The 141,478-nt window shown below is 47.2% G+C and overlaps 5 protein-coding genes across 13 annotated transcripts in view; 3 read left to right on the top strand and 2 right to left on the bottom strand.

The window, feature by feature from the left end:
- The first annotated feature begins 51,698 nt into the window (after positions 1–51,698).
- On the top strand, positions 51,699–65,215 carry IKZF3 (IKAROS family zinc finger 3). Its single transcript, XM_087441104.1, has 3 exons — positions 51,699–51,919; positions 52,034–52,150; positions 62,766–65,215. Exons 2-3 carry the CDS (start codon positions 52,066–52,068, stop codon positions 63,467–63,469), a joined length of 789 nt encoding a protein of 262 aa, XP_087297230.1. The 5' UTR covers positions 51,699–51,919; positions 52,034–52,065; the 3' UTR covers positions 63,470–65,215.
- Positions 65,216–78,987: 13,772 nt separating this feature from the next.
- GRB7 (growth factor receptor bound protein 7) lies at positions 78,988–87,974 on the bottom strand. Of its 2 annotated transcripts, none has more exons than XM_004434561.3 (15): positions 87,681–87,974; positions 83,224–83,380; positions 82,975–83,128; positions 82,637–82,793; positions 82,388–82,509; positions 82,220–82,297; positions 81,746–81,883; positions 81,297–81,407; positions 81,023–81,121; positions 80,651–80,731; positions 80,431–80,547; positions 80,186–80,246; positions 79,971–80,058; positions 79,776–79,869; positions 78,988–79,531 (listed from the first exon to the last, which is right to left on the bottom strand). In XM_004434561.3, the coding sequence occupies exons 2-15, from the start codon at positions 83,373–83,375 to the stop codon at positions 79,385–79,387; spliced, it is 1,599 nt and encodes a 532-aa protein (XP_004434618.1). In that variant the 5' UTR covers positions 83,376–83,380; positions 87,681–87,974; the 3' UTR covers positions 78,988–79,384. The 2 variants fall into 2 exon arrangements, with proteins under 2 accessions (XP_004434618.1, XP_014646221.1); XM_014790735.2 differs by lacking the exon at positions 87,681–87,974 and adding an exon at positions 87,420–87,644.
- A 4,297-nt stretch (positions 87,975–92,271) lies between these two features.
- On the top strand, positions 92,272–93,635 carry MIEN1 (migration and invasion enhancer 1). Its single transcript, XM_004434564.3, has 4 exons — positions 92,272–92,401; positions 92,503–92,600; positions 93,063–93,139; positions 93,223–93,635. The coding sequence occupies exons 1-4, from the start codon at positions 92,313–92,315 to the stop codon at positions 93,304–93,306; spliced, it is 348 nt and encodes a 115-aa protein (XP_004434621.1). The 5' UTR covers positions 92,272–92,312; the 3' UTR covers positions 93,307–93,635.
- A 506-nt stretch (positions 93,636–94,141) lies between these two features.
- ERBB2 (erb-b2 receptor tyrosine kinase 2) lies at positions 94,142–117,860 on the bottom strand. Its single transcript, XM_004434565.3, has 27 exons — positions 117,576–117,860; positions 111,188–111,339; positions 110,059–110,272; positions 109,191–109,325; positions 108,815–108,883; positions 108,516–108,631; positions 108,246–108,387; positions 107,269–107,388; positions 106,857–106,983; positions 104,853–104,926; positions 104,676–104,766; positions 104,278–104,477; positions 103,777–103,909; positions 103,602–103,692; positions 102,715–102,875; positions 100,228–100,275; positions 98,753–98,891; positions 98,549–98,671; positions 98,146–98,244; positions 97,680–97,865; positions 97,390–97,545; positions 97,196–97,271; positions 96,723–96,869; positions 96,223–96,320; positions 95,829–96,017; positions 95,286–95,538; positions 94,142–95,142 (listed from the first exon to the last, which is right to left on the bottom strand). The coding sequence occupies exons 1-27, from the start codon at positions 117,646–117,648 to the stop codon at positions 94,787–94,789; spliced, it is 3,768 nt and encodes a 1,255-aa protein (XP_004434622.2). The 5' UTR covers positions 117,649–117,860; the 3' UTR covers positions 94,142–94,786.
- A 9,150-nt stretch (positions 117,861–127,010) lies between these two features.
- The window catches only part of PGAP3 (post-GPI attachment to proteins phospholipase 3), a 14,746-nt gene continuing 278 nt past the window's right edge, over positions 127,011–141,478 (top strand). Inside the window, exons 1-8 of one of the 8 annotated variants that reach the window (XM_087441098.1) lie at positions 127,017–127,637; positions 128,904–129,001; positions 129,828–129,980; positions 137,908–137,970; positions 138,814–138,891; positions 139,236–139,372; positions 139,624–139,828; positions 140,010–141,478. The exon at positions 140,010–141,478 is cut by the window's right edge and continues 278 nt beyond it. In XM_087441098.1, coding sequence (XP_087297224.1) covers positions 127,457–127,637; positions 128,904–129,001; positions 129,828–129,980; positions 137,908–137,970; positions 138,814–138,891; positions 139,236–139,372; positions 139,624–139,828; positions 140,010–140,024 — 930 coding nt within the window. In that variant the 5' untranslated portion in view covers positions 127,017–127,456 and the 3' untranslated portion in view covers positions 140,025–141,478. Of the gene's footprint in view, positions 127,638–127,794; positions 127,971–128,228; positions 128,278–128,903; positions 129,002–129,827; positions 129,981–137,907; positions 137,971–138,813; positions 138,892–139,235; positions 139,373–139,623 lie in introns of those variants that run through there. The other 7 variants (XM_004434567.3, XM_087441099.1, XM_087441096.1 and 4 more) reach the window with 7 other exon arrangements.

The raw sequence follows: 141,478 nt of genomic DNA, 5'->3' as shown, positions 1-141,478 counted from the left end.
GCAAAACATATCAGGAAATTGATTATTTAGTTGTGGGAAGGGCAGGAGGGCAAATGATATGAAAAAGTGTTAACTAGGGTTTTCTGCTAGATTATAATTTTGGCTTTTAGATGAGATAAGAAAAATGGTTTTATCTAATGATATAAAAAAATCCGAATGTAAACATGATGCTAAGTATGTGTTTGTACACATACATGTAAGTACATTTTAAAATATTTCATCTGGATGTTTGGCATCATGTGGTATTTTTTTTACCCTCTGAAAAGTCACATTAATTTTTTAATCAGTGAAATTTGTAAAATGCTTTGTATGAAAAGTGCTGTCTAGATGCTTTATATCTTTGATTACTGCAATAATGGAAACCTGAACTTTTTCCTGAAATTCCAATTGCAGGAGTTTTGGAAATATTGATAGAAGATGGTCATTGTTAAGCTGTTTCCTGGTATAATATCTTTAAAATTTTGGCTGATATTTAATTTTTATACATGGTTTGGTTGAATTCTTTTTTCCTGATCTAGAGTTTTAATGTTTGTTTTAAATAAATAGCTTTACAGTGGTATCCCAAGCAGAAGCAAGATATTCTAAAATCTAAATCAGTGCTATTCAGTAGAACTTTCTGCGATGACGGATATGTTCTTTATCTGTGCTGTCCAGTAGAGTAGCCACTAGCCACATGTTCTGTTGAGTACTGGAAATGTGGCTGGTGTGACTGAGAAACTAAATTTTTTATTTTAACTAATTTAAATTTAAACTTAAATCACCGCATGTGGCTAGTGGCTACCGTATTGGACAGTAGAGTGTTAGTATTTGTAGTAGGTCTAGAGCAGGGCTTGGCAAACTTTTCCTGTAAAGGACCGGATAGTGAATGTTTTAGGTTTTTCGAGTCATACAGTCTGTTGCAACTACTCAGCTCTGCTGTTGGAGTACAAAAGCAGCTGTAGACAACACAGAAATGAATGGGTTTGGCTGTGTTCCAATAAAACTTAATTTATGGACACTGAAATTTGAATTTCATATAATTTTCAAGTGGCATGAAACAGTATTCTTCTGATTTTTTTCAATCATTTAAAAATGTAAAATCCATTCTTAGTTCACATGCCATACAAAAACAGGTGGTAAGCCATAGTTTGTAGAACCTTGATCTCGTGTTCATAAGTAGCATCAATGATAGAGATGTAAAAATTCATGTGTTCATTCAACAAATATTTATTGAGTGTCCATCATGAGTGGGCACTATTTTGGGAGCTGAAGATACAGCAAAATAGCAATAAAAAATGCAAACAACATTCCTCTTCTCATGGAGCTTACATTCTTGTTGGGGGAATACATAAAAAAGGAACCAATATATGTCAGGTGGTGACAATGAAGAAATTTTATGAAGAAAAATAAAGCAAGGTAAAAGAAAAGAAAGTGACAATGGAGGATGACATTTTATATAGGGTAGTTAGGTAAAGCTTATTTGATAAGGTGACTTTTGAGCACACACCTGAATGAAGAAAGGGAGTGGGCCAGGTAGCTATTTGGGGAAAGAGCATTCTGGTCAAAGGGAAGGGTAAATGCAAAGATCCTAAGGCAGGAGCATGCTTTACCTATTCAAGTGACAGAAGAGATGTAGAAAATTGGCAAGATTTATATTTCAACAAAATTAACCCACTTTGGAATTCTTCTGTCATTTGCACCAGATATGTATAAATATCAGTACAGGAAACCATTTCTATTAAAGGAATATAGGGACCCTTCCTTCTTAGCTTTCTAGAGCATTCTTTTGAAAAATATTTTAAAGGTATATTGACTGTCAGCACATTAAAAAGACCCCAGTAGACCCCATCAAATGGAAACTTTCTGAGGGTTTTTTGGACTGACGTGTAAAGAAATTGCAAAATGGCCCGTTAAAAACTGAAAAGTGTTCGCTGCACTTAGAAATACTTAAAAGGTTTCTGGTCTTCAGTTTGGAACTCCTTCACCGTCTATCCACTACTGGGCTTCATGTTTTTATAAAGACCTTTAAATTCAGGGAGAAAAATGTACTTCAATCTATTTGTCCTTGTGTTTTAAGTATTTTTAGTACCTAAGAAGAACATCCGTGTAGCCTGATTATAGATGGGTTTAATGTCTCCTTTAAGTTCTGAATACTAAGGTAGTCAGAATCTCCTTTTTCTCTTAGAAACTGTACTCAGTTACTTCTGGTGTTATTTACAGCACACAAAGGCCACTTGAAAACATATTGAGAGCTATTTAAATGTCATTGTCAGAGGGTTTAAAAGGTTCAGGGGACCAGGACCTTTTTTCTTTAGGTTACCAAATCAAAAGTCATTTTGCTCTATAGTAACTAAAAGATGTTTTCACATGAAGGTTGCTCATGTGAAACCTTTGAGTTAGTTTTCTTTCTTTTTTTTCCTGTTAAGAATCCCTTTAGTGTGCAGTTAGAAGTTTCACAGTTAGCTTTTTTTCTTTAACTTTTTTAAAAAAACCATCAAACTTAAACAGAAAAGTTGCAATACAGTACAAAACTATTTTTTTCCGGAAATTTTGAGAGTAAGTTGCTGACATGATGCCCTATCACCCTTGAATACTTACTTTAGTGTGTATGTTCTGCCTTCTTCTACATAACCACAAAACAACTATCAAAATCAGGAAATTAACAATGATACATTTAATCCTCAGACCCCGTTCAGATTTCTCCAGCTGTTTCTATCATGTCCTTTACAGCAAGAGGATTCAGCTCAGAATCTCACATTGTATTGAGTTGTCACATCTCTTCGCTCTCCTTCAGTCTAAAACAGTTCCTCAGTCTTTCATGACCTTGACACTTTTGATGGTTATAAGCCAGTTATTTTGTAAACTACCCCTCAATTAGAGTTTGTGTGTTTTCTAATGGTTAGGTTCATGTTACGTATGTTTGGCAGGAATATCACAGAAGTGATGCTGTGTTCTTTTCATTATTAGGTGGCATGTAATTTTCAAAAATTTTATTTTATTAAGGTCATAATAGTTTATAACATTATCAGATGGCATGTAATTTTTCTTTGTCCCGTTACTTGATGATGATCACTTTGCTCAGTTACAGTGGTGTCTACCGGGTTCTCCACTGTATGGTTAGTCTTTTCATCTTTGTAATAATAAATATTTTGGGGAGAAGCACTTTGAAACTATATAAATATTCTGTTCATCATCAGACTTTCAATTTATTCACTTATTAATGTCAGTATGGACTCATGAAGTTGTTTTTTTCAATGGGTTATAATCCAATACTATTATTATTTTGATGCTTTCTTGTCCCAGATTTGGCCAGTGGAAACCCCTTCAAGATGATTTCTATATCTTTTTAACATATCTTCTTCATTCTGTGAGTACTTCCTTGCTTTCTGGCACAACAAAATGTTCCAGACTCATGTTATACTTTTCCCTGCCCCAATCCTGGAATTAACCATTTCTCCAAGTAGTCTGGTTCTTTTAGGTGGAGAATGATATTTAGAAGTTAATGTCTGGATGCTAGAAGCTGTTGTAGTGTCACTGCTCCTGGGTGCTCTCAGTGACAGGACTAGAGACTATATGTATGTATATCATACATACACACATTTACACCTATATTTTATATCTATTTATGTATAGTAGAAGCTACCCGTTCATGCCAATACTTCTATTTCCAATACAGTACCACAGATTTCCACATATGTTACTCCCTTCTGTGACAGAAAAAACTGGCTTTCATTATCCTTATTATGTTTTTCTTATTTCATCAATCCTCCTTTATATAACCAATCATCCCTTGCCACTGCCATCTCCTACTCAGTGCAGATGCTCTCATTGCCTCATTTGGGTTCTGACATCCTGTACCATGGCCACTGTTCTGTGTGGATACTTCTCAACTGCTTGGGCTCTGATCTGCTCATGCAAGGCTGCGCCTAATGGATGCCCTCTTCACCCCACTCAAGTGCTGACGCTTTGCACTGGATTACTCCCATGCATAGAAGCTCTCCTCACTCCATTTGGGCTCCATGGTGCCACCCCCACTGTCCCCATTTGAGTGCTTTGCTCACCGTGTTTAGGCTCTGAAACCCCACACCAGACCACCTCCATGCATAGATGTCCTCTTCACTATGCTCAGGCTCTGACTCCTCATGCTAAGCTGTCCCTTAGCTTGGATACCTTCCTCATCCCTCTCAGACTCCAGCACTCCAAGTCAGACAGTTCTCCTGCCTGAATGCCCTTCTTACCCTGCTCAGGCTCTGGCTTCCTGCGCTGTCTGCCCTCCATGTAGAATCCTTCCTCATCTGATTCAAACTACCCACCTCACACAGGCATACTCTTTATGCTGGTTGGTCTCCAGCAGCCTGCCCTGGACTGCCCCCATTCCTTGCATGGAAATTCTTCTCACCCATCTTGGTTTTGACACACCATACTAGGCTGCCCCTTTGCTTATTTTTAAAATATGTGTATTTTCCCTGACTTTATGCTTTGCTGCTAACATCTAATGGGTGATGTGTTAAATTTTTAAAATTAGGATAGAATATAAGTACAGTGATTATATTTAAAAAAAAATTTGGAATACAACTGGATTATAGTATAGAATATTTGAAGTCAGTACTGTCCTGAACAGTTTTGGGTATATGATCACCATTAAAATAAAGAACAAAGGAGAGTTTAAATTTCTAGTAATGGAGGAGTACCTCCTGTTGAACCAGGCTTCCAATGGCTAACAATTATAGGTTCTGGACAAAATGTGAAAGAAATCTGTTTTCTGAAAGCACTGGAAAATGACCAAAACCAACCTGTTTTTATGGCTTTTTTTGCCAAGGGGAGGCCCTAGTTTTAGACTCAGGGTGACCAAAACCTGGGTAGTAAGTCCACAGTTTTACTGGCTTAAAAAAACCTAGCAACTACAGCAGCTGGGAAGTAAGGGGAGAAATCTTGGAATGGAGAATGCTGAGAGGGCTTTTTTGTGTATAAATTCTCTGGCTGATCCAAATCTCTAGCTGATCCTTGAACTACACATACATTGGTCACACTCTGAGCAGCCTATGTGAGACTAAAATAACTGAATATAGGTTTATGCTTCTGCAAGCATGACCAACTTGTCCCAGTTTCTGTGAGACTGTGAAAGTTCTGTGGTCTGGGAAAACCCTCAATCCTAGGCATACTGGGACATTTGGCTACCCTAGCTGCTGCCTACCACAAGTGAGACAGAACTTGAGTTTGAGTCCAGACAAGTTAAATACATGCTTTAAAAGTAAAATAAATAGAGAAAAACTCCTATACACTTCAAAGGAATATAACAGAATCCAGAAATTCTGTAACACATCTTTACAATATGCAGGGTACAATCCAAAATTATTAGGTCATATGAAGAAGCAGGAAAATGTGACCCATACTCAAGAGAAAAGGAAATCAATGGTGACTGACTGCAAGATAACATAGATGTTGAAATTGGGAGACAAGGATCTTAAACAGCTATAATAATTATACTCAAAGATGTAAAGGAAAATATACTTGTAATGAATTAACAAATAGGAAATCTCAGCAGAGAACTATTAAAAAAGAAAAAAATGGAAATTCTAGAGCTAAAAATTACAACATCTGAAATAGAAAACTCATTAGACAGGCCTAACATCAAATTAAGATGACAGAAGAATGAGTAAGTGGACTTCAAGATACATTAGTGAAAGTATTGAGTCTGAATAACGGAGAGAAAAAAACGCTAGGGGAAAAAAGAACAGAGCCTCAGGGAACTGTGAGAAAATATGAAAAAGTCTAACATACATATAATTGAAATCCTAGAAGGAAAAGACCAAGAGAATGGAGGAGAAAAAAAATATATGAAGAAATAATGGCTGAAAATTTCTCAAGTTTGGTGAAAAACATAATTTTACAGATAAGTTCAGTGAACCCAAGTGGATAAATTCAAATAAAATCAAACCTAGGCATATCAGAGTCAAACTGCTGAAAACCAAAGGTAAAAAGAAAATTTTGAAAGCGTTTGGAGAAAAAGAATACATTGTGTATAGGAAAAAAACAATACAAAAATCACTGACTTCTTATCAGAAACAATAGAGGCTAGAAGATAGTGGAATGCCATCTTTAAAGTGCTGCAACAAATTGTCGACCCAGAATTCAGTATCAAGTAAAAATATCCTTTAAAATTGAAGGCAAAATAAAGATATTTCCAAATAAATGAAAACTAAGAAAAGTTGTCACTCACACAGTTGCACTACTAGAAATGTTAAAGGAGGCTCTTGAGACTGAAGACAAATGATACCAGATGGAAACTCAGGTCTTCGTGAAAAGATGAAAATCACAAAAAATATTAAGTGTGTGGGTAAATACAAAGTACTAATTTTTTCCTCTTAATCTCTTTAAATTACAGTTGCTACATAGATAATTCCTTTTATTCTCCTTGAGGCATTTTTTTAGGGAGGATGTAGAGAAGGAATAGTCCTGCTCTTGAAGAGGAAATCTCCTGCTAAGACTTCCAAAATGGTATCCTTATTAAATTTAGAATGCTCACATCTGAAAAAATTTGCTCTAAGTCACTAATATTTATAATCCTTTTCTTTTCAGATATAAAACCAAATTTGGAACTGAAAAGCACTCAGGAGCAGTCTGTGCCCACAGGTAATATCAAGTCTTTCCTCTCTGGAAATATACCTTTAACTGAAATTACCAAGAAAGAGGAATATTTGATTGCAGTAAAAATGCTATGGAAATATGTTGGGGGAAAAAAATGTGGTTGTCCCTTCCTGGTACAAAAATAACTCATCCATTGAGATCATATAAGTTCTTTGGCATCATAGGACCAAACCACACCCCACCTAGTGTTAATCACTCTTTTTTTTTCTTTTTACAATTTTTCAACTGATTGGTTTGAATAAAGATAGTTTTTGTTGAATAATACAGTAGCTTAAATTTGAATGACTTGTGCTTTTCACTCTAAAATAGTGATTAGCAAACTTTTTTTGTAAAGGGCCAGATAGTAAATATTTTAGACTTGTCGGACCACATATGGTCTCTGTTGCATACTCCTCTTTATATTTTTTACAACCCTTTAAAACAGTCAAAACCATTCCCACCCCCTGGGCCCATACAAAAGCAGGCCATGGTTAGATCTGACCCTGGGGGGCCAGCCCCATGGTGTAGAGGTTAAATGTGCGCGCTCCACTGCTGGCGGCCCGGGGTTTGGATCCCTAGCGCACACTGATGCACCGCTTGTCAGGCCATGCTGTGGTGGTGTCCCATATGAAGTGGAGGAAGATAGGCAGAGATGTTAGCCCAGGGCCAGTCTTCCTCAGCAAAAAGAGGAGAATTGGCATGGATGTTAGCTCAGGGCTGATCTTCCTCACAAGAAAAAAAAAAAAAGATCTGACCCTGGGGCCATAATTTGCTGACCTCTGCTCCAGAATAAACTGTAAACATTTAAAATAATTTATTTCCTAAAAATAACTTCTATATTTTCTCCATTGATTAACTCACTTTGTCTGAATCAAAGCTTGTGCTGTGTTACAAAATTTATCACCTGTGCCTTTTTATGTTGCTGTGAGCTATAACCTTATATTTTCATTTAAACTGTACCTCATATTAGTTGTTCGATGTGCACTTTATGTTAGTCATTTCAGGCTTGAGAAAAGTGAACCAGCGTTTAGGACAGTGTGTTAGAGTTCATAGAGTATATGTTACAATATGCAGAAATTAGAAACTTTACCTATTTATAAATCAAAAGGTGAGTCCATGATGAGCACATTTTCAGAGCTTCTAAGTCATGGATTTTATGAAATATGTTTCCCTTTTACTCCTGCATTCCAGTAAAAGTCCTGCAACATGTGTTTGGTCATGGCTGCAGCTGAAAGGAATGCCGCTACAGAGTTTCCAGTCACGTCTCCTGCTTCAGCCCAGCTTACACACTGCAGGATCCAGTGTCTTTGACTATTTGTTGCATGTAATAGGTTCTCAGTAAATATTTTATTGAATATTGGGAAGGAGTTTGATAGAAAGTGGGTAACTTTTCAGTTAATTTTTTTTTTTTTTTGTGAGGAAGATCAGCCCTGAGCTAACCTCCATGCTAATCCTCCTCTTTTTTGCTGAGGAAGGCTGGCTCTGAGCTAATATCTATTGCCAATCCTCCTCCTTTTTTTTCCCCAAAGCCCCAGTAGATAGTTGTATGTCATCGCTGCACATCCTTCTAGTTGCTGTATGTGGGACGCGGCCTCAGCATGGCCGGAGAAGCGGTGCATTGGTGCGCGCCAGGGATCCGAACCCGGGCTGCCAGTAGCGGAGCGCCTACACTTAACCGCTAAGCCACGGGGCCGGCCCCTAGTTCATTTCTTTTGTTATCATCATTTTGTTAAGCTACCCTGCTTATAGGTGAAATAATTCCAGCTACATTGTGTCTTTTTTCTTACTTCTAATATTATCAATATTTTATTGTACAAAATTATATTTCCATTAAACTTGATTTCTAATGTTTGCTGTTTATTTAAGCATGCTTTTATTATGTCTGTTCCCTTTCACTAGTGAGCCCCCATAACACTTTGTATTTCCCTTAATTTCTTACCTTATAGATATATAATCTCTCAACATTATAGGTTTGTGTTATCTCTTGTCTGAATCTTGCATTAGAGTTGTGGGCTTGTCTTATCTACATCTTCAAAGTATAAGCTCCTTGAGGATAGGAATTATGACTTATTCATCTTACCTATAGCCTTGTCAGCATTTAGTAAATGTTTGAAGAAATAAAGGAACTTGGAGGCCAAGATGTTTTCCACAGAATCACATTTATAATGTGAACAGACAGGGAAAGTAGGATTTGGTATACAGAAGCTTACAGGCTACCTCTCTGGAGAGCATTTTCCCAAATTGGATTATGCCAGTATTTTCAGGCTCACTATTTCTCATCACCACGTATTGATACTTCTTGGTCATCAATAGCGATAGCATCCTACTGAATATTGAGGCATACCGAAGGAGAGAGAACTTCTGTCTAGAAGGAACTTGAGTACATTTTAACTCAGATGAAAGAAATATTCAAGAAAATCATGTCTAATGGAAAGGTACATGAACCCTGGACATATGTTTCTAAACTGCAAGAGTTTTCACATATATCCCACTTGGGGTATATGTGAAAGAGATACTGTCTATCACTAAGCGATTGTGTGAAGCTGAAATGGGAGTCTACTTAATACATATTTATAAAAACTCTTTAAAGTTGACTGCATAGTTAAAATTCTTTTTATCTCCTAGAAGGTCCAGTGATTTTGAATGACTACGATTTAACCAAACCTCATGAAACAGAAAATGTGGACAGTGCAGAAGGCCCAGGAAATGAAGATGAAGATATAGGAGGTGAGCCATAGTGTACCGACTAAAAACTAATGGTTATAGATGTGGTCAAGGTTTAATATGAAGAAATCAGGAACTCTTCAAGGAAAACTTGCATTTGTGGGTTAAGTTGGGAGTAATTCAATTTTGCTCATTTTACAAATATTTGCATTTATGGGCCTGCCCCATGGCTTAGCGGTTAAGTGTACGCGCTCTGCTGCTGGCAGCCTGGGTTCGGATCCCTGGCGCGCACCGACGCACCGCTTCTCCGGCCGCATCCCACATACAGCAACTAGAAGGATGTGCAGCTATGACATACAACTATCTACTGGGGCTTTGGGGGGAAAAAAATAAATAAATAAAATTATTTAAAAAAAAATTTACATTTAATAATTTCCTATAGGTTATCAGCAAATTTTGAGAATTTAAGGTGCTTATTCAGTGTTCAAGTTATACTAACTTCATTTTAAAAATAACATGTATTTTATTCTTTTCATTATAAAAGTAATACATGTTCATTATAGAAAGTTTGTCTGGGGTGTTTTCTAACACCAATAACCAATTTTCCAATTCTCCAGATACCATCTGGGCATCCAGCAATTCAATTTAATTCTCATGCTAACTCCTGGAGTTAGAGCAGAACCCGCAGGTTAATGGCTCAGTCTCACAAGACTACCCTCACTTCAGACACCAGTTGAAAGTACTAGGTCTCCAGGTTACCTGCATTTCAGCCTAGCTTGGCTACTTAGGGGTTTCTCACAAATGCCCCTCAGGTTTGATAATTTGCTAGCATGATTCACAGAACTTAGGAAAGCACTTTACCTTCTATTGCCGGTTTATTATTAAGGATAATACTCAGGGAAAGCCAAATGGAAGAGATGCATAGGACAAGGTATGAGGTGGGAGGACATGGAGTTTCCATGCCTTCTCTGGGCACACTACCCTTCCAGCACATCCCTGTGTTCACCAGAAGCCCTCTGAATCTCATTGTTCAGGAGTTTTTATAGAGCTCAATCTGCAGTCCCTACTCCGCTTCCTGGAGGTTGATAGATGGGGCTGAAAGTTCCAACCCTCTAATTACTTGGCCTTTCTGATGACCAGCCCATACTGAGGCTATTGAGGGGCCCCACCCTAAATCATCTCAGTAGCATAAACTCAGGTGTGATTGAAAAGGGTTTGTTATGAATAACAAAAGACACTCCTATCACTCAGCAAATTCCAAGGGTTTTAGGAACTCTGTGCCAGAAATCTGGGATAAAAACCAAATATATTTTTGTATTATACCACAGGCTACCCCCTGGTCTTTGACCACAGATCTCTTATAGCAAAAGGATCATAAAAGTCAAGAGATACTGGCACATTACTAGAGTCGCATTCAGTCATTAATAATTAGTCCAGTCCATTATCATATCATATGAAAATGTCTCACAGGGTAGGGCCACTCAGGTTTGTAGGCTTCCATTTGATCTTGTCAGGTTTCAAAAGCAGAAGTGGTCTCAGCAATATATGCCTTTACCTTTTTAGGCATCTGGTATAATTGAGCTAAGAGACAATATTATTCTCTTGCTCTGAGCCTCTCTTGAGATTTTAATATAATGGTGGACTTCCTTCATTACATAACCTGTTGATTCATTCCTTTACCCTCAGCTACATTCCTCCTTTTCTCCACTTACTTATACCTAAACTTTTCCACCTTTGGAAGGAACATTAGGTTTAGCCACTGTGCTGGTCTAGATTGCAGGTGGTAATACTAGTCTAGCAAGTGCCTCCCCCTCTGTCTATTCCTATTCATATAGGGTAGAGTTACTTAGGTACAGAACTAGTGGACTGTTTTAACCACTAGGGAACATAGCTGCAGTCACTGTTAACCTCAGGTTTGCCAAATGGAGTGAATGCACAACCTGCCCTATCAAGCCTTTAGGAATTCTGACATAAAGGTTTAAAACTACAGTTACAGTTTCTTTTTTTTTTTTTTTTTTAAAGATTTTATTTATTCAGTTTTTTGCCCCCAAAGCCCCAGTAGATAGTTGTATGTCATAGGTTCACATCCTTCTAGTTGCTGTACGTGGGACTCGACCTCGCGTTGGACGGAGAAGTGGTGCCTCGGGGCGCTCCCGGGATCCGAACCCGGGCCGCCAGCATCAGAGCGCGCGCACCCAACCGCCAAGCCACGGAGCCGGCCCTACAGTTTCTTGCTTAGGAATCATCCCTGTTTCCGGCACTTGTAGTGGTAGTCCTGGTCCTGCGACCACTGCATCAGGTAGAAAAGAGAAAGTTGAGGTGATGTGAGGAAGAAAAAAAAGTATAGTCATCATACCAGTGTCCTCTCCCCTTGGGAAAAATTGCACAGTCATACTAGCATCCTTCCCCATTCCCTCTTCCCCAGATCTACCAGAAAAACAGAGGAATCTATTTAGTGGGGATATTCCCTCAGCCTCTCTCATGTTGAGTGTGAGAATACATTCTTCTAAAGATTTTTTTTTTTTTAATTTTCCCCCCAAAGGCCCAGTAGATAGTTGCATGTCATAGCTGCACATCCTTCTAGTTGCTGTATGTGGGACGCGGCCTCAGCATGGCCGGAGAAGCGGTGCGTTGGTGCGCGCCCGGGATCCAAACCCGGGCTGCCAGCAGCGGAGCGCACGCACTTAACCACTAAGCCACGGGGCTGGCCCTTGAGAATACATTCTTGAAGACGTGTAAACCAACCCTTCTTGCTCACATCGCCCCATCTTTTTTTTTTTTTAAATGGGTTGTATTTTATTTTATTTATTCAATTATTTTTTGTGTGTGTGAGGAAGATCAGCCCTGAGCTAACATCCATGCCAACCCTCCTCTTTTTTTTGCTGAGGAAGACTGGCCCTGGGCTAACATCTGTGCCCATCTTCCTCCACTTTATATGGGACGCCGCCACAGCATGACCTGACAAGCGGTGCAGCGGTGCACGCCCGGGATCTCAAACCCGGGCTGCCAGCAGCAGAGCACGCACATTTAACTGCTATGCCACGGGGCCGGCCCCTCTCCCCCGTCTTAACCAGTGTTTCAGTTGCCTATTCCAATTCTCTATGAAACTGTTATTCTGAGGAGGTTGTCTCTCTGCCCGTTGTTTGACATTTTGGGCTGTAAAGTATGTTCCTTGGTCTCAAGAAATGTGACTTGGTGGTCCAAATTAGTGCAATATCTTCTGTTCTAGTTTTTTTAATAGTACTCTGACCATTTGCATCTACTATCAGGTAAGCAAAGCCTAGTCCAGAGTCAATGTCTATCCTGTCAAAACCCATTTGTAGCCCCCCTGGAGCTACTGGCATTGGTTCAGTGTAATCCACTTGCCGGCTATGTGCGGAGCCTTCCCCTGATGAATCTTCCCTGTAGCCATCTGCAGCTTCTGTCTCTCTTGCTGACAGACAGAACAGTTCTTGTTGGCACTTTGAGCCTCAGAGGGTGCAAGAGGAATATGTCCAGATTCAGCTTTTTGCATTGCTGTGGTCCCCAAATGTCTACTCATTTCGTGGACCCACATAGCCCCCTCAAGCAAGCACACTGTGATATCCACTCGTTGGTTCCAATCACCTTCCAAACCTGGGCATCAACATGTCCTACTTTAATGCACTCCTCAAATTCCCATAGTGATTTCCATAGGGCCTTGCCCCATGTGGGCATCTGCTTAATAGATCAGGTTTCCATTGCCTTTCTGCCTACATGCATCGCCCATGAGTCAGGTAAAAACTGAAACATAGAGGCTTTTATCATTGTTCAATTCTTCCGTCACTGCTAGGAAAACAACATGTAATTCATCCTACCAAGCTGATTTGTTTTTCCCTTCTTCAGTCAAGGTGGTCTTCCAAACAGGATATTGTCCACTTATCTTGGAACTGCCATCCATAACCCAAGCACATCTTTGTTGGTCTGTCAAGAGCTGTTTATAGGACACTGTCCAAGTAATGATAGAATCTGGCAGCTCCTCACATAGTTCCAAAGTCAGCCCTTTCAAAGTCCTTCCAAAGTTGGAGAAAAGAGGCCTCCCTGCTTGCATCTCCTGCTTGCATTCCCCAGGTAGCATAATCCTCTATAAACTATTTCCATTTTATTATGGAAGTCTTCTGGCATTGCCCTCCCCATTAGAGCATTTCTCCGACACCACCTAAAACATCATGAGTATTTCAGATAGTAAGACTGTTTTTTGTCCTGCAATCATAGGAGCAGTTCCAATTAATGTCAGATAGCAGACTATTAATTGCCCCTCAGATGGAAATTCTCTATTCCATAGTCCCAGTAGTCATCGCTGGGAAGCACTCACAGGCTTGCCATAAGCCCGAGTCTATATAGAGCTATTGCACAGAATTTGTCTGTACCAGCACTCCGCTTCTCTTCTACACTGTGTGGACTTGGGCAATCTTATCCATTCCCATTATCCATTCCCGTGTCCAATTAATATTGTTTGAAGGACTGATTTACATACTTTCTGTTTTACAGAAACAGTTTCCCAGTCAGACACAATGTCCATCCCTATAATACATTCAGGTTAAAGAAACTCAACCACTTCAAACATACCAGTTTTCCTCCAAACTTTCACCTTAATCTATCAACCCTTACATTCCTAACTGTAACCTCCATTCAACAGGTTTTGGTTTTATAGAACTAGGTAGGAGAACTGTTCCCCAGTCAGACATAATATCCATTCCCATAAAATATTCATGTAAAGGAGATGTAACTTCTTCACATAAAGTCTGTTTAAACATTCCAATTTTCATCCAAACTTCCACCATAATCCTATCAACTCCTACCTTTCTATACTCTCTCAATCTAATTGAAGCCCCCTTTAGGGCTTCACTATCAAGTTTTGGTACCATAGTGCATGAGGCACCCATGCCAGGGAGTCCCAAAAACTTTTCTTCTCCACCCCCTGACCATTTTACCCTTTCATGTGCAAAAGGCTTTGGGTCATTAGTGACAAGTTGAGCCAAGGGACTGTGGCCCTTTTGTCATGACAAAGATTAATCTGCCTATTGTCCTAGGCGATTTCAGATTATAATCTTTGCCTTTTGGCTTTTTAAATTCTTCTACACTGGAGTGAATAGAGTGGACTTGTTTGGGGCCTGTTAATGTAGGAGAATCAGCAGAGGGTCCCTTTGGTCCACTCAACCTTCCATAGTGCTGTATTAAGACCTTTGTTTCAGCCCCATCAATGTCCATTTTATTTATCTCATTTCTTTTTTTTTGTGAGGAAGATCAGCCCTAAGCTAACATCCGATGCCAGTCCTCCTCCTTTTGCTGAGGAAGATTGGCCCTGGGCTAACATCTGTGCCCATCTTCCTCTACTTTATATGGGATGCCGCCACAGCATGGCTTGACAAGCGGTGCGTCGCTGTGCACTCGGGATCCGAACTTACGAACCCCGGGCCACTGGAGCGGAGCCTGTTCACTTAACCACTGCACCACTGGGCCGGCCCCTATCTCATTTCTTGATAACCATGTAAAGATTTTCACCCTGCTGAGACGAAGCCCTTGAATCTCCCCTTTCTTTTTCTTTGTTTGGCCCTATCGGTGTTTCCTTTATTCATCTTATTTCTTTTCCTTTCTTTCTTTTTTATTCCTAACAAAGATTCACACTGAGCTAACATCTGCTGCCAGTCTTCCTCTTTTTTTTTTTGTATGTGAGCTGCCACCACAGCGTGGCCACTAACAGACGAGTGGTGTATGTCCACACCCAGGCCACCGAAGCGGGGCACACTGAACTTAACCACTAGGCCACCGGGGCTGGCCCTATTCATCTTATTTCTTTTTTTTTTTTTTGTGAGGAAGATCAGCCCTGAGCTAACATCCAATGTCAATCCTCTTCTTTTTGCTGAGGAAGATTGGTCCTGGGCTAACATCCGTGCCCATCTTCCTCTATTTTATATGAGACGCCCCCACAGCGTGGCTTGACAAGCGGTGCGTTGGTGCGCGCCCGGGATCCGAACCTGTGAACCCTGGGCTGCTGAAGCGGAGAGCCCGCACTTAACCCCTACGCCACCGGCCGGCCCTCATCTTATTTCTTAATGACCATTTACAATTTGCTACCTTGCTAAGTCCCTTGACTCCCGCTTCTGCCTCTCTTCCTTTTCTTGTTAGTTAACCTAATGTTTTTATTAGCATCTGAAGACCCAAGAGGAGAAGCTGAGACAGCAGATTCAATAAGGCTTCTTGGACTGTTGCTTGATTTTGCAGCACTAAGGTTGCTGCATGGGATGCCCATGCAAAAGGGGCCCCTGTTCTGACTATGTTTCCTTAGATTCCGTATTTGTCTCTTTGGCATCCATTCATCACAGGGCCAATTATATTAACTATTTTCTGTATTTTTAATGCTTTGACGTTTGGGGGCCTTACAGACCCAAGGAAAGACTGCCCCTCACAGGGACAGTCAGTTCTTAGAGACAGCAAAGGGCTTGGCCAGGAGGATGCTTTTCGTATACAAATCAACCAATCCAGAGTCTACACTCCCTAACCATCTCGTTATCTAACTCTCATACAGTAAACTAATATTTCCCGTGCTTGAAATCACCCAGTGCCAAGTACCAAACAACTAGAGACCACTCTTATGTCCCAAAGCCTGCTGGAATTATTCGAACCAGCCAATCTTAAACTGTTTATGCTTCCTGCCTTGACTTTTCCCGGAAACTCTAATAAAGGCTCTGGCCTTCTTTCACTCTTCTTTTCTGCCTACTGACTGACGCTGGTGCTTTCCCCTGTGGTCCTGTGTGGCATTTGGTGACCCCCTCTGTGGGCCTTCTAAGTATAATAAACTACTTCTTTCCAAGGCCCATTCTCATCTCCTCCTGTGGCTGCACTGACTTTACCATACCATATCCAACATGTACATTCTTAGAACACCCCCTTAAACCATAGCATTTACCATGATCTGGATAACAGGCATATTCAGTGGGTAAATAACTTGGTTATTATAAAGCCTGTCCCATATGGCTTACCTACGAAGCATATCAGCTGCTTCATCTGGGGTGTTCCACTTGGCATTTATAGAGGGAGTGGACAGTCCTCTTCCTCAGGGTAAACAGACCTTATAGTGATTTTTATCCAGTCCATCAGGCTGGTTCTTCACTATGGAAAAACCTGCTGTAAGTCTGGATCATGTATAAACCATCTGTGATTGTTCCATGGTGAGCTGTGGGTCCTGTATCAACCCAAATATGCTCTTGCTCTCTGTAGCATTCAAAACCAAAGACACTGCCCCTAAATTAGTCACTTTCATGATCCATATTAGTAAAGGTTCTTCAGGAAGCTGATGATACTGATTCACAAAATAAGACAGCTCCTTCACACTATCCCACCTGGTTTCATGGTTTTGCCCTCCCCTCAACATGAGCTATGTTCTTGGTGACCAGAGGTCTTAGAGGTACCCTCTGTTGTTCCAGCATAATTTTTCCCTTCAGGGGAAGCTTTGATCCTCATATCTGAAGCTCATGCCAACCGAAATCTGAAACTACTCCATCATCAAGGTCTGGTGCAGAATTCTCTTTTCATTTCATTTTAGCTATTACAGATAACAGTAACCAAGGGACTGTACATTTCACTTTTTTCTTATTAGTTTGCATTTCCTTATACATCCAGTGAACCAGCTCCCCAGGAATTGGATCCATCTCTGACTTTTTACCTTTGGTAACTGATCACAGACAGCTGCTGCTCCATAACATGGGTGACCATGTGGTCAGGAATCAGAGGTTTCTTATTCCCTGCTCTTTCTTCCTTTCTCATTCCAAACCACATGTTTCCATGAGCCAGGACTGTTCTAGCAAATCCCACTCCTGACACCAATTCTGGGGTGTTTTCCAACACCAACAACCAATTCTCCACATACCACCTCACCACCAACTCAATTCTAATACTAACTCCTGGAGTTAGCGCAGAACCCACTGGTTAAGGGCTCAGTCCCACAAGACTGACCTTACTTCAGACACAGTTGAAAATACCAGGTCTTCAGGTTATTAGCACTTTGGTGCAGCTTGGCTACTTAGGAGTTTCCCACAACCCCCACCCCCCTCAGGTTTGATAATTTGCTAGTATGATTCACAGAACTTAGGAAAGCGCTTTACTTACTATTGCCGGTTTATTATAAAAGATAATACTCAGGGAAAGCCAAATGGAAGAGATGCATAGGACAAGGTATAAGGTGGGAGGACATGGAGTTTCCATGCCTTCTCTGGGCACACTACCCTTCCAGCACATCCATGTGTTCACCAGACGCCCTCTGAATCTCATTGTTCAGGAGTTTTTATAGAGCCCAATCTGCAGTCCCCACTCCCCTTCCTGGAGGTTGGTAGATGGGGCTGAAAGTTCCAACCCTCTAATCACTTGGTCTTTCTGGTGACCAGCCCATACTGAGGCTATCAAGGGGCCCCACTCTCAGTCACCTCCGTAGCATAAACTCAGGTGTGATTGAAAGGATTTGTTATGAATAACAAAAGACATTCCTATCACTCAGCAAATTCCAAGGGTTTTAGGAACTCTGTGTAAGGAATTGGGAACAAAGACCAAATATGTTTTTATATTTTATCCTAGTTTGGAAAGTTCATAGAAGCAGAAAGATTAAAAAAAAAAAATCCAACTCTATTCTGTTACTCAAAGATCGTCTGTATTAGCATTATGGAATACTTTTAGGCTTTTTTGTGAATTTTGAGTACTATATTTATATTAACATTACACACGTTTTATGCTAATATTTATGTTGATAAATCTGATCACTATTGCTTTATGCATGTCACTCAGATCTCATCTTAGATGTCATTTCTTCAGAGAGACTTTCTCTGACAACCCAGTCACTATTTTGACACAGTACCCTATTTTAATTCTCTGCATGGTACTTACCACGGATCATTTGGGAGTTTTATTTGTTTATTGTCTCTCTTCCTCCACCCTTCATGAGCCAGGATCTTGGGCTGTCTTTTTCACTGCTAGGTATTTGCAACACCTGGAATAATACTTGGCCCATAGTAGGTGTGCCTTAAATATTTGTTAAGTAAGTGACTAAATGAATGCCTTAGGTTAATTATATGTGTATGTATATGTGTTTCTTAAAGGAAGAAAAGAAAAAGAAAAAAATTGTTTCTCGAGATCTTTTTCTTTTGTCTTAGATTCTTAGGGGACCAAGAAATAGAGTTCTATGTCTAAAACTTCAGAGATTCAAATCACAGCTTCAACTAACATTCCAGCTCTGCCTAGCTATACATTAATTTGTACTAGTTCTTAACCACAGAGACTGAAAAATGCTGCCTGGCACAGGATGTGGTCATTTGTGCTGAGGAAAGGCTTATGGTGTTCTACCAGCTTCATGCATCTTCTAGAAGGTGACATCCATGGAGTCACAGTCAGAATGAGGCAAATGATATCTGTGTCTTTGGCTTGTGTTTTTCTGAGTTAGGGTTTCTGAGTTCTGGTAGGTAATGACATTAAGTTTATGTTTGAAATGATGACTCCTATACAACTTTTGGTCTGGGAATTTATGTTAGAATTTGCTCAGGGTTCAAAAGTAGCCTATGAGTTTTATGTTTTCAGGTAATTGGGGGAAAAAACAGATTAAATACTCAAACGTAAACAAGAAACCAAATAATTTCTACTCAACAATAGGAATTTAAAACAAATATTGTAAAAACCCGTGTGGTGCAGCACTTATCCTAGAATCCATACAATAGATTGCAGGCCTCTGCGTTTTGACCCTGCTCCAGAGGTGCTTCCAAGGAGAAAAGAGGGTGAGTCTCTGTGGTCCACTCCGTTTGAGTTATCTTAGCTGTAGCGGCCTATGCCATTTCTGTCACCTTACTTCCAACTACATGTCGGTAGATTAATGAGATATCTGTGTATTTTTCTCAGTTGTTAGGAGTCTGGGAGTGTCATTCAGTTCTTGGTTTCTTAGAAGATATAATCAATCATTCCAAATAATTTGGGGAAGAGAGAAGAAACAGGGTTCTTTCCTCCACGCCTGATTTAGAAATGAATAGGCTAACTTTAGTGTTGAAAGATTACTCCATTATTTCGTGATTAAGCTCCAAACTGATTATTGTACTGTTAATGTTGGTACTTAATCTGGGTCATATACCTTTGGAAAAGGTTGTTACCAGGCCCCTGCTCTTTAAAAAGATATAATATGATCAGTATATACACGTTATACATGCTGAGTTATAAAAGAATAGAATTGAAAAGTAGCATTGCCTGATAGAAGATATACCTATTGCATAAAAAGGTACTTCTGCCGTATGCAGCACAGGGAAACACTAGGACTAGAGTTAGGATTATACTTTTAAAGATAGTTAGGGAAATTTAGCTATAACGTAAAAATGATTATAAATAACTTTAAAGCATGCTTTAGAGGATCCTATTCTATTTAAGCTTAATGGAAGCATTTTTTAAAACATCCTCTAAAAAGTTTTGGAAACTAAGAACTGTCTTGGAATGTTTTAAATTCAGAATAATTGTAGTCATGTTTAATTTATATGTTAAAAAGTGAAATGTCGTATGCATCTTTCTAAGTATCTAGTTCTTAGAAAATAGTTTTACGGAAAATTAGAAACACTACATTATTTTTCTCTTGTGGAGAATTGTTCTTTGAGAAACAAAATGAAATATTTAGAAAAAACTTTTAAAAGGTATTAACTTTAACATAAATTCACTTATTTCCCACCCCACAGATATTTTGATCATTTTTTTTACAATATATTCCTAGGAGCCTACTGCAGGAGCTGGCAATTTTTTTCTGTAAAGAGCCGGATAGTAAGTATTTTAGGCTTTGTTAGCCGTAAGATCTCTGTTGCAACTTCTCAACTCTGCTGTTGTAATGAAAAGCAGCCATAGAAGATACATAAATGAATGCATGGGGCAGTGTACCAGTAACTTTGTTTACAAAAACAGGCAGTGGGTCAGATTTGGCCTGCAGGCCATATTTGCTGACTCCTGGCCTGGTGGATACATTTATTGCCTGCTGAGTTAAGAAAGCTTTTGGTCCTTCAAAGGAACAGGGTTCATATAAACATTTCAAAAGGGCATCAGTGGGGAATCGAACACTCTTATTTTTTAAGTTAGAAAAATATATATGACTAACAGCTCTGTTTATCACACACACATGTAGTGTGTATAGCTCTGTACTGCTACCATATACATAAATTAATTGGTCATGAATAAAACCATATGTGGATTAAATGTTATGTTACCACTTAGTTGGTTCCTCCTTTATTCCTGAAAATTTACATCTAATAGACTAATTCACTGGAGATATTTACATCAACTCAAGTTTATTTCCTCCATGTGGCCTTCTTGCACTATCCCAGCTCCCCCAAGTGTAGTCTTAGAGCTGAGTTTTTGGAGCGTGTTCGATTAGTACTTGTTTAAGCACCTAATTATACCCTATCTGGAATTGTTCGTGTGTGACAAACTTTCACCCATTACATTACAAACTTTTTGAAAAAAAGATCCCTAGTAGCCCACATTTACATCTTTCTAAAAATACCTGCCTATGAAGTGATATAATCCATCTGGATTGAAAAGCACAAGAGATGAAGAGGTTCAGAATTCTTTTTCCAGCCTGGTCATTGACTCCTGTGAGCAATTATTAATTCTCTTCTTCTTAGTGGTGACCAACTACAACTGCTGTCAGACTGATCTTGAGCAGTAGGAAATAACCCAGGGATTGCCAGGTCTTTATTTTTGTTTAGCATTGGGTGAGTGTTGAGACTATCATAGGTACTTCACTGAATCTAAAGGATATTGGGACCTTCCTTTTGGATCTAAAATGTCATTGAGGTACCGAAATGTCAAAAGCAGAAGCTAAAGCCATATTTATAACATATCATGAGAAAGAATATCCCTATTGCTTGTATCTGGCCTATGTTCACAGAGGAGCACAATGAAGTAAAAGCCTCTGGATATCAGGGCTGTAAGATGTGTTTAATGGTAGTGCACGCAGGAATATAACCAGGTAAAGATGAGACACGGGATGGTGGAATATCATCCCAACAAGGCTCTGTGAAAAAGAGATGGAGTTAGGGGAGGATGACTGAGGTAGAACCTCACAGCTTTTTCTTTCAGTTCTTCTTCTTCCTCTGAAGTTGGATCCCCGTCTTTGCCATTTCCCACTTGGAATATGGAAGGGAAGATTCTGTTATAAGCACGTATGTTCTGAGGTTGTGATTCTACATGCATATGCTGGTGGCATTACTTTTCCTCTTTGAATAATGAGTGAATATACATTTGGTTACCAACTCTCTGCATTTAACACTCTACTGGCCTCCATTTTTCAGCAGCCCCCTAACAACCCCTGTCTCTTTGTACTTATACTAGCAGTTTGTTCTGGAGCTGTTATGGAGTAAAAAGTACACAGTATACCTCAATATCCATCAGCATCAGCTTTTACCCTGCTTAAGTTGCACATTTACCCTTTGTATTAGTTTCCTAGGGCTTCTATAACACATTACCACAAACTGCATGGCTTAAAACAACAGAAATTTATTCTCTCACAGTTCTAGGGGCTAGAAGGGGCTAGAAGTCCCAAATAAAGGTGTCAGCGCGGCCATGCTCCCTCTAAAGGCTCTAGGAAAGAATCCTTCCTTGCCTCCTTCTTCTACCTTCCGGGGGCTCCAGAAGCAATCCTTGGTGTTCCTTAGCTTGTAAACTGCATCGCTCCAATCTCTGCCTCTGTTGTCACATGGCTGTTTTTCCTGTGTGTATCTCTGTATATCTTCTCCTCTCCTTATAAGGACACCAGTCATTGGGCCGGCCCTGTGGCTTAGCGGTTAAGTGCGTGAGCTCCTCTGCTGGCGGCCCGGGTTCGGATCCCGGGTGCGCACGGACGCACCGCTTGTCCGGCCATGCTGGGGCCGCGTCCCACATACAGCAACTGGAAGGATGTGCAGCTATGACATACAACTATCTACTGGGGCTTTGGGGGGAAAAAATAAATAAATAAAATCTTTAAAAAAAAAAAAAAAAAAAGGACACCAGTCATTGGATTAAGGGCCCACCCTAATCCAGTGTGACGTCATCTTAACTAATTACATCTACGAAAGTCACAGTCTGAGGTTCCTGGCAGACATGAATTTTGAGGGGACATTTCAACGCACTGTACCCTTCATCTCCCAAATCTTTGTAACTGAATAGCAAATATGCCTGATACTCATCATGAAATAGATTTCTTTTTTAATTAATTGTACAGTGGTGATCAGTTAGTTTATTTATTTAATTACCTCTTGTGTAAGAGTCAGGATCCTGCCTGATTCCATGAGAAAAGTTGAATTTGGTAATTTTTTGAAAGGTTTTCAATTTTCTCTATTGTGATACCTTGTGTGATGCTTAGATCAAAGAAACTTTAATTAGAAAGTTTGCTGAAAAAATAATTCTTCCTCCATTAGGAGATACAGCTCCCGTCTTCAGTAGCTTTCCATGTCAGAGTCTCAGTCTCTTTTGAGGTGTACAACTTTTTTGCGCTCATGAGAAATACAAACTACTTTGATGCTTCTGAAAGGGGGGAAAAAAAAGCAAGCCACATTTGTGGTTTATGGATGCTAATTACTGCTACATTTAGATGTGTGAAGGAGGGGTCTATGGCTGGAGCGAGCTGGGAGAGACCGAGTCAGCCTCGCCTAGGCGCTCACTGAGGTTCCAGCGGTACTGCTCAGCACACGCAAATATATGCTTCAAAAGGAAGTGCCGTTTTTTATCAAAATATTACATCTCTCAAGCCCAGATCAAGACCTGTCGCTCATGGGATGCAGGGGTTATCTTACAAAATCAGCAGTGCTTTGCTGCAGAAGTTCACTCACAGGGGATTTCTGTAAGTGCTCACAATGGGCAGAGAGGCTTGATGGCTTCTACTGTGTCAAACGGGTAAGTTATGTTGGTGATAAAACCCAGACACCTCTCCTTGAATCTTTTTAACAAAAAACGTCTCTGGATTTTTTTTTAACCAAGCTGTGTAGCACAGTGAACTAAAAGGAACTTATAGGAAGATATTTGGCATCTGCAAAAGATGAATGGACAGTGGTAATGGTTGAAAGAAAAAATGGGTCTACCCACTGTCCTTAGTGGGTCCTCTGAGACTCTTCCCCCTTCCTTTTACTTTTCTTTAACTGTGGAGCAATAGTGCTGGTGCCTTCTTGGAGTGGAAGCAAGATGAGTGTGAAATAAAGTGTAGGTTCCAGTCCAGTTGATTAACAGTATGTGTGAAACACCCGTATGTGCCTGCTAACTCTCATAGCATGTGCTCCTGCCAAGTGAGTTCAGCTGCTCAAACTAAGTTTGGCACCAGGCATGGTGACCCAGACCATTGTGTACCCTGGTGCAGTTTGGTAACCACAAGAAGGCACCCTGCTAAGGGATAAGTGAGGAGTCCCAGTGTGTGCCAGAGTCAGCTCAAACATAATTGCTTGTTAAATTTTCAGGAATTTTGTGAGCCAGCTGACTTCACATTGGTAACTTGAAATGGGCCATGGTATTTATACCACTGGCATCAGCAAATGCTACAAATAAGCCCTTCCCTCACTCTGAGTTGGTTTTCAAGCATTTACCAGCCCAATTCTGGAGTGAGGACTGAATGAAGGTCATCATTTTTCATAATTTGTCAGAGGGGCTTTTTTTTTTAAATTTGCACAAAGGAGAATAGTGTTGGAGGTGAGAGGAGTACATGAGATCTCTCCAGAACATAGTAGGTAGGATCCAGAAATTTCGTCTTTAAAATATGGGGGTCACATTATTGTAAAGTTAATGAAATACGGGAGTTTTTTGGTAGATACTATTACCAAAAGCACAAAGCAGCAACAGTGAAATTTAGACCAGACACAACTGACCATAGATTAAATTTAAGAAGTCCCAAATAATCATGAGTCAATTACTTTCTACCAAATCCCACAAGAATTTTAGCTTGCTCTCGTCAGAGAAGGGAGGAGTTGACAACTGGAGGAAATCACCAATCCTATTATATGCAAATTTATAGATATTGCATTATGGCAGGGTCTTACTGTACTTTATTGTCTCCCAAAGAGTTGATGACACAGCAAGGACAGGGTCTTATTCTTCTGTTATGCCAAAGTTTGGGGTATACAGTAAATGCTCAGTATTTATTCATTTTTCTTTCTGCCTTTCCATCCAACCATCTGTTTAATTATTCACCCCCTTATTGTTCCAAGTGCTCACTAAAAAATTGTTGGTTAATTAAATAAAGTGAAGAAGAGCAAGTGAGTACATTTTGGCAATGGGGTCTTTTTTAGCAGTGTTCTTCAAACTGCGATATGGAAAGACTTTGCAAGGATTACATGGGTGTGGATAATTGTAAGAGAATCAATTTCCAGGTCTTCAGCTCCAGTATGTTCTCTTTCCCAAAAATGATCTGCCCTATAAGGCTGTTGTAGTTGAAGTTCTTCTTTCCCATCTCCCCTTTTACAATGATCCTTCTCCACTTTATAAAAGAAAAGCAGATCTTTCACGCATCCCAAATCTTACTTTTTTGCCCTAAGGTGTAAATACTTCCAGGATACCAAACAAAGGATCAATTAGATAATTTCTTTAATCAGACTTTCACGAATGCATCCCCTCCATTCATCTTATTAAAAGATACATTCCTAACAAATTTTACTTTTTATACTTAGCAATTATTGATCAAGATTTGTAGTATACCGATATTGTTTTCATCAACTGTATGCTAATAATTATAATGATAACTCAATTTAGAAGATTTTTTTTTTTTTTTGCTGAGGAAGATTGGCCCTGAGCTAACATCTGTGGGCCACCACCACAGCATGGCCACTGACCAGCGGTGTAGGTCCGCACCTGGGAACTGAACCCTGGTCGCCAAAGTGGAGTGTGCCGAACTTAACCACTAGGCCACGAAGGCTGGCCCTAGAAGAAATTTTTCAACACATAGCACTTCCTGCTGACAAAAATATTTTTATTTATATATACATAAATTTATATATTTATTTGTATATATATATAGTTGTTGTTGTGGTAGAGACATATGATAGGATGAGCAATAGAAGACTCAAGCATAAAGGAATAATATGTAAGGACAAAATTCTTTGGGGAGAGTGAAAGGCAAATGGAAGTTCAAGGAGAAAATTTCTAATTTTTTTAAAGAGTTTATTTATGGATTTTTAAATTTGTAATGGAGTAAATCAAATCACTAATGCTTATATTCCATTAGATACATTTGAAAGGGAGCAATAACAGTTTTAACCATCATTATTTACAGTAAACAAAAAGGGTGCTTTTGTTTAAAATTTTTTTAAATTATGATGAAAAATTGTAGATGTCAACTTCATATCCACTTAATGTCCACTGTATCTAAGGGAGAAATATAATTTTTCAAAATTCTTTTGAGAGTACTTGAGCAAAACATTTGAAGACCATCCACTGTCATATAAAGTATATAAAGTGTAGCACAGAAGAGTCTTCAATTTAAGCCTGAGCCTATTTAAAGGCCTAATACAAAGATTCTCAATCTGAGATCTCAGGGTTTGAGAAACCTCTCAAAACTATGTGAAATTTTGTGTTTATCGGCATGTGTACATGTTTCTAGGTAAAGAGTATAGTCCCCAAAGAAGTCCACAACCCAGAAAAGATTAAAAAGCCCTGACCAAAGTGTATAAGGTCTTAAGGCTTCTTGACTTTGCTGTTTTTGTAATAGTTTCATATGTTATGGTCTGTAGAATTGCTTCCAACATAAACAGTTTTGGTTTGGTTCTGAATGTATATAAAGCAATACATACTAATTATGAAAAATCATGAAATAGGCACAACTACCCTTTCTTCATCTCCAACCTGAAACCTATTCTAGGGCAATCTTTTAATTTTATTCCTTGCTGATTCAAAGGCCTTTCCTTTTTGTTAATTTGGATAGGGAAAGTTGCAGATGCTTCATCCACAGAAAAGTGCTGAATGGCAATTTGGAAAACAGTTTTTAAAAGAATAGACATCATCTGCCCCTGACAATTCTGTTATGTGGTTTCTTACAGCATTTGATACTCAGCAATCTAGTAATAGACTGACATAGTATTCAGGCTTGGAATTAGGAAAGTTACGTTTGGAATTGACTGACAACACAGTAGTTTGAAAGGGTTGGATTTTAAAGTGTCACACACAGCAGATGAAAGAAGATGTCAGAGCCAGGCCTAAAGGAGGACCCTGGTAATCCAGCCCTTGGTGTATAACCTTCAAACACCAATAAACAAGATTATCTGGATTTAACATGTGACCTTTCTCATTCTGACTGGTAGGTCCAGATGTTTTCTCATTCAGCTGCCTGGTTGAAATCTGCTTTTTAACCGACTGCAATTGGATCTAGATTTGAGGTTGCAGAAATGACAGTCTTGAAAACTATATTCTGCAGTGGGTAATACTGTCTAAACAGTAACATATGGAGATCCCTGGTTTAATAATCAAAAATAATTTGCGACCTTACCCTTAATAGATTTGTTAATTATGTCAACTGAATAAGTAAAAATGGGATTGTGGTAGATATTTCACTATATTAGTCAGTCTGGTGGCATTAAAAACATTGACAAGATTTGTTAGAACCAGCATTTTCTGCACCTGTGTCTACAGAAGCAGAAATCCCAGTCATGCCTTTGTTACCCCTCAAGGAAGTTCATAGCAGCCCTAGAGAATACAGGAAAGGCTCTTTATTAGCTTCTCTTAGATCAGTCTAGGGTTGTGGCCATACTTTCATCCACCAAAATTTGGACACAACTAATGTACCTGTATTACCTGTCTTCATTGCTTGGAGCCCAGAACTATTTCTGACATTTTTATATGAACTGTTCCTTACTTATCATTATCTTGATTTTCCAGTTCTAGCCCTTCGGGTTTTACTAGTTCTCTCTCTGAGACTGTATAGAAAATATTCTCTATATGTTATTGTCTTCTTTTCTTATTGGAGGACTAAACTCTCACACCCCTGAATGAAACCTCAGAGAGCTTCCCCATGTGCTTTATACAAACACTGCTGACTTGTAGTCGGGATAGTGTTCATTAATTAATTAATAATCATAACCTAGTAAAGCACACTAAATTATTAACAGAATAGCAAATGAGACATAAAAGCACATAAAAAGACATAAAATATGACAGAGAAATAATACAACTAGAAAATCTAGGTCTTTATGGATTTTAGCACAATTTAGAAAGATCAAAAATCAGTAGTTACTTATCAACTAAAGTTGATAATAAAATAATTAAGTATGGGAGATGTCCTATGAGGCCAACTCCTACAGCTGATTGTTTTAGCCTCCTTTCCTACTGCCAAGTAGCAGATGCACCTTGTGTTTTTTAACACAATACTTATTAATTTCTTTGAAAAGGGCATGAAATTAGTTGCACAGAAACAAAAGGAGTTAAAGATAGTCTTATGAGGATTAATCATAGCTCAAAACCTACGCTTGTCACAATGCTTCTTGTAATAGTAAGTGAATGAGTAGCTAAACTCTCCCCTCCTGAGACAGTCAGTATCAGTGTAGCTAGCCATCAGTTGTTGGTTTTTGTTTTTTTAAAATCCTTATAGAGTTCTTTTTTTAAAAAAACAGCTTTAGTGTGGTTATAATTTACATACCTTTAAGTGTTCAATTCAATGATTTTCAGTAAATATACAGAGTTGTGCAGCTAGCACCATGTTTTAGAACATTTCTTTCACCCTAAAGAAAATGTCTTGTACCTGTTTTCAGTCAGTTCTCATTCTTACCCCCAGCCCCAGGCAACCAACCACTAATCCGATTTCTGTCTCTATAGATTTACCATTTCTGGACATCCTATATAAAAGGAATAATACAATATGTAGTCTTTTGCTTCCGGCTCCTTTCACTTAGCTTAATATTTTTTAAGTTTATCCATGTTATTGTATGTATCAGTACTTTGTTCCTCTCTATTTCTGAATAGTATTCTATTATATTGATAAAGTACATTTTTTTAAATCAATTCACCAATTGATGAACGTTCTGATTCATCATCTGTTTCCATTTATTGGCTCTTATGAATAGTCCTGCTGTGAACATTTGTGTACAAGTCTTTGTGTGAACATATGTATTCATTTCTTTTGGGTAAATACCTAGGAGTGAAATTGCTGGATTGTATGGTAAATTTATGTTTAATTTTATAAGAAGTTATCTATATTGGTTATCGGTTACTATATAACAAATTACCCGAAATCTTAGCAGCTTAAAACAGTATGAATTTGTTATCTCAGGAATACAGACCCAGTTTATCTGGGTCCTCTGCTTCAGAGTCTCTCACAAGGCTGCAATCAAGGTATTGACCCAGACTGTGGTCTCATCTGAAGGCTTGCCTAGGGAAGGATCAACTTGCAAACTCACTATGTGATTGTTAGAATTCAGTTCCTTGAGAGTTGTTGGACTAAGGGCCTCATTTCCTCACTGTCGGTTGGCCAGAAACTACCTTCAGTTCCTTGCCATGTGGGCTCTCTAGCTTCTTCTACTTCATCAAAGGAGCACATGAGAAGCACCAGAGAGAGAGAATGAGAACACGAGGAAAGTCACAGTCTTTTATAATCTAATGATAGAAGTGATTTCCCATCACTTTTCCTATGTTCTGTTAATTAGAAGCAAATCACCTAGGTCCAACCCACATTCAAGGGGAGATTACACAAGGATATGAATATGAAGAGTCAGGGAGCCATTTTAGAAGGCTCGCTACTATACTGCTAAATTTTTGTCCAAATGGCTGCACCATTTTACATTCCCACCAGCAACGTGTTAGGGTTCCGTTTTCTCCACATCCTCACCAACACTCACTGTTGTCTGTCTTTTTGATGCTAGCCATTCTAGTGGGTGTGAAGTGGTATCTCTTTGTGGTTTTAATTTGCATTTCTCTAATAACTAATGATGTTGAGCATCTTTTCATTTGCCTATTGTTCATTCGTATAATTTCTTTGGTGAAATGTCAATTCAAATCTTTTTCACATTTGTTAATTGGGTTATTTGTCTTATTTTTGAGTTGTAAGATACTTTCATTTATGAATCATGCTTTTGGTATCATATCTAAGAAATCTTTGCCTAACCCAAGGTCATGAAGATATTATGTGTCAGCTTCCATGCTAGGGCTTTCTATACATTATTTTGCCAAATTTAATTACTGTAACAACCTTGTCGGGTGTAGATAGTATCATCATTGCACATTAGAAATTTCACAGAAATCAAGTGACTTGCTGAGATCACACAGCTAGTTAGTACAACTTGAACCTAGATTCTGTCTTACTCCAAAGCCCTTGCTCTTTCAGTGACAAAATGAGAGTGAAATACCATATTGTCCCTTCTTTATAATTATCATACCCATTCTGGGGTGCAATTTGGAATACTGTTAGTAGAAACCTCTCTATCTGTGATCATTTGTTGTTGTTAGTGCCATCGAGTTGATTCTGACTCCTAGTGACCAGCGGAACCCTGTGTCCCTCTCATCTTCCAGCACTATATCAGTGCTCCACTGCTATTCATAGGGTTTTCATGGCCAATTTTTTCAGAAGTGGGTGGCCAGGTCCTTCCTCCTAGTTTATCTTAGTCTGGAAGCTCTGCTGAAACCTGTCCACGACGGGTGACCCTGCTGGTTTTTGAAATACTGGTGGCATAGCTTTTAGCATCACAGCAGTACGCAGCCACCACAGTATGACAACCAACTAACGGGTGGTGCAGTTCCCTGACCAGGACACAAACCGGGGCCACAGTGGTGAGAGTGCCGAATCTTAACCACTAGACCACCAGGGCTGGCTTTGTGATCATTAGAAGTTGCCTTTTGAAGTAGAAAGGGTCATGTACTCCAGTTTGTTGGCTAGATTCCATCCTAGTTTTATTCTGCCAGACAATATTCCCTGCACTGGTTCTGATGGAGCTAGGATGCATCTTTGCTTGCAGCCTTGAAGTGTGTTACTGGGCAGCTGTTAAGCAGTTGTTATACTTTACCCCCAGGAACGAGCATGTTCCAGTGACAAGATAGCTTATTCCCTTATGTGCTTTTAACGTTGTACATTGACTTAGGACAAGTCAGTGCCGAGTTTCCTCCATGTTTCTTAGTGCTCTGATTCCATTATTTGAAAACCAAAGAGAGGGAAATGGAGGAAGCAGAGAAGAAGAAAAGTCCAAACAATATGTAGCAGATGGTAAATTTTGTATTATTTTGCACATATTTTGTTTTAATTTAATGTTAAAAAGAGTAAGAATCTTCTCATTCTTAATCCTTATGCTCATTTCCCTCTCTTCCAAGAATCCTTTATACCCTTTGGGTCTGGTTGGTATACCTTAAGTTAGAAATACAATTTATTGTTTTCCTTTGCTGTGGCCTAATATGCTAGCCTTAGGCAAAATTACAATCTGTGCAATTTTTTTTAAACATCTGAAACTTTAATTTTGTACTCGAAGCAAATAACAGAATAATTGTTCATGCCTTCCTTCTTTCCTTCTTTCTGTTCATTTGGTAAGCAGTTGCTGAACTGCGTGCCAAGCACAGTGCTAAATGTTAAGAGTGCAAGTGGAATAATATACAGACATTGACATCAAGCGGCCACTAATGTAGAGGGGAAAGTGGGGAATACCATAGGAGGAGCAGATTTGAAAGGAAGTAAAAAGGAGAGAAATAATGAGCTAGGCTGAAACGTTGCGTGTGAAACAAGTATAAGAAATCCAAGAAGTGATTGGAAGTATCTGTTGGGCTCAGCAGGGAGGACTAGGCTAGAGATACAGTTTTGGGAGTCACCAGCAACAAAAAGTTGGATTAGGAGAATATGTAAAGTGAAAAAACAGAAGGTTCAAGAAATAGGCCCCTGGAGACCATTCACACCTAGGAGACAGAGAAAGAGGAGTAAACAGAGGAAATAAATAAGTGATGTAGGGATAGAACCAGGTATGAATAGAGCTCAGGGAAGAGGTTCAAGAAGCAGGGAATGGTCAGTGGCATCCTGTTCCACATGGTGGAATAGGAGGAGCAGAAGCCGTACCACAGTGGGCAAAGAAGTCAGCTGGAGAACTGGTTATCACTGTGGGCTTGGGCCTTTCTCTGATGTATCATGAGGGAAAACTCGGCATACCACAGCTCAGCTTCAGCAAGTTGTAGACAAGTTAGGGAGTGGTACAGCAAATTGACTTATTACTTCTTTCCTACCTGGCCTTCTTATTATCATTAAATTTATTCAGGCTGCCCAAGGAATTCATTCATTTATTCATTTGTTCATTCATTTAATACCTAGGTAAGTGGGCCCTCTGAAAGGTTCTGGGGACACAAATATTATTAAAACCTGCCACCTGCCTTGAAAATACTCCTGGTCTATATGGGAAATAAACATATTAACTGTCATATAACACAACACATACTATGTGTACCAAGAACTACTTATGCTCTGGTTATAGAAGACATTTTCATTCCTTCCCTTACCCATGATTCTGAGTTTGGTGTTGTGACAGAATGTTTTTAGCCAATTTAATTGTAATTGGATGACATGTTTTGAATTTTTCTAAGAATTATATTTTAATATGCTATAAATATTTTTATTGAATTCTGTTAAAAAAAGATACAGTAAATATTCTATACAAAGAAATTATTAATGAAAAGAAAGTTTTTTCTTCTGGATTTCTAAATGAAATGTCTACCAGATGCATACTTTAGTCTATCTCTAGTATGTTTAGGCAACATCTAAAACCTCAACCTCTGCAAATGTATTTTCATTCATTATTCTTCAATGGGTAGTGGAAATATAAATATGAAATAATATAATACTACATAGGTTAAATAATCAGCAGAAAGAGTTCATACTTACAATGGACAGAAATGAAAAAATACTCTCTATTTGTATACTGCTTTATAGTTTAGAATGAACTTTCACACATCATGTTCTTCAGTCCTCACAACTCTAGATAAAGAATTCACCTGGCCCCGTGATATCTGAAGAGCTTAGCCCAACTGAGCAGCTGGAACCTTACCTACTGCTGATGTGTAGTGTTTTCCTGTTGTTAAACGTAGTAAATCACCTCTTGTTCTGGTGGGCAAGCAAAGAATTGCACTGAAATTATTAAACAAAATTTTTCTTATTATTATGGCAATGAATGAGCTATTTGATAGTCAGAAAATAAGACAAAGATTAATGTCTTTAGTAAAATTGAAGTTGGTTCCTTTGCAGCTAAAACTTTCTTCATGTTTTTGTGCTAATACTCTTGAATTTGAAGTGACATAATTTACTAATTTCCAGTTTAGATTCTTTGAGGGAAAATTTAAAAGTCTGATAAGAATATGTTTTAATGAGAACTTAAACCAAACCAACTAATATCCAAACTGCTATCTCTTATTTCACTGCTGAGATATTAATATTTTATCTCTTATTAGTCTGATTCACCTTTTCCAGTTTTTTTCATAATTTTAAAATAAGTATTTCAAAAATACTAGATGTCTATCATTTTAAATTTTAAAAGAAGAGAAAAATGAAAGCATAATGGATCCTATACTAAATCAATGACCAAAAGTTTTGTTTTCATTGAAACTTTGTAATTTTACTGGTTAGAGAATACTGGAACTTCTTATTCTTTAGTTCTCAAAATATCATTGGCTTTTCTCCCTCCTCACTTTACACATAAAAATGTAAATTAGAAAATGAAAATGACCCATAATTTCAGTGTTCTTGTTCCTAATACAAAGAGGCTATTGTGGAAAAGGAGACATTAATTTTATAAGGAAAACTATTCTAGTTAATCTGTTTCTGCTGTATTGGATGATAGCAACAAATTCTGTAGACTAAATACCTACAATACATACATCTCCCATTTTGCTCTTTAGTGCTTCAAGCTTCTAAATCCTATTAACAGCTGTCAAAACCTGGTAAACTATTTAGATGCTTTCACAATTTGTTTAATTGGATAGTTAGAAAATGGCATGCTAGAAAAGCACCCTCCCCCTTCTTTTAGCCTGGCTGAACATCTGTAGCATTAGGGCCTCATTATCTCTGAATTGGCATAGCAAATCAGTGGCATCATTAAAATGCCACATTAAGATGATTAAGCTTCTTTGTTATCCAGTTGACTTTTGCACGTGCTGAGGATTTCATGGTTATGACCCCCAATCCTTGTAAAACACTTAAACAACATCACCCTTTTGTGTCTTCCCTAACAGCCTCTGTCTTGTTTTGTCGCTTCTCACAATATCCCTGGCAAACTTGAGGCTATTATTCCAAACTTTGTCCTTCTTTGAGTTGGATTCTGAGATCTCATAGTTCAGGGTGGAAATTCAGAAACCCCTTTTTACAACTGGGAAATTCCTACTAACGTGCTATCCAAGACATCCAAGTTGCCTGTTCTGTTTGCCATCTTTGATAGGTTCTTCTCTCCAACCGAGCATTTTATGTGCCTGTGAAAACAAACTGAGGCACAGTTGGCTGAGACTGCTATTGCCCCTGAAGGATTTAGCTGTTGGATCCTTTCCAAGACCCATTGTTTTTGCAGTGTCTCAGGTGAAACCAAAAATGTCTACTCTGGAGTGCAAGCCTTTCATGTGATAACCATCACCCCAGGAAATGAAACCATGTGCATCAGCCCCAGTGAGCCAAGCCTTTGTTCGCTTCAGCCTACAAAATTCTCTGGGGGGTGTGTGTGTGTTAGTGTGTGTCATCTTCCTAAGAGGCCTCCAGAACATAGACAAAGATGGGAGCAATTGTACCCCAGAGTAGCTCCTTTAGAAAGAAGTTCAGTTTAATCTAATTTTCTGTGGGTTAGATTCAATTTAGACATCTTTTTTTCCCCCTATGGGAATGTTTAGCAATTACCTTTATCAGCAGTTTGTGGTTTGGTATGTTCTTTTCTCCACAAGTTCAATTATAAAAAATTTACTCAGGAAGCCTTTAACATTTTTTATTATGAAATTTATCATACATACAAAAAGGCAAATATAATTACATGTATTATTTAAAGAATAGTAACAAAACAAGCATCCATGGACCCACCACCTGGCTTAAGAAATAAAATATTGCTGGTGCCTATGAAGATTCTTGATAATTTTTTAGGTGGCAATTTAAGTTGTGTATCTAAGAAACCTGATACTTATTATAAGAGACTGGAATTCACAAGACTAAAATGGGAGATTATTCACATTACAAAAGGTTTATTCACTTTACAAAAAACTTTAGGATACTGTGGGGCAGTTCCTCGAGTATATTCAAGTATTTATTGCCAGATCTTTAATATTTTTTGCCTGTATTAACAGTTCAAGTGTTGCTAGTCACTGACAACCGAAAATCAATGAAAAATGATGATAAACATCTCTGTATAATGTAAATCAGTGGGACAATATTATTGGGTTTACATGTAACACTTTATGAACATATCGGCTATATAAAGGTGAATCTGTACAGGTTAATGACATCATGCTAAATATAAAGTAGAATGAGGTAGATGTATGAGAGCACAGAAACAGGAGAATTTTTTTCTAGTTTAGAGTATCAAGGTAGAATGCATGGAAGAAATGGCATTTAAACAGCATCTGGAAGTTTAAATAGAATGTTCATGTGGGGAAAGGGCATTCATTTTAGGTGTGGGAAAGACTGGAAAAGAAGCTTTTTTAGGTGTTGGAAAGACTGGAAAACTGATTAGATTGCTGCTGTGCTTCTCAAGCTTTAACATGCATAAGAATCCTTGAGGATCTTGTTAAAATGCAAATTATGATCCAGTAGGTCTGGGGTTAGGCCTTGAGAGTCTGCATTTCTAACAGGCTCCCAAGAGATGCTGGAACTGCTGATCCAAAGTCCTCACTTTGAGGAGCAAGGTTCTAGTCTAGAGAAAAGGATGATTCAAGGAAATCATAGCTAGTGAGAAATGAGATGATCAGGTAGGCTCAGAGCAGATTCTAGACAGAACCTTGAATGCCTCGCGAGGAGTTTGGACTTTATTCTGTAAGCAAAATGAAATCATTGAAAGTTTCTGAACAGGGGTTTTAGTGCCACAGGATGATTAATCTATCAATAGGTTATAGTATAAAATTGAAGTCACATACACTGTGGGCCAGTCAGGAGGCTAATGCAGTGGTGTATTCATGTACTAAGTATTTATTGGGTATGCACTTTATGTAGGGCACTGTGTCAGACTCTAGAGCAGTGGTTCTCAAACTCCATTACGCATAAGATTTACCTAGAGAGCATGCTTTTTAATGCATGTATCCAGTCCCCACACCCAGATTAGTAGATCTACGGTGGGACCCTCCCCCTAGTTTCTATTTTAAAACCACACAACCTCTGGTCTTACAGACACAGGTTACAGTGTCATAGGGGATATTGAGTTTAAAAAAACAAAAATACAAACCTGTGTAGCTTCTGCCCTCAGATAGCTTACGTGTCCAAATAGGAGATGAGGTGAGTTTATAAATAACGCAGAGAAAGAACGAACAGATTATTTTGCAGCTGTGGGGATCAGGGAAGGCATAGTGCAGGGAAATGGCATATTAGTTTGGCCTTAAAGAAAGTGTAGGATTTGGACCTGTGGCAGTGTTGGGGAAAGACCTCTTAGGCAGTGGAAATAATAAAAGCAAGAATACTTAGAAATTGTTTAGTTTGGCTTAAGATATCTGAGTATTGAAAATCAACATTACAAAGATAGGTTGGGGCCAGATATTGAAAGGCCTTTTAAATTCTTTGTTTCTGAGTTTGGACTTTATTTTGTTGGCAGCAGGGAATATTAAAGAATTTTGACAGGGTCACGATATGACCAGAGCCATAGTTTAGGAAGAACACTCTGGTGGTAGTATACAGAATGAGTTGAAAAGGAGGGAGAAAGGAGGCAGAGAGAACAGCGTGGAGGCTACCGCAGTAAGTCTTGGAGAGGGTAATCAGAGTCTAAGATTTAGGATAATGGGTATGCAAAACAGTGGGAAGGAGAAGCAGATTGGAGAGAGGGTACAAAAATAGAACCAAGGAGGGGTGCAAACAAGAGGGAGGAAAGATGACTGTAAAGATTCTAGCCTGAGTAACTGGGAAAATACCTAGGAGGCCTTTGGGAATAAACTGCTGAAGAATGGGAGAGAGATCACACCTGGAGATGTATATTTGGGGACTAATCATATAAAATGCTAGTTGAAGCCTTAAGAGTGGATGAAATTGCCATGGGGAAGGAGGTATGGAAGGAAGAAAAAAGAGGTTTAAGGACAGTGATTAGGAGGCAGAGGGAGGCAAAGGAGCTAGAAAGAAGCCATCAGAAAGGTAAGGAAAGGAGGTACAGTTTCATTGAGGAAATAGGAGTATAGGGCCGGCCCCGTGGCTTAGCGGTTAGGTGCGTGCGCTATGCTGCTGGCGGTCCGGGTTCGGATCCCAGGTGCACACCGACACACAGCTTCTCCGGCCACGCTGAGGCCGCGTCTCACATACAGCAACTAGAAGGATGTGCAGCTGTGACATACAACTATCTCCTGGGGCTTTGGGGGAAAAAAAGAAATAAATAAAATTAAAAAAAAAGAAATAGGAGTATAGAACAAGGAATGGTGGTCAAAAGTGTCAAGGGCTGCAGAGAAGTTGGGGGAATGGCATACAAAAAGCCTTCAGATTTAAGAATCAGGAGATTATTGATCTTCAGGGGAGCAGATTCAGTGAATTATGGAAGCAGAAGACAGATTACACGGAATTTTACATCAGTTTTGAGGATGTAGAGGCAGTAAGCATAGATTACTTTTGTAGTAAGTCTAATGGTGAGAGAGGATGAGATGAGAGGCTAAACTAAATTACAAAGAGAATTTTAGAGCCTGAGGACGTAGAATCTAGAGGTCTCAGAGACTTGATGTGGAGATTCGAAAGGAAAAGGATTCCAGTTTCAAGACTTGGAGACTGGAAGAAGGAAGATTCCATTTGTAAATAAAAAGAAGTCATAAATTAAAAGCAAGTTTGGGTTCAAGGATGACGTTTTATTTTAGACACATTTATTAATATTTTCAAGGGATACTAAGTAGAATGCCCCCCTTTCTTCTGCTCAAATAAATCTTCCCTCCTAAGGGATGGAATGAATCTCTTCATTAGAGCAGACTAGTGTCTTTCCTGGTAGTTTTGGTGGACTGTATTTGGAGGCTGGGTGCTAAGCCCAATAATCTCTCAGGAATCCCATTAGAATCTTAGATACTAATGTATTCTAATATTCAACTCTGTTTACCTTCACATGGTAAATCATAATGAATTGTTGATCCCAGTAACCATGCAGAGAGGCCATCCAGGTCTTTTATCTAAAACTGGTAAGACTCCAAAGGCAAACCAACAACTATACCAGGAACTCTTTTGGTCCAGTAAGTCCAAGGAACTTCCCTAATGCCCTGTCCATGTGACTCATATGCTTTCCCTTAGGGCCCTGGGTCTCAAATACTGTCTTTCTTGTTCTACAGCTAAGTCCTAAAGGACTAAAGCCAAGATTTTATCTTGAGCCAGGTCGATGTAGTATTGAGTTCTAGGTCAGACCCATTAAAGCCAAAATCCTGAGGGAAGGAGAAACTCTCTTATGTCCTCTGTTTTCAGAAAGACCCCACACATTAATCTTACTAGTTTTTCATTGTCACTGACCACAGAATGGCCTGAGTCTGTTCATATTAACATTTTATAACTAAAATGAAAAGGATCCTTTTCTGCTGGCCCTTTCTATCTGCTGTTTTTGGTTTTCAGTAGCTAAAGTTTTCCGTTGAGGTTCTTTTAAACGCCTACATGCAAACTGAAGAGCACTCAAGCTTTGGTGGGATATCACCCACAGCTGGAGTGATGGAGGAAGGGAGGAGGGTACAAGCCTCAGGTGCATCCTTCTCTTAAAAAATTTTAAAAAAAACAAAAACCACTTAAAGCAAACAAATTCCATCTGAAATCAGGCAAGACCTGTCCAGAGAAAGAAGGGAATGGATCTCTTTCCATGTAGGAAATAGACATCAATTTATATATAACCCAAATGCATAGGATGGGCAAATTTGAAACATGTTGGACTTATCCTACAGCCCTCCATCTCTTCTAATCAAAGAGTGAAAGGTTGTGAACCGTGAACCGTGGTGAGAAGCAGTGGAACAGAGTTGCAGCAATGGCTCCTCTGTTGGTGGTTAGGCCCTGTCTTGCTCTATTAAGCAAACACAGTTAATATAGATGAAAGGTAACCTTGATAGAAGTGAAAATTGAAACTTGAGTTGAAGGTAGCAAGCCAAGCGCAGCTGCGTTGTACTTCCTCCTATGTGGCAACAGGAGCTGCGCTTACTGGTGTTTTTTGGAAGGGATGTAGTTTTTTCAAATATCTTTTTTTCAGAGTGTTTTGGTTTTTAACGGCTACACATTGGTAGGAGAGTGTGGAATATGTTAGTAAGAAGCCACTTAGACTTTATATGTCTAGTGTGTGAGACCAAATCCAAGTTCAGCATTCTAATCACACATCTGCTATTAATCGGCTGTGTAACCTTGGACAAATCACCAAGAACATCTCTGTACCTGTATTTCCTTATACAGGGAAAAAAAGAGGGCTGGATTAGATGATCTCTAAATTCCCTTCCAGCCCTTAAAATTCCATTGATTTGTGATTCCTCATGGGGAAGTACAACTTCCAATTTCTAAGAATGAATGTTTGAAAAAGTAAGCATTTATGCAGCATGTTTTATATATGAAAAATTCCTTACAAATGTTTATTATTATTACATCAGGCAAATGTTTAGGTTTTGTTAGTGTCAGTACCTAATTTTGCCTTCTTCATTTCTTATGTTCTTCAGCTTAAGAGTGTTGTAACTCTTTTTAAGATAGTACCTGGTCAGCCAACTCACTTGAGCCAATCCCTTCTCTCCTATCCAGTCCTGTAATTCTAGGATCTTGAGTTCATCCTTCCCTATAGGTGCCCTTCCCCTTGCTTAGATTGAGCTCTATTTCCCTGTGTTAATGAAAGTGACTCCTTAGAAGGTTATTTTAAAGAATTACTTCTCCTTTTATCTTTCTCAACAGTATTTCATTGGTACTGCCAGCTTCCTCTACATTCAATGTTGTCTCTTTATCAGTTCCGAGATAGAGGGAGATAAGACTCTTTTAACAGTTCCTATACATGGAAGGAGAAGAGACGAAGCATGGCTTAAAATCAGAAAAACTATATTAACTAGTCAACTCTCAATCTTAATGGCTTAAATTGGATACATTTGAAGGATTAAAAGTTTTTTTCTTCATGAAACCAAAGAGCACATCACCTTGCCTTTTAACTGCAGCCACCAAAAAGGTACTAGATCTGAGAACCTTTCTTTACCCCAGTACTGGAGAACAGTTGTTAAAAATGTTTTTTTCATGGTTTCTTTGAGCAGTCATAGCTAAAATCTATTATCTCTAATTTTCTGGATGGCCTAAAACGCTGTCATCTATTTTTGTGTGTGTGACTGTGTTTTCCCCTGACTGTGGTTCTGAATTCAAATAATGAGTAATCATCCTAATGGTGTTTTCTTGTTTTGTAAATGTACAATATTATGTTAGCTTCATTTGGTATTTAATTGTCAGTTGTGGGTCTCTGCTCTTGGAGCTGCTTTGATAGCCCCAAATACAATCATTGTTCATTTCTTGCATTTTCCTCCCTGCAGATGATTCAATGAAAGTGAAAGATGAATACAGTGAAAGGGATGAGAATGTTTTAAAGCCAGAGCCCATGGGAAATGCAGAAGAGCCTGAAATTCCTTACAGCTATTCAAGAGAATATAATGAATATGAAAACGTTAAGTTGGAGAGACACGTTGTCTCGTATGATAGTAGCAGGCCAACCAGTGGCAAGATGAACTGCGATGTGTGTGGATTATCCTGCATTAGCTTCAATGTCTTAATGGTTCATAAGAGGAGCCATACTGGTAAATAGTCTCCTTTATCCATTCTTCTGAAAACTCTCCTAATGCAGCCATGTGAGAAATGAAGTGGTGGAATTTGGGACGACTTTTGACTACTTTCATTGATTTTTGCTATAATTCTCATGTATCTCTTCTTCTTTGCATTTCCGTTTACCCAGTGATTTTTATTCCTGCTTCACCATGCATTTGGCAACATACTGCAAATACTATGAATAAAAAAAGACTGTAGAGAGCACAGTGTTCTAGGTCAGCCAAATTTTTTTTTTTTTTCAGTTAATAAGTAGGAGTTGAATTGTGCAATTTGCTTCTTAGGCATCTTTCATATATTTCTGCATAACTTTTAAAAAAGCAGATCTCCTTATTGTATTGGGTTCAAATTTGGTAAATGAAAGGATATAGTTTTATGGCCAGTTTTTAAAAATTTATCTTCAGACAATAAACAGGCAGTCTATAGAAATGCATGCAAATACTATAGTCCTACTGAGCCCGATAGATTCCATCTGACATCTGGTATAAAGACTTTAAAAAGAAGCATTTCTGGCCCTCAATACTTTATTAGGACTTGAGTCTGTGACTCTTTTTTCAGACTGAGATTATATTCAAAAGGAGTGCTAAGTAATGTAAAGACTTATATGTAGAAAGCACTTCTAGAGCTGTTCTTGTTTCTTTGCTCTGATCCAAGACAAGAGGATACCTAAAATAGCCTTGCTTGGGGGTGCTTTTTCTCTTCTAGAGGGAAGATTCCATTAAGTAAATCTTATGCTTGCCTTGAAATACAGCTCCCAGCCCATCCCAGTATGAACAGAAACTGTCTAAAAGATGAGCTTTTGCCATAGGCATCTAATCTGTGCATATGCTTCTCCACTTGCCGGTGATCAGAAATCTCCTTTTTGTCCTTTTTAAAGGTGAACGCCCATTCCAGTGTAATCAGTGTGGGGCATCTTTTACTCAGAAAGGTAACCTCCTCCGCCACATTAAACTGCACACAGGGGAAAAACCTTTTAAGTGTCACCTCTGCAACTACGCATGCCAGAGAAGAGATGCACTCACAGGTCATCTTAGGACACATTCTGGTAAGTGAGAGCAATGAGCATTCCATATCTAGTAAACGTGTGTTCCTCAGTGCCCATTGCAGAAACTAGAAAGAGTTAAGTATGGAGGTTTTAATCTGTCATTCCTGTTCTGAAGGGTTACAACAGCAGAGACCTCTAGGGCTAATTACACTCCATTAAGGCATTAATTGCTCTCCGTCTGGCTCAATGGGGATGATCATCTCCTTACCATCCTTGCTCCCCTAGAGAACAACACACTTAGGGAGAACCTGCCCTATAAAAACGCTTTTTTAAATTTTTGCTAAGAAATTATAGCCATCAGTATTTTCTTATGGTAAACTTTATTAAAAGATTATTTTCCTAAAAACACACACACACATTTTTCATTCAAAAGTCTGGACAAACAAATGATGTACAGTTTGTAAATTATATGAACTGTAAACTGGGTATAAATCATTATTAGAGGGTTACTTTTGACCATTCTGGTCAAATTTGGGGTTTTGGGGGCCATTCTGGGATAAATTTCTGTTGTTTTTTTTTTAATTGAAATGTAATTGACAATGTAACATTATATGAGTTTTAGGTATAGATGGGCTAAATTTCTTAAACCCAACTTTCTTCTTGCTCAGCCTATTTATTTTTAATCCCTAAAAGATGAGCAGCAGTAAGAATTCATAAAAAGCTAGGTTCTGTCTTGCTGTTTTTACTCCTTATTTTAACCAAGCGAGATAATACAGTTTTTTTCAACATTTAGAATTTCCCCTCTAGAAAAATAAAACTGAGTTTATTTTCAAATTTGGTACCTCATGTTCTTGATGTTATCTGACAAAATTTTAATTGAAGAGAGAAAAAAAAAGGTTTGTTTTTTTGTTAATCCACGTACTGCTTTGACTAAAACCCAGCCCCAACCCGCAACTGGTCACAATTCAGAGACTAAGGATTAAACAAGTCAGCCCCAACAAAACCCACCATGAGAGATCATAAGTGGCCAAAGAAAGGTTTCTTTTACAGCTCATTGTTCAAAATAATGAATTAAGGCTGAGTTTGGTCCCCAAAATTAGAATAGTTCTCTTCTGTTGCTTTTTTCAAGTACAATCCAACAATAGTAGTCATTATTAAGACAGATTCTAGAGGACCCCAATTTATGCAGAAACTTAACATTTTTAGCCCTAGCACACCTGCATTTATTTTAATTTGGGATTCCATACAGATCTTTTAGTGCTTTAAGTCCCAAAGGCTCTGTTTTAAACAGAGCAAGAGGATTAGAAAATAAAAATCTCAGTCCCTAAAACTCTGACAAATTCATAGGGAATACTTTATCAACAAATCAGAAAAGCCAGTCCTGCACACAAGGTTAAAGTTATTACTTCCATATTTCAGGCAGTAGAGCATTCGGAGGAGTTGGGAGGATAAAGGGGGCCTGAATTGTATGGATGAACTTTTGAGGAAACTTTTACTTTATCTTAGAAATGAAGATGAAGTCATTTTTTCAATTCATTCTTATTTCTATTATTCAGAAATATCCTCAGTTAGCTCAGTTTTTATTGAGTTAGCCCAGACTTTGCTGTAGCCACTTGGCAAGGATGAGCCAGATTTATCTAAAAATGCCAATGCTCTAAAAAGGCCATCAGTTTCTCGGTGAATGGCTAACTGCCACAAACTGCAGCATTCTTTATTTACAGCCAGATGGATGTCACAAAATAAGGGGTGTCTTCCTATTTCATTCTTAAACCACACTAACCTCCTTGAAGAATAAAAAGGCCCTATTTTTTTCCCTAAAGAAACAAGATTGGATCTGGAGCCAAAACACTATGCTCAGTGATAATCATTAAATCTAAATCCTTTCATTTGTGAAAGGAAGCTATCCTTTTGAAGCACACTCTAACATAATAATCAATCGTAGACCTTAACCTTATTTCAGTTTACTAAATTTAAAAGTAATATAGATGCAAAAGTATCCAAATACTCTAGCTTCTCTCAACAGTCTCGTTCCTTGTGGACAGTTTTCACAGAGTAGCCCTAATACACCATTTGTTCTGTAACCCCTGAGGGTCACTGAGTGCCCCTTGTGCTCTCCTTATAGTTGAGAAACCCTATAAATGTGAGTTTTGCGGAAGGAGTTACAAGCAGAGAAGTTCCCTTGAGGAGCACAAGGAGCGCTGCCGTACATTTCTTCAGAGCACTGACCTGGGTGAGACTGGTGAGTTCATGCAACACTCATTCCACATACATTTAGTGAGCATCTACTGTTCTAGGTGATGGACTACAACGGTAAATAAAAAGACAAAAATACTGTCCTCATGGAGTTTATATTTTAAAAAGGAAAGACAGACCATAAACAAAGTAAATAAGTAACTTATACAGTATATTAGAAGGTAGTAAGTGCTATTGAGAAAAACAAAGCAGGTACTGGGGACTGAGGGTAAGTCAGGGAAGGTTTCAATGAGGTGACATTTTAACAGACTTAAAGGGATGAGGAGAGAGCCCTACAGATAACTAGGAAATAGCAAGTGCAAAGGCCCTGGGGCTTGAGTTTGAAGAAGTGTAAATAGTCTCGTGTGGCTGGAGCAGAGAGAGTAATGGACATGAGGCCAATGAGGAAATGGGAAACCAGGTCTTACCAGGCCCCATAGGCCGTTGTAAAGACTGTCTTTTACTCTGAGTGAAATTGGAAATCTTCAGAGAGTTTTGAACAGAGAGGTGACATGATTAGACTTCTCATTTGAAAAGAATCACTCTACTTGCTATTGAGAATAGATTGTATTTGGGGCAAGATAAGAAATTGGGGCCTCCAGTTAGAAAACCATTGCAATAATTCAAACAGGAGAAGATTGTGTCTTGGTTGTGGTAGAGGTGGTGAGATGTGTTCTAATTCTATATATCGTTTAAAGATAGAGCCAACAGGATTTCCTAACAGATTGACGTGGGATGTGATGAAGAATGCAGTTGCCATTAACTGAAATGGCAAAGTTGAAGGTAGAGGAGCTTGAGGGGTAGCTAGGGCAGAATCAATTAAAACCACAATGACTTTCTTTGCACAAGGCCCAAAAATCATATACTTGTCTACTCATATGATTTATTGTGATGCTTATAATTGGGTTTGGGAATTTCATATTTTGTTCAGTATTTTGAATTATATACCTCATGGCAGTTGGTTGAAACACTAGATGTCTTTCTATATATCAATCGTGTTTTATTTCCTATTCATTCTTTAGTTGAAACAACCTGAAACTTTTCTGTGTCACATCTCTGCAGTTGTCCTTTGTCCCATCCCATTGACCATCAGCCTGGTTCTGCGGCTTGGGTTGTCTGACGTTTTTATTTGGTTACTTGAACCAGTTGCTTGTTTATTTAGAATAAGTACAAATCCTCGTGGGATTTGATGTTTGACAAAAGTAGTGGCGGTTGAATAGTTTGAATATTCTAGAGCAGAAAGATTATAAAAATATGACAGAAATAATGTGAAACTCAGGAAAAATGGAGTGGAAATCATGAGTAGTTTAACTGTACCCGTTTTGAGTGAGAGGAAACTTTTGTTTTAGATAAAGCCTATTTTATGGTGTTAGGAGCTGGCCAACTGAATTCCGTTGGTTTGCAATGCTTCTGCTTTTTATCCTGATGGCATCTTTGGTTTTATCAAGGAGTTGGATTTCCTCCTTATTTCTAAAGAGAAATGTTTGCTGTCTTTCACAAAAAAAAAGAAACCCTAAAACTTGGGTTTTGACATCTTCAGTGACATGCTTAAGGTCACTCAGGCAACACTTGGACATCTTTACTTGCAGTTCCATATTTCAGACAATAGACCAGGCTCTTACCGTGAGAAATTCCCAGGTTATGTAAATCTATTATATTCCAAATAGAATCATTAATATGTAAAGCTAGAAGGACTAAAGAGGGCATCTAATCCTACCTCCTCATTTTAGAGGTGAGGAAACTGAGACTCATCAAATATCCAGTGACTTAAAAATCACCAGAACTTTCGTTGTTTTCATGATTAGCCATATTTTTTGTTCTCTAAAATGTATTGAGATATAATTCACATACCATAAAATTCACCCTTTAGCGTGCAATTCAGTCGTTTTTAATATATTCACAAAGTTATACAACCATCACCACTATCTAATTCCATAACATTTTCGTCACCTCCAAGAGAAACCCTGTACCCATTAGCAGTCAGTCCCCATTCCCTGTTTCTCCAGCCCCTGGAAACCACTGATCTACTTTCTTTCTTTTAATCGCTTCTCGGCCTTTTGGCTAAGATCAAGTGTACTTTCTTTCTTTCTTTTTTTTTTTTTTTTTTTTTGAGAAAGATTGGCCCTGCGCTAACATCTGTTGCCAATCTTACTCTTTTTCTTTTTTCTCCCCAAAGCCCCAGTACATAATTGTGTATCACAGTTGTAGAGTTGTAGCTCTTCTATGTGGGAAGCCATCTCAGCATGGCTTGATGAGCAGTGAGTAGGTCTGCGCCCAGGCTCCAAACTGTCGAACCCTGGGCCGCTGAAGTGGAGTGTGCCAACTTGACTGCTACACCACCAGGTCGGCCCCCTGATCTACTTTCTATTTCTATGGATTTGCCTATTCTGAACATTCACATAAATAGAATCATACAGTATGTGGCCTTTTATGTCTGGCTTCTTTCACTTAGTATAATGTTTTCAGGGTTTATCCACATGGTAGCATGTATCAGCACTTCATTCCTTTTTATGGCCAAATAATATTTCATTATATGGATTTATCACATTTTATTTATCCATTCATTAGTTAATGGACATTTGGGTTTTTTCTACTTTTTCTGCTTTGAGAAACTATGGCTTGATTAGCTATATTTTTTTAAAGGTTATATATTATCTGGTTAGCAAAAGAAATATAGTAACACACAGACTAATAGACACACACATATGCATAAATGTGTGTCTTGATACTCCTGGAAATAGGGGGAAAAATCAGTAAATGCCGTCTATGACCAGTAAGTTCAAAATTAATTAATGATTTTGAAGTAAGTTTACCACCTTACTTCCCATCTCCATAACTTTTTTTAGGAATTTCAAATTAGGAAAGTATCAAAAGAAATATTTTCGCTATCTTCAGTGGTATAAGGTGATTCAGGAAATGCTGAAATACAGAAGTTAAGTTAATTTGCATTTCATAGGGTGGTTTGATAGATGCGTGCAGCATACTTTAAGTCTCAGCAAAAAAATAAAGGGTTAACTAAGTCAGCAAGTTTTGATTTTCTTTAAAAACAAATATGTTGTAATGGTGGTTTCAGGTTACAAAATGTATAAAGTTACAGCTGAATCAAGTATAGTAAATACTGCATGTCAGTCAATATATTACTCTTTCAAATAGTTCCCATGAGTTTTCCTGAAATCCAAAATGTAAAGAATGTTTCATCTAACACAAGCTAATCCTTTAATTATTGCTACTGCTCTCTATATGGTTTCTGTTTCTCTTTCCTTCTTAAAATTGAGAGTCTCAGTCTGGACGTAGTGTTCCATTCTGAGCCTGACCAATATAGTATCACCAGTGGTAGATCTTCTTATCCCTTCATCCCTAGCTTTTGAAGTGATGATGCTCCCTTCCTACTGTGGGTGCAGCCCTTATTCATCAAGTGCTTACTGTAAATTGAAATGCAGCCTCATGTGAGAGCCACGCCTTGGGACAAACCTGCCCCCAGCAGGAAGCAGGGCTTTATGGAAGCAGAATAGATGAAAAGGCCTTAGACTAGAGACAAGTCTGCAAAAGAATGCCATATTGGGCAACAGGACTTCTGATTAGCCTTGCTAATCATTTTCTTTTTTTCAGACAGCATTTGTTGGATTCTCTATGTGCCAGGCTCTGTGTCAGAGCTGTTTGTAAAGATGAGTGAAGGTTAAGCCCCTACCCTTGAAGATCTCACAGTCCAACAAGCACAAAGGTCTAATAGAGACACATGTGCTATTGCTACTTCAGTCCAACTCTCTATACCGGACATCACCAGTGACATCATCAAGGTAGTCCGATTCTGCTGTCTTGATGGAGTGTACCTGAAAAGAAGAATGAGTATAGAAGACCGTGGATTTTCTCATTAGCTTGATCCTTATTCCAGAAAGAGACTAACAGCTGGTATAGAGATTCACTTAGCCTCATTTCACACAAATTATGAGTACTTGGAGCAGGACATATTTTTGTATGACAATGAATTCTAGCAATAACAAGATTTTTAAAGTAATTGAATAATTATATTTATTTATGAATCTAGGAGTCAAAACCTTTAATCTTCATTATCATCATTTCAGTTGGACTAATACAAGCCTGAGAGTTCCAGAATAAACTTATATTTTTACCAAGTAGCAGTCCAAAGAAAAAGTTAAAAATGTTTTAAAAGTCCATTTTCCCAACAGATTATTCTTTTAAAAAATTGATACCATCTCACAGGTAGTATTCATTCTACTTGCTCAAAAAGGCAACAATTTTATGTAAGTTTTTTGTTGGAACCTGCCTCGGTCTTTGATAGCAATCTCTGGTTAGACAATTCTTATTGCACAATGACATCCCTTTGTTCCACTCGCTATTAGCTACTGACTGACCACACCATAGAAGAGACAGGAAGCAATGCCTTTTATTTGAGCTCCATTTAACACTTTAAGATCTAATGAAGGATTTTGAACAAAAACAAAAACACAACAAATTACATAGTTAAATCTGTAATCTGTCTGAGATAGAAATTGCATCATGGAAACAGTTAACTAAAAACCAGAGAAACTGTTAAGACTTGTGCAGAGATTAAAGGTAGTAACCTATTCTGTAATTATGACTTCCTGTTAGTTTTATTTATTTTTTCAACATGTCTTTAAAACCATTTTGCTAATGAAAATTGGTATATCTACTGTATGGTAGGCAAGTGACCTCAAGGGAAATTGATCCAGAATTACAGTCCTACTCCTCCTTTGCTCATGCATGAACCAACTGTGCAAATTGTTCCTTGCCCCCATCCTATATTCCCCACACCCACTCCTTGCAACATTAAACTGCCTAACACCACCCAGGAACGGATTTCCTATTTCGTCATTTAAACCCATTATCTTGTTCCCTTACTATCTTGCCAAACTGGTTTCCCTCCACTTAACATTTCTGAGACATGATGTGGCAAGATAACAAGTCTAGACTGTATAAATAGACAGTTGGGTCTTAAAGTTGAAGCAGAGGACCAAAAGCCAATAGTCCTTTTTTTCTTTTCAGTGTACTGCCTAAACTCCTTGTAATCCCAAAGAGATTGTCTAACTCCAAAGCATTTCTTTGTGTTTTAAAGAGTGCTCATTTAGTGGCATTGTGCAGCAGCTGTCCAACAATTGCGAGGCAAAAGACTAACAGTTTGGGAAAGAAAATGAGAGTGCACCATATTCAATTGAAATTTTAACCTTTGCCTAGTTTGCCAATCGGAAAATAGTTAACTCAGTAAGAATTAACTTAATCTCTGGAGTGCGTTCACATGTACAATGAGGGTTGGGATCTTGGAGTCGATGTTTTGAGTGAAGAATCCAGGGAGAGGGTGTGGGTGGATGGAGCCCTCTAGATGAGTTTTAGAGGATTTCTTTCACTCTTAACCAGAGTTGTGGTAATGGGAAAGTCTCTGCCCATGCCTCAAGTTATCTGTCTATCCATGAACACTCCAGAATTTTATCTTTTTAAATGTCAGGCATTTGGTCACTGATCTGCAGAGTAAGATTATCTAGAAATGACTGTCAAGACAAGCTTGGTGAGTAACAGGGATGAAAGGTGATGTTATCTCAGAAGGTTGCCATTTAGTGACATGCCCTAATTACGTTATTTAGGTCAATGTATCCCCACTTTAGCATCCTCCCAAATATAGAGAATATTGAGTATGTGTCCTGAGAAAGCTGCTTGTGGGAACTGATAGTGACTTAGGTAAAATGTAGACAGTAACAGCCAAGAGACGGGGGAAAACTAGGCAAGCAGCATAATGCTTGCATTAAGTGTTGGGACTGAATGGACAAATCTCTGGGTAACGACTGAGCCGTTAGAGGAGTGATGGCACGAGACTAGTAAGAATAGCGGTAAAATGGGGATAAAGTTAAAAATTCCCAAAGTACTGTTTTTCATTCTCATTTCACTATAAATCTTTTTGCTAATAAATACAGGATGGGGGTGGGGGGAGACTTACCGGGATTTAATCCTCTCAAAGTTGCTCAAACCAGAATGAGTGCTCCCAAAGCACAAATTTAGCTGCCTCTCCGATGCTTCTAAGAAAAAGCCTCCTTATAACAGCTTCAGGAACTTATTTCAAATCCCAGGCCTTTGTCTTTCATCTCTCTGCTCTTGGGGCTCTGGGTAGTGCCACATCTGGTGGTGGTTTGTGTGAAAGGAAATAATATATATATAATAGTTTCCTGTTTGGTCATTTAAACCTATCCCTGTGCTGGACAGAATTTGACCCACTTCGCTCAATAGCAGAGTCCTGTCACTAAAGTGCCAGTTATTTACTATGGTTGGTCAGCCAAAGTTGCAGTGCTTTACCACAAGCCCAAAAGCTGCCCAGGTCCCTTATTCTGACCCTTATTGTTTTCATTTAGACAAACAGTGTTGTTAATAGCTTAAACTGGAGGCTGGGATTTATTTCTTTAGAACATAGAATTATTTTTGACAAAATCTAGTAAATATGGTCATTGTCATCTTCTTCTTCATTTATTCATTATTGGAGCCAGGTTTCATTTTATTCCTGAATTTAAAAACCGCTGAGCTTTATAATTTATTGTGTAATGACTGGCATAGAGTTTTAAAAAACAAAACCAAAAACATACTACTAATAAAATGAAAAATATTGAATATCTTGAATTCTCTTTTTCTAGTTTGGTTTTCGTTCTCTCGCCCTGGCCATACTTAACAGTCTTGGCCTGGAGGTCTTTCTCTGTCTCTCATTTACTGCCAAGGTGGCCAGTTTTCTTCTCTCTGGGCATGTCCATTTGTGGTATTGAATGTCTGAGAGACCATGGAATTTGTGACATTATTTCTATATGTTAGAATCCCCTCACACAGAAAAGTCTTTAACTACAGCATGAGCACTGACAATTCCTAAACCTGTGTATATATTTGGGGAAAAAAAATTCCATTCTGCAATCATCACTTACTTTCTACTCTAGTCCCTTAAACTAATTTCAGTTTTTTCTTCCTTAGAGACCTTAGAAATGTATGGATACTTCATTTTAGTTTGGACCTCCTAAAATGCTTATGATAAAACAGAGGGAAATGTTTGTAGCATCACAACATGTTTGTTTAGGGCAGGGGTGAGCAAACTATGACCCTCAGGCCAAATGCAGTCAGTGGCCTGTTTGTGTACAGGGGTTTTTACTTTTTTGTATATGTGTGAGGAAGATTAGCCCTGAGCTAACATCCAGTGCCAATCCTCCTCTTTTTTTGCTGAGGAAGATTGTCCCTGGGATAACATCTGTGCCTATCTTCCTCTACTTTATATGGGACACTGCCACAGCATGGCTTGACAAGTGGTGCATCCGTCCACACCTGGGATCCGAACCCGCGCACCCCAGGCCGCCACAGAGGAGCGTGTGCACTTAACTGCTACGCCACCGGGCAGGCTCTGGTTTTTACATTTTTAAAGGGTGGTGGGTCAGAAGAAAAAACAAAGAATATGGAACAGAGACTATACGTGTCCTACAAATTTTAAAATATTTACTATCTGGCCTTTTACAGAAAACGGTTGCTGATGCCTAGCTTGGACTAGCATTGTGTGTTAAAATTTAAAGCCTTATATTTAGAGCTGCTGGTATCTCTTTGAACTTTAGACATGAACTCTTATTGGGTACTGTACCAGGGTAAACTATATTATATTTATTCCAATTTACTATTTAGTTGATTAGACGTTGGCACTATTTATATATTCTTCTAGTGGTTCTCAATTCTGGCTGCATTTTAAAATCATCTGGAGAGCTTTAAAAATACTGTTGCCAAGACCTCTACCCCAGAGATCCTGATTTAATTGATCTCAAAGGGAGACCTGGGCATAGGTGTTTCTTACGTGTTCTTCAGGTGATTCTAGTGTTCAGGCAGGTCTGAGAACCACAGGCCTAGACCAATTAAAAGTCTATTTGTGGACTGACAATTAGACCATAATCTTAGGCAGTTTTTATTCACATTTTTCATTAGAAATATAATAAAGATGCATTATACAAATTGCTCTTTAATTTCAAGACAGAAGTGTTGCTCAGGGAAATTTTAACAGACAATTTTGAAATGTGAAGAGCATATGAAACAGAAAATGCAGAGCCCAGAGAAATAGAATTTAAAAGATAGGAACTGAAAGGAGCATGCTGGAAAAGAAAAAAAAGAAAAAACCACTCAGAATTTCAATACACAAATCACTGAGTAGATTTCTTGCTATCTGGGTAAGTGTATCTATTTTCAAAAGTGCTATTAACATAAACAGAGCAGTAAATCTGGGGCACCATACTTTTTTTTCAAAGTTGTTAAGAAGAATTATATCAGTCTGCAGGTGTCACACGCAGTTACTCAGAATCAGAAAGAAGGCTGATCGGGGGTTAGAAGATCTCCATCTATCTATCTTTTTGCAACCAACCACGTCCAGGCTGTTTATTTAATACTTCCTCTTGCTAATGAAGGTACTGGTTGGGGATGGGTCGGGCTTTCCCATCTCAGCATAAGACTGCAAGATTTGAATGTGCCCTGGTGCTGGCTTCACTGACCCCAGCAGGTACCCCAGGCAAGAATCTGAGCAGTAATAACAGGTAACAACAGAGTGTGCATCAGACCTCTGACACTTTTCCTTCCAGTTTATTTCCTTTTCTCCCCATTTACCAACGTGTTCTTTTCCCTTTTCTTTTTACGTTTTTCCAAACCAGCAAGTGCGGAGGCAAGACACATCAAAGCAGAGATGGGAAGTGAAAGAGCTCTCGTTCTGGACAGATTAGCAAGCAATGTGGCAAAACGAAAAAGCTCAATGCCTCAGAAATTCATTGGTAAGAATACAACCCTTTTTCCTGCTGTTGTTAGCAGATAGTTTGAATGAGATAACATAGGATGCTTACTACACAGGCCCTTCCTAGATTAATCTCTGTTAAAATAAGGTAATTGGTTTTCCATTGTACACTTTTATTCTTTGTGATTCATTTTGATAACTAGAGCAAATAGAATAAAATACTTTAATTAAAGAATCTACTGAAGATGGGAGTTTTTGGTATCCAATTCCCTAAATGGAGTTGGTGTTAAAAATGCTGTTCCTTCCTCTTTATTCTGAATGACAAATGTTGCATGAGAGAGTTTATGCAATTTACACCAGTAAGATGTTTGAGATAGCATTTTTGTAATCTTTTGTAATTATATTTTACAACTTGGTTCCGTTATCATGCTCAAACTTTTTCATGCTCTAAAATGTCTTGCCGTATTTTCTTGAATTTGATTGAGTATGGGCTTTAAGAGAAAGTGGTTGGGAAAATATAGATTTAAATAACAAGGTTTGATTTAATCATTTGTCTTACTGGAATTAATTTTTATGCCATTGATTTTCACATTGTCAAAAAATACAGCAGAATGAGATGGCTAAGAAATAATTACATCCATGAAAAGTGTTAGGACTGCCAAATGGCAGAGAGATTTTGCTGAACTCTCCCAGATGTTTACATAAATGTGACCATGATATTTAAAATAGATTTGTATTTGTGAAGTAGGCAGCTGAATTGAATGTATCAATTTTGCTATAAATTGAAAGTCGATGATATTAAACAAAAATAGTTATCAAACGAAAATAGACCTCCCTCAATGCCAATAATATTTTAGAAACCTGTCAGTCTGTTTTTCCAAAGCTACTTGCTGCTCTTGGTTTCTTCAGTCCTTTTGTGTTTATTCTTTTCAATAGCTTTTACAGATATTAAGTGCCTGCCTGGTTTTTAAGTCTGATTAAATTTTATTCTGGTCTAGATAATTTTTTTTTTACAGGTATACATTTTATGTGAATATATATTATAGAGATATATTGAAAGAACCCATATATTTCAAAATTACCTAGCTTGGTGTTTATACTTATTTATTTTATTTTGATTAGCTGAAAAGTTTTTGTACCATTTTAGTCACTTTAAGAATAAATTAGGTCAGACTAAAGTCCGTGCATTTCAGTTTAGAGACCCCCTCTTCCTTACCCTCTTCCCTCTCCTTGGTGAGAAATGTCAGGGAGCATGTAGTGACTTCCATATGGAGTTTAGGCACAGTGGACCAATTGCGATTCCAAGACATTATCTTAAAACATTGCTCATATCTTTTGAGCTTTACTTATGTGAAGACGTTCTGACTGGAGTACAAAAGAAGGCTTGGATTGTTATTCTATGCTATGAGTCTAATTTGATTTGGGGGAAGTTTTGACTCTAGAAATGGCTGAAGCTGATGTGGGAAGGGACATGGGGAGAGAAGAGCAAGAAAAAAAGTAAGGTGACAATTTCAGTCCAGTTATGGTCGATAGATACATTTTGGTCTAAGAGAACTAAAATATGAGAGGAGGTACCTCGTTCTTACAGCTGCCCTAAGCCTATTGTTGAGCTGAAGGCCTACTTCATATAAGTTGCTTTGGTATTTTCATGGGTTTAAAAACATGTTTCATGTGTCCAAGTCCATACCATTTGCCTGTTGCATCAGAGATCCATTCCATTTGTATATTACCACTGTGACCAGAGGATTTTCACCCCTCCGTTTCCAGACTCATGAGAGATGCTGATCTTGTAGGTGCTGATTTCTCTCATCTTCTGACCATCATGTTCTGTCTGTGCTAGAATCAGGAAACCCAGTAGAATTAGTTCTTGATTTGAGCTGAGGTAGCAACTTCAGGGCTTAGGGCCCTGAATAACTGGGGGAATTTTTTTTGTAAATTGTGGTATATAATGCAGTAGGAAGAGCACTGGTTTAGAAGCCAAAAGACCCAGATTCCGATTCTACCTCAGTCATTTCTTAACCTTGTGTGTGTTTAGACAAATCACATAACCTTTCTGGGCCTCTGTTTACTCATCTGTGAAATGAGAAGACTGCATAGGTGATGAAGTGATCAGGAAGGTACCTCCCAGCTCTATCATTCTACAAGTCTGTGAGGCGTATTAGAAAAGGCAGCAATTATGAATACCACTTTGTGTTTATAAGCCCATATGTGTAACTTCAGATAACTTTTTTTGCAAGGTTTTACAGATATGCTGTTTATCTTATGAACCATATCATATATTTTAGTTTTTTTAGGCAGTTGTTAAATGTGAGAATCTATAAAACAACTGCATTAGCTCAACATTCACATATTTTACTTAGGGCATTACTACTTGTTTATTTGCTCTTATGTCTATTTATTCATCATGAAATGGTTATAGAGCTCCTGCCATATACAGTTGGCCCTCTGTATCTGGGTTCCGCATCCAAGGATTCAGCCAACCTTGGATGGAAAGGCCTACGATGGTTGCGTCTGTACTGAATGTACCGACTTTTTTTTCTTGTCATTATTCCCTAAACAATACAATATAACAACTATTTACACAGAATTTACATTGTATTGGGTATTATAAGTAATCTAGAGATGATTTAAAGTATATGGGAGGATATGTGTAGGTTATATGCAAATACTGTGCCATTTTGTATAAGGGATTTGAGCATCCGGGGATTTTGTTATCCATGGGAGTCCTGGAGCCAATTGCCCAAGGATACTGAGGGACAGCTGCACCTGATATTCTTGTTCCTGAAGACTGTTTTAATAGTCTAGCATTAGCTTATATCCTGAATCTTTGTTTCAGAGATTATTTTTAAATAAAAGAAACTCCTTGAATCATTTAACTGAATCAAGCTTTTTGATAAAAAAATAGTAATGTCGGGCCGGCCCCGTGGCTTAGCGGTTAAGTGCTCGCACTCCGATGTTGGCAGCCCGGGTTCGGATCCCGGGCGCACACCGACACACCGCTTCTCCAGCCATGCTGAGGCCGTGTCCCACATACAGCAACTAGAAGGATGTGCAACTATGACATACAACTATCTACTGGGGCTTTGGGGGAAAAATAAATAAATAAATAAAATTATAAAAAAAAAAAAGAATTAAAAAAAAAAAAGTTCCTGCTTCCCTTTGTTCAGGGACGCCATGACTTTAAAAAAAAAATAGTAATGTCAAGGGGGAAAAAAAAGAAACATTATGACACTGTGGAGTGTATGGGATGAAGTGATATAAAACATATGGGGCAAATGTTTTCCCTCCTCGTCTCTTCTCTCTCCTACATTTCCTCTCCAAGGCACCATTTTCTGAAAAGATTCAGCTGCCAGGGAAATGGCAATGGGTAAAGTGTGAAGGAAGAATGAGTCACTCCCTTTAATCCTTACTGACAGTTGCACAGCACTCAGACCAACATTGGCTTCCCTGACCTCTTGAACTGTAAGGGGAAAGGTGAAATTATACCATCAGGTCAGCCTGTTAATTTCCCAGCAGGCTAGAGATAATTACCAGTAGGTAGCATTTTTTATCCATTAGAGATGAACTGAGGAAGGACGGATTGGATTAAGTCTAAATGCATTTAGCAACACAAAAACATACCTCTCTTGAAGAGTAAGAGTAAAATTAAGTTGCCCAAGTAAGAGAAAAATAAAATCATTTTTTTCCTAATTCTCCAAGAAATTTTGTATCCCTTTCTGTAAAATGGGAAATAAATTGACCCACATTCATTAGAAATCAGCATCTTAACATCATCAAAGTAATTCTTAGTTGTTCTTTTCAAAGGACAAGAAGACCTTACTTTTAGCACCAACCCTTTTAGGGGTTGTCCTTTCTCTCAGTCCTATTCTCTTGTTATAAACTTCTTTGACTATACTTCTAACTAGGCCATCTTCAAATATTTGGCTCAAAACAGAGGCCAGATTTCTTTCCTGGAGGGAGGAGGAAAATGACTACATTTCTGCATATTTCTTTTTCTAATTTTCATTCTTTCTTCAAAAACAGATGTGTTATTCAGACCAAAGTGGTTACCATAGCATCTCCTTATTTTTTTAGTTCTATGTATTACTTTATGAAAGGAAGTTTTCATGTTGAAAAGAACATGAAAAAAGATCTCACTCACCCGCGGTAAACATGTTAATGAGGTTTTGACACTTCGACAAACACCGTCAGTTCTGTTCTCCCTGTGAAGTAACTAATGAGAGATTGTCTGCTTTGGTTAACAGAGCGACAGGAAGCAGTTTTAATACCTAAGAGTAAAAAGTGTCTTCTCCCACCCCTTCCCAAAGGGCTGAAATCCATAATCGTATGAGCATTACAAAGTCATAGCATTTTAGAGCTTTAAGAGATACTAGGAACCACCCAGTGAAGTCCTCTTACCAAGGAGGGAAGGAGGATGGGAAAGATGGAGAAACACAACTGGTAGGTAACAGAGCAGGGCCAGAACCTCGGTCCATGAAGTGCTGCAGCCCAAGGCTTTCCTTCTCTTGGAGGTCACCCACAGTGATGCGTGTCATGTGCTACATGGGGGCTTTGTTTTTTTTTTTTTTTTTTTTTTTTAAAGATTTTATTTATTTTATTTTTTCCCCCCAAAGCCCCAGTAGATAGTTGTATGTCATAGCTGCACATCCTTCTAGTTGCTGTATGTGGGACTCGGCCTCAGGATGGACGGAGAAGTGGTGCCTTGATGCGCACCCGGGATCCGAACCCGGGCCACCAGCATTGCAGCGCGCGCACTTAACCACCAAGCCACAGGGCCGGCCCAACATGGGGGCTTTGGACAGGGAGGAGTCTAGTCATTGAAAGCTGGTGGAAGAAATGTCCTTGAAGAAGGGCAGTCATTCTCTCTCAAGGGTGTGTTTTCTTGAGAAAAGAGCTGTCTTCCCCTGGTGACTCCACCAGGACAGATGACATCCAAATAGCACTTCACAGTGTCTCACAGAGGACAAAGGTTTCTGCAGCAACAAAATGTGGTCTCCAGCTCAGTTTTCCTCGCCGCCACCCCCACAGCTCTCTCTGTTCTCTCTCCTCCTTCCTGCTTCTTGTTCTGTGGCTCCCCTCTGCTTTCCTCCTCCTGGAAGAAGTGTTAGTCACTTTAGTCTCATTAAGATTGAGATCAGAGCCATAATCATCATCAGTTATTCCATTTACCCTACTTACCTGCCTTTTTTTTTTTTTGATATGTGCTTGTGGTAAGAGTAAGTGATAATACACATGGGAAATTGTCTGAAGGTAACAGCAAATACATTTAAATGACTTGAAAAAACTTAAAGACTTAAAGAAAACCGGAATATTTCACATTAGCGCATCTTGATGACTGTAATATTGGAATTATTATTTTTCTAACATTCAAATCATTTTTCTCCCCTCTTCAAAAAAACTTTTCAGTGGCTCCCCATTGGAATAAAATCCAAACCACCCAAGTGTTCTGAGCCTTCCACAATCTGTCTCCAATTTACCTTTTCAAATTTATCATTTCAGCCACCGATCCTTTAATTCAGCCACAATGAACTACTCCCACTTCTATGTAATACTTTCCCACTTCTATGTAATCATTCTTTCCGTGCTCTCTGTCTGGAATGCCCTCCGTCACATCTGCCCTTAAAAGTACACGTGGGAGCCAGCCCTGATGGCGTAGCGGTTAAAGTTTGGCACGCTCCGCTTCGGCAGCCCCGGGTTTGGTTCCCAGGCGTGGAACCACACCACTCATCTGTCAGTAGCCATGCTGGGGCAGCGGCTCACATAGAAGAACCAGAAGAACTTACGACTATACATAACTATGTACTGGGGCTCTGGGGCTTGGGGGTTGGGGGGCAGAGTGGGGGCAGCAGGAAGGAAGAGAAAAAAAGGAAGATTGGCAACAGACGATAGCTTAGGGCGAATCTTCCCCTGCAAAAAAAAAAAGTACATGGTCTACATTCCCGTACTCTGCTGAGTTTTCTTGGCTCTGTCCTCCCTCTGCACTCAGGCAAGTTTAACACTCTACTTTTTGTGATGTATATGACTGTCTCCCCCACCTTCACTACCACCACCTCAGTTTATAGGGAGACTTTAAGAAAAGCATAGATTAATATTTGCCCATGTTACATGGGGCACATTTGAGAAATGGTCTGTATTTTCCTGTCTCCACTCTCTTGGCTACTCTATACTTTGTTCCACCACATAGCATTTAGGATGCTGATTTGTAATGAAATTGTGTAAATGCTGCATCTCCTATTGGATTGCAATTATGTTTGTATTCCTCAAAGCACCTAACATGGTGTGAAGCATATAATAATAATAATAATAATAGCTCTACCACTTATTGAGTGCTTACGCATGCCAAGCACTCTGTTAAGCACTTTATAGACATCACAACAACTCTGTGCATTACGGACATTTCTTGAATGCATGTGCTAGTCCATATGTAACAAAGCACAGTTGCTTTTCCACTGCTAATGGGAACCATCCCAGCAGAGAATCTGCAGTCACTGGCAGTGGTGGGATTGTGCAGCCATGGGCAAGTAGCAGCCGGGAAACAGCAGTTAACACTCAAACATATACTGAGATATATGGGCCCTTGGATTGCATCCTAGTTATCTATTTACCAACTGGGTGACTTCGGAAGGTTAATCAACCTGTTTCTACTTTAGATTCTTCATCTGACTAAGAAATGATAATTCCTCTTAGGTAAAATGAGACAATATGCAAAGTACCCAGGACAGCACTGGGTTTGTAGTAGGGGCTCAATAAATAGTAGCTCTTCTTATTAGTATTATGTATAAGGTACAGGGCTAGGTACTGTGAAGTATCAAGACCAGAAGTAAACAAATTAGGGTGGTGGATCTTATCCTTTGACCCCAAAGGCAGAGGTCTGAATCCACATGCTCAGTTAAGCCATTTTAGCCCTAGACTGTGATTTTGTAATTCCAAGTTGGCACCTAGAAGCCAACAACCATATGCCCTCACCACGTGGCAGCAATTCAGGTCAGGTGGTGGCTCAGTTTAGAGTTACCAAAGCCTGGATATTAGGGATTGGCACCTTTAAAAAGAATCACAGGTAGGGAATGGCCCAATCAGACAGCCTTGGTTTCTAAACTTAGGACTTGCTGTTGCCACTTGTATTTTCATTGGAAGAAAACCTCTAATTCAGCCTGAAGCTGCTATCATTAATCATTCAAAGGTGTGGTACAATTTTGACTAGAAGCTGGACTAGAGGCTCTGTGCAGGTTTGGGAGCAGTTACACTCTTGTGGTTTGACTAACCTTTTTTATGAGTGTGTTACTAAAGAAACGTGAGCTGTTGGCTTTTCAATTACTGTAGCTTACCCCTTCTGAGTTTCATACACATTGAGTCATCGTGTCTACAGGTGACTGATAATCATCTGCACTACTCAAGTTACCGTAACTCGGAGATGAGGGGATCTGATGATTGCAGGTTGTGTGCACGTGAAGATCTGAGGCTCTCCCATCCTCTTAACAATGAACAATGGTCTGCGTTAACCACAGAACTCAGTCACATATTTCCACTCATCCAGGGGTTTATTTTCCTCTTAGTGTTTTGCCTCTTACAACTTTAGTACTCAGCTGTTTTCTGACATATGCTGCAGGTGGTATAGATTGTGAAATTGCAGGCCTAGTTAAGTAAAGAAAACACTTTGGAGAAAGGATAAAAGCAGAGTTTGTGATGTGCCTGCCCTACCCCGGAAACTTTCTGGAGCCTATCTATTAGGTGAAAAGATAAAAAGAGTCTCAGGGATGCCTGGTATTTGGGGAGTTGAGTAGAGCTGGCCACACTGGAAAATCATCGAAAACCTTGAAAAGGCCAAGAAACCAAAGTTGATCATTTCTGTGTCACTTTCAGGGGAATGAGTATTGTGACCTTAGCTGGCTTTCATGTTCTCAGCCTCATTCTTCCAGACGGTCTTGATCAAAGATATAACCAATCTGGAAGTTGAAAATAAGAACCATTGATTACTTTGGCCAAGGTCTACTTTTCTGTTGCTTTTTATTGAGTTGCCAAGGCAGGGTGTTTTTCTTGGCCTATTTTTTCTCTCAGGTTTTATCTAGAATCTGTCAGGTTGGCCATAAGGTAGTGGGGGGGATGTAGGACAAATCCATCTGATTAGATTAGATCTTTTAGCTGGTCTTTCTGGCTCCAATTTCTCACTGTTCTGGTCCATCTTACACATTGCTGTTACATTAATATCCTGAAAATAACATTTTGATCACAAGCCTCCTTTGCCCAAGGGCATGTAGCAATTTGCTGTTTGTTCAAATCCAAACCCTATGGTTGGTCATTCAGAATGCTCATCATTTGGTCCCACCGTGTGTGATCTTTTTTCACTATCTTCCAAAATGTGAAATGCAGAGTGCCAGGAGGCCCAGAGGGCATTTACAAACCTTGATCCACATGGCAAGAAAATTATTTTCTTTGTAGTTCTCTTTCTGTCTCCCTGATTATACCAACGAGAAAGATTTAGACTTAATCTGATGCTAGTTGTCTTTAACTAATCTCACACTTGATAATCTCTGTTTTTAACAGAGAGGGGATCTTTGTTTCCAAGCACTCATGGTAGTATCTGATCAAAATTTAATAAACTGCTCTGTTTCATTGTCTTTATTTTTCATAGTTACTTTCAGTTTGTGGCAAGTGATTCTGGTTTTCTGTTTATGTTAGTGATTATAAAGTTACCTTAAAAAATTTATTTTTAGCAAAGAAAATGTGAGCTGATTCAAACAAAACAAAAAACACTACTATTTACCAAGTGCTTTCTATGGGCCAGGCACTGCTCTAAGCACTTACCAGTGACCCTATGAGGTAGATACGATGATTATCTCCGTTTCACATGAAGACATGGAACTATAGACAGATTAAATAACTTGCCCCATATCACACAACTAGTAAGTTGATGAGCCAGCATCAAATCAAGCTCTCAACCACCACACTACCCTGGTGTGTGAATATTGCAGAATGTGAAGGAAGAAGTGAAATTTGAGAAATACTTTATTTCAGACTTCTTGATATAGCTATAGCCAGACTCTCTTAGTCTTCCCTGCTCACGTCCTATATAGTCTCACTACTCTGCCTTCATTCATGCTCCTCCCTCAGTTAGGATGTCTCTTCTACCTCTCCAAAAATCTAAATCCTACCAGTTCATCAAGACCCTTCTCAAAATTTAGGTTTACCTGGAATGCTTTCCCTTCCTCAAGTACTCCTGAGTTTTTTGCATTCCCTTAACACTTAAATATACAATTTGTACCAAACCACTTTGCCCTTGCCTTATAATTCTAGTTACAGAAGACGCGTTACTCCCCTGCTTAAATGCCTCGAACTTGGCATTTAGAATAAAGTCAAAGGCCTCCATATAGCAAGGCACCCCTTTCACAACTTTTATCATTTTTTTTTCTCCAATTCCATATATATAAGTCTTATTTCTCTCCCACTAGGTTGGAGACACCTCATAAGCGGGAACTGGTTCTTCCAATCCTTTCGTTTTCCTGTGTTTTTCCATTACTGAACCCTTTCCTGTATGGCAGTGCCAAGTTTTGGAACCACAACATGCCTCGGAAATGTTATGGCAGAGCGGATATGGTTCAGCAAATGTCTCCAGAATCCAGTCCACAGAATGAAAAAGCATCAGCAATAACCTTAGCCTCACTTCCAGCACCTGACACATCCTCCCCGCTTTCTCTTCCCTCTACCAGCCGCTCACCACTGAGCACATCTGCCATCAGTGCAGACCCCGCTCCTGCCTTCCGTGTGGCCAGAGAGCCTCTGTTTTCTAACACACAACACCCACACGCCCTGAAGGTGGCTAAACTCTGTTTTCAAAATTTCTCAGCAGTTTGACATGAGATGTAGGAAAGGGTGACCACAAATAAATTTTTCAGTTAAGTGTGAGATAGGTCCTAATGATCACGTATGTATCAATGATATATTTTTTTCAAGCAAAAGAAGAATAACACGCTTTATGAAAGGGACAAAGATCATGATCTTTCATCGAGAAAGCTTTTCTAAAACCTACATGTGAAGCCTGTTTACTTAAATCTCAGTCAGTCTGGTGACTGATGTGTTTGGGGAGTAGTAAGTTGGAGTGTGGGGGGCTATTTTTCCGACCTCTGTAGCTACTTAAAAAGCTGCTGAGGCCAGTCGCTGAGCATCCCCACTTTTTGCAGCACTTCTGTCCCCCTGGCTCCCTAGTATTACAAGCGGAAAATAACAAGCAAACTAAGAGTTTGGGAATTGACTGTGTCATAAGAGGTCACGAATAGTAGAAGTGCAGAGGCCCCCATACTCCTGCGTAGTAGTAGCTCCCTTGCCCCCTCTAAATCCCATCCTAGTGTTCTCTTACTTCCTTTTCTCCAAACTTCCCCTCTGACATGGCAGTGGAAACAACTCACATTGTAGCCTCAACTTAATGACATCTCTGACTCTCCCTTTTGCCTGCTGGCTTAATTTATTTTGACTGTACAAACGTGTGCTGTCAACCACCGTCCCCTGAGATTTCAGCACCGTATGGAACCACTCTGCCTGGGCTGGTGTTCTTGAGCAGGCAACATGTCCTTCCTCACTTTTCAAGGACTCTGGAAAATAACTTTACAAACTCTCTGCCTTTGTGTTGTTCCTTTTGTAACTCTTTCTTTCACATGTTCTAGGTGAGAAGCGCCACTGCTTTGATGTCAGCTATAATCCCAGCTATATGTATGAGAAGGAGAGTGAAATAATGCAGACCCGAATGATGGATCAAGCCATCAATAACGCCATCAGCTATCTCGGTGCCGAAGCCCTGCGCCCCTTAGTCCAGACACCGCCTGCTCCCACCTCAGAGATGGTGCCAGTTATCAGCAGCATGTATCCCATAGCCCTCACCCGTGCCGAGATGCCGAATGGTGCCCCCCAGGACCTGGAAAAGAAGAGCATCCACCTGTCAGAGAAGAGCCTGCCTTCTGAAAGAGGCCTCTCCCCCAACAATAGTGGCCATGACTCAACGGACACTGATAGCAACCATGAAGAACGCCAGAATCACACTTACCAGCCGAATCACATGGTCCCTCCTCGGGCCCGCAATGGGATGCCACTTCTGAAGGAGGTCCCCCGCTCTTATGAACTCCTCAAGCCCCCACCCATCTGCCCAAGAGACTCCATCAAAGTGATCAATAAAGAAGGGGAGGTGATGGATGTGTATCGGTGTGACCACTGTCGAGTCCTCTTCCTGGATTATGTGATGTTCACTATTCACATGGGTTGCCATGGCTTTCGTGACCCTTTTGAGTGTAACATGTGTGGATATCGAAGCCATGATCGGTATGAGTTCTCGTCTCACATAGCCAGAGGAGAACATAGAGCCACATTGAAGTGAACATCTGGTCCCAGAGATGATTTGTGCCTGAGCATTGAACATCGTTCTTAAAAACTGATAAATCACTCTGAAAACAAACTCAGTTCCAAACTCCTTTCCATACCATTTTTAGCATCCAAAGGGTCATATTCACATGGGCAACAGAGAAACGCTGTCTTCATTCAGAAATTGTTTGCAGATATATCATGTTACTACTTTTGTGAAACTTTTGTTTTCCCATCAAGGACTTGAATTTTATGATATTTAAAAGCCAGTGAAGTATTTGGTCATTATTTTTTGCAGCAATAGAGCAGGCCTTCCTTGGAGTTTGTTGCCAGTCGAAAGAATCCCCCAGTTGTGCTGCATGAGACATTCTTTCTGAGATTCATCAGCCATATGTGGAAAAGCCTTTTGGTCATATGCCCAGAACCACGGAGAAGAAGAGCTGACCAGCTGACCTTGCTGGGAAGTCTTGCCCTTCTGCACTTAACACAAGGCTGAAGAGTTAGGGTAGAATCTCCCCATCTCAAATTATAGTCTAATAATAAGGAAAAGAACAGCCGTAAAATAAGTATCTGTTACCAAACTGAAGACCCCAGTCTCCGAGCATCAGTTGCATTTCTTATCACACAAGCAAAAAAAACCAAGTCATCTGATGATACTTCTGCTTCTGCCCTTTGCCTTCCATCTCCAATTAAAAGCTGCTTTGGGTTAAACCAGTCACCTATAGGAGAAATTCTATACCAAAGAACCTATGGTTTAAAATATAGACTGTCATTGAAACTCCAGGAAGTTGGCCACTGTGGGTGACAGCATCCATTTCCTATGATCAAGATTGGCAGAGCTGGGCTCTGAGGCGGGAAATGGTTCAGCAGCACCACCAGGGGAAAAAAAAAAAAACAGCTACCCAAAGTTCTTGGTCTCTTTCATGGAGTATTGGTGTACAGACCCAAAGCAAACTTGCCAAAGATTTTTTTGACAAAGAAATACCAAAGAGTCCAAAAAGTATGACTTAGTGTCCCCCTCCCCACAGGAGAGGAACCAGGGACAGACGCCATGAGTGCTGTTTAGATCAGAGCTGAGCTTCACAATGGGGTGAGGAGGGGAGCACCTCTGCTGGCAGGTTCTCCTTGATCAGGCAGGTTGGGGTTTTCCCCCCCATTTTAAATGGAGCTGCTATATCCCACGAAGATTCCTGAAAGCCTGATCTTGGTTCTGCAGATGTATCGGTCATCTTTATCATGAGTTATAGGAGACATGCTATCAAGGAAAAACGCTGTGATAACTATAAAATTAGCACTGGAATAGGAGTCACAAAATCGGTTTGCTGATTCCATATTTGCCACTAATTAGCTGTATGACTTTGGGCAAATCACTTAATTCTTAAAACTAAGTTTCCTTAACCATAAAAGAAGAGTTGGATTTAGACATTCTGTAAGGTCCCTTCCAGCTTTACATTTATGTGATCATGCAGTAACCACAGTTAATTTTTAAACCTCTTAATGTATGGGTATTAAGCAGAAGAGTATGTATATGAATATCTGTTTCACATGTCTTTGGTGTGAAAATGGTAGTTGTTGTTAAGTTTTTCCTTTAACCTCTGAGTTGTGAATGTGAAGAGGATGGTGGGGAGGAACAAAAAACAGGAAGGTATTTTGATCTTGCCCCAAAGTGTACACACAAACTGGCACCTGCAGCTGCTTGCCAGAGGCTTTTTTTTTTTTTTTTCCTTTTTAAGATCTTGTGTTATGGAAAATAAATTCTGCTTCCAGGGATAAGTTCATGGAGCCTATTTACAAATTAAGAGTCAGCTTTGTGAACGTTTCTACCGGAGCCAAGAATCCCAGATTCCTGGTAGATTAGTGTTTTATGTATCTGCCTTGATATTTCCAAAGGGCTTATGCATTAGGCTCAAACTCAACTTGTTCATGTCCTGCCTGTAATTAAAATGTTCCACCTCAGACCGCACAAATGGCTTATCCTTCTTTGTAGCATGGCGTCTGTCTCAGGAAAAAAGATTTTGTGAAATTCCATGGCAACAGTCCCAACCTGTTTGAGAGTTCAGCTAAAAGACTACATGTGTTTCAGTGTGTAGTCTTCAGTGTTTCAGTGTATTTCCATAATCCTAGACTCCAAGCCATGCCAGGTTGCTTATACCCATTGTGAAAGAGGATTTGCTTATTATATTCTTAAAATATCACACATCCTGTTGACTCTTCAGGGGACAAAAGAAAGAGAATTTGGAAGCAAGGATTAGTAGGAAAGAAAGCTAGGGAAAGCGAGCATTTCCACCCGATTAGTGGGAAAGTCTATGCTGAAGAGACCAGCTTGTGCACCTTAAGATAGTGAAACTAAGGCCCATCCCACCAATGGGGACTCTTTGTAGATATGACCCTCATTTTCCCTGTGACTAATGGATTTTCTGAATGATTTCCATTCCTCTGAGGTCAGTTTTCTGAGTGGGGTGACCACTCACAAAGGCTGCGCTTCCATTGTAGCATTCTGAGTCTAGGATGAGGCACATCAAGTCCAGAGAAAATTTTTATGTGGAAACTCCACATTCTTAAATCTTAAAGTTGAACCAGGTGGTATGTGGTGGTTACCACCTCACAGGTAAACACTTACTTCTGTAGGTACTCTTTATACTAATTAACGCCCTCCTCCCTCCCACTTGCTGAGTGGGTGAAGGAGAATGTTAGCAAGATGCCTAGAGAGAAGGGCGGGATCAGGATTCACATCTGACCTTGTTGAAAAGTGAATTCCTGTAGCAGCTTCAGACAGCACATTTACTTTCTCAGCCAGAGTCCCTATGAACTTGAGCCTTATAGGACTTCTCTTCTTCTTTTCCCACCAACCCTCTTATTAGGCAGGCTTCCCACCACACACCCAGGAGGCCACAATCTGAGGAACAACCAAACCCATGAAAAGTTCGCTCACAGCCAAGGTGACAGAATTGGGGTGAGGGTAGAGAAGGAAGAGATTGGGTCTCCAGATGGTCCTTATCACTATTTGAAGTGTTGTATAGGTATTTCCTACTGGCCCAGAACTAAACAGAAGTGTCTCCCCCATGACCCTCCACCACCACCACCAGGAAAAAGAAGATATTAATAAATCCACCAGTGTTTAGATTCCGTAAGTCATTCTCCCAAAAACGTATTTGCCTTGACACAGATAAGCTAGCTGATCTTATGCTTTGCTACCCATTCTGAGCTGTTCCTGACTCAGCTTCTGACTTTGTCAGTGACAGAATTTATCACCTTTTAAATGCAGCTCTTAACATTTTGCTAGGCCCATACTCACAGTGGCCCAGATATAAAATGACCTCAGATTTCTTTTGGAAAGAGAAATTTTTTAAAAACAAAATTTTACTCAGTTGTAACACTGTGTTATTAACAAATCTCACATCAACATAAAGTTTTTCCAAGCAGCTTCTGTGTCACTACTCTTATTCTCCTCCTTTGCTTTCCCCCACTCCTCTGCTAAATGGGAGGTTTAGAATATTTTAAGGGAAAAAGCAGTACTTCTGATATATATCCCAGGGCAGGCAATAAGACCGTAATAGATATGTTAAATGTTAAATATTTAAAGTCCTGACTTTAAAGTATACCCCGCCGAGAGTAGGTCTCTATGGGAGATTTGGAAACTCCGGGACACAGATTTGAGTCCTCAGAAATGTCCAAGCTCCTTCACAAAGACTTGGAATTGGGACTCGTGAGGTCAAGAAGAGAAAAGAAAGTGGAGCGATGAAAATTTTGTCCTAGAAAATAGCATCAGGCTGTGCAGAAGAGGAGATATACAGTGATATCTCTTATCTTTTAAGGAATTGGGAGCTGTTTATGTGCTCAGACAGAAAGTATAGTTCAGAGAATCTCTATAAGCAGAGTTCAGAAAAGCAGAATGATTTGGGATTTAAGTGCCTGGAAAGAGGATAATTTTGACCTGAAACCAAAGGCTAAACCTGAGCCATCCTAGCAAAAGGACTCTGTTCTCTAAGGCCAAAGGACTGAACGGTTTGGAGAATGATCAATGAACCCAGAGTTGGGGACTGCTGCCTCTAAGGACTGTGGACTTGGAAAAGCCTAGAAGAGAGGTGTAGGCTTTAAACTTATGTGAGCTCTTAACACAAGACTGTACCTCTACGTACCCAAGCTGTATATAGTCTGTACACCACCATGCCATCAATATGATAAAAAGGTCTTTGCACTTTGAAGAAGTTAGACGTTAAGTTTCCTCTGAATATTACAATAGTGGACTGTCTTATACATTGATTTAAGTTGTTATTTGAAACTGGAATGTTAATGTTTTCATTAAACAATGTAAGGTCATAACAATGTCTACCTCCCAAGGATGTTGTGAGGTTTTATGTAATTTTGTCTATTGAGTAATGTTGTGTTTTTTTAGGGGAGGGGGGAAATTATGTTGGATGGTTGCAAATTTTCCACTATGTGTACTGTATCTAGATTTAAAGACATGGAAAATATTCAAGACCATAATAGTCATTCAGTTGCCAATGGAGGCAACTGATCTCTAACACACAGTTTCCTTCATGTTGTTTTAATGCGTAAGAGTAAAGAATATGCTGAACCTTAGAACCATTGTGAGTTAACCACATGCTGCAGATACTTCGTGGCATTGCAGCCAGGGAAGTAGAATAGCTTTGCTCCCTCACTGCCTTATGAGCCCTCGACCATTAATTTCCCAAGCCATAGAGTTTCCTCAAATGGTCCTCGCTGTCCATCTCTCCATTGACCTCCCTCTAGAAAGCCTGAAGAGCAGTCCCATGATGCCACCCACCTTCTCCCAAGCCCATGCCATGCATCTGTGGGGCCTACTTCATATTCTGAATGTAATTGCAGCTTTGCTTATTCCTCTCCTAAAAAGATTAAGAACTAACACTTTAACATGTTAGGAAAATGGGGCAGCCTTAAAAATGACTGATCCCATTGCCAGTGACTCATTCATACAAGGACTTTTCCAGGTTAGCAGACAAGGCCCTTTTTGGTGGGCCTGCTTCTGTGGGTTCACAGAAACCAAATTACTGTGGGTTGCAAAGAATTAGCAGGTCATTTGAAAAGCAGACATCCCTTCACCCAGACTGTGGTTTTGCATGCTCGAGTTCTCAGTCTGTGAGCTTTGGTGAGGGATCATTTTGGCTACTGGAAAAACCATAGCTTATTTTTAATTTCTGGTTGCCAAAGCCACCATACGTGTGGTCTGTGGATGACCCTTGTCTGCAGAATGATGAGGCTGGGGGGAGGGGGCAATGTGGTTTGGGGCTCAGGGTGGCCTTCCCACCAGGAGTGAGGGAGGGAGACCTTGCTGAGCGGTTTTCACACAGCCTGTGCTCACAGCACTCTCATCTGGGTTTCCCAGAAATGCCCTCCCTGCCCAGCAATGACCTTCCCTCCTGATTCCTCTGAGTTTTACCTGGAGTCCAACCATTTGGAGCACCGTAAGGTGCCCTACTCATCTGTAAAGACTGTTTAAAGAGTCGGCTTCTGAAATGTAGCAATGCTAACCTTGCCGGAACCATAATGAGTGCACCCTCGCATCAAAAGCAACCCTGCTGATAGTTTTCAAGGTTTCTTTATCATGTTTGATTTTTACACTGAAAAATAAAAAAATACTGGTGTGTTTAAAATTAGTCATTGTGCATGTCTATCATTTGTAGTTGCTGCTGTCAGAAAATGGAAGGATTTCATACTGCCTCTAGGAATATTTTCTTAATTTAGCCCCTCTGGCTGTTTCTTTTTTTTTTTTTTTTAAAGAGTTTTTATTTTTATTGTATTGTATTTTATTTTTGTGTGTGTGTGAGGAAGATCGGCCCTGAGCTAACATCTGCCAATCCTCCTCTTTTTGCTGAGGAAGACTGGCCCTGGGCTAACATCCGTGCCCATCTTCCTCCACTTTATATGGGACACCGCCACAGCATGGCCTGACAAGCGGTGCGTCGGTGCGCGCCCGGGATCCAAACCGGCGAACTCCTGGCCGCCGCAGCGGAGCGCGCGCACTTAACTGCTTGTGCCACTGGACCGGCCCCCCTCTGGCTGTTTCTTAAAGTCCAAGTACCAAGATAAATGGAATTATCACCAAAATAAAGCATCCCACGTGACAGCTTACTGAGCCCGCCATGGTATCCTACTGCTGGCCCCTGTGTCCCCACAGTGGGGTTCTGGTTCCACTGGTCCTTAGTTCACTAAGGGGACCTGAGGAGGTAGGGGCCTGGACTTGATGGGATCAACACATTGAGCACAGTGTCTCCCAGTTCCAAGACACCACTCCACCCTCCCTCCCAGCAGGGATTCTTCTTAAAAAGACAGGCAAGTCCTGACTTTTTCATCTCTGGAGTCCCAGAAACATCCACCTTAGGAAACTCAAGTTGCAGTTGCTGAACTCAGCCACAGTTAAATATCGTCTATAGCTACTTGGAGGCCCAAACCTAAGGTGCTGAGGGGCAAACTAGGAGCATGGCATAGGGATCGTGCAGCTTTCTCTCTGTCTTGATATCGTCTGTTCTCTCTCAGAAAATGTCAGAAAAGAGTCTGAGAGCAGGTCGGGCCTTCTGCTCAGCTTCATCCAAAACACCTTCCCTTTCCCCTCTTCTGTGGAAGGAGGAGGACGTTTCTGAAGTTTAGGATTAGCAAGCTTGGGGACAGCTTTCGCTGGCTCTACATTCAGCACCATGTCTTCCCTTCAGCACTACCAGACTGTTTTGAAGATCTCCAGCAGGTTTTCCAGCCTCAACACCAAGGACAGGGAGAGAGGACCCACATTGCAGCCTGCCTTTGTATTTTAACATTCAATACATTAAAAAATGGCCTCTTGGTAGCTGATTTTCAGCCTTGGAGAGAATGGTATGTGGCTTTCTCCATCCCCACTCCCCTCCCAAAGCAGAAGCAGCTCAGGGAGAAAATAGGGAGACAGGGAGACTCAGATCCCCTCTGCCAATGAGCAGTAGAGAGCTCCACATCTAACTAGTGCTGGGGTTGGGGCTGAATGGACTTCCTTCCCACCTGAGGATAGTTTCCTTTCCTAATTCTTGGGAACTAACTCGATGCTTTAGAGGCTGGTGGGCCTGGCGGTGGAAGCCGCCCCACACCTGCACCCTCCTCCTCGCCCTCCCCCATCACTCGACACAACCAGGTCATTCACACAGGCTGTGGCGCCCAAACTTCCACCTGCAGGCAACTGCCACCCAAGGGCAGGCAGGGGGACAAGGACCTAGCTCCCTTCCCTCACATTCCATCCCCTAGCATCCAGAGTCTGAGGAAGAGCGGAGGTTAGAGCTCTGGGAAGGCGTGGAACGCTGAGGGATGGTGGAGACGCACATACTGCCCAGGACACAAGTTCTAGCTGCAGAGCATTCCCGGTGAGACAGTCGTTTGCATAAAAGCCAAAAGCCACTGCACCTGGGGTGGGGAGGCCCTCTGGGGAGGTACTCCCTGGCTTGGGGGAGAGGGGGGAAGGAAGGTGTCATGGAAAGTCCCTGAAGGACACGGGGTGTTGAATTTGCTGTGGTTTTGTTTTTAACTCTGCTTGACCTGTGAAGTAGGCAGCTGCCTCCCTTCCCCCAAATAACAGACCTTCCCCCAGAATAACATGAACATACCCAGGGAAAGAGCACTGCAGTGGAAAGAATGGAGGTTAGAGGGTGATGTAAACTGCCCCCCTTCCCCAGGACTGAGGGGGCAGGAAGCCCCAGAACAGCCTTTTCCCATCACCTCACCTCCCTCCCTCAGCCCCCCGGCCCCCTGGCCCAGAAGAGCTGCCTAGTCAAATAAACCACAGCCCTGGGGGCGGCTGGTGGATGGGAACTAGGGGGGCAGATGCCGCCTCCTCCTCCAGGCTCATCCTTCCACCAGCTCAATCCCCATGCCACCCCCACCGGAATTACATTCTCAGCACCCCCACCTCCCTCTCACTCACAGACCCTAACTGCCCTCCCTAGGCTCCTGGGTGTGTGTGTGTTGGAGGAAAGCAGGCAGAGTCAGTGAATCCAGCAAAGCTCTGAAGTCTCAGTAAAGCAAACGACCGCTGGTGCAGACTCCAGCTGAGGATCTGGACTCCTGGGTTCCAGTCCCAGACCTGCCTCTCTCTGGGTCACCCTGGGCACTTGACTTTCCCTCTCTGGGCCTTGATTTTTCCCTGGAGTCAGGGATCTCTGAAGTTCTTTCCAGCCGGGACTCAGCCAGGCATTTCCTTTAACTCCAGAAACAAGAGTGGAGAGAAAGAAGGTCCAGTTCCCTCTTCCTTCTCTCACCACCAAACGCAGGCACTGGGAGAGAGGTGGGGCCCTGGAGCTAGGGTGATGGGGGCCTATGATTTTCCCAAGTGGTCACTTTCTTTTAACCACTCTATGAAATTCCAATCCTGGCCCACTGGGGTGTGGGGGACAGCGAGGTGACAGCGGAATTGTGAGAGGCTCTGAATAGGGGCATCGAGGCGGGGTCTAAACTCCGGGCCTCCGTCCTGTCTCAGGATCTCCTCTTAATTCTGCGTGGACCCGGACACCAGATTCCCGGGTTACCGGTGCCTGGGAGAGGAAAGCGAAGGCCGGGCGGAGAGGGGGAAGGGGTGCGGTGCGAGGTGGGACTTGAGGGGGGTGTGAGGGGAGGGGCAGCTGCACTTCTGAGAAACAGCTCGGCGTCTCAGCAGCCCGCAGCCTAACCCCCTGCCTGCGGCTTCACAGCTCGCTCCTCCTGCCGCCCACGCCGCTCGGGGCCTCTCCGGGGGTCGGCAGCCCCCGCGGAGGCGGCGGCTGCTGGGGAGGAGCGGCAGCTCCGGGGACTGCGGAGTGGAACCCATGGCGGGGGGGTGGAAAATAGAGGAAGGCGTGGGTCGCGTGACACCCCAGGAGTAAAAACCCATCCCTCACTTGGGGTGCCGAGCGCTGGACCTCGGCACGGCCGTGTGTCCCCCCCTCTAACCCCACCCCAGGTACTCTCCCATCACACCCGGGGTAGGATCCAGAAGTGAAACTGCTCGGGGTCACAGCCCAGCGCCGCCGCTGCGCCCCGCCCCGCCCTTCCGGGCACTGCAGCCTTGCAGGATCTCCCAGCGCTCAGGCGACTGCAGGGGAGGAAACTGGGGGAGGGGAAGGGGAAGTGCCCCGCGGGGCAGTCTGCAGAGCGCGGCCCTCTCTCTTGGGGGTACCCGCTCGTAACCACGAGTGGGAACCTCGAGAGGCGCCGGCCGACCTCTACATCAGGAGCAGAGCGAGCGGCGCCTGCACTTCCCGCCACGGCCGCTGGGTGTCACTGCAGCCGCGCGGCTGAGCCCGCTCGGCGCCGTCGGGAGGCGGGGGCGTGGGTCCCCGGAGCCGGAGGACAGAGCCGCCACGTCCGCGCAGGTCCTGTTTGGCCTTCGCCCCCAGAGCCCCGCGATGCTTCGATGTGGTGCTCAGACCTTCCTCCACCCGCCTGGTCTCTGGAGGCCCCCACCGACTCACAATGAAGAACAAACTAACCCCCGTGCCCCACGACGGATGGGCTTGTTGATGTGGCGCCACGCAAGCCACCTCCCGCAGGCCCCGGGGACCGACGGCGCGTACTCGGCTACCTCGGTGGGGCCGGGTGCGCCGAGCGCAGGCCGCGGGCGCGCCCCCTGGTGAAACGCGCGGGCCTTTCCGCCGCAGAAGTGGAGGCGGCTCTGCCGAGCCCGGCGCCCGTAGCTCCCCGACGGCTCGGCGCCCAGAGGCCGTGCAGGCAGGGTTGTCCGGGGGAAGAGGGAAACGGAAGGGCGGGCGCGGATGCAGCTCACTTTCCGCACGTGCTGCCGAGCTAGAGCGACTGCGGAATGGGTGTTCCCGGGTGCGTCCTCACTCTTACTCCAGCCTCGCCCGACTCTTAGGTCACGCCCTACTCGCCCAGTCGCCTCTCCCCACCCTCCCAGTTCGCCCCTTAGATGTGTGGGAAGGGCTGGCTCGGCTGGGAGAAGGGAACCAGAAGGTGGGAACCTGTATCGGAACGGAAGAGTGTAAGAGGGCCGTGGGTGGGCCAAGGCTGGAAGAAAGGAGACACCCCGGAATCCTTTGGAAAATTGGGGTAGTGTCTGGTAGGAATGCCCACTTCTACCACATCCTGGGTCTCACAGGGCGCGGGTTGGCCAGATAGACGCCGAGGAACACATCCGTTGGCTGCGGTTTTGTGGCGGTGCAGGCGGTCCACTCCGTCCCAGCAAACAGCTTCAAGGTCACAGGGCCCAGCTCCATTACCAGACCCTCAAGGGATCCACATGGTGGACCAAAAAGAGTGGCATTGGCCTCCCAATCTCCCTCAGACTCCCCCAAACCACCCCAAATAAACCCAACCCAAATAAAAACAAACTGCTTACCGTGGAAACGCAGCTCCACCTAAACAGCCCCCAGGTGCCCAGCAAAGAAAAATCTGCCTCTGCCTTGGGGCAGACGCAGCCCTGCAAGAGGTCACTAGACACCATCATAGCTCAGCCCACATGGGATTGAATTTCAGGACTCATTAGAGCCCGGTAGAGCACGACCCTTCTCAGCCCAGATAGTACCCCCACTTCCCAACACCCCTTCCTGTATGGAGATCATGGGGAACCCCTGGGGACCAGCCTCAGCCCCCAGGATCACCCAGTCCCTTGTGGCTCTAGACTCCGGTCTGCAACATCCAATTCCCCAAAGATCCAGCTCCCTCTCTCCCTTCTTCTCCCAACTCCCCACCCCAGCTGGAAGCTTGGAGTCCTCTGTCCTAAGAGACCGTGGTACACCTCACTCCCAAAGCCCCAAAGCTGAGGTTCTGCCAACAGCACAGGACAAGAAAGCAGACTCTGCCACAGACCTCACCGCTGTGCAAGTTGCACCAACCCCTGACCTCTCTGGGCCCTGTTTTCTGTCTGCTGGACCAGATCAGTGGTTCAGCAGTGGAAGCCTTTTTTCCAAATATACCATGAAGCTGAACTCCCAGATATAAAGGCGGTGCTCCCCCCAACCCCACCCCGACCTGCCCCTCAACCCCTGCTGGAACACTTGGACTCAGGAAGCCATTAGAAAACTGCTTGTAGAGACAGTTCAGAAGAAAGGATCCTTCCAGGGCCGGCCTCGTGGCTTGGTGGTTGAGTGCGCACGCTCCACTGCTGGCGGCACGGGTTCGGCTCCCGGGCCCGCACCAATGCACTGCTTGTCCGGCCATGCTGAGGTGGCGTCCCACATACAGCGACTGGAGGGATGTGCAACTATGACATACAACTATCTACTGGGGCTTTGGGGAGAAAAAGGGGGGAAAAAGTAGGAAGATTGGCAATGGATGTTAGCTCAGGGCTGGTCTTCCTCAGCAAAAAAAAAAAAGAAAGGATCCTTCCAAGTAGCCTTGGGCTCCCTGCCTGTCTTCTTTCCTCCCTCCCTCCCTCCTCAGGGTGCCTGGCACTGGGGCAGGAGGAAGAAGCCTGGCAGGGTCACTTACCTGATGTTGAACCCTCAGGCCTGCACCAGGAGGTTCTCCACCCTTGAACTCGGAGGCTGCATAGATGTCATTGACCAGGATGTCTGGGGAGCAGGGACAGCACGAACTGGCCAGAGCTTTGTCTGTCTGGATGCCCCACCCAGGGCATCCTAGGGGAGGTAGGCTCCCCTACAGTCATGCCCACCTGTTCCCAGAGTCCAGAAAATTGGCACCAGCCCTCCCTGCCCTCCACACTTGAGCAGGCGGGGAGGCCAACCCTGCGGCCACATCTCCCTACAGGCCCGTGGTGTTGCCAGGGATGGCTATGCACTCTGGTGCCATGCTCACACCAGCCACACCAGCCTCAGGAGCTGGTGTCTATGATGTGCTGCAGGCCATTTAGGGCCACTCCCCTGGCTGTGGGCCCTGCATCACCCTCTCTCAAGCCTGGATCCTCCTCAGCATGGGGAGATTAAGGGGAATTTCCTTTTCTTTTCCAAACTGATTTCTGAAATGATCTTTAACAAGCACATCTATTTTTTATAATCAAACTCAATAACTTAATATTGAAAAGACAGTATCTGAGGTGCCAGCCCTACCTTCTTCACAATGCCCCTGCCTCCCTTCACCCTCCCCACCCCCCCGCCCTGATTTCCTCATAGCCGCAAGCTTCTACTATCCAGCACTGCAGCTATACTTGGCAGTCCCTTCTGCTGTCTGGCCGCTGTGGGCCGTGCTGCAGACTCTTTAGTGGTAGAGCAGCAGCCTTCCCACACCCTCAGAACTGGGGAAACTTGCCTCGGGTCCCTCTGCAAGCTGGCCCTGAGGGGCCCTTGCCCCCCACATTCTCAGCTGCTGCCTCTCCTCCAAGAAGCCAGAGATCTCGGCTACTCACCAAGGATGTCCAGCTGCCGATTTCTAATATCCAGCTCAGGGCTGAGCCAGCTGCCACCTCTAAGGACCCCCAGCAGCCCAGGTCCCTCACAGTGGCCAGCACTGAGAGGGGAGGGGGCAGAGAACAAAGGGCAGGGCAAGGAGGGCTGTGTACCACCATCTGCAAGATGGACTGAGTCTGATCTCTGTCCCTAACTCCACCTGTGACCTCAGGTGGGTCACCCTCTTCAAGCCTCAGTTTCCTGTATATACCATGGGAACAATATCTGTCACATACTCTGATTAGCTTATTGACGTAGAAGAGCTTTGTCACAACCCTGCTGGTGCCTCAGGCTGTGAGGGGACACTGGGTCCTGTTTTTGTGCAGCCTAAATCCCTAGACATGCCTAAGAGGTGACTCGTTCTGACCCCTTTACTCTCACCCCAGCACGGACTCCTAGCACCCAGACCTCAGAAGTGGCTCTGGGCATCCACAGCTAGCCACACAGCCAGCACCAGCCAGCTCGGGCCCAAGGAGCAGCCGGAGACGGGATGGTTGGGAGAACCATGGCGGCTGGCAGGTGGCGGGCAGCAGGTTGTGCTGGTCCCTGCCTCTTCAAATCCTGCTAAAAAGAAACAAAATCTGCAACGCTCTCACGCCTGGGCTGCAGTGCTTCTTCAGGGTACATCCTCAGCAGGTTCCAGGCTGGAGGGTGGATGAGGCATCTCTGCTCATCTCTGTCTGACAGGCCTGGCTCCCCAGGCTGGGATTAGCCAAGGTCAGGGTGCCTCGGTCACAAGTGGTTACCAGGGCTGCCAAGCCTGGCCTAAGGGCTGGCTGTGGTGGTTGGTGCTTCTCCAGGTCACCTTAAGACAATCCCCCACCAGCCAGAGACCAGGACTGCAGAGAAGCGAAGGGCTCTCCAGAGGAAGACCCTTCTACAGACCACTTAGGAATCCCACCTGGAAGTCAGCCAGGCAGGGTAGCAGGACAACCCAGACCTGGTACTCAGATCTGGGTTTAAATCCTGGCTCTCCCACTGACTGTGATTTGGGGCTGGTCTCTTCACTGAGCCATCAGTTTCCTCATCTACAAAACGGGATTCCACCACCTCATGCCCAACCAATCTCAGAGATTTGGGGAGAGATTCTCTATTAAAAAAAAAAAAAAATTATTGGGGCTGGCCCGGTGGAGTAGCTGTTAAGATCGCTTGGTATGCTTTGGCGGCTCACAGTTTGCTGGTTCGGATCCTGGGCGCAGACCTACGCACCGCTCATCAAGCCATGCTGATGTGGCATCCCACGCAGAAGAGCTACAACTCTAAACTATGATACACAGCTACGTACTGGGGCTTTGGGGAGAAAAAAGAAAAAAAAAAAGAGATTGGCAACAGATGTTAGCGCAGGGCTAACTTTCCTCAAAAAACAAAAAAAATTATTATGGAATTTTCAAGCTTATACAAAATTAGAGAATAATTTAATGAATCCCCATGTACCTATTACCCAACTTTAACCAGTGTCAACTCATGGCCAACCCATGACTATACCCACACGCTCTCCCCTAATCTCTGGGTTATTCTAAAAAAAAGCTGAGACAGCATTTCACCTATAAATCCTTTAGAATGAATCTCTTAAAGGTATAGGCCAATTAGCATCAATCCTATATTTTCATCATCGTTTCTAGAAATGAACTATATCTAGCATCTTTTTAAAAACTTTTTTTTTTTTTTTTTGGTGAGGAAGACTAGCCCTGAGCTAAGATCTGCTGCCAATACTCCTCTTTCTTTTGCTGAGAAAGATTGGCCCTGAGCTAATATCCATGCCCATCTTCCTCTACTATATATGTGAGACGCCTACCACAGCATGGCTTGATAAGCCGTATGTAGGTCCATGCCCAGGATCTGAACCTGCGAACCTCAGGCCACCAAAGTGCAGTGTGCGCACATAACCAATACGCCACTGGGCTGGGCCCCTAAAAACTTTTTGAAGACTTTTTTAAAAAAACATAACCACAATACCATTATCACACCTTAAAAGTTAACCATAATTCCCTAATATCATCAAATACTCATCAGAGTTCAAATTTCCCCCAATTGCTCATGTTTTTTACAGTTAGCTAGTTTGGATTTGAATCAAATAAGGTCAACATATTACACTTGGTTGGTATATGTCTAAATTTCTTGAAACCTAGAGATCCCCATCTCTTCTTGTAATTTTTTTGTTGTTGAAGAAGAAACTGGGTTATCTGTAGTTTCCCAATCTGGATTTTGGTAATTATATCCCCCTGTGTCATTTCACGTGTTCCTCTGTTCCCTGTATTTCCGATAAACTAGTAGTTGGATCCAGGGGATCAGATTCAGGTTTGATTTCTTGGCAAAAACAATACCTCACTGGGGTTCACATGTGTGGAGGGAAGGTCTGTCTCTTTGTGATTTGAAGACCGAGCAGCAGGTTCAGGTGTTGCCAAACTGATACATTTATTATAAAGCTCCCCCATCATGTAAGAGCTAAAACTATCAAACTCTTCATCAAAACTCTTTAGACGAAAATATAGGCTGGTGTGGGCAGTGGGCAGAGGCCAGACCCTGCAGGGTCTATCTGGGCTTAAGTGGAGGCACAGAGGAGGGGACAGATTTCTATTTTGGAAAGATCACCTGGAAGGTGAAGGGTAGGTTGGAGAGGGAGCCAGATTCAGAGGGCTGAGTGCTGTAGGATTCCATTTGCATGACTTTCTGGAGGGAGCAGAACTAACTATAAGGACAGAAAGCAGATCTGGCCTTGGAGAGGAGAGGGGGGGAGTCGACAGTGGGGGGCACAGGGACTTGTGGAAGGTAATGGAGCTTCCCACAGTGGAGTTGTGTGACTTGGTGGTGGATGCATAACTGTTGTCTTTGTCAGGACTCATTATTCCACCAGTTAGTCCACGACTTGCAGAGGATAAGGATGCTGCTGACTCAGCTCCGTCCCCAGGTCTTGTCAGAGTTACCTCCATAGCTTTAGGTCCTGTCAGGAGATCTCACCTGGATGACAGTCCCTTGTCCATTCATTCATTTAACAAGCAATTACTGGGCACCCAGTCTGGGCCAGGCTCCATGCTGGACACTGGAGACTCTCAGATGACCAAGACCACCACTGCCCTTAAACATCCAGGCTGGTCGGTACACGGCCTCAATCCATCTGACACATTCACCAAGGCCTTAACCGGTGCCCACCTCTCCAGCTCCCCTTCTCTACTCCAGCCAGCCAGCTCTTGCCAGACGGAACTCACATGTGTACCAAAAAATAATCTTTATTGTCACTAGTATAAAACAGAGCAGATCAACTGGCCTCTCAGTCTGTACAAAGTGTGGGGTGTAAGACCACCTGGGCTGCCCCCATTTCTCCCATAATGCCCTGCCCCAGAGCAGTGCCCTGGAGCTCCACAAAGGGGAGAGGGCCAACACAAGTACCTTCCCTTGAAGAGAGGGGTTGAGGGTGGACTGGTGGGGAGCACTTTCTGCCTGAGGGAGGAAAAGGAGCAGAGGAGAAAACTGGAGTGAGGGAGCCCTCCAATTGTTCACGATCCTGTCCCCACCTTCTGTCCCCTCCAAGTCCACCCTGCGAGTGGAGGGGGTGGTGGGCAGCCTGGAGCTGGCTGAGACCGTGCCTGCTTGTGCGGCGGTCAGAGGGCCACGCGGGTGCAGCAGTGACGCAGCAAGCATGGCAGGATGCCGCGGTTCAGCTGGTGGAACTCCACGAGCTGCAGCAGGTCAGTGAAGCGAGTCTGGCCATCGTCCATGCTGAAGTAAAGGCGGCCCTCCTCCTCGCTCTGGGGTACGACCATAGGGGGCGGAAGGTCAGGGAAGGGCACGAGGCTTGAGGAGGTCCCTCCTTGGCCAGGGCTGAGGTCCCCGTTGTTTACGCAGGGAGAAAGGAGAGCGCAGGAGACCCGGACGCCCTGGGGGCCGGGGGAGCTTCCTGAGGGGGCTGATGAGGAGGACAGGTTGCTGGGAGTCCCGTGTCTCCACTGCAGGAATCTGGGACTCTTGGGGAGGGAGGGATTGATTACTCACCGGCAGGATAAGATAATGTTTGACTTTCTGCAGGTGGCACAAAGAGAGGACAAAGCCCTGTGGGTTCCGCTGACTCTCTCGGACCAGGAACAGGCTACCAGGAGACAGGGCAACGTTACCAGAAGACACATGGCTGCCACCTACCCAGGGTCTCTCATCCCTGGGCATGTTGCCCGGCCCAGCCCTGCCCCTTACCCGTCTACCAGGCCCTGCTGCCCGATGAGCCGCTGGCTCTCCTCACGGGAAATGCGTCCATGGAACCACGGTTGGGTGCGGTGGATGGCTGGGGTGGGGGGAGGCAGATGGGCAGTCATTCCAGGGAGGGGACCCTCATACTAACCACCCCCACCAGGAAAGCTCAGAGAAGCCAAGGCAGCCCCCACTCCCAGGGACGCTGGGCCCTTACTCACCTGCACTGAGGCTTGCGCCTGAGCATGGGGTGGGCAGGCTGAGACGGTGGTTCGTCTTCTTCTGCAGAGCAGTGGGGGACAGGAGGGGTCAGGGCATGGCTGGAGTATTACCCAGCCCCTCAAGAATGTAGAGCCCCTTTCCACAGCTGGCGGCCTCCCCTCACCCCTCTCCTCCTCCCGCTCCATGGAAACCATATGGAGTGTAGGTCCCAGTACAAACACCCAGATGGGTGCAGGCTCCTCACCCTCCAGGCCTGGGCCTCCTCCAGGGCTGCACTCAGAGCTTCCCGGGGGTTCTCAATGACACGTCCAGCATGGCCGGAGAAGTCCATGGCCACCAGGGTGTTATCCGAAACACTTCTCTGCAGATGGGATAGGATGGAGGGGCGGTCAGAACAGGACCCAAGTATCCCCGGGACGGGGCCTGGGTGCCCACCCCCGGCTAATGCCCCTCTGCATACTCACCAAGGGTGGGGAACCCACACAGGATGGGCGCAGGTGGCGAGACTGTGCCTGCTGATAATTCTTATACAGCTGCACGCCATACTGGGGGGTGGAGAGAGAAAGAGGGCCTGAGGTCAAGCAGGTCCTGGGAGCTAGGCTGTGACACCTCCCAGACCAGAACTCTCCGAGAGCAGGGGGCTGCGTCTCTGCCCTGGATAAGGAGCTTCCTGAAGCCAGAGCTGCAGCACCAGCCTTGGACCAGGGATTCTGAGAGAGCAAGGCTGTGATGCCCCCTCATTCTGGAGACTTCCTGAGGGTACAGATATAACTCCTCCCTCATGCCAGGGGTCCCGAGGGTGGGGCCAGCCCCCCAGGCCAGCCCCAGAGCCTCACCTTAAAGAGGCGGAAGGCGGCTAACCAGCAGGTGCGGCTCTGCTCATCCTCACTGCAGAAGATGCGAAGCCCCTTGTGGCCATTTCGAAGCTTGTTCGGCTACAGGGGGAGGAAACTGGCTTTAGGACCAGGTGTCTGTCTCCTGTCTCCGTGGGGCAGGGCACCGTGCAGGGAGAGGAGTCTGGGCGTCCCAGATGGAGCTCAGAAGCCTCAGGTAGGATCCCGGGGCCTGAGCAGCTCTCCCTCCACCCCCAGGCCAGGCCAGGGTCTTCACCTTGATACAGAAGCCGAAGTCTGTGGGCATCCCGTAGAGCTTGCGGCCCTGGGTCACCACATACGCGTTGGACTCGTTCACGTCTGCTACGTACTGCAGGTGCCTAGGATCCTGCACAGCACGGGTGAGCAGGACTTGTCACAGGCAGACCCCATCCCCCTACTACTGCCCCCTAAGCCAGTTGGAGAGATTTCAGGCCCAGAGAGGGGCAGAGAAGTGCCCCAGGTCACACAGCAAATAGAAGTAGAGCCAGGACTCGAACTCAGTTCACCTGCCTTTCCCCCAGCTACCTCCCGGGACAGGTAAACTGGGAGAGAAAGAGGAGCAGCTGAGGGTCACAGGGCCCAGGGGGAGAAAGGTCCAGGCGTTCCAACAGGGAGGGGGCAACTCCTAGAAGGACCGGGGATGGGGCATCTGAGGGGCTCGGGCCGTCACCCTTAAGACCTCACCTTGGAGGTGCCCTTGGTGGAGTAATAGAGCCCAGACCGGCGCAAGAAGCAGAAGAAGCGCTTCCAAAGCTTACGTCCTGACCCCCGCAGCTGCAGAAAGCCCTGGATCTCTGGGCAGCTGCCTGCATTCAGGAAGTTCTAAGGCCAGAGGAGAAGAAGAGGGTGAGAGGCCTAGAGGGGGCCTGACATTCACTCACACACACACACACACACACACTCACACACACCCCCAGGCCTTCAAAGGACCCGCCTTTATGACAGGAGGTGCTCCACATGCACTCATTGTCCCCATTTAACAGATGAAGAAACTGATGCTCAGGCAGGGAAAGGGACTTATCCACGGTCCCATAGGACATAGGACTGCACTGGGCTCTTTCCATCACATAGAGGGGAGGCACAAGGCTTAAGGGCCGAGAAACAATGGGCGATCCTGGGGAATCGTGAATATGCTGTGAAATGGGGATGTCCCCTCACCTGGATGAGGTCTTCGTGGGATATGCCCGTGTGGGCATCAAGACAGCTGGAGACCATCTTCTCTGGGAACAGGGAGTGCTGGGGGAGAAAGGAGTCAGCACTCGGATTGAGGGTCCAGGTTGGGGATCAGGGTGTCCCAGAGCCCAGACTCCCCTCACACACACTCACTGGGGAGCTCTTGAACAGTTCATACTTGGCGAAGTTTTTCCGGAAGACGAAGCGGCTATCTCCGCCAATGGGCCAGGCGGCCTGCACTTCCACCACCGACTCATGGTCCTCCAAGCCCCGCTCTGCGGTCAAGGGCAAAAAGCAGGGGTCAGTGGAGACGAGCCAGGCCCCCCCAGATGAGCCACCTGCCTAGCCAAAGATGTGAAGTATTGCCTTCTAGCCTAGGCAGCCCCCTGCAGCCCAACTCACCCAGCGCTAGATGGGGGTGGCACTCCACCAGCCCCCAGTTCTCATCACTCAGGGCATGAGCTCGCTGCACCAGCATTTCGGACACGTAGCGAGCCGTGGCACCCGCCGCCACCTCCACCGACCGGCAGGCCCCATCTTCGCTGTACACCTTTACTACCTGCACCCCAAGAAGTGCAGATGACTTGAAGAAGGGCAAAAGGTGATTCTTTCCCTTCCTGCACCTGTTATACTCTCAGGGACCCCTGACCAAATCCCCCACCTTCATGGAAGTGGGGCTATATCCACCCAGTCCCGTCACACCCCCATATCCCTGCCTCCTCTTTCCCAGGACAACTCACATGCGGGCGGCTGGCGTCTCGGGAGAGCAGCCCCCTTGCACTGCAGGATCCCCCGAGAATGGGGGTCTGTGAAGGAGGACTGCAGAGCTCAGGGAAGGGGTTGGGAATGGAGGGTAGAGAGCTTGCCCGCAGCTCCTCCTCTCGAAGAAGTTTCCTGTGGCCAAGGAGGGGAGGGATTGACTGCAAGCTTCTACGTATAACCCAGCACTGCCCCCCCAGCCCCTCCTCAGTCCCAGCACCCCATTGTACCTGCTGTTTGGAATGGGCAGAGGCTGGGACCTCTTCACCTCCCCAGGCAGAGGGGTGTCAGGAGGTGGGGGAGTCCCAGGAGGGGTGCCAGGGGCCAGGTACAGGTCTTCTGGGGAGCTGCTGGGATGAGGTGGAGACAGACCCAGCTCCATGACATCTGAAGGAGAAGAGGGGGCTGAATGCAGCTGCTCTTTTGCCCTTGTCCCGGGGAGAGGGGCCAAGAGGACCCGGACCACCCGACCTCACACCCCCCTCAGAGTTTACACTGCACCTCAATGCTCCCCCTCGAACTGGAGTTTCCCTGGAGCCTTTCTACCTGGAAGGGTAGCATGAGCCCATTTTACACAAGGGGATACCGAGTCCCGGAGGAGGAAGCATCCTTGCCCATCACAGGTGACCCAGGGAGTGGAACCCAGTGTTTGGGCTCCAGGTCCAGTGCTCTTCTTTTAGCCCCAAGTTGCCCAGGGGAAGAGCTAAGGGGGTCCCCCTACCACAAGCCAGGCAGCAGCAACAGACTCCACAACCCACAGACTGTCTGGGGCTCAGGCTCTCAGTGTCAGGGCACAGGGCCACCCCTCCATCTCCAAGCATGAGGCACTCACTCCTCTGGGCTCTGCCCCGGGTTTTTCCAGCACTTCGTTGCCAGACCTGGTTGCCAGAGCCTGTTGTGGCAACGCCTGCCCAAGTGCTGAGTGATGCACAGAAGGGGAGAAGGAGGTGGGGAAGGACAGAAACTAGGAGGGCAGGAGGCGGGCTCAGCTGGGCTGCAGTGGGAGGGAGAGGGCCAGCCTGGGGGCCCTTGCCCCAGCAGCTCCCAAACCTTGTGTGCCCTCCCCAGGTCCCTCCTCCTGCCCAACTTTCTTTTTTTTTCCTCCTCCCCAAAGCCTCAGTACATAGTTGTGTATCATAGTTGTAGAGTTCTAGTTCTTCTCTGTGGGATGCCGCCTCAGCATGGCTTGATGAGCAGTGAGTCGGTCTGCGCCCAGGATCCGAACTGGTGAACCTTGGGCTGCCGAAGCGGAACATGCAAACTTAACTGCTGTGCCACCAGGCTGGCCCCCTCCCCAACTTTCTTGAAGCCCCAATACCAGAGCCGTCTCCTCTGAGAAGCTTTCCTGGATTTTCCACATGCAGACTGAAGGGCTCCCTTGCTGCACTGTGCAGCCTCTGCCCCAACTACTGTGCACCTGTCTTATCCACCCACTGGTCTGAAGACACCTGGCACTATTAGGCAAGGCTGGGGCCTTACCCATGTCTTCTCACCCACAGGCGCTGCACAGGCACCTGGGACGAGTAAGGATAGGAGAGAGGGGGCAAAGATGTCCACTGGGCATAGAGGCAGCACAAGCCCCTCCTCCACAGGAACCAAGACCCCTTTGGCTGGGCAGAGACCCAGGAGGACCTGGGAGAACTCATCAGTTCCAGCCCCCTGCCCGCTCTCTGGCCACTGGGCCAGTGCTGTTAGGCTGCCTGGGGTGCCCCGGGATTGCCCTCCCAGGACAGGGCAGGCCCCTGACCCTTAAGTGAGGGCATGAGGGGATTTGGGGGACAGGTGAGTCAGGGTGGGGCGGGACAGTACTGCCTGGGGCTCTCCATTCAACCTTGACTCATCCGAACAACTTCCTGGCTTAAGAGAAACACAAACAACCCTGCCTCTACCCACCCCCTCCACTCCTGCCCCCATCCTACCAGCCTGGGAGGAATGGGGGAGGCACAGGGCAGGGAACAGGATAGGGGAGAAGGAGGAGGATGCGGGGCCTGAGGCTCCTCTGACATCACCTCCTCTTCCCCACCCTTGGCCTACCTCCGACTGCAACTGCACCAGTCCAGGTGGGACCTGCAATCTGCCCCCAGTCCTGTAGCCACCACCCAGCCCAGGAGCCCCCTCACACAGGAAGGAGAGAAGAAAGGCCCGGCCCAGATTCAGAAGCCCATCTGGAGTGGAGCCGACCTCCCAGTGGTGCCCCTGGCTCACCCAAGGAAACGCACAGCACTGCCTCTCCTGTCTGGGCCCTACCAGGCTTTCATTCTGCTGCTGCTGCCCCCCCCAGCACCCAGGACTCAGAAGGCCCAGGGGAGGACTCAGAAGGCCCAGGGGACTCGTCTGCAACACCTCTGGGGGATGAGGGTCCTGTTAACACACTTTCTTGGGTGTCCTGGCCAGAGGGGTGCCACAGCAGCAGGAGGGGAAAGTCAAAACACCCAAGAGGACTGACACAGGCAGACAGGGAAAGGCCTGGAGGGAGAGCGAGGGAGGGGGCTCAGAGTCCTGTGGTGCAAAGGGCAAGACACACCCACTATCGAACATCAACAAACATCAGTACAGCAACACCAAAACACAATGCCCAGACTCCCACCTTCTGTCTAACCTCTGGCAAACAGCCCTGGTGACTTCATTCCGGGGAGGACTAGGGGGAGGGATGGCAGGGGCCACCCCCACCACGAAGTCAGAGACCAACAGAGGAGTGGGGGCAGGAATCGCACAGTGTTTGGAAGGGGAGAGGGGAGCAGATTTAAATCCGATTAGAGTCTGGGGTCAGAGGGCAGAAGGGCCGACTTAAGACTTGGGTTTTGGCTTTACATCCCTCCACGCTGCCCTCCAGACCCTTCTAGGCAAAGAGGAGTGGGGCAGTCAGGACCAAAGAGATGAGATGGGAGGAGAACGGGGTCCTAGCTGTGGGGCCTGGGCAGCCCCCCTCCCAAGAGATCTGAAGCTTCTGTTGAAACTGACCCCCGAAATCAATCTGTCCCCTCCACACTGCAGCTCCAAACTGTGGCTTCCCTAACCGCCTCTCCTGCCCCGGTGGCTCCGGCCCCACCCTCCTTCCCGCCCTCCCAGCCTCCTGCCTCCTTGTTTACTTCCTGAATCTTGCCCCACCTGACTGGCCCCAAGGGCGGGTGGCAGGGCCCAGTGTTTAGAGCCGATAGAAAACAAGGCCACCTTGGGTGCTTCCAGGGTGGGGGGAGGGGCTGGTAGGGCAGAGGCCTGGGCTGGGAACCTGGAGGTGGCGGAAAGGCCCCCAGTCTGGCCCAGTACTCCACGTCCCACCCCCATCGGGATTTATTGTAGTGGGGAAGGCTTAACCTTTGGGGGAGCTCTCAGGGTGCAGGGCCCAGGTGAGGAGGTGGGGAAACCCCTGGGTCACCCAGAGTTGGGAGCAGGGCCCAGGACCCTGGGGCCCCGCCCACTCCCTCGATCAGGAAAAAACACCCAAGGGGGTGCGGGGGCAGCTCTTTTAAAGTTTAATTTGGGAAGAATGCTAGACTGTCTGTGGAGTTAATCATTACAGGCTGCTTGCCTTCATGGAGGGCCCCCCCAGCAGGATATCAGGGGGAGAAGGGAGAGCAGAGTCCAGGATAGGCGACCAAGAGGGGGCATTCTTTAAGGGGCAGTGGGGTTGGGAGGCCTTCCAATGGCGGACAGGTGCATTCTCCATCCCCAACGTGCCAGGGAGACCCCGACTCGGGTCTTTCCCCAGACTATTCAAACAGACAAGACCATCTGCCCCCCAACACCACAGACTCTCCCTAGGCCCCACTGCGCTGCAAACCCCCCAGCATCGGCCCCTCCAGCCTTCCGAGCCCACTTCATTCTGAAGCCGGGAGGGATCCCCGGGCCTATCCCGCCCCCACCCCCCATCTAAGGACAGGACCCTGTGTTCCCGGAGAGACGGAGCTCTAGCAATTTAGAGAATCCCTCACCTTTACTGCCCTCCAAACTGGAGGATGCCCCCCTCCCCACCGCGGAGACGTCGGTGTTTAGTAAAGACTTTGGGAAACTCAAACTGGGGTAAAATCAAATTGAGCAAAGGAGTGACCCGGAGCAGCTCCCTCGATATTCGGACCCGCTCCTAGCTCTCTTTCTGGGAATGTGGGGAGGGGCTAGTTTCAGCGGGAAAGCGCGTCTCCCGGAGAGAAAATCTGAGATCTTACTTTCCCATCTCCATCAGCTGGTTTCTCCGGGGGGCTGAGGAGGCGGGTACAGAGAGGGAAGGAAGGAATAAGGAGTACAGGAAATGAGAATTTGGGAAAGACTGAGGGCAGATGGTGAGGAGGGAAAGGGCGGGATGGGAGACTGGAGGAAAAGAAAGTGAGGCCGTCAGAGTAACACAGCAGGAGGCCGAATCTTTCCATATTGACCCGGGACCTTCCGGAGCTCCCCACCCCCAAGATGAAGTGCTCGCTTTGGTCCTTACCTGGACCCCGGGCGTTGGTACACCTGGCTGGGGCCACTGGTTTAGGGAGGGAGACGCCAGGCCCTTAACTACCTGTCCCCCTCCTGCCCCCGCCCTTGGCCTGACATCACTGAGGGGGGAAGGGAGGGGAGCCAGGCGGGCCCCTGTCCGCACACCTGGGCAGCCAGCCAGCTCCTGGCCCAGAGACGGGCACAGCTGGGGCCCTGGTGCGGCTGGGGGTGGGAGCAGGTTGTCGTCTGGGACCGATCTCGGTCCCCTTACCTGGAGGAGCCCCAGCAGGAGTAGCAGGACACAGCGTCCGAAGTCCGGCTCTGTCTAGGGACCCCAGATTCGAAATCGACTTGATTTCAAATCCACTCCCTCTTCTCTACAGGTAGTAGGAAGGTGTCCCGACTTTGGACGTTGAAGTGGGAGTGGGGGGAGGGTCAGTCCTGTGTGTCCGGGCTCCTGGCCCAAGGAAACTAAAATTATCTTGGGCAGGTGGGGGCGGGGCCGGGGGAGGGGCCTGGGAGGAGGAAGCACAGGAGCAGGGGCGGGGACTCGCTGACTACGCTGGCTGGAATTGTTTTCGCCCTTCTTAGCCCGACAGCAGGTGCCAGGGGAGAAGCGGGGAAAACAGTCGAACTGAACAGCCTCGAGAGCGAAGATCTAGAGTCCTCACGACCTGGGAGGGAGGGGCTGGGGGCTGGAAGGTAGGGGAAACGCCCCGCCCACTCTTCCGCATGCCCCTCCTCAAACCTGGTCAGTTCACTGGCCAAGCTAGGGGGCCTGTCTGCTGCTCTGGGTCTCACCTCCTGGGGAAAAGAGCACTCTGCGAACGAGGGAAGCCACCCAGAGGGACGTCCATCAACATGGCCTGCCCCTTGACCTCCTGCCACAGTCTAGCCAGCCAGGCTGTACCCTAGCCCCTCAGAGGTACCCAGGGTATATCCTCCCTTCTGAACAAAGTCCAGGGTCTCAGCTTCTTCTTCTGAAATAGAAGGGGTTAGGCAGGGTCTCTTGGTGGGAGGAGTGATCTGGGGAAAGCTCTGGCCAGGTGCCAAGGGACTCCCTTAGAGCGATCACGTTAGCTCTCTCCTTCAGCACTAAGCAAACACGAGAGGGCTGGGAGGGGGCCTGGGAGGCTGAGATCAAAGGCAGCAGCCTGAAGTGGGTGACAGTTGGGTAAACAAACATCCACAGGGTGATAAGAGGTCTGCCCTGGGGGACCATTAAGGAGTGGCTCCAGCCTCAACTTTCTCCAAACTGGGTTTCCCTTGAAAAACCAGGATGAGTGAACTAAGCAAAGAAGTCGGGGAGGGGGCAAGGTCACCTGGGCCATGGAGCAGCTTGTGCAAAGCACAGTAGACAATTCACTCAATCATTCATTCCTTCATTCATTCAACTAATATTTGTGAAGTACCTACTATATGCCAACCTCATGCTTGGTACTGGGAAGACAGTGGTGAGCAACAAAAACAGACTCTGCCCTTATTCTCACGCAGCCCAGTCGGGGAGACTGATGTTAATCAAAGAACACACAATTAATAAATGACAGGTGGCAACTATTCTGGGAGAATGACTCACACAGGGATTTACGGAAGACTTCTCTGTGGAAGTGACGATGGAGCAGAGGGGAAGCTGTCTGGGACAGGGAGGAGGTTGGAATTGGTGGATGGGGAAGGGAGGGCACCTTTCATCATGAGGAAACAAGTGCTAAAGCCCTTGGCAGGAGGCAGGAGGGGACACAGCATGCAGAGGCAGAGTGGGGGCGGAGGAGAAGGAAGGAGAGGAGGCCACACAAGTAAGCCCGAGCAGGTATGGAAGGTATGGGGAAAGACAAGTGTTTTGGACTCAGATGTTTTTCTCAAATTGTGGCCTGTGACCACCTGCCTCCAAATCTCCCTAGGCTTATATGAAAAACAGATCCCTGGGCCCTTCTCCATCTACTGAATCTCAGTCTCTGGGGCCAAGACCCAGGAATGTGTGGTATTGACAAGCCCTCAGGTGGTTGTTCTGTAAACCAGGTTTAAGAGCCATCCATCCTGTCCGTCCAGACTGGCAGGGCCTATGGGGAGAGGCCAGACCTGCAAGGTCTATCTGGGCTTATGTAGAGGCATGGGGGAGGAGGCAGATTTCTATTTTGGAAAGATCACTCTGGATGTCAAAGGATAGGTTGGAGAGGGAAGCCAGACTCAGAGGGCTGAGTGCTGCAGGATTCCATTTGTATGGCTTTCTGGAAGGGGCAGAACCATAAGGACAGAAAGCAGATCTGGGGTTGGGGAGGAGGGCGAAGGGTTGACAATAGAAGGGCTCAGGGACTTGTGAAGAGGTAATGGACCTGTTGTGTATTTTGGTCATGGTGGTGGATGTACAAATGAGCGTGTCAGGACTCACAAAGAAGTACACTCAAGAGGGTGAATTTTACTGTGTATAAATTGTATATGAATTTTTTAAATTAAAAAAGAACAACAAGGGCCGGCTCCGTGGCTTAGCGGTTAAGTGCGCGCGCTCTGATGCTGGCGGCCCGGGTTCGGATCCCGGGCGCGCCCCGAGGCACCACTTCTCCGTCCAACGCGAGGCCGAGTCCCACGTACAGCAACTAGAAGGATGTGAACCTATGACATACAACTATCTACTGGGGCTTTGGGGGGAAAAAAATGAATAAATAAAATCTTAAAAAAAAGAACAACAAAGAATAGATTTATAGATCAATGGAACAAAATCAAGAGTCCAAATATAAACCTTTAAGTTTCTGGTCAATTGATTTTTGACAAAGATGCCAAGACAATTCAATAGGGGAAAGGATAGTCTTTTCAATAAATGGTTCTGGGGACAATTGAATATCCACAAGCCGAAAGATGAATTTATATCCTTACCTCACATAATGTACAAAAATTAACTCAGAGTAGATCGTAGACTTAAATGTAAGAGCTAAAACTATAAAACTTCTAGAAGAAACCATAGGAGAAAATCTTCGTGACCTTGGGTTAGGCAGAGATCTCAGATACAACAGCAAAAGCACAAGCGACAAAAGAAAAAGTTGGTAAATCAGACTTCATCAAAACTGAAAATTTTTGCACTTTATAAGACACATTAAGAAAATTTTTAAAAAAAGTGTCAAAGACTGGGAGAAAATATTTGCAAATCCTGTATCTGATTAGGGACTTTGTATCCCGAATAAACAAAGAACTCTTATGAATCAATAATAAAGAGACAACCCAATTAAAAATAGGCAAAAGATTTGAATAGATGTTTTAAATAAGATATATGAGGGCCGGCCCTGTGGCTTGGTGGTTAAGTGCGCGCGCTGCGATGCTGGCGGCCCGGGTTCGGATCCCGGGTGCGCATCGAGGCACCACTTCTCCGTTCATCCTGAGGCCGAGTCCCACAAACAGCAACTAGAAGGATGTGCGGCTACGACACACAACTATCCACTGGGGCTTTGGGGGGAAAAAATAAAATAAATAAAATCTTTAAAAAAAAAAAAAAAAGATATATGAGTGGCTAATAAGCACATGAAAAGGTACTTAAGATCACTGGTCATTAGAGAAATGCAAATTAAAACCACAAGAGGTACTACCTCACACCCACCAGGATGGCTATAATCAAAGAGACAGACAACAAGTGTTGACAAGGTAAGGGGGAAACAAATCCTCATATATTGCCGGTGGGAATGGAAAATGGTACAGCCACTTTGTAAAACAGTTTGGCAGTTTCTTAAAAAGTTAAACATAAACTTACCATAAAACCCAGCAATTCTACTCCTAGGAATCTACCCAAGAGAAATGAGAACACACATACATACAAAGACACTTACATGAACGTTCATAGCAGCATTATTCAAAATAGGGAAAAACTGGAAACTTCAAATGTCCATCAACTGGTATTAATAGATAAACAAAAGGTGGTATAGCCATACAATGGGATACTACTCAGCAACAAAAAGGAACTACTGGTACATGCTACAGCATGGCTGGACCTCAAAAACTTTATACTGAAGAAGCCAGAAGCAAAAGACCACATTTTGTATCATTCCATTTATATGAAATGTCCAGAAAAAGCAAATTTATAGACAGAAAGCAGATCAGTGGTTGTCTAGGGCTGGAGCTGGGGGCTGGATTGACTGCAAACACGCAGGAGGGACCTTTTTAGGTTAATAGAGACGTTCTGTAACTGGATTGTAGTGATGGTCGCACAACTCTATACATCACTGAATTGTTTAAAAATGAACGGTTTAAAGTGGGTGACCTGTTAGTATACTACAGTGGGAAGGAAGAGGCAGCGAGACAGCCTCCATTTCTAGAGTTACAAAATGGTAATAACGATGCCCGCCCTGTAGGGAGGCTGGGAGAGACGGGAGTTGCAGAAACTGGGTGCACGTGATGGGAGCACAGAGCCTCAGGAGCAGGAGACCCCAAAGCCTAAAGCTTCCGAATGCAGGGGGGTGGCGGTCTCTGCCCCAGACTGTGCCTACAGTTTAGAGTTTTAAGAGTCAGAGTATTTGGGTGTGTGACTATGGGGTGGTTTAAAATACCATCAACATGTTAGCGACAAATGGCAACTATTCCATACCAAACCCCAGGCCCTGGGTCGTCTTGCCCCACCACTTTGTCTTCCTTTTGTAAACCGGCATGCGCCTTGCAGTCTAAGATATTTCATTAGATTAAATAGCCCGTGAAGCCCGGCAGACACCAGCTGCTGGACAAGCCCCGCGCTCTGAGAAGCCACGCCCGGGAAGGAGGTCTGGACCCGTCCACCCCGCTCGGAGCCCTCGAGCTGGGATAGAGGCAAAACGTAGCAGCAACCGCGGCCTGCAGGGGGCGCCCGAACGTAACGTGCGGCCCCCGCCCCGTCACGTGTCCGCGGCGTAGCGCACACCCGGAAGCAGCGGCTGGAGCCGAGCGGGCCGCAATGAGTGGGGAGCCGGGGCCGCCGTCGGTAGCGCCCCCTCCCGGGGAGATCGAACCGGGCAGTGGGGTCCGCATCATGGTGGAGTACTGGTGAGCGGTTTTGGCCAGTGGGGGGTCCGGACCGGACGGGAGTGGGTCCCCAGAGGCCCCTCTCCCGAAACCCAAGCGGACCCCAGGTATCGTCTCCGTAGTGAACCCTGCGGCTTCGAGGCGACCTACCTGGAGCTGGCGAGTGCCGTGAAGGAGCAGTATCCTGGCATCGAGATCGAGTCGCGCCTGGGGGGCACAGGTGAGGCCCGCAGAACACCTGCTGAGTCAGTGTTCTAAATCACAGCTCTACCACTTTCTAGCTCTGGCATTGGCTGTTATATAGTGTCCAGCAGTGTCTGGCACATAGTAAAATATCCAGCCAACTTGAGTCCCCTTCCATAGGTGAGGGGGTCACAGATGAAGCCTGTAGAGAAAAACCGGTGAGACTACAGAAGTGTCGGGTTGGAGGGGGGGGCTGCTCTTCATCGAGTTACGAAGCCGAGTTCAAAGGAAGGACACACAGGTGATGCTTAGGTTTCTTTGGCTTGACCCAGGGTTGGGAAATGGCTTAAAGAATTACAAGTTTCTAATGGGGTCAGTGGGGGACATGAAGGAGCCTAGGTGAAGCCTAAGGACTGTGGAGGGACTCCCTCTGGAGGGACTCCCCTGACTTTTGCCTGTTCTCAGCATACAGTTCATTCATCGGTTTATTTAATACCAGGGGCCTTTGAGATCGAGATCAATGGACAGCTGGTGTTCTCTAAGCTGGAGAATGGGGGCTTTCCTTATGAGAAAGATGTGAGTATGTGCAGTGTTGGGAGGCCCCCTGATTCACCCTGCCCCTACAATGCATCATCCCATTCCACATCTCTGCCCTATAGCTCATTGAGGCTATCCGAAGAGCCAGTAATGGAGAACCCCTAGAAAAGATCACCAACAGCCGTCCTCCCTGCATCATCCTGTGACTACACGTGACTACGCTGGTGCCCCTTTGGGTACCAGGAGGGAATAGAAGCTTCAGTGGTCTTGGGAGTGGGAATACAGTGTGGCTACACTGGTGCCCCTTTGGGTACCAGGAGGCAATAGAAGCTTCTGTGGTCTTGGAATGGGAGAGAAACCTTCTCCGTGGACATTTCCACAGCCACCTTATACCCCCTTCCCAGGATCAGTGCCCACAAAAACCCACTCCCCTGTCCAGCTTAGCCATACCTGTCAGATGCCACCATAGTTCTTATTTTCCACTAGCCCTGGGCAATGTCAGCTATTGGCAATAAAGTGGCACTACAAACACCTATGCCAACTAGTGTCTATTTTTATGTCCAGTTTGGGAATGTGTGTGTGGGAGACGGGGTGCACAGTGGCCAGCCCAGCCTTTATACCACCAGGGTGGCTGTGCTTGGTGGGTGGGCTTTTTCTGGATAGCTACTTCTAGTTCAGTGATCTCCTCTCTCATAACCAAGGCAAGGAAAATGAGTCACACAGTAGACACTGCCTCTTCTTTCCTCTACCCGTTCCTCCCCTGCCCCTCCCCAGAGGGGGAAATTATCCCATTCTGGTGGGTGGCCCTAGGAATTCATTTTTTGGTAAGCAAGAATGATCTGGTTGTCAAAGGGCTCTCAGATCAGAATCCCAACTCCCAGATCCCCCCAACCCAAAAGCCAGGAGACTGGAAGAGAGGCTCCTCAAACTTGCTGAAGATTCCTATCCACTCCCTCCAGGAAAAGAAGAGTTGAGTGTTAAGTCAGGAGGTGAGCAGTAAGGGATGGCACAGAGCCATCCCGACATAGGCTGGTGCCCAGCTGTTTTCCAAAATATATTTGCCAATGGAGAAAGTGGGTGTGGAGAAGGGCCATCCCTCCCCGAAACCCAGGGGCACCCCTTCCCTTCCACAGTACCCACTCTCCCCTGAGTCCTTATTTCATCTTAAAAAAAACAAAAACCATAAGTAAAAACAAAACAGAAAAGCACTCTGTACAAGCACTGGATCTGGGGGCTCCTGCTGCTCCCTTCTTCCTGGGGGCAGAGTTGGGTCTCAGGGACAGTCTGTGTGGGCTGCTCTTGTTCTTAGACACTCCCTTGGGCCCTTCCCCTCCTAGGCCCAGCTTCCCTCAGTCCTTCAGTGACCAAGATCTGAAAGAAGAGGGCCAGGCTGAGCTGCTCCCTCAGATGAGCAGACTGTGTCTGTGGCATCCATTGGACCCTAGAGTCTGCTGGGGCAGGACTCTAAAATCAATCAAGACTCCCCAGTGCTGCCCCCTCTTCCAACCAGGCTGGGCCCCTCTGAGCCACCTGGGAATTGGAGGAGGAAAGAAAGTTCCTGGTATGGCGGGCTCCCCTCGAAGTGGTCCAAGGGCCCTCTCCCCGCCTGGTCCCAACGCAGGCCAGAAGGCAGGCCTTCCCCACTCTGAAGGCTCAGCAGGGCCTCAGCAGAGTTGGCCTTTGGGCTCACACTGGCACGTCCAGGCCTAGGTATTCCGGGTTCTCTGCTGTAGGGGTCCCTTCAAAGGTGCTGGGCGGAGAGCCCCGCTCTGATGGGTCCTGGTCCCAGTAATAGAGGTTGTCAAAGGCTGGGCTGAAGGCTGGAGGAGGGTGGGGCTGAGAGGCAGCTCTGCCCCGGGGTGCCAAGTACTCAGGGTTCTCCACGGCACCCCCAAAGGCAAAAACGTCTTTGACAACCCCATTCTTCCCTGGGGAGAGAGTCTTGGGCCTTTCCAAAGTGGCACCAGCAGGTCGACAAGGAGACAGAGGGCCCTCTAGGGGTGAGGGGGGCTGCGGCCGAACCTCTGGCTGGTTCACGTATTCTGAAAAGGCAAGAAAAGGGGGCTTGTCAGGGGACAGAACCCATGTGTCCCGGCTACTACCACTGCCCTCATAGTGGGCCCTGGGCCAAGCACCCCCAACTCCCCCACCTCCCAATCTCTCAGCTCAGGCTTGGACTCCATACCGGGCTGGGGGCTGCAGGACAGGGGGGCAACGTAGCCGTCAGTCTCAGAGGGCAGGGGTACTGTAGGGTCCTCGCTGTACCGTTGTAGAGGGCTGGGGTCATGTTGGGGGAGGCTCTGCAGTCCCTTGGCTGCCCCCATTCCCAAGTCACCATCAAACACATCAGAGCCAGCCCCTTCTGAAGGCGCCAGTGGAGACTTGGGGGGCTCCTCCTCGGAGGGCTCCAGCCCCAGTGTCAGCTCACCACCGCCACTCTGGGGACGAAAGAAAAGGTCATGATGGGAGTCATTCATGGATCTGGGATAGAGACTCCACGAGGTGACAGGGTCACAGGAGATGAACAGAAGTCACCTTTGGGTTATGACACAGTCACCGTGGAGAGAATGGGGTCACGGGTTGGAAAGCAGTAGGAATCCTCGTTAGGGATAATGGGGTCTCCATGAGAGGAGATGGTTGGGGGGACATCAGAGAAAGGGACCCTAGTCCATTGGGGTCGGGAGACGTAACCAAATCCACCCACCACAGTGTGAACGAGGGCACTGACCCTGGAGGATGAGCTGCGGTGCCTGCGGTGGGCTGTGCCCCCAGCACCGGGGGCAGGGTCTGGGCAGAAGAAGCCCTGCTGGGGTACCAGGTACTCCTCAGCATCCACCAGGTCCCCCATGTCGTCATCCTCCAGCAGCGAGCGGTAGAAGGTGCTGTCCAAGGGGCTGGCAGGGCCCAAGTCCTCATTCTGGGGAAGAGGGAGACAGAGGATGGCAGCCTCTCCCCAGCCCAGTGTGCAGCCTCCCAGGAAGGCTTAGGGAGGACAAGAGGGATGACGAGTCAGGCCAGGGCTGGGCTTGGAGGCCTGGGACCCAGGAGTCATCTCCCTTTCCACCCTCTGCAGGAGAGCACTCTCAAGTCATAGGCAAGGATGGGGAGGAAATGCCCAATACCTGGATGACCACAAAGCGCTGGGGGTCCCTGGCCATGCGGGAAAATTCGGCCACCAACTCCCGGAACCTCGGCCGACATTCAGAGTCAATCATCCAACCTGGGGGCGGGAGGGAGCTCAGCATCTCAGCTGTGGCTGCAGCCTGCGTGCCGCCCCGCTCCCTCCCTCTGCAGTCTAGTCTAGACACCCCCAGTTACTAGAGTTCAGAGCCCTCGGCTGGTAGAGAAGAGGTACCAGACTCAGGGCCTGAGCCAGAACATTTGAGAATCTCTATTAGTATCCCCTTTTATTTTGCATATAGGTCTCTTTCGAGCTGGTCCTCTAGAGCTCCTCTGGACTGGTACTGTAAAAGGGAAGCGAGACCCTTTTGAGGCTCCTTTAACCATACCAGGGCTCCTGGGTCCACATCCTGCTCTTGGCCCCCTCCCATGCCCTTTGTAGGCCCCTCCACCCAGGACCTCCCACCCCTCCTCCAAGCAGCTGGCACAGCTCAGCACGCACATTTGACCATAATCATGTAGACATCAATGGTGCAGATGGGGGGCTGGGGCAGCCGTTCCCCCTTCTCCAGCAGGTCAGGGATCTCCCGGGCTGGGATCCCATCGTAAGGTTTGGCCCCAAAAGTCATCAGCTCCCACACAGTCACACCTGGGCAGAGATGAAGTTAAGAGGTGGGAGAACCAGAGGGAGCTTTAGTGTACTGAGCCCCAAAGCCTCTGCCCAACAGCCTGGTACCACAGGGGAAGGAGGGGAGGGATGCGATGCCAAGGGGCAGGAGCCACCCAGTCGTTCCCCAATCCCTGGGAAGTGCACAGACCCTGGCAGGTTGAGGTACTGGCAGCCCCTCCCTTCCCTCTCACATTCACGGTAAGGTGTCTCTTAATTCTCCCCATCCTGGCTCTCATCCTTCCACCAACATCTCCCCCAGGGCCACAACTCCTTGTCCACCCCTCCCAACCCGCCCCACCACGCACCATAGCTCCACACATCACTCTGGTGGGTGAACCGCCGGCGGAGAATGGATTCCAATGCCATCCACTTGATGGGTACCTGGGAGATCAGAGGAGGAAGTCCTTGAACTAGGTGTGGTGGGGAGGTGGCTGTTCTCAGAGTTCTCCCAGAGGCCAGACCCCACTCCACCTTGCCTCAATCTGCTCCCTCCTCTAACCTTGCCCCCATCCGCGTGGTACTCTGTCTCATCAATGTCTAGCAGCCGAGCCAGTCCGAAGTCTGTAATCTTGACATGGTTGGGACTCTTGACCAGCACGTTCCGGGCAGCCAGGTCCCTGTGCACGAGCCTCACGTCCTCCAAGTAACTCATCCCCTGGGATCAGAGGCATCCATGTGGACCACGCTCTGGCCACACCCTCCCAGGAAATCTCCCCAACCTAGCCCTGCGTGGAGACAGAGGCTTACCCCCAAGGGCACCTGCAGAGCCCAGGCCCCCTAAGAGCATACCTTGGCAATCTGCACACACCAGTTCAGCAGGTCCTGGGAGCCCAGGCGCCCACGGTGTTCTCGGACGTGGTCCAGGAGGCAGCCATAGGGCATAAGTTGTGTCACCAGCTGCACTGTGGAAGTCAGGCAGATGCCCAGGAGGCGGGACACATATGGGGAGCCCACACCAGCCATCACATATGCTTCCTGGGGGCAAGGGTACACACTGAGAGGGTATGGGAGACCACAAACCCCCAACCACCACACACCCCTCCTGAGGGCCAAGGCAGCCTAGGGACCCTCACCCAATCCAACCCCATCCATCACAAACCAGAACCATGGCCCACAAACTGGGGAGGTTAAGAGTCGAGGTTTGGGGAATCACAAAGTGTCTCCCCAAACCCAAGGGAAGAGAGAGCCCAGAGCCCAGACCAGCAGCCAGGGGGTCCCTCCTGTACTCCCGGTTGGAGAGGGTGGAGAGGCTTACGTCCAAGATTTCTTTGTTGGCTTTGGGAGATGTGTTTTCCCTCAACACTTTGATGGCCACTGGGATTTTCACATTTTCCCCATCGGGGATCCAGATGCCCTGGGCAGAAAGAGGAGGATGTGAGAAGGAAGAGGGCCAGCCAGATCCAACCTGCAGTCAGTCCAGAAGGTCATTACTTGTGCTCCTAATACCCTTCCCCACCCTTGAGCCAACCCCACCATTGAGCAACAACCCCACTATTGAGCCCCACTCTCCACTCCCTTTCCCCTTGTTCCAGCCTCTGTAACTGCCCTACTCAACAGCACGACCCCCAGCTCTTGGCTGTCTTCCCCAAGGGAACCCTTGGCCACACCCCACCGATCCTCTGGGACCGCCCACCCAAGACGTTGGCCCCACCCCTGACCTTGTAGACTGTGCCAAAAGCTCCGGATCCAAGCACCTTCACCTTCCTCAGCTCTGTCTCTTTCAGGATCCGCATCTGAGCCTGGTTGGGCATCGCTCCACTGGGCGTCAGCGGCTCCACCAGCTGGGGTGAGGGGGCGGTGTGTCAGTGCTGGGGCTGGGCCGCAGACCCCAGGCCGGCAGGGAGGCCCTCAGACCGCCTCACCTCCGTTTCCTGCAGCAGCCTCCTCATCGTGTACTTCCGGATCTTCTGCCGCCTTCGCTTGATTAGGATGCCGAGGACCAGACCAATGACCACCACCAGCAGAATGCCAACCACGGCAGCAATGATGGACGTCACAGGGCTGGGGGTGGGAGCCAGGGTCAGGGACTGGGGACTAGTCTGGGGCAAGAGGGATGAAGGGGCCCCAGGGAGGAGCATAGAGGTCACTGGCATTTGAAAAGGGAAGTTGGAAGGATGACCCACAGGCTCCGATCCTCTCTTTCCTACTCTAAAACCTCCCTTGGCTGCCTACTGCCACCAGGATAAAGACCAAACTCCTTGCTGGGCATTCAAAGCCCTCTCCACCCACATCTCCAAATTGTCTATGCTCTTCCCCATGGCTCTACACTAGGATTCTCAAACTTCCTGACTAAGATCACCAGGGAGCTTGTTAACATGCACCAGTCTGGAGCCCCATGTCCAGAGATTTTGATTGTGGTATGGGGTGGGGCCCTGGAATGTGTACCCAGTGATTCTGATCTAGCCAAATTTTTCACTCATAGGTCATGATTTTCCACACTTCCCAGCCTTTGCACAGGCTGTTACTCCTGCCTGGACTACCATTTCTCAGTGGGATCGTCTTTCATGACTTGGCTCATCCGAGGACAGATGGAGCTCCTGGGTGTTGACCCTACATTGTGGTCATCCTTGCCCCTCCCTTGCTTAGCCAAGGGCTGGCACATTGCAGATCTCTAGTGAACGCTTGTTTAATGGACAATGATTGCCTAGGACAGACTCCAATCTGTTTTTCTCCCCAAAGCCCTTCCCAAAGCTCCCTACTGCCCAGAAACCAAGTCCAGCCCTGTGGCCTGGTGGTGAGGGAGGGCCTCTGCCCTCCAGATCTGGCCCTAACCTGACTCAGACTTCACGCCTTACTCCCTTCTCTGTGCTTACTCAATGGCCCACCACACCAGAAGCTTTGAGCAAAAACACCTTCGATTTTCCTGACCCCTCCCCCAAAATGCCACCTGGTTGCTTTCCCCCTAATGCGAGTGACATACCTGCCCCTTTTTTAAGGCCTGGCTCAAATGCCACCTCCTCCTTGAAGCCTCCCGCCTCCCCATTAAGAATTCATCCTTCCCTCCTCAGCGCTGCAGCTGCACTCTCTTCTCAGTCTACCATGAGTCCCAGGGAGCTGAACGCTGCCTGCCTGTGTCCCTTCGAGACATCTACCTACTGGAGTGGGGAGGTACTGGGTGTCTGCGCTGTCTTTTCCGGTTCCCCACTCCCCCAAGCACCCTGAGCAGGTCCTCCGTCCACTTTGTTGAAGCGAATTGAGAGGAGGATCAACAGAGCAAGAGTGGACTGGCAAGGGACATGTGTCATGTCAGGAGACCCCCTCCCTGCAGCAGTGACCACCCAGGGGCCGGTGGGGGACTGAGGGACAAGATGGGGTGCGTCCTGGGGATCAGGCTGACCTGGCTCTCTGCTCAGCGGGACAGCCCTTGTTGTCCAGGTCCACACAGCTGTAGGAGAGAGAGAGTTCCGTCAACAAGGTGGGGATCCACCTCCTGGGTTCACTCCAGCCTCATAACAACCCCAGAGGTGGGTGTGGCTGGGTTATTATCCCCATCTGACAACAGCAGAAACTGGGTTCAGGGTCACCAGCGCTCTTTCTACCATCCCACAAGGGGATTCCTTCCCCAGCCTGCAAACCCGCACCCCCTGCTCCCCTGCACCTCACTGTAGGGGGTGGGAAGTGGAGGGCACCCAAAGGATCAAGTCCAAAAGCTCGACTATTCCCCCCATAAAAGAATGCCAAGGTAGTAAACTGGCACAACTTCTGCAGAGGACAGTTTGGCAAAACCTATTAAATAATGTCTGTGACCCAGCAGTTCCACCTCTCAGGATATACCCTAAAAGTGCCTACACCTGTATGCTGGGCCACATGTACAAGATGCTCACTTGTAGGTGGAGCTCAAGTGCAATAAGTGGCAAAAAAAAAAAAAAAAAAAGGAAACAAGCTCAATCAATATCCCTTAAACAGGGACGCGGTTAAGTAATACTACACCCATGCTGCAGACTGAATCATTAAAAATAAATAGCAGGTAGATCCACGTGCACTCACAAGAAAGGACCTCCAAGATATATAAAGTAGGGCAGGGAGCAAAGAACAATTTGTAGACTCTGATCCTATTTACATATTAAAGAATGCACAGGGCCGGCCCCGTGGCTTAGCGGTTAAGTGCGAGAGCTCCGCTACTGGCGGCCCAGGTTCGGATCCCGGGCGCGCACTGACGCACCGCTTCTCGCCGCGTCCCACATACAGCAACTAGAAGGATGTGCAACTATGACATACAACTATCTACTGGGGGCTTTGGGGAGAAAAGGGGGGAAAAAAGGAGGAGGATTGGCACTAGATGTTAGCTCAGGGCTGATCTCCCTCACAAAAAAAAAAAAAAAAAGAATTAAATTAAAAAAAAAAAAATGCACACACACGGGGCCAGCCCGGTGGCATAGTGGTTAAGTGCACGTGCTCCGCTGCGCCGGCTGGGGGTTCGGCTCCCAGGCGGGCACCAAGGCACTGCTTGTCGAGCCACGCTGTGGCAGCATCCCATATAAAATGGAGGGAGATGGGCACACATGTTAGCCCAGAGCCAGTCTTCCTCAGCAAAAAGAGGAAGATTGGCGACAGATGTTAGCTCAGGGCTGATCTTCCTCACACACACACAAAAACCAAAATTGATTATATATGAGTTGAACTATATGAAATGGCTATTTCTTGATCATTTTTTTTTAACTATTTATTTATTTATTTTTCCCCCAAAGCTCCAGTAGATAGTTGTATGTCATGGTTGCACATCCTTCTAGTTGCTGGATGTGGGACGCGGCCTCAGCGTGGCCAGAGAAGCGGTGCCTCTGTGCGCACCTGGGATCCGAACCCGGGCCGCCAGCAGTGGAGCGCGCGCACTTAACCGCTAAGCCACGGGGCCGGCCCTCTTGATCATTTTTGAACTACAAAAGCAGCAATCTTATATGACTCAACCTAATATAATATATGTTTATGTAAATGTGTAGAGAAAAGCCTAGAAGGATGCACAGCCAGAGTGAATCTGGTAGTTCTCCCTGGGAAGGGGAGAGACTGGGTGGGGGGGACAGTGGAAGGAAAGGGCACATTTGTTTGCAATGTTTATACTTTTATATTGCTGAAAACGTTCATCCCAAGGATGTATTCATGTATTTCATGTGTAATTAAAGGCAACTAAATAAAAAAAATAAAACCAATAGGGTAGATCACCATCTTAGGACGTGGAAAAACATTGCAAGACTCTGTTAAGTGAAAAAAAGCAATTTACAAATATGTATGATCCCATTTTAGTAAAAAGAAATATATGTTAGAATGTGCACAGATAAAAACAACTGATGAGTAATTATATATATATTTAAACATATTTTATATGTCATAATAATAATATATAAGATGTGCACAGATAAAAACAACTGGAGGAAAAATATTACAAATTTTTAACTGCGGGGATAGAAGGGCTAGCAACATTCATTTATATTTCATGTTTTTTTTTTTTAAAGATTTTATTTATTTATTTTTCCCCCAAAGCCCCAGTAGATAGTTGCACGTCATAGCTGCACACCCTTCTAGTTGCTGTATGTGGGACGCGGCCCCGGCATGGCCGGAGAAGCGGTGCGTCGGTGCGCGCCCGGGATCTGAACCCGGGCCGCCAGCAGCGGAGCGCGCGCACTTAACCGCTAAGCCACCAGGCCGGCCCTATATTTCATGTTTTAATTAAAAAATTTTTAATGTACTCCTTTTGTGATCAGAAAAAAAAAGATATGAAAAAGAGTCTCAGGGTAAACAAAGGCAGAGTTGTCCCCCTTTTAAAATAAGAGCTCCAGAGAGGCTCCTGGAATGAAGCCCTCCTTTCTGCAGAAAAGGCCCTCAGACTCACGAGTGGGTGCAGTTGATGGGGCACGGCTGGCATGTGCCCTCCTCATCTGGGAACTTCCAGATGGGCATGAAGGAGAGGTCAGGTTTCACACCACTGGGGCAGCGAGCCACACAGAAGGGAGGGTCTTTGTAGTGGGCGCAGGCCACACACTGGTCAGCCTCCTGGGAGGGAAAGAAGCGTTTGTAGGGAGCTGGCACCCACACCCCCAGGGCAGCAGAATCAGGCCCTCGGGTCCCCCTCGTGCTTCCCGTGGCCACTCAGCAGCACTTTCACCCGGCTCCTGGGACAGCCCCAGACCTGCTGCGTCTGCCGCCCCTTCTCTTCACTCAGCCCCCCCCTTCAAAGCTATCCCCAAGCTGACGGCTTCCGGTGAAGAACTAGAGGCCTAGGAGGGGAGTGTGTTACCTAAGGTATAACAACAAATAATAATAGTGACTAATATGTAGAAAGCCTTTCCCGTGCTCAGGCACTGTGCCAAACCCTATTTTAAGAAATTCTTTCTACACCCCAGTGAGGTAAGTACTAGTATAATATTCATTTTACAAATGAGCAAACCAAAGTTGGAAGCAGGGCCTGGATTTGAATCCAGGTAGTCTGATGCCTAAGCCCACAGGTCTAACCACCTTGGCACAGCCACAGCCAAGAACACAGGCTTCCCTGGGACATTTGCATAGTCCCAAGAGTCTCAGAGTCCACTATACAACTCTTGCAGCCCCCAGGATCCCAGCCTCCTTCCACCCTCCTGCTGTTCCACCCCCTGCTGCTCAGGTCTGAGCTCGGAGCCCTCTCCAGGGATATTTTACCAGACTCAGCCAGGTCCCTGGCAATCCCCCCGCACCCCAGTCCTTGCTTCCCTCCACCCAGCTCTGAGCCCACCAGCACCTCACCGATCCAAAGCAAGTCACTGAGCCATTCTGGGGCTGACACTCGGGGTGGCATGGCAGACAGTACCTGTCCTTCACGTACTCCCGGGGGAGCCTGAGAGAGGGGACGGCCAGTGAGGGGATCTGGAAGGATCTCCTCTGCACCCCTCCGGCTGCCCGCCTCCTCCGCCCTGCATACCCCTGCAGTACTCGGCATTCCTCCACGCACTCCTGGCCCCGAAGGAACTGGCTGCAGTTGACGCACTGGGTGGGCCCCGGACCCCAGCAGTGCCCGTGGGCGCACAGCGGGTAGCAGGCCAGGCCCTCACCCACTGCAGTGAGGAGGAAGGGGGCAGAGGGGACTCTTAAGGGAGGCTCCAGGTCCACGGGAAGCAGGGGAAGAGGCTGTGGGGGGCACTTTGGGCTGGAGAGGTGGGGAGAGGTGCTGGGCAATGCAAGGAGAGAAAGAGTTCTGAGGTTCCAGGAACAGAGAGGAAAGGGAAGGGAGGGACGCCAACACAGTGTGGCAGGACCCAGCTAGAAGCCATGCCAAGAGGTCAAGCCAGGCAGAGCTGTGTCAAGAATGGTGCACCGGAGAGAGGCAGTCTGTACAAGTCCAAGACTGCCGCTGCTAGGGGCCCGTGGGCACTCCTGTGTGCTGGCAGACGGGGAGCATGCAGCGTTGGGCTCCCTGTCTTACCACACTCGTCTTCTGGCCGGTTGGCACTGTGGAGCAGGGCCTGGTGGGGGTTCCGAAAGAGCTGGTCCCAGGGCACCGTGTGTACGAAGCAGAGGCGGGCATTGTGGTGGACGAGGGCCAGCCCACTGCTCAGTTCCCGCAGCGAGCGCAACCCCAACCAGCTGATGCCCAGCCCTTGCAGGGTCAGGGAGTAGGCACCACTGTGGGAGGGGGAGTGCTCAGCTGCAGGGTGGACAGCGCGCCGCCGAACCTCCCTGGTCAGCAAGCGCTGCCCTCCCCTTCCTCCCGTCCCCAGCACACTCTGCAAACTCCCATGGAAAGGTTGGGCTGGAGTCCTGGGGAACTGGAGTACCCACCCGGCCCAAGGCTTCTCCCAGGCCCCCTCCCCTGGTGCTCACTCATGCAGAACTCGGCCGCGGATTACTCGCAGGTTCTGGAAGACACTGAGGTCAGGCAGGCTGTCTGGCCACGCTGAGATGTACAGGTAACCTACAGACACAGGGTGAGGCTAGGGGTGTGGGGACAGGACGAGGACTCCCAGCCCCTTGGGAGCAGGATGCAGAGCCAGAGCCCACCTGTGATCTCCTCCAAGGTCTCAAACACGCTGAGCTGCTCAGGCTGTAGGGGGCCAGTGCTGGAGGCTGGGTCTCTAGAAGGAAGATTAGGAGAGGAGTCAGCACAGCCAGGAAGGGCGTAAGCATGACCCCCGGGGCTGGCCCTGCCACCCTCCTCTCCCCTCCTCTCTATTAATGACTTCACTTAAACCCTTTGCCCACCAAACCCGGCTGTTCCCATCCTGAGCTTCAAAGCCCAGTCCCTGGATTGGCAGGATCTAGCAAAACAGTATTTATAGCCTTTGATCTAGAAATCCTACTTCTAGGAATGTGGCCTAGAGAGACACTGGCCCCTGTTCCCAGAGGCATGTCCAAGGCTGCTGTCTGTAAAAGCGAAAATTGAAAATGACCTAAATACCCATCAGTAAATAGGGGAGCTCTTTAATATAATCCTGATCTATCCAGACCATAGACGAAAAACGAATTTAGGAGCGCTTAGTATCTGCCAGGCATTGTTCTAAGAGCTTATGAATATTGACTCATTCAAACTTTATAACCACCTTATGAGGTTGGGACTATACTGCCCCCATTTTACAGATGAAGAAACTGAGACACAGCAAGAAGGTCACATGACTAGTAAGTGGTGGAGCCAGGTTTCAAACCCAGGCAGTCTGGCTCCTGAGCTGGGCTCTCAGCTGCTCTCTGCTGCCACCTGCTCCACGGCTGTTGAAAGCACAAGGCAGCTCAACGCAAACTGTCATGACCTACTCTCCAAAGCAAGGGGCAGACAATACTCACAGTATGCTCCCACTTACATAAACCAAACTCCCCAGCAAAATTACTAGAACCATGTTTCTCTGTGTGTGTGTCTATGTACGTGGAAATGGGCTAGAAGAACACACACAGGGCTGGCCCCGTGGCTTAGCGGTTAAGTGCGCGCACTCCGCTACTGGCGGCCCGGGTTCAGACCCCGGGCGCGCACGATGCACTGCTTGTCCGGCCATGCTGAGGCCGCGTCCCACATACAGCAACTAGAATAGAAGGATGTGCAACTATGACATACAACTATCTATTGGGGCTTTGGGGAGAAAAAAGGGAAAAAAAGGAGGAGGATTGGCAATAGATGTTAGCTTAGGGCCGATCTTCCTCAGCAAAAACAGAGGAGGATTGGCACGGATGTTAGCTCAGGGCTGATCTTCCTCACAAAAAAAAAAAAAAAAGAAAGAACGCACACAAACTGTCAACAGTGGTCTCCTCTGGAAAGGGGAGTAGAGGGGGCAGAAGTATTGAAGGGAATTTTCTCCTTTTTTTAATACACATTTTTATTGAAGTACAATTCACATACAGTAAATGCACAGATTTTCAGTGTACAGTTTGACGACTTTTGACAAATGCATTCACGCATGTATCCACCACTCCTGTTGATGTACAGAACATTTCCATCACCCCAGAAATTTCCTTTGTTTCTCTTTCCAGTGCCCCCACCCCAGGGCAACTGCTGTTCTGATTTCTATCACCGGAGTGGTTCTGCCTATTCTAGAGCCTCACAGAAAGGGAATCGTACAGCCTAGACTCTCTCTTGTCTGGCTTATTTCATTCAACATAATGTTTTCGAGACTCAAGTTGTGTGCATCCGTAGTTCGTTTCTTTTTATTGCTGAGAATTTCGTCGTATAGACAGGCCACCATTTATTTATTCACTCACTTATTGACACACACTTGCATTATTTCCTATAACGGGGGGCTATTATGAATGAAGCTACAATGAACTCAAGAGGAATTTCACTTTATCTGGATGGCTTGACCCCCACACAAGTGCATGTTCATGGATAACATGTCGTTTATGAAAATAAGCCCCCCCAAAGTCCCTGCTCCCTCTGGTCTCCCACCTGCTTCCTCTGGCATCCCTGGCCTCCCACCTCTGTTTCCCACCATCCCCCAGAGATGCTGCCACTTCCGGGTCCTCAGGATTCAGTGACTGCCCTGATGCTGCCTCAGCCCGTTGTGCCACTCTGAGTATCCTTACCCCTCAAAGCTCTCGGGCAGAAACGCCAGGCTCCCAAAGATCTTCTTACAGCCGGCAAACTCCTGGATGTTGGCACTGGTGACCGCCCTCACCTCCCGCAGGTGTTCCATGCCCAGACCATAGCACACTGTGGGGAGGGGGGCAGGTGGGGAAGGGACCATCTCAGCCCCCACATGGGGCACCAGGAACTCAAACCCCCCGGGGTCCCGTCCACAGGCCCCTCCTAGGGCCACAGGCCCCCTCCCCACACTGGCAGGAGAGATGGAGGAACTTGTGAGACTGATCTGGGGAAGGCCAGGGACAGGGAGGAAAGGACTGGGTCCTAGGAGGGTCGGAGGAAGGGGGGCGAGGCCAGGCTGGGTGTGCAGAGGGTAAGGAACTGCAGCCTGGCTCGGGGGTGGCCACTGGGTACCTCGGGCACAGGGCTTGCTGCATTTCTCACACCGCTGTGTTCCATCCTCAGCTGTCACCTCTTGGTTGTTCAGGGGACAGACCAGGGTGCAGGATCCCACGTCCGTAGACAGGTAGTTGTCTGAGGAGATCGGGATCATGTGTACACGTGCTCTGGCCCTTCACGCCCCACCATGAGCAGTGTCACCATGCCCAGGTAGTACAATAAGAATGATATCACCCAATACTGAAATGCCCTGACTGCATGTCTGAGCACGCGAAATTCATTTACTCCTCACAACAGCAGTGATAGACAGTTAGATTCCCGTGTTGCCAAGAGGGAAACCCAAGCAGAGTTTTAGGTAAATTACTCAAGGTCATTGTGCTAGTAAGTGGAGGAGCCAGGATTTGAACCCAAACGGTCTGGCTCTACACTCTGTACTGTCAGCCACCACGGGGAGGGTACGACCAGGACCCAGGAGCCCACTCCTGTCTCCCGTGAGAGGAGGAAAGGGGACCCCAGGTCCGAGATCAGTCCCTAAATGCCCATCGGTAAATAGGGGAGCTGTTAAATAAAACTCAGATCTATCTAGACTATACAATAAAAATTAACATTTAGGAGCACTTAGTATCTGCCAGGCACTGTTCTAAGAGCCTATGAATATTAACTCATCCAAACTTTATACCACCTTATGAAATTGAGACTATACTGCCCCCATTTTACAGATGAGGAAACTGAGACACAGCAAGAAGGTCACATGACTAGTAAGTGGTGGAGCCAGGTTTCAAACCCAGGCAGTCTGGCTCCCGAGCTGGGCCCTCAGCTGCTCTCTGCTGCTACCTGCTCCACGGCTGTTGAAAGAACAAGGCAGCTCGACACGAACAGTCATGACCCGCTCTCCAAAGCAAGGGGCAGACAATACCCACGACATGTTCCTATTTACGTAAACCAACCTCCCCAGCAAAATTACTAGCACCCTGTTTGTCCCTGACACTCACAAGGACAGGCGGTCACACAGCTGGCGCCGAAGGTATACCGGCCCTCAGGGTTGGGCATGGACTCGAAGGTGTCCGTGTTGTAGGTGACCAGGGCTGGGCAGTGCAGCTCACAGATGCCGCTGTGGTTGAAGTGGAGGCAGGCCTGGGGGGACAGGCAGCTGGTGGTCACTGGGGTGTTTTTCCCTGGTGTCCAAGGGGCCAGAGGGAAGACCCAGGTGGGGTGCCCCTCCCCTTGCACCCCTTGAGGAGTGGGGCCCAGTGGGCACGTACCAGGCAGTCGGAGTGCTTGGGGCCGGTGCAGCCGGCAGCACACTGCTCGTGGCAGCAGTCGGTGGGCTGCCGACCCTTGCAACGGGCACAGCCAACAGCACAGACAGTTCGCGTCACTGTCAGACAAAGGGCAGGATGAGGGCTGGGTGGCAGCCCCAACACCCGGCCTTCACCAGCAGCACCTTCTGGGGAGACTTCTTGCCCGAGGGAAGACACCCAAGCCCTGGTCCCCCCCTCCCTTGTCACCTTGCTTCTACCCAGCCCCTGCCCCCCAGATTCTGGGCCTCCCTAAGACTCACAGCTCTGACAGTCCTTGGAACTTTCTCCCCAACAGTAGGAGTCTTGACAAGCTGGAGAACAGGGTTGGCCTGGGGAAAGAAACAGAGAGACAGTGAGAGAGAGAGAGACCAGGAGGCAGAATGCACAGCGAGGGAGAGACCCAGGCAGGAAAAGAGGACTCCAAAAACAGAGGTACAATCTAGAAGCAGACGGAGACAGGACAGAGGACCACAGAGATGAAGAGACGCAAGAGACGGCAGGAGGGACTGAGAAAAGGAAGTGGGTGGTGTGAGTGTGGGGGTGGGAGGGCGGCGGGGGGATGTAACCCAGGAGTTGGGGGTCGTTAGGCTGTCTGAGAAAGAGAGGAGGCTACAGGTAGGGAGGGGCGTGGCTTACAGGCCCGTGAGCGGTTGGTGTCTACCAGCGTGCGGACCAGCCGGTTGTTCTTGTGGAAGATGTCCTTCCACAAAATCGTGTCCTGGTGGCAGAGCTGGGGGTTCCGCTGGATCAAGACACCTCCCTTCAAGATCTCTGTGGGGCAGGCAATAATCAGGGGCTGCTTTCCCCGTCTGTCACCTTCTGCCCTCCCTTGGGGCCTGTCTGCCTTCTAAAAGCGGAGCCAGCCTCTTAAACATGCCCCAGCTTCCCTGGGGCACAGAGAAGACACCTTCAGCCTCTTTCAGCCCTACCAATACCACCCCACACACACATGAACAAACTGAGATCCAGGGAGGAGTGAGCTGTCCACGTCAGGGTCCAGATGTCCAAGTCACTTTCTCCTCTCCTCCCACCTCTACTCTGTGCACACTGCTTAGTGGTTAAAAGAGAGACTCGGGAGTCTGAAACCCAGCCTTACCACTAACTAGCTGTGTAACCTTGAGCAAGTCACTTATCCGCTGTAAACCTCAGTTTTCTCATCTGTAAAATGAGAATAACATCGATGCTTCTCTTGCAATATTATAGCACAACTGAAAAGGGACGATGCATGCAAAGCACCTGTCCACAGAGTTTGGGACACTGTCAGCCTCAGGGCTGCCATGTACAGTTACACAGGTTGTTCACTGCACATGTGCACTCAACCAAGAAGCAGCCTGCATCCTAATTATCAAACTGTGTGGGCACAAGCTGTGACTTCCTGCGAAGAAGGGAAATCTTTTTCTAACCTTGACAAGGGCACCTTTCCTAGCTCCACCTGCACCCATCCAGAAGGGCCCTGGTGAGCTCTCAGTAACCAAGAGAAAGTGTCAATGATAACGATGACCACCTGTGAGGCTTCGAAGCTGCAGCTCCTGCAGCCCTCCTGGGGCAGCACCTATAGCAGAAGTCGCATTGTCCAGCAGGTGTCCATTGTCCAGCACGGCCAGGGCGTAGTTGTCCTCAAAGAGCTGGGTGCCTCGCACGATTCGCAGCCTCTGCAGTGGGACCTGTCTCACTTGGTTGTGAGCGATGAGCACGTAGCCCTGCACCTCCTGGATATCCTGGGAGGGGACAGGCCAGGGCTGAGACAGGCCTGGGCCCTGGAACATGGCTGCCCCCTCAAGGCCTCCCCAGGGTTGCCCAGTGCTTGGGGATCTTGGGCAAGGCCCCTAGCCACTGAAGAGTCCTGCTCCCTCATGCATAAAACGGAGATCAAGGCCGCAGTCCCCACCTCCCCAAACCAGATTCTTGTATGATCAAGAAAGATAATGGCTGGGGGGGGCGGGGAGCACTCTGCAAACTGTGAGCCAGTGCCCCGCCCTCCTGCACCTCAGTTTCTTCATCTGTAAAAGGAAAGGCCAGCACGAGATGACGCCTGCGATTCAAGAGACCAAGCATCGCACATGTGGCCCCACTCTGGGGCACCGTGGACACAACCCAGCAGGCTGGTTTCCGCTTTCCCTCCTGCTCATGACCCTTTCATTTCCCATTTGATCTTCAAAATGGGCCCCCAGGGGGAGTCAGAGCATGCCTATTGCTCCCAATATACAGATAGGAAAACAGACCGAGTGAAGCCAAGGGCCTAGACCACGTTCACATGGCTTGTCAGTGGCAGAACTGGACCTGGAACCCACATCTCCCACCAGCCCTTTCACTACTCCAGGCGGGAGAGGGACAGTGGCTGGGGCAGTTGGACAGGGGGGAGTGATAATGCTGGCAAGAGAGGAAAAAATTTAGCAAAGGAACAGATGCATTCCACCCAGATATGTCCACAGCCAGCCACGCTATAGAGAGGGAGTCAGCTGGTCTTGCAGCAGAGCGGGTAGGGGTTAGACATCAGAAAGGACCTCTCAGTTGAGGAACCACAACAAGAGAGGAAATATAGGGCAGGGGTACCCTCTTCTACCACCCATCTATAAGCAGAGGGCTCAGCCCAGCTGGAGGCAGGGCCTGGCCAGGTTGCTCGTGGGCCTCACCTGCAGGAAGGAGAGGCTGGCATCGGCGGGCAGGTAGGTGAGCTCCAGGTTACCCTGCACCACCTGGCAGCCCTGGTAGAGGTGGCGGAGCATGTCCAGGTGGGTCTCGGGACTGGCTGGGAGCCGCAGCTTCATGTCTGTGCCGGTGCACACTGGCAGGAGGGAGGAGATGGGTCAGAGGACACTGCCCGGTGAGCTTCTCCAACCCGGCCGCCTCCTGCATACTCAGTCCCCACAGTCGTGCCATCTCGGACTGCGAGGAAGCACAACTGAAGGACCCCTCCTCCCATGTCCCTTGCACCTGCAGAAGGTGCAACAACAAAAGAAAGTTCACAAGTTTGGGAAGAGGAGAGAAATCAGGGGAGAGGCTCCTTCTGACTCAGCCGATCCTGAGCATCCCAAGGGGGCCCCACCGTGCCAGCCCTAGGGAGCTTGCCCGCCCAATTCAGAGGGTTGGCTGGCAAAGAAAGCCTCCCTTTGTCCCAAAGGCACGACTCAGGGCCAAGGGGTAAAAATCCCCCAAGAGAGGCGATGATGAATCATGGATCCTCTGGATACCCCCTGCCCCTCTCCCAAGCAAACAAACTCAGGGCATTCTCCCCACCCCATTCCAATGCCACCCACATGCCAACCTCCTGGCAAGGAATACCCACCCCCACAATGCCACCCAGAGAGTAGGGAAGGAGGGTCAGCTGGAGTCATAGCTGGGGCATGGAGACTACTGGGGGCTTGGTCCCTGTAGGGACCTCTGGAATTCCCCCAGCAGAGAAAAGGGTCATCAGACCCCAACTATGGGCATCCGGACCCAGGCTGCAGATCCTGGGCAGAGTGACGCTTGCTCCGAAGGCTTCTACGCTGGTCCCTCACCCTTGCCACCTCCTCAGGGCAAGACTCCAGAACCAGCAGGCAGAATCTATGCCACGAAACTCCTGCCACAAGGGCACTACGTCAGTCCTGTGTACCTGCCCGGTGCCAACCATCAGCCCAGGGGCATCAAGATGAACCACTAGCCCAGCCCACCTGGACCCCAGCCGGGTGTCCCTGAGACCAGCAGTGCCCACTAAGCCCAGGGACACCTCAAGGGGTAAACTTCCCCTGGTGAGGGGCGCTTTGGGCAGCAGCTGGCACCATGCCTGACAGCAGGGGGCGAGATTAAGGTACCCAGTTGAACCCGTTTTTCTGCTCTGGTGAGAAGATGAATCACGTAGCGCGCGCGTCTTGCCCAGGAGGGTGTGCCAGGGGGAGGCGGGTGGAGGGCACCCCCAGATACACAGGCCCACAGGCGCCTGCGCTGCCTGGAATTCCTGTTGGTCTCCACTCCACCTCCCACGGACTCCATGCAGATCCAGGGGACAGCAGAGTGGCTGACCTCAAGGTCTGACACCAGGGCTCCTGCTCTCCCAGCAACTTGGAGCCTAAGGTCAAATCCTGGCGGGTAACGAGAGATACCCCCCGCCTCCAGAACACTAGGGAAAGGCTGGTGGAGCAAGACCCCGGGGTGCCTGCCCAGGCCAATGGCCATGAGCTGGCAGCCTCCCAACGACACCCAGAGTGGTCTCCGCTCCTACCCTTCTGGGCAGATAGGGAAGGAAGCAAAGAGGGAGGAAGGGGAGGGCCCAGAAATAGAACTCAAGGGTCCCTTCCCCCAGACTCCCAAGAGAAACAGGAGCTGGGGGTGGCAGGCTAGGCCCAAAATAACGCCCCACTGCCAGGACCTCCCCCGGCCTCGGCAGCTTCAGCTGCTTTGTAGGCACAGCTGTCTCCAGGCCCAGACCCCAAGGCCCTGGCCCAAGCCCGGGACAGGGGCAGGGACAGGGACAGGGACAGGCAGAGCTGGGGCAAGGGCTGTCTCCACCCCCTGCGGCCCTCTGCCGCCTCTAAGGGACACCAGCTGTGGCAGCCAGGCAATAGGAAAACAACAACAATGGGAACACTGGGGGCAGCAGCATTAACTGAGCGCCTACTGTGTGCCCAGCAGGCACTCCAGGTGGAGCATCATAACATCCCCTAGAGCCTGGGACTGCGACCTCTATTTTGCAAAGAAGGAAACTGAGGCTGATGGGTTATTCTCCCAAGATCACAAAGCTTGTGAGCCAGTGATAGGGGCAGGATTTGAACTCGCATCTATCTGACTTTAGAGCCCACATTCCTTCCACGAGGCCTAACTGCATACACACAAATTCACCCCACACCTTTGTATTCACAAAGGTAAATACACCAACTCTATTGATGCCACTGATAAACATTACAGGCTCTGGGCAGCACAGGGTGGCTGGGCTGGGCGGGAGGACCAGAAAGAGTGGCAGCCCCGCCCCACTAGTGAGTTTGTGTCTCACTTAAGTCTGATTAAAACTCTTAAGTGTTTATAACAGGTGGTAACATTGGTACCCTGAGACCTACTCCCAGGGAGCTGGAGGCCCGATACCCCCATCAACCTGACATGAAGCCCAAAAGGCCCTCTTGACACCTCCCCTACGTCCACCTCCCTCCCCTTCACAGGCCCTCCCACTCCCCCCATCTCACCAACCTCCCCCTCCCCAGTCCTCACCACAGTCCCCACATCCACCCCGCCCCCACTGATTCTCTTGGAGGGCAGGACGTCCTGTTCCACACAGGGGAGTTCTGTTGACTCCAGGACACCTGCCCCTCAGGAGCCCCAACACCCAGCTCTCCAGAGCAAAGTCAGCGTGAGGCAGGACCAGCCCAGAGCCAGGGCAGGGCACACAGCGGGCGCTGGGTAAGTGTATGCCAGATGAACAAAAGAACGAATAAACGAATGAACTCCAATCAACTATTTCCAAACCAAAAGGGACCAGTTGAGATCATGGTGTCCATCCCTATGCTTAGAGGCTGGTCAGGGTCCCCCGTGTCCTTCTGGCTGGACTTCAGTGATCAGCGTTTGGTCCCAGCTCTGGGGGTGCTCTCAAGTGGGTTCTCTGCTCCCCACCAGCCGTCAGCCTCAGCTGCTTCTCTTGCTCACCAACAAGAAAGCCAATATTTCCTTTGGTTTCCATGAACATACCCGCATCCCCAAAGCTCACCTCCCCCAGACCCACGGGCCAGATCCCATTCTAGTGACGCCAGGACTCACCCCCAACACACCCCTGGTGTATCAGGCCTGATACCAGACCTGGGGCCTGAGCTCAGGGTCATCAGACCAGAACCCTAGCTGGGCCGCTCACTGTGTGACCTTGAGCAAGTCCCTGGACCTCCAGGGCAGAGGCCAAATCAGATTCATCTCTCTGCCTGGCCATGCCTGTGACTTAGTAATGAATATTCACTGACCTGAACTTGGCTGTAGGGAGGGGATAATAAAACAATAACAACTCTTACTCTCTGCAGGGAAGTTAAATGAGAGTTAAATGAGATAATGAATCAAAAAGCAGTCTGTAAACATGACAGGGCTTTGTCAACAAAGCTGGGCAACACCAACATTGGCCCTAATAATTCTCCCACTCCCTGAGAGTACACACCCCTGGCCCTACCTCCGCTCTCTTCCCAGGGGTGGGGAGGGAAAGGGGTCTCGCAAGAGACGGAGGTGTCACCCCAGGGGGGCTTCCCACAGGTCAAGGGCCAGGAGGGGGATCTCTTTCCAGATCATTCCAGCACCCAGGGGCAGGCACAACTACCTGGGCCCAACACCAGCCCCCAACCCCTGCCCCACACTGGTCCTTCATGCTTCTACTCCAGCTGTCTCCCTCACCCACCGCCTTGCAGGTCCCACTGGCCTCTGCCCCGCTCCTGCCCTCAGCCCCCTGCAATGCCAGGAGGGTCCAAGAGGAAGGCAGACATCGGCTGAACAGGGAGGGGGAGGACTCTGAAGCCTAGAGGGGACCTCAGGGGGGCCCCACTCACCCCACTTTCTATGGCCCAGATAAGGGAGCTCATTCACCTGAGTAAGAGTGGCACCTGTCCCCCAGTCCAGCCACCTGGCTGCCCCTGAGGCTTCGCTCAACCCATTCCTGTATGGATGGACATGGAACGAGACTTTGACCAACTCTTAACACCTCCTCATTAGAGTCCAAAAATGCCCTGGACATTAGTGGGTCACTGGGAAGCCCTGGGTAAGTCACCTCATTTCTTTGAACTTCAGTTTTCTCACCTGTGTACCTCCTTCACAGGATTGTTGCAGACAGAAAATGAAACCGTAATGGAGAAGCACTGGCACACAGGAAGCATGCTGTATATATTTTAAAAGTTAAGGCTTGGGAAGTTCATACAGCAGGAGTATGGGTAATTCTCTTTTTGCATTTCATCCTATCTTTTCAATCGTTTTTTCCCTGAATATTAAAATGAGATTACTTTCCTTGAGTATAGTAAAAAGAAGGAAGGAGGCTGTTGGGAGAATCATATGGGAATTAAACTATGAGCTTTGCAAGATAAAGAAGATGTGTTTGTTGCACTTTACAAAACCTTGACCTCTAAAAAAGGATCCCAGGGAAATGCTGACCCTCTGGGCCTTTCCGTCTCCCCTTCCCCCACATTCCTGCCGCAGCCATTAGCCCTGGGATATAATGGGGGTACTACAGGCAGCTGGGTGGTGCGCTGCCATTTTAACCATTCCCTGCACAACACACAACCTAGCAGTGCAGGCTGAGGGGTGAGGAAGACCTGAGGAGGCCCGGGTCATCAGTGGGAGAACCGACCCCTCAGGTCCCAGCAACTCGGCTACTCTCCACCTGCTCAATTCGAAGGCCCAGGTGAGGAGGGCAGCAGCTCAGCCTGAAAGCCCAGCCTGGCCTCACCCTTCTCCGCAGAAGGTCAGGGGTGAAGATACCCGCCTGGAAAACAGGGAGGGGAAGGATGGGCTCCCGAGAAAGAGGAGCCTCCTTCCTTGGAAAGAAGGTGTGGGGCCACCTCCTGCTGTTTACAGCAGCTCTGGCCCGGCACCTTGAGGGAGTTCCTTGAGAGGGCAGAGTTCAGCCGAGTCCCCAAGTCAGCATGGAGACTGCTGTTTGGCAACACAAAGGCCAAACACACAAACACACAGACCACACAACTCAAGAACACCCTAGCATAGACGCCCCTCAGATAACACAGCAATGCTCTGACAGAAGGGCCCTCGGGCAACACACAGACAGGATGACACCCACCCCTTCTCCAGACTCCTCGACCTATGGAGACCACCCACTACTTCCAGAACACTCTCATTTTGTCTTCCCCAGAACCCCATGATGCAGGGAGCAGCGTCCCCCATTGTTCAAGGTAGATTAATACAGTGATTTCGAATGTGTGGTTGGAGGTCGCACTGCCTGGGGTCCAATCTGGGACCCACCACTTACTCTCTGCTACTTATTAACCTCTTTGAGTCCAGGTTTTCACCTGGAAAATGGGAATACTAGTAGGACTTCTCTTATAGGGTTGTTCTATTCAAGGAGGGAACACATGCAGAACACCTGCACAGAGCCTGGCACAGAGTATATTCCCAGCACACGTTACCTCTAATCATTATTGCATACAGATGGACAGATGCGCAGGACACACACTGCCCCCACCCTGCCCCCCCATAACTCTTCCCCACACACAGCGTGAAGAAAAAGGCAGGACAACCCAGCCGTCCGCATACCCCTGTCCCGTCCTATTTCTTAGCCTCCCTCCCGCCTCCAACTGCCCAGAAATCCCTCCCTTAGAACTCTCCCATTCTGAGCCCCAGACCAGGAAACCCACCACCACCCCTCCGGGGCCCATGCTCTCCAAAAGTCATAAAGCACAGTCTCCAAACTGGCCCTAAAGAAAACTTCTTCAAAACAAACGCCTCCCCCTCCCCCCACCCCCGACTCCAGCATGAGGCAACTCTGCAGTCCGACTGGCCTCTCTCCTCCCCGGCTCCGGCTGGACAGGTTGCTTTCCCCACCTCCCCCCACCACACCCCGATCCTGTCCGAAGCTGGAGTAACTAAACCCTATCTGCCGAAGGGGGGCGGGGGGGCCAGGGGGAGGGGCAGGCGGAAGAGACCCCCGAGAAATCCAGCTCAGTCCAGTCTGGAGGCGGAGGCTGCCAACTGGAAAGGCTTTGAGAAAGCCTGAGGGGGCTCAGAAGGGGGAACACGAACGCGCACACACACCATGCAATACACCCTTTGAGGGAAAACTTTCTGAACAATTTCAGAGAACTTTTTTGACAAGTTCCCGGAGCCGTCGCGGAGTCTGGAAAGCGCCAGTCCCTTGAATGGGACATCTAGAGCCGCTCTGGTGTAATTACCCCCCGTCCCACCTTCTTTTGCCCCCTCCCCGCCGGGGGCCGCCTGCTCTGAGCGCCTGGACTGCCCGAAACTTCGGGTCGGGGAGCTCGTATGGCCCCTCTGCCCCCGCCGGCCCGAGGATTTCCGCGGGGGTCCCAGGCTGCAGGGTCCCGTCACTGCTCAATGCCCACCCCACACCAGACCCACCTTGGGTGCCCGCGGCTCCAGGGGGCAGGAGGGCGAGGAGGAGCCCCCAGCGGCACCAGGCCGCCAGCTCCATGGTGCTCACTGCGGCTCCGGCCCCATGGCTCCGGCTGGACCAGGCTGGGAGGGCGCCGGGCGCGTCGAGGGGAGGGGGCTGGGCGCTCGGCGCCGGAAAGGGCACCCTGCGAAGGGGCGGGCGGCTGCCTCGGGGGGCTCTTCTCGGCTCTCTGGGCACGATGGAGGGGAATCTCAGCTCCACAACTTCATGCCTGTACTTCCTCAAGGCAGCCCTCCTCCTCCACCTCCTCCTCCTCCTGTGATTGGGAGCAAGCGCGCTCACAACTCGCCCCCCCCCACCCCCTCCAACCACATTCCAGCAAGTCCCTGGGAGTGGCAACTCCCAGCTTCACTTTCTCCCTCTCTCGGCGCAGGCCGGGGTGCGTCCGTCCCAGCGCCCGGACGCTCGGGCTGCCTGCAGCAGTTCTCACCCGTTCCCAAGGAGAACCCCCAAAAGGAGAGGAGGGTGCTCGTGACCCCTCCCTCAGGAGTCTGGAGCAAATGCTTTAGGCTGACATCCTTAACTCTCTTTTAAGTCGCAGGTTTTATCGTAAACATTCCTGGCGAGTTTGCATCCTACTCCATCGCGTGCCCTGTTTTCATATCAAATAATGGTTTTCCCACCGCATCCTTAAGTAAAATTGCTAGTCAATAGTGGTGTATTTCATTGGTGGCTTCCGGGACTCCCTGGCGTAGCTTTTCGAATTTCTTAGGTATCTTTTTCAGTCTGAAACGCGTGGTTTTAAGGGGGTCTACAAGTTTGGGGGAGAAGAGAGTCAAATTGGAGAGACTTCCATCTCAATCCTTCCAAGAATATCCCTTGTGTTTCTTTACCGGGGCACTCAGCACCCCATACATCCAGGGTTTCTTCTGTGTCTCTTGCCTTTTATTAGCCTGCTCAATTCCACCTCCCCGCCCTGCATTCCACCGGGAGCCCCGGACCATGTTCTTAAGGCCCCGTGGGGGGGGGGGGGGATTGGGGGTGGGCGAAGGAAGGAAGGCATGTTTTTGTTGGAAATTCCAACAAAATATTGCATGGGACATAGTTATACTAACAAATTATTCGCTGTTTATCTGAAATTCAAATTTAACTGGGCATCCTTATTTTTATTTGCTAAATCTGGCAACTCGAGTTGGCATGCCTCAGCCAAGGGCACGCCTGTGTTGGTCAAGAGGGGATCAGAGGCACCTACTGGGGACTGGAGAGTGAAGGACGCTAGCGTTGCTTAAGCTGCTTCCATATTCCTAGCATGGTTATAGGCGGGCACTTTCACAGTAGGGGCGTGAGAACAGGGCACTCTGGGATCAGAATGACCTGAGTTCAAATCTCAACTCCACCCCTTATTGGCTGTGTGACCTTGGGCAAGTGACTGAGCCTCTCTGGGTCTCAGTCTGCTCACCTGTAAAATAGCCATCTGGCATACTGTGCTAGGGATTATAGGAAATAATGCTCCTGAAGCATTCAGCACAGTACTTGGCACATAGTGATTGCTTAATACATGGTCTCAGATTTTGTTATACTTGGACAGATCCAGGTTTTGTGGGGCCTGAAGCTTATGAAATTTGGGGGACTCTCTTTAAGAAGAGGAATACAAAGTTATGAATACAAAAGCAGACACATGCATGCAAATGAGGGGCCTGAAGCTTACCCTTCCTTAACACCCTGGTAAGTCCTCCTCCAGCTCTAACCAGTGATGTTCAAACTGCAGGTCAGGTTCTATTAGAAGGTCAGTCATGAAACCAATTTAGGTGATCAAGTCAAGTCTCTTTTTTTTTTTTTTTTTTGTGAGGAAGATCAGCCCTGAGCTAACATCCATGCTAATCCTCCTCTTTTTGCTGAGGAAGACCGGCTCCGAGCTAACATCTATTGCCAATCCTCCTCCTTTTTTTTCCCCAAAGCCCCAGTAGATAGTTGTATGTCATAGTTGCACATCCTTATAGTTGCTGTATGTGGGACACGGCCTCAGCATGGCCGGACAAGCGGTGCTTCGGTGCGCGCCCAGGATCCGAACCCGGGCCGCCAGTAGCGGAGTGCGCACACTTAACCACTAAGCCACGGGGCTGGCCCAGGTCTTTTTTTTTTTTCAAGATATAGAATGGAATAGAAAAGATCCGCATCACATCCTCACGTGTAGTAAGGGTGAGTGTGGGTAAGGGCATGTGTGTCCGGTGTGATGAGGTACAATGGATTTATTCCTTGGATCATGGTCATGAACGTTAAAGAAATACTCCTGTGTCTGGGGACACAGCAGCCCTTCAGGATGGACATCAATACCCCTGTTTTCTCTAAGACTCAAGTTAGAGTTAGAGTGAGGGTCAAGGGAATGGAGGCTCAAGAGAGTTAACCAATTTTCCCAGGACCTTCCATCTCAGGGCTAATGAGGGAAAAGTTGAACAGCCAGCAGAACCAGCCCCTCACCCTCACCCATCACACAGGCCAGAAGCCAGTCAAGGTGCCTCTCAGCCCTGCGGGGAAAGAAGACTGCTGACCTGGCTCCAAGAGTCATTTGCAGTCACATAGTAGAGTGCTTGCACCCGGGCACATGCACATGCAGTCTTCAAGAGACCGTCAGGGTGTTAGAGATGTCACTTCTCCCCTAGGCCCCACCTTCCCCTGCTCTTGTGTTAGAAGAGTTCATCCAGCCAGGAAAGTGGTGCCATCCTTTACAGGACTCTCACTCTGCGCCACTCTCTCTGTCCTGGAGAGACACTCTTCATCTTACTGAGGCCTCAGGGTGCCAGAGAAGAGGGGTGTTATCTTCCCCATTTTGCAGAAGAGGAACCCCGAGATTCCGAGGTAACGGGAACTGAGCCATGAAGCTTTGGCTTCATGCATTATGCTCCAGAGTCCTGAATCAAGGATATCATGAACCCACCCTCTCCCTGGGCCCCTGTAGGGGAACCAGAGGGGGGTCCTCCAAGAAATCAAGGTAACTGCTGGTTCCTAGCTCCACAAAAATCCCTCCTCCCCCTCCAACCCCCGCCCCCGCCAAGACAAGCCCACCCTCTCCACATCCCAGATCACAGGAGGAAACCCAGACTGGAGACAATGCTCAGTCCTAGTGGGCTGCAGAGAGAGGGTGGAGCCAGCGGGAGTGGGGATGAGGGGGGAGCGGGGGTCAGAACTCACGCCCCAGGAGGAGGCTCGAGAGGGGCCAAGTCTCCCAAAGAGAATGAGCCCATTCAGAGCCAGGAAGGAAGGGGAAAAAACCTTGTCTGGTGTTTGACAAGAGGAGAGGAAGGGGGGCAGGGGTGGGCGCTGCTGATTTGCTTCTCCCCTCAACTGCCCCTCCAGCAGGGCCTGGCAGGAGAGCCAAGGAAAGAGGATATCTGAGGGACAAAAGCTGAGGGGGGGGGACCTTGGGGTGGGGGGGGATGGCCGGGTGGCTGGAAGAGCCTGAGAGTTTGCCAGAAGGGTCCAGTGAGGGGCCTGGGGAGAGGCAGACAGCTACACAGGAGAGGGCTGACTGCAGGACAGAGGAGAGTGAACCAAGGGGCTGAGGGCAGAGGCATGAGACCTGCCGGAGGAGGTCCTTGTGCAACAGGTACTGGGCCTGCGGGCAGTGGAGGTGACCACCGGCACTCAAGAGTCAGGAAGGGGCTCTGGCTTAGGGAGGTGACCTCTAATGGTCAACAGGCTGAGGTCTGGAACCAGCGGCCTGTGAATTGCCAGTCAATCATTGACCAGCCACTAAGACTGGGGGGCACAGAAGACTCTGTGTGTGTGTGTGTGTGTGTGTGTGTGTCTGTCTGTCTGTCTGTGTGTCTGTGTGTGTGTGTCTGTGTGTGTTGGCACCAGAGTCTCCTTCCCTCTGCCTACCTCACCAGCCAGCCTGGGGTCAGAGGACTGAAAACAAACAGAAAAAGGGAGGAGACGGTTCACAGTCCGAGGTCTAAGCCACAAACTGGAGCCTTCCCCACAGGCCTCGAGTCTAGGGCATGGGTTGCTGGGGAAGTGTCTATATGAATTAGTTACTTAGAAAGAGTCCCCCCAAGAGTAGGCACAAGGCCTCCCTGGGGCCACAAGAGAGTAATTTGGAAGCCTCTGATAAGAAAATCTGTCCTTCATAAAGGTGGCGTTTTAAGAACACTTGCAACCTAACCACTGGGAGGCCAACTCCCAGGGCCTAGGGTCAGCAAAGGAGCAGAGCCCAAACTGACAAACTGGGCATGCCAATCACCTCCCTCAACCCCTCTCACCCCATCTCAGGACTGCAGGCCCGGGTTGGCCCGGTGGCGTAGCGGTTAAGAGTGTGCGCTCCGCTTCGGTGGCCCAGGGTTTGCAGATTCGGATCCCTGGCGTGCACTGACGCACTGCTTGTCAAGCCATGCTGTGGTGGCATCCCACATAAAGCAGAGGAAGATGGGCACGGATGTTAGCCCAGGGCCAATCTTCCTCAGCAAAAAGAGGAGGATGGGCATTGGATGTTAGCTCAGGGCTGATCTTCCCCAGAAAAAAACAAAAGGAGCACAGGCCCAAGGCCTGGGGAGTTTTCCTCCTCTCTCCTTAGGCTGCTTTGCCAGGATAGAAAGCACTCATGTGCTCTCGGCCTCACCTGGCTTTAATGCACATATATGAAGTCCATGTGACTTCCATCCTGGCCTGTGCATACAAGGCTCCACAGTTTGCATCCCCGTGTCCTGTGCTGTCAGTGTGTTTGTGCTGGCCACTAAACATGTGCCCTTCGTTTATCTGGGGGTCTTTTCTCAGACAGTAGCTGGGCTGTGTGGCCTTGAATAAGGCTTCACTTTGCCATCTGAAACATGAGACAGTTGGACTCAATGGTTCCTGGTCACAGTGTTTTAGGATTTGGTGTGGGGGCAGTGAGCCCTTCAACCTCCACGCTTGTCCCTTGAAAGCCCCATCGAGCCATCCCTCTGCCAGATTCTGGAGTCCAGATTCTTTGTTTCACAAGCACTGAGTCTTCCTGCTCCATTCAGCCTTTCAGGACCCCAAGCTCATCCCACTTGCTGCTGGAGATACAGACCACTGGGGTGTGAATGAGGACAATCTTACCTCTGGCTTATTGATTTAGGGAGGAGGAGACTAGGAAGCTTCTGGAAGCATAAAACTATGGCAATCATGAAGTCCTGATCTGGGGGGACAATTCCAGTTTTAGACAATTTCATTCACTGAATCTATGTTGTTGATTCCTCTCTTTCCTCGCCCTTTACATCCAATTGTTTTTGTTTTGTTTTTTGGGGTCTTTTTTTGCTGAGGAAGATTCACCCTGACCTAACATCTGTACCAATCTTCCTCTGTTTTGTATGTGGGTCACCACCACAGCATGGCTGCTGACCAGTCGTGTAGGTCCATGCCCTCAGGAACCCACCCCAGGCCACCGAAGTGTGGCTCCCGAACTTAACCATTAGGCCATGGGGCCGGCCCCCTCCAATTGTTTTTATTTTTGTGTGTGTAAGGAAGATTAACTCTGAGCTAACATCCGTTGCCAATCCTCCTCTTTTTGCTGAGGAAGATTGGCCCTGGGCTAACATCTGTGCCCATCTTCCTCTGCTTTATGTGGGACACTGCCACAGCGTGGCTTGACAAGTGATGCATCAGTCCACGCCCAGGATCCGAACCTTTGAAGCCCCGGGCCACTGAAGTGGAGCATGTGAACTTAACTGCTACACCACTGGGCCAGCCCCCTTCCAATTGTTTTTTAAGATATTAGTTCCTCTTCCAATCTATCTGTGCTTTTCCCCGCTCCCCCACCAGCTAGTCTAAGCCTCTGTAACTTCTTCTCTGGCAGAAAGCACTAGCCTTTGACCTCCCCTGTGCTGCTTTTGCCCTCTTTTGATACCCCGTCTTTTCCCCACAATAGCCAAAGTAAATGTTTTCAACATAAATCAGATCATTTCATTCGCTCCAGTGCAAAAACACCTCCCAATGGCTTACCCTTGCCTAAACTCTTCACCGTGACCTGAGAACTGATAGAATCTGGTCTCTGGCTGTTGCTTCAATCTCATAGCCTTCCAGTCACACAGGCCTCTTTTCTGTTTTTCAGAGATGCCAAGCCTGTTCCTGCCTTAGGGCCTTTGCACTGGCTGGTCCCTTAGCCTAGAACATTCTGCCCCGAGGTATCAGTAGGGCTGGTTCCTTTTGGTCATGCAGGTATTTCAGGTCAAATGTCGCTTTCTCAAAGAGACCTCTGACCACCCAATCCAAAGTAGCCTCCCCCTCCCTCCCTCCCTGTTATATTATCTAATCATGTGACTCAACACTCGTGACTACATGAAATTGTTCTTTTTACATTTTACATTTTTCCTTTGTTTTTAATTGAGGATATATACAGATGTTACAAAATTTAAAAGGTACAAGAATAAAAAGTGTCCCTCACTTCCCTGTCACCCAGACACAGAGTTCCACTTCTTCTCCTCAGAGGCAACAACTATTTCTACTTTCTAATATAACTTTCTAGATATATTCTCTAAAATAACAAATGTAATATATACTCTTATTTTTCTTCACACAAGGTAATGTGTACACAAATATATACTGTTCTATATCTTGCTTTTTTTGCATTTTAATTATTTTATTGAGGTCATATTGGCTTATAACTGTGTAAATTTCAGGTGTACATTATTATATTTCAGCTTTTGTATAGACTGCATTGTGTTCACCACCAATAGTCTAGTTTGTGTGTGTGTGTGTGTGTGTGTGTGTGTGAGGAAGATCGGCCCTGGGCTAACATCTGTGCCCATCTTCCTCTACTTTATATGTGGGACACCTGCCACAGCATGACTTGATGAGCGGTGCGTAGGTCTGCGCCTGGGATCTGAAGCCACAAACCCTGGGCCACCAAAGCAGAGGACGCGAACTTAACAGTATGCCACCCGGCCGGCCCCATCAATAGTCTAGTTTTTATCTGTCACCATACTTATGTGCCCCTTTACCCCTTTCACCCTCCCCCCACAATACATCTTGCTTTTTATACTTACCAAAAATATCACGAAGGTTTTTCCATGTCAGTGCGTTATAAATCTGCCCCATTCCTACTAATTTCTGTTCAGCATTCCATTGTAATTGTATGGATCTCCCTCAATTAATGTAATTCATTTCCTATTGATGGACATGTAATTGTTTCCATTTTTTTTCCTATTGAAAATAACGAACAATGCTGCCGTGAATAGCTTTGTACTTACACCATTTTGCGCTAGTGTAAGTACACCTAGAGCCGATGTAAGCACACCGAGGAGAGAAATTGCTGGCTAGAGAGTTTGTGCAAATTGCTGGATTAAAGGGTATGTGTATTTTACAGTCTGATAGTGCTAGATTTTCCTACGTAGTGGTCATACCAATGTGCTCCTACATTAGTGGTAAAATTATCTTAGTCTTTTGTTTGATACTTGTTTACTGCCTGTCTCCCTCCTCTGACCATGAGAAGGACAATGCCTTGTTTAGCACTCTGTCCCCAGAGCCTCACACATGGTCAACTGTAATAAATATTTGATAAATAAGGAAGCTTCATTGTAGACTATCCCCCAATTTTTGTTCTAAGAACATGATCACTTTGCCTATGAGCCCTCAGCATGCTGTACTATTTACCTTGTCTTTCTCTTCCTTGGACTGGGAACCATTTCTGATTCACCTGTTTTTTCTAGTGCCATGGCTGGCACCCAGTAGGGCTCAATAACCCTAAGCCTAAGGAACGAATTGATGACTTTGCAGGTTGTGACTCATATATGAAGCCAAATACAAGTTAGGAAGCAGATTAAGCTAAGGGGGCTCAGTGTGTGTGTGTGTGGGGGGGAGCTTCTGGGCTGAAAAGTTGGGAAAGGGGGAGGCCCCAGTAATTGTCTAGAGATGTAGGGCTGTGCTGGCAGAAAAACCCTCAAGAGATGTCCCAGGGAGACAACACCCCATCTGCCACAGAACAGCATCACAGAAGTCTCCACTGCTCCCCTCCACCTTTAACCTAGGACTGTTTTCTTCATCAGGTGTGGAGGCATGAGTTTTCAAGGACCTATGAAATGTTTGAGACCTGAACAAATTTGCAATGTTAGCTCCAAAATATAAGAAAACTACAAAAATCAATTAACATTTTATTAAATATATACAAAATGTAACATGTCAACTATTAACAGCAACTGAATTCAACTATATATAGTTATTTATAAATTTTATTTAATGTGGGGGTGTTGCCACATTTTAATATGTTTGATATGCTATAGGAAGAGGCCTCCGAAATTGGGACCTTAAAAGTTTTAAAAGAGCCCTATTTCTACCTGGGAGTTCTCTCAAAGGGAGAATCCCTGCTTTGTCAGGATTTCATCCTCTTTAATCCTAAATGTCCTCATCTTTAAATGGGGATCCTCGTAAAAGATTCATCCCAGCATTAAAGTAAGGAGAAAATGAAATAATGTATTATGAAAGGACTAATCTATCAAATGCAAAGTAGTATTAGCACTCCAGTGTTTCTGGTCAGCTCCTGGAGGGCTGAGTGGTTGTTTTCTTCATTTCAGCTTCCCAATCAGTATCAACTGGGTGCTCAACTCCAGGGGGCACTATTCATGTTGTATTTAACTTGAAAAGGCACCATTCACAGAAGATGCAATGTGAATGGTGCGCCCCTGAGCGCCATTCACAGAAAATATAATATGAATGGTGCCTCCTGGAGTTGTGCCTTGCCCAGCATGCTGCTAGAGCTAAGGGCTCAGGAAATGTTTGCCGAATGAGTGAATGAATGGAATCCAATTTTACTTCTTGCTCATTTCACCTCCCAAGATAAAAAGGAAAAGTTGATCAGGAGTGAAGAGAGTGGGGGAGGAGGAAAGCCAGTCATTAATCTACACACGCTAATTACGCATCTAGTTACAAGGCTTCAGTGCTTCAATGAGATGTGTGTGTGTGTGCGCCGGTGGTGGTGCGGGGAGTGGGGGGGAGATACTAAAGCAAGTATCCTATTCCCAAAAGTCTTCCTCTTAATTTTCCTTGAAATACTACACCTCTTCTATCTCAGCGTCGTCTGAATCCCGCTGGTAATTTGACAGTCCTGGATTTGGCACCCAAATTCTTACGTTGAATTACGTTGTTTATTCATTGAAAAAAAAAGGAGGGAGGTGGTTCTTAGCGCATCCGATGAGCCAAATTCTGTACTACTAGTGCTGGAAATAAAATGGTAAACAAGACAGCAGAGGTCCCCACCCTGCCTGGGGGAAACAGACCACTGTATGTTAAATCATTCTCCAGGTGTTATCACCCCAGAAGTGGTGTTTAAATTGAGACTAGGAGAATAAGCAGGAATGAGAACAAGAGTGATACAGACGAAGCCAAGCCAGGAGGCTTGAAAGACATGGCCCCGGGAGGTGGGCCTGGGGCAGGGGAGTGAGGGAGACCTGTGGCAGGGGCCAGATCGTGCAGGGCTTCTGGAGTTCTGATTTTATCCTGAGGTTATTGGGACTCCTTAAGAGGCTACTGCGGCTGTCTCGGCGACAGATGATGATGTCTTTAACCAGGGTGGTGCCAGTGGAGATGGAGAGAAGCGGACAGTCCCAGGTACATTGGGAAGTGAAATCCGACAGGGCTGGTGATAGAAAAATAGTCCTTCCACAAATAAAACGACCCTAGAGAAGAAACAAGACGGATGTTCATAAAAGACCACTTTATTCTGCTCCTTAATCCACCTGGCGTGCTCCTTCCCTTAACCCTGTCGCCTCAATATATGGACACGACAGTAAGACAAGGGGCGGGGCAGGCGCCCACAAAAATCCAGGAACTTTTATTTAAACTGGACGCTGGTCAGCGGAGAGTAGAATAAAGAGCACAAGGCACTTCCGGTTACTCCGGAAGTGGAGGTTCGTAAGCCCCTCCGCCGGCTGAAGGGATGGCCGGGCGGACGGCGCGGCTGGTGCTGCTAGCTGGGGCCGCCGCGCTAGCAAGCGGCTCCCAGGGCGACCGCGAGCCGGTGTACCGCGACTGCGTGCTCCAGTGCGAGGAGCGGAACTGCTCGGGGGGCGCACTCAAGCACTTCCGCTCCCGCCAGCCAATCTACATGAGCCTAGCAGGTAAGCCCCACCCCGCCGTAAGCCCCGCCCCTGCTGTTGGCCCCGCCCCTCGCACCCCCAATCCCCTTCTGCAACCTCTGAACCTTAGTGCCCCCGCCCACACCCCTGGCGTCCATTGTGAGTGTGAGTGAGTGGAGCCCGAGGGTGATGAGAGCCTTGTCAGCCGGTCTTACTTTCCCAAAAGCTTTCATTTACTTTTTATTTATTCCGTCAAACGAGTATTTACTTAGTACTCCTGGGTACTAGGCCCTGGGATAACACTGAAATCAGACCAGGGTCCTGCCCTTCGGGGCTCACAGTCCCCACGGCGACATTAGCCTTCTCAAGTGCAAGGTAGAGGATGATTCGAGCCCTAAGGGACCTTTAGATTAAGCAACAGGAGCATGTGAGGGAGGAAGGAATGTTTCTGGCCTTGGGGGGTGGGGGCAGTGATCACCTTGGAACATTCTGTGAAGGAAGGGATTCCGGATGGATACATTAAATTTGGACCTGTGGCCATAGTAGACACCTACTGTGTCACAGGTGTCACAATAGGTCTGTTAATTTTCACAACAACCCTCTGAGGTGGTTTCTCTTAACCTGATTTTACAGAAGGGGAAAATCAGAGAGGTTAAGTGCCCTGCCTGAAGTCACACAGCCAGTAAGTGGTAAAGTAGAGTTTCCAGTTCTGACCTGTTTGACTACAAGTTTGTTTTCTTTACTATCCCTTTGCATTCCAGACAGAGGGAGCGGAGAGAGTGGAGGCCCTGGGCAGATGTGGGCACATCCAGCAGCTTGGTTTACTCAGGGAGCAGGGTGCATGAAAAGGAGTAGTGGCAAATAAAGTTGGAAAGGCAATTTGGGGCCTCAAGTCAGACTGAAGAATTTGGGCTTCATTTTCATAGGAGGAGGGTAAGATGGCAAGGCTTCCTCCCTGGGGAGTGAGAGCAAATCCTCTGTTCAGGAAGGGCAGACATAAACCCAAGTATCCGTAGATGGGTCCATCAGATGCTAAGATCCCCATCTTGGGGGAAAGGAGAAGAGAAGAAACCTCTGTTTGCTCACTGTACACCCCCACTTCCTAAAACCACACACACACCCCTTTCCCTTATGTGTATGTCCCACCATCTCTCCTCCATCCAAGCGGGAAGCGAGAATTTTGAGATTTCTTCTGGTTCTCTCCAACCTGCAGGCCCTCTTGGCCTGCATTTGAGCTTGGGCCCCATTCAGGCTTTCTCTTTGCCTCCTGGTGCTGGGGAATTCACCAGGCCAATTTATCTGTTTCAGGCTGGACCTGTCGGGACGACTGTAAGTATGAGTGTATGTGGGTCACCGTTGGCCTCTACCTCCAGGAGGGTCACAAAGTACCTCAGTTTCATGGCAAGGTGAGTTGGAGGGACAAGGTAGGTATATGGTGGGAATGTGGTGGGAATAAGATACCCCCCAGTTGGATACACTGTCCAAGCAGTCTGAGGTGTGGGGTGATGGGTGTGAATTTGGGGCAGGTACCTGTTCTTCTCAAAATATGCTGGTTCTCATATAATCAGATGGGACCAGTGTCTCCTGCCTTGGATTTGGAGTGACAAGATCTGGGAGGCTTTGGGGTCTCCTCAGAGAGTGGTGCTGGGCTTCTTAGGGTAGTTGAGGTGCCCACTTTGCTACAAGGACAAATTCCTTGACCCACCATGGCAAGCTTTCTGTTGCTTCTTCGTAAGAATCTGGATTAAAATACTAATACCCCCTCAGATTGCCCAGCAAGGCACAGTTTGCTGATGCCTGTTGATCCAACGTGATCTTGGTCTAGCCTGTCGAGATTGGCAAGAATTATTCTCCCTAATTTGTCACAGAGTAAGCTGAGGCTCACAGGGCTGTGGTCAGTGGTGGAGGAGGGGTTAGGACCTCTGTCTTCTGGATGGCAGGTCTATGCTGTTTCCACCAGGCCATACTGAGCCGTCTACACTGGCCCACCTGGTCTTCCCAGAGACCAGGCTTACAGTGCTGTGAGTGCTGGCCAGGCTGGAGGGATGACCCTCAGCCAGGGACTGGAGGGGAGCTCATTAACCCGAAAAGGGGCTGAACTTGAGCTTTGGCCAAAGTCGAGAGCTGAAGAACCAGCCGGGGACCTGTTGATGCAGCATGTCAAGCAAAGGTAGGTTGGGCCATCTGAGGGTTGCTTGCCCCTGAGGCCCCCTCTATGTGCTCCTTTTTCAGTGGCCCTTCTCCCGGTTCCTGTTCTTCCAAGAGCCAGCTTCTGCTGTGGCCTCGTTCCTCAATGGCCTGGCCAGCCTGGTGATGCTCTGTCGCTACCGCACCTCCGTACCAGCCTCCTCTCCTATGTACCCCACCTGCGTGACCTTCGCCTGGGTAGGTAACCTGGCAAGATTCCTGCTTTACACCCTCATCTAGGAAGGAGGAACTCTTAGATCCCCATTCTCACCCACCAGGGCTTCTACCCACCTAGCTTCCCCTCTGTTTTCCAGGGTAAAGTTTCAGCTGTGGGGTGGTCAGGCCTGGGGAGAAAACAGGGAAGGTGCTGAATTTGTCCTTATCTTTCTAGCAGAGTCCTAGGTCGGGCTGTTTGAGAGGGAGGGAGAGAGGAAAGAAACCTTGTTCTCGTCCTGAAGGAGGAAGCCACTAAAAGATCCAGTAGGGCAGTTTACAAACAGAGAGGGAGATGGGTGGTAGGGAGCATGCTGGGACTACAGGTCTTTCCAAGGACCCCTCTGGGGGACTTGAAGCAATCTCAACTCCAGTCCCGGCCTGGAGGCATTGGCAGCCACAGCACTCCATGTAAAGGTGAGCCTGGTCTTACACCATGCCTAGAGAAGCCGAAATATGTTCCATCTAAGTCTCCAAAGAGGGCTCTGAGCTTCACAGTGTGACTGGTCAGAGGAGCCAGCATCCAGGGCCTGGAATTGTGGGAAAGCATGGACTGCGGTACCGATAGGAACTGTGACAACCTTGGGGAGAGTGCGAGAGTAAGAGCTTGCGATGGATGTCTCTAGATCAGAGCTGCCTTAGGGAAACATCCCCACTCACTCACCTTCCTGCCATCAAAGCAGCCATCCATTCATATGTTGAGCACCTACTGTGTGCCAGGCACTTTGCTGGGCGCTGGCAATCCAAAAGTATGTAAAAACAGACGAGTCCCTGCCCTCTGGTACTAACCACACAGGCACACAATTGAATGTAAAGGTGCAATGGATGAGAGGTGCTGTAGGTGTGTGATGGGGGCCCAGACCAGCACAGAGCAATGAGGGAAGGCTTCCCTGAGGAAGGGGCATTTGAAATAAGATCAGAATGATGAGTGAATGTTAACTAGGTGAATTCAGGGAGAGTAGGAGGAGTCATCTACATGGAAGACTCAGAATGTGCACAGACAGAAGAGAGCTCACGTTATATGAGGACCTGAAAGACCAGGAGGCCTGCCATGCCGGAAGCCAGGGAGTGGGGTGTGAGACGGGTGCACAGGTGGGCAGTGGGTGGGCTCAGCCCCTGGAGAGCCTGGGGGTCACATTAATGCTTTAGATCTTGACTCGCAAAGCATCAAGAAGTAATGAGGGTTGGAGAAAAGGGGTTTCATAAATAGATTTGCTTGGAAAACTCATTCTGGCTACTGTGTAGAGAACCAACTGGAGGGGGCAGGCATGGATGCAGGGGGCTAGTTGGTAGTTTTAGCAGAGGGCACAGTAGCTAGACTAGAGAGGTGGCACAGGTCTTGGAGGGAGGGTATTAAAGAGAAGTGTGTTTGAGCTGTGTTTTGGAGGTGACATTAAAATTTTTAAAGATGTATTTATTTAACAAATCCATACATAGCTCTTACTGTATGCCAGGTACCGTTCTATGCATTTTATAAATATTAACCTTGTTAATCCCATAACAAGCTTATGAGATAGGTAGTATTATTATCCCCAGTTTACAGATGAGGAAACCAAGGACTGGAAAGGTTAAGTAACCTGCCCTAGCAGCCAGGGTTTGACTCCAGGCATCTGGCTCAAGAGTCCAACTGTTACCATCCGGGCTGTGCTGACAGCCGCAGCAGTCGGTTAGATGAGGAGAGGACTCAAGGATGACCCCTGTCTTTCCGCTGATGAGCCAGTGATAGAAGCTGTGAATGTGGATGGGACCTTAGCAAGAAGAGAAGGGGTCTAGGAAGGAGCCTTGAGGAACTCCAAAACTGAATGGCTGGATAGAGGAGGATGAGCCAGCAACGGAGACAGAAGGAGTGGCCAGAGGGGTAGGTGGGAAACTAGGATATCATGTGGTTGGGGGAGCCCTGGGACAAGGACAGGAAGGAGAGGGTGGTCCATTCTCCTGAATTCTGCTGGACAGTCAAGTAAGAGGACAGCTGAAGGACGCTGCTGGATCTGGCGACCCGGGGTCTCTGAGGACCTTAGGAAAACTGATAGTGTAAGGTGCCGAGAAGTCCGGGCCGAGCCTCAGACTTGGGAGATGGGATCAGAAGGAGGGTGGAGAAGGAGGCTGTTAATAAGCCTCTGGGAAACGTTGATCCTCCCTAATACTTTCTATTCAACAAATACTAATAATAATTGTTATGAATTATGGAACACAAATCACCTGATGGACATTGTCCTAAGTTCTTTATATACATTTTCTTGTTTAATCCTTACAATACCACCATGAGCTCTGAGTAAGGCTTAGAGGGGGAAAAACTTGCCCAAAGTTAACAGCTAATGAGTTAGTGAATAACGGAGAAGGTTGGTGTCCAGGGCTGTCTGACTCCGGGTCAAGCACTCAGCCTCTCTTCAGGCTGTGCATGCACCGTGATCAGTGTTTGTTGAGTGTTTGCTGTGGGTAGAGACAGGGGTTGCACTTGTGGGGGCTGAAGCCCCTGCCTAAGAAGCTGAGCCTAGTGGGAGGCGCAGCTCCAGCCAGCCTGGGAGTTAGAATGCAGGCAGAGCCGAGGCGGGCTCGGGCAGAGAGCCGTGGGAGTTGTAAGGTGGGGAGACCATGTCCTCAAAGTGGAAAAGTCTGTGAGGAAGCCCAGGGAGGAGGAGAGGTTTTCTCTGGGACCTGCAGGGCTAGTGAGGCTCAGACATGCACCTGTAGGGGAGAGGAGGTTGGGTTCCAGCATTCCAGGCTGGGGGCACAGCAGGAGCAAAGGTACAGAAGCTAGAGAGTGGGAGACCTGGACAGGCAGCCTTGGGAAGGTCAGCCTGCCACAGTGTGGCTGTGTGAAGGGGAGTGCAGGGAGATAGGATGGAGCAGAGAGGGCCCTGAGTGCCAGGCTGAGGGGCGGGAACTCTTGTGTAGGCAGGGGCCTGGCATCAGCACACCCCGTCACAGGCATGGGTGGGATAGAGCCCCCACTTCCTGTTTAGGCCTCTCGCAGAGAAGGGTGTTTGGTCCTGGCCTAGAAAGCAGGAAGGGCAGGGAAATTAAAGAAGTTACACCTGTCCTCTTTCCTTTGGGGTTCTTCCAGAGACACTGCTTTCTGGGCCCACCGCCTGCACTGCCCCCTCACCCCTGCCCCTAGTAGAGAGCACAGGACAGCCCTGCCCAAACTCTCTGAAGAAAGCTCAGAGGCTCTTTGGATAGACCAATGGGTCTGTGGGAACCTCTGAGGTGCAGCCTTTGTCTTCATGACATGTGCCGGAAGCACTGGTCACTTCACAACTCGTGTTTTGATCTCCCTGATTCTTGAGTTTTTCATCTCACTGGCAGCTGCCGCTCAGCTCCCTTCTTGGTGAGGGTCACACCTCCCAGGGGTGCCCTGCAGTCCAGCATGACTGAGGACCCTTAGGGACAGAGCAGGACATATTAGGTTGGGTGCCTGGGGCCTGCATCTCAGGGCATCTTTAGGGATATGGGGTTCATGGACAGGGGATTCCGTCATGCCACCACCAGGCCCTTGAGGGACAGAGTCTCAGCACTGGCCCACACTCCCTTTGATGATCCCATTTGGATTTTACATCTGATCTTTAGTCCTGTGTGTGTGTGTTTGCAGGAGGGAGGGATCCTGAGCTATACGGAAGGTGTGCCTGTGGACTTTGTCCTAGGCTGGGTCTTCTGGAGCAAGTGGGGCTCCTGATTTCTGTTGGGGTGGAGTAGGAAGGCCCCTCACCTGCTCCAGGTTAGATCTTGGGGGTGTGGTCTCAGTCTTTTTCTCTGGGAAATGAGGGACTCTGTCCCCAGCAGGGCTAATGAAGCTTTGGCACAAGGAGGCAGTCTCTGCCTTGACATGTAGACCTGGGCTTGGGCTGGGCAGCAGCCAGACTTTGGGGGAGCCTGCCAAAGCTGTGTGCACCACAGACCTTTGACTTCGTGGAGCTGGGTGCTCCTGCTCTCTGCCGAAGCTAGAAGGCCACACCAGTTCCACACCCCTTCATCCAGCAAGGAAAGGTCCTCAGGGCTAGAGGTGAGAGAGTGAGGTGCCAGCAAAGCCAGGATGATGGATGGAGGTGGGGGCCGATTGTGCGCTACCTCTGCTGAGGAAACTACGAGAAGAGAGAGGTTGAAGCTGCAGCAGAATGATGGTTAGACTTCAGGAAGGATTTCCCTACGGTCAGACACGAGCCAGTAGAACAGGCAATGGCAGGAAATCAGGGAATCCTTTTTTTTTAATTTTTTTTGTGAGGAAGATCAGCCCTGAGCTAACATCCATGCCAATCCTCCTCTTTTTTTTTTTTTTGCTGAGGAAGACTGGCCCTGAGCTAACATCCATGCCCATCTTCCTCCACTTTATGTGGGACACCACCACAGCATGGCCGGACAAGCGGTGCATCGGTGTGGGCCCAGGATCCGAACTCAGGTCGCCAGCAGCGGAGCGCGCGCACTTAACTGCTACGCCATGGGGCCAGCCCCTAAGGAATCCTTTTTGATGGTGGAAAAAGCCCTCCTTCTCCCATCTCCATCCACCTCTTTGCCCTTCTCTCTCAGGAGTGAACTGGGTCAGGCCTGCCCTGCCTGAGGCAGGGGTTGAGACACGGTGGCCTCTGTGGGGGCCTGGGGTGGCAGCAGGCGTCATATTTAACATTCTGCCTCCCCCACTTCTGAGACACCGAGCTATTTAAAGACCCACTTGTCCCCACTGCCACGGTGTCAATGACAGCCCCGAGCACTGGGGCTTAGCACTGGGGTCGAATTCCTGACAGATCTGGCTCACTTGGCATCCAACCGGTTTCATAGTGGTGATATTTTTGTCTCAATTTTCTTATTTTCCAACAGACTGAAACAGCCTCCTGCTCCCCCTCACCCAGCCTTCCCTGTCCCCCTCCATTTCCACTCTCGTTGGCACCCTGCCCCGGCCTCCCCCTTTCCTCAGTGTTTACCGAAGTTCTTGGTGCCTGCTGGGCCAGCCCATTGCCCTCCTGGCCTGTCTGATTGGCCAGTTACCCAGTCTGCCCCCCTCACTCTACTCAAGCTTGGCTAAGGAGTCCAGGAGCAGGCATACTCTTGCGTCTTGGGGGCTTTCCTTTCCTTCCACGTCCATCCATCCCCTTTGCTTGAGTCTTGATGACAAACTCTGAGTGAAGAGAAATAGTATCTCTGCAGTGCATCCTGGGATTGTGGCTCAGGAGCAAGGAGCAGGGGCCTCTTCCTATAGCTGAGGTGTCTGCATTCTGGGATCAGGAGACCCTGGGGCCCCATGGGTTTGACCTGGAGCATTGTGACCCTTGAGGAAGAGGGAGGTGGACGTGATGAAGGAAACAGACATATGTGGAGCACCCACTGTGTGCCAGACAGCAGTAACAGCCACCATTTACTGAGTGGCTTCTTCGTGCCAGGCATTTCACAGACCTCATCCTCATGACCCTCTTATGCAGTGGGTACTGTTATTAGCCCCATTTTGTAGGTGAGGCAACTGAGGCTCAGAGAAGCTGTTATTTGTTCAAGATCACATAGCTATTTAGGAGCCAAGGCAGAACTTGAACCCAGGGTCCATCTCGTTGTGGAGGTTACAGACATTCTGCCCCCAGCCTGGAACTGTGGCATGGGCTAGGCAGCTGTGGGGAGACCACCCTTTCTCCCCCTAGACTTCCTTAGCCTACAGGGAGAGGAGGAGGCAGACTTGGCCTTTTCAGCCTCAGGTCTGTGGAGAGGTGTGAAGGTCCCCACTTGGTCAACAAGGTGGAGAGAAATAACATCTAATGTTTTACCCTGTCCTGGGCACTGTGCTGTACACTGTACTTGTTTTGCTTGTTAAATTCTTATCAACACTATGATTATTCCCATTTTACAGATGAGAAAACTGAGGCACAGCAAGGCTAAATAACTTACCCAAGGACACACAGGAAATGCAGAGCTGGGATTTGAACCCTGGCAATCTGGCCCTAGGGCCTGCATTCTTAATGACACTATCTCCCAAATCTGAGGAGAGGGGTCAGAAGAGGAGCCCCCCATAATGGGACACTCCCCAGGGGAGAGGGGACTTTTCAGGGGTGCAGAGTTCAAGCTTAAGGTGGGTCTCTGTAAGTGGAAGGCACCCCGGGGAGGCGGTTGGACAGGGGACCAAGCAGCCCCCAGCCCCGTCCTGTAAAGCTAAGCCCTGGCCCTGTGCACCACCCCCCCATGCTTTCAGTGTTCCAGCCACCACTTAGCTCAGTCCTCCTGTCACCTCCCCCTTCCTGCTGTGGGTGACAAGGAAGCCTGGCTGGCTGCCAGTCCCTGCTGCCTTCCCCTCCGCCTCCCTTTCACACTGGCTCCAGGGCCACTCTCCTCTCCAAGGATGTCCCTGTTCCTGGCCTCCGCAGGAGACCTGGCCCCGTGATTGCCTGGGCCCTGTGTCCAGCCCCGAGCCTGCTCTGCTCCCTATGCTGACCCTGAGTGTCAGACTCTGTGGACAGTATCCAAGAAACCACACTGTTCTGTCCCATTCTCCAGCCTCCAGACCATGCCCCCGTCACCGTCTCTGGGGAAGGAGCAGCACCAGGGATGGGACAGGATGGCCATCCTCAAAGGAGGAAGCAACCTGACCTAGAATAGTCAGCTGACATCAGGGCTGGAAGGGGACAAAGGATCACTTAGGTCAGCCCCTGATTTGTCCTGGGGGAAGCTCAGGCCTTTGCCCAGGTCATGAGGAGCATAAGTAGCAAGGCTCAGCCTAGGACCCAGGCCACACACACAGACTTGCACAGGGCTACCTGAGCCTCCAGAGACTTCCAGGGCTGACTGGCTTTGCAACAGAGCCCTGCCGGCCTCCACCCCATTGCTTTTCCCATTCTCTCATGAGCCCCCTCGGGCCTGCATTAGGGAACTCATCCTACTGTCTGGCCTTCCTGCAGCAGTACCAGATGGAGAGTGGCTTCTTACCCCGCTCCCACTGTCCCTGCCTGGCCAGCTTTCCTGGTATACTGGACCCCCGAGTGAGCAGTTCCTGGCCTTCACCCATCCCAGGCAGGCCTGTCCTACCCTAGCGCATCCCTCCCTACCTCCAGGGCGTTCCAGGCCAGACCTCGGCTGGCTGTTCCTTTGATGGGTTGTCACTGGTTTCCCAGCCTTTCCTTCCAGCCCAGTGTCTGGATCTCCACCCCAGCCCACCCTTCTTTCAGTCATTTGGGCGTCTGCCGTGGATACAGCAGTCTTTGAAAAAAGCACCAGCTCCCACAAGATCTAGGGCTCATTTGCAAGATGATTTGTACTCTCTCCTTGCAGTTAATTTCCAGGAAAAAGGCCTTAAATGTTCCCCTGGGCTCTTGCCCACTCCAGCCCCTCTAGCCCTGCTCTTCTGCTCCTCCCAGAGCTCGGAGCAGCAGCCACTGGTCTGGCGGGTTGGGCCGGCCCAGCCAGGAGGAAGCTGGGCTTGGTTGGCCGGCCTCCTCCTCTGAGACTTGGCCCCAGTGGGATATGCTTGATCTCCCTCCCTTGCTTGCTTGCTCAGGACACACCCCAAGCTGGCTCGAGCCCCTCCACCCCACCCACTTCATTCCCGCCCCCAGAGGCTGAGGTCACTGGCTCCCCTGGCCCGGGTGGGGCTGTCATCACCTGCTCGTTGGGGGAGGAGGCGAGGCCCCCCGGGGGCTGTTGTCTTAGCGATTGAGTAACCAGGGAATTTGGCTCTGCCGGAACTGGTTCTCAGGCCAGGCCGGAACCTGTGGAGGCCGCAGCCCAGCCCCCGTGGCCTAGGGGATTGGGGGTGGTGGGAAGCGGAGCCTTTGGGAGTGGGCTGGGTGGGGGTGAAGGGGCACAGGTTTGTTCCTGGGCTCCAGGGGCAAGGGGAACCACATTTCTGTGCCCCAGGAGCCCCTTCCCAAAAGTGAGATGGGTGTGAGCTTTCTGGGGGCCTTCCCCACCTTGCAGTGCCACACTCACCAGCCTCCTCCCTCCTCAGGTCTCCCTCAATGCTTGGTTCTGGTCCACAGTCTTCCACACCAGGGACACCGACCTCACAGAGGTGAGCGCCTCCCCTTCCCTCTCCTGCTTGGGACAGTCCCAGGAGCCCAGGAGGGGCGGGGCGCAGCCGGCTCTGAGGTCTCACCTTGACTCTGTTGATGGAGCACGTGCTCTATGCTGGGCATTTTCAACCTGTTAGTGCACTTGAGCCTCACTTGACCCTTGTGAGGGAGGTGTGATGATGGGCTCTTCCTAACTGATGAGGCAGCTGAGCCTTGGAAAGGCGAAATCACTGCCCAGGATCGCCCAGCCAGTGAAGGGGTGCGGTCAGGACTTGAGCCCAAGCTGTCGAGCTCCAGACTGCACCCTGAGTTCTGTGGCATGCTCTTGTGTTCTGGACTTGTGACAGGCACCCTCCACCAAGGCCTCTAAAGCCTCCTGCTGAGCTCTTTTTTTTTTTAATTTTATTTATTTATTTTCCCCCAAAGCCCCAGTAGATAGTTGTATGTCGTAGCTGCACATCCGTCTAGTTGCTGTATGTGGGACGCGGCCTCAGCATGGCCGGAGAAGCGGTGCGTTGGTGCGCCCGGGATCCGAACCCGGGCTGTCAGCAGCAGAGCGCACGCACTTAACCGCTAAGCCATGGGGCCGGCCCTGAGCTCATTTTTTTAAAATTGTATAATGTGAATACAAGGGTCATTCTGTTAAATTCAGGAGTGAAACAGCAATAGGCAGAAGGAGCACAAGCCATGGTCCCCTCTGACCATGGCCTAGGACTCCCATGTTAGACTCCGCTGCGCTCTGCCGCCCCTCCTTGCCCCCATCCCTGGTGGGTCCTCTCTGGGCCCTGCCCTCCACGAAGCCTGTCCGCTTCCGACTTCCCTCACACTGGCCCCTCATCCAGCTCTCCCTGTCCTCAGAAAATGGACTACTTCTGTGCCTCCACCGTCATCCTGCACTCAATCTATCTGTGCTGTGTCAGGTGAGCCGCCTTGGCTGCTGCAGGGGCAAATTCAGGCCGTGGGGGAGGAAAGGGGTCACCCAGCCCTCCCTTGGGGGGGCCTTCCTTCTTCACCAGTCCCTCCACACACACACACATACCCTCCGGGCTGTTCTGGCTGGGGACTCAGGTAGGCCTAGGGGCCCTGGCTCTTTCCAAGGAGCTGTGGCACTTGGTCCAGGGCCCCTGGGGGATTGGAGGGCTGCCCAGGTGGCCTGTTTTGGTGGGGGAGGGGCAGTGGCTTCCAGGACCACTTCCTGATGTTGGGGTGAGGGAGTGCTTCAGGGCGTGCTGCTCCATCTGAGCAGCTGTGGATGGCGGGGCAGGACCGTGGGGCTGCAGCACCCGGCTGTGGTCAGTGCCTTCCGGGCCCTCCTGCTGCTGATGCTGACCGCGCACGTCTCCTACCTGAGCCTCGTCCACTTCGACTATGGCTACAACCTGGCGGCGAACGTGGCTATCGGTGAGGCGGGACTGGGGCTGCGTCTGCAGAACTGCTGGCTTGGGGTGGGAGTAGGGGGTTGGTGCTGTTCCTGGAGAAGGAGTTTCTAGAGAGACCCTTACTGCCAGGGAAGGAGAAAGAATTTGGAGTGGGAGAGGGGGTGCTGGGAGGAGAGCCTGAGGATGGTCCTGGTGTCAGAGCATGGGGAAGAGGGAGGCCTTGCAGGGGAGAAGGAGTCCAGGGGTGAGCCTCTCCCCGCCCCCCACACCCAGGCCTGGTGAACGTGGTGTGGTGGCTGGCCTGGTGCCTGCGGAACCGGCGGCGGCTGCCTCACGTGCGCAAGTGCATGGTGGTGGTCCTGCTGCTGCAGGGGCTGTCCCTGCTCGAGCTGCTCGACTTCCCACCTCTTTTCTGGGTCCTGGATGCCCATGCCATCTGGCACATCAGCACCATCCCCGTCCATGTCCTCTTTTTCAGGTGGGTGCTACTCCCTGCCCAGGGCTCACCTTCTTTGTGCCCCTCCTCGCCTGTTCCTTAGAAGAGACCGGGGTCTCTGTGTGCCGGGTCGCCCCCTCCCAGCTTGCCTGCACTCACCCCACCCTGCCCCCAGGGGGCCACTCAGAGCTGTGCCTCAGTGGGCTCCTCCCTCGGCCCACAGCTTCCTGGAAGATGATAGCCTGTACCTGCTGAAGGAATCAGAGGCCAAGTTCAAGCTGGACTGAAGGCCCTGGGAGCGTGTCTGCCCCACGGGGGATCCTGCCCCGTCCCTGCTGTCTCCCCTTCTCCCCCAATCTTTGAGATGATTTTTTCCTTTTAGCATCTTGACCTTGGACATGAAGGGTGTGGGCCCAGAATCATGTAACCTGCCCACCACTTGCTCGCCCCCACATTGCCCTCACAGGTCTTTGGTGTCTATTTGGGCCTGGCCTCTCAGCATCTGGGGCTCGAGAATGGGCAGCCTCTCTGGTTCCTGGAGCTGAACTGGGGTGGAACTGTGTGCTTAGCTCCACTGAGAGGAGAGCTGCCTCCTCCTCGAATCCCCTCACTGCCTGAGTGGCTCCCAGAGCCCTCTGTCTAGCTGGGAGATCAGATGCTACAGGCCATTGGCGATAAACAGGGGTTCCCTTCTGTCACCCACCCCCTGCCCTCCTCCAGGGCACCACTAGGTGGCACTAGACACTTGCTCTTTGGCTGCTATAATTTTAAGGCAGGTCTCATTCTCCCCATGGGATCTTGAGGGACCAAGCTGCTGGGACTGGGGAGGAGTCTCACCCTGACTGTTGCCCCAGCCAGACCCTCAGGAGGCCTCATCACACCCCCTCTTCGGGGCCAGGACCGAAAAGAGCCCAGGACAGGAATCCCTCTGAGCCCTGTGCTACTGTTGTGGTTGGGAGCCTGCATACAACTGTGTAAGGGAGTGTGGGCAGGACTGAGTGTGTAGGTGACGTGGTGGTGGGCCCAGGCCTGGGGGGTGGGGGATGCTGGGTGGGACAGTGTGTGTGAGCACCAGCCTGGGGCAGTGTGTGGGGTAGGGGTGAGTGGTTTTACAGTGTGTGTTGGTGGGATAGGTGGGTTAGCGTGGGTTAGGGGAATATGCATAGACTGAGTGTGAGGTGAGTGTGCCACACAGTGAGGGGAGGTTGGAGCAGGATGGGGGAATCAAGTCACCATCAACAACCATTTATTGAGCACCAACTCTGCACAAGGCCCCAGGCCAGGCAGAGTCAGGATATCCTCAAGATCTGGCTGGGGCTACGGGTGTCCAGGCTGCATGTGTGTGTATGTGTTCTTGTCCATTGCCCGCCTCCTTTGCAAACTTCACAGTGCCCCACACAACTCAAGATCACCCTCCAGAACCAGTCCCCCCTCAGGAGGCAGAGGGAGGAAGAGAAATGGAGGTCCTCTGGGCCTCTCCAGCCTCCCTGTCTCCTTGGCTAGGCATGGTTGGCCTCCCCCTCTGGCAGTGCCCTGCCTGCTAGCCCCTTCCCCACAGCCTGGACCTTGGGAGGGGGAGGGGCCCTCTGAGGGAGGAGGGGAGGAGGCTTGTGACTGGGTCTGGTTTCTGGCCTCCCCAGAGGCAGGCAGGGGCCACGCTGTGCCTGCACTCCAGTAAAGGTGACCCCTGCC

The sequence above is a fragment of the Ceratotherium simum genome, chromosome 16, assembly GCF_057802395.1.
Source record: "Ceratotherium simum simum isolate JZ-2026a chromosome 16, ASM5780239v1, whole genome shotgun sequence".
In the NCBI taxonomy this organism is placed as follows: Eukaryota; Metazoa; Chordata; class Mammalia; order Perissodactyla; family Rhinocerotidae; genus Ceratotherium; species Ceratotherium simum.
The sequence above is the reverse complement of the archived record's forward strand: the minus strand, read 5'-3'. Positions and strand labels throughout refer to the sequence as shown.

What these genes read in the sequence shown, in the direction of transcription:
- IKZF3 (XM_087441104.1), top strand. Translation starts at nt 52,066, where the DNA reads ATGGGAAGTGAAAGAGCTCTCGTTCTGGACAGATTAGCAAGCAATGTG. An exon ending in AATGCCTCAGAAATTCATTG is followed by an intron (nt 52,151 to 62,765) that starts GTAAGAATACAA and finishes CACATGTTCTAG; the next exon opens with GTGAGAAGCGCCACTGCTTT.
- GRB7 (XM_004434561.3), bottom strand. Translation starts at nt 83,375, where the DNA reads ATGGAGCTGGGTCTGTCTCCACCTCATCCCAGCAGCTCCCCAGAAGAC. An exon ending in CCACCCCCATCTAGCGCTGG is followed by an intron (nt 82,510 to 82,636) that starts GTGAGTTGGGCT and finishes CCTTGACCGCAG; the next exon opens with AGCGGGGCTTGGAGGACCAT. An exon ending in AGGAGGCCCAGGCCTGGAGG is followed by an intron (nt 80,247 to 80,430) that starts GTGAGGAGCCTG and finishes ACTGCTCTGCAG; the next exon opens with AAGAAGACGAACCACCGTCT.
- MIEN1 (XM_004434564.3), top strand. Translation starts at nt 92,313, where the DNA reads ATGAGTGGGGAGCCGGGGCCGCCGTCGGTAGCGCCCCCTCCCGGGGAG. An exon ending in GTCGCGCCTGGGGGGCACAG is followed by an intron (nt 92,601 to 93,062) that starts GTGAGGCCCGCA and finishes ATTTAATACCAG; the next exon opens with GGGCCTTTGAGATCGAGATC. An exon ending in GCTTTCCTTATGAGAAAGAT is followed by an intron (nt 93,140 to 93,222) that starts GTGAGTATGTGC and finishes TCTGCCCTATAG; the next exon opens with CTCATTGAGGCTATCCGAAG.
- ERBB2 (XM_004434565.3), bottom strand. Translation starts at nt 117,648, where the DNA reads ATGGAGCTGGCGGCCTGGTGCCGCTGGGGGCTCCTCCTCGCCCTCCTG. An exon ending in GAATGCCGAGTACTGCAGGG is followed by an intron (nt 103,693 to 103,776) that starts GTATGCAGGGCG and finishes CCCCTCTCTCAG; the next exon opens with GCTCCCCCGGGAGTACGTGA. An exon ending in GGTGTGTGCAGATTGCCAAG is followed by an intron (nt 97,546 to 97,679) that starts GTATGCTCTTAG and finishes CTCTGATCCCAG; the next exon opens with GGGATGAGTTACTTGGAGGA.